Source organism: Vidua chalybeata, chromosome 5, assembly GCF_026979565.1.
Source record: "Vidua chalybeata isolate OUT-0048 chromosome 5, bVidCha1 merged haplotype, whole genome shotgun sequence".
NCBI classification, from domain to species: Eukaryota; Metazoa; Chordata; class Aves; order Passeriformes; family Viduidae; genus Vidua; species Vidua chalybeata.
Window position 1 is genome coordinate 33,644,119 of NC_071534.1, and position 126,834 is coordinate 33,770,952.

Sequence of the window (126,834 nt, forward strand, 5' to 3'; positions counted from 1 at the left end):
GCACTTTCTGCAAAATGACAAAGGGTCTTCACTGTACCATCCTTGCCAGTTTCTAAAAACACCATTGTTTAGTTCTGAAAAAATACCATGTTACCTTGTCCATAGCATTTTCTGTCTGGAAACTACAGCGAAGAAATGGAAATTTTTGTTCATTGGCTATTCTGTTCAGAGTGTGTGCACACAAGAACAGCCACTCACATACATATTTCAAGGTTCTAAAATGTTTTGTCTGACTTCCCTAAGCTTGATGCCTCAACAAGACAGCTTTGATTTCTTCTGTCTAAACACAATATAAGATGGCAGTTTCAAAGTCTCTTTGCTATTATGTTTTGCGTCTCATACTAAGGTCATAGCTCCATTGTTATTCAGAATGATGATATATTTCTTTACCTGAGAAAAACTTAGCAATCAACCCTTCCACCCAGTAATATCAATTGAATACTGTCACTTCAATGTAAAACCAGAGCACACAGTTTCATTATGTCTCTAGTCTTCCTAATCTACTAATTTTTGCTTTTCTTCTCAGATACAAGCTTCCTGCTTCTCTTATTCCTGTTTCAGATCTATTTCCATTAATAAAAATTAACATCATCATCGGAAGTGGAAGATGTTTTCTTTTATTAAATCTCTAGATATTAGCTCCCATAATTTTCAGTGTCTGCAGTAATTTGCCAAACCTAAGGAAGGTGCAAAAACCTTTTTACTTGACTACCATGTTATAAAATACATTGATATTAAATTTTGAGCAACCTTTCAAAATGTTGAATAGTGTTATATTCAAGAAAGGTGGATGAATTCTAAACATTCTATTACATAAGTCAATCTAGCATTCATTTTAGCAGAGAATAGATTTATAGTTTTACATTGTTTTATCTGCTTGAAAAAGTATCAGGAATGTAAACCACATTTTTTATGCACAGAACATATGCAATCATAATTATGTATATAAAAAAAACCAACCTGCTGATTATAAAATAGTTTAAATAGCCCCAAGTGTCCCTGAAGAGCTACTGTGTGCTGTGTAAAAGCTGAATAATCCTCCCCATGTCAGAAGGTGACTCTTCAGCTGTTCAGGATCATGAGCTGATGTACTACAATTTGTAAAAAAAATATTCAAAACACAAGAACGTACACTTAGGTAAAGATCATTGTGATGGTCTTGGAATTAATCTGCAAGAACTGACAACACTGAAGCCAATCTATCAAGAATGAGTAAAGAAACCTTAGCTTTTACTTAAAACCGAAACATGCAGAACACAGCAAATTCACACCGAAGTAGGTTCAATGGAAATATTAATTTTTTACATCCTATTTGGCTCATTTTCTTTTACAAAGATAGTTTGGAAAATAGGAATGTGTTCAAATACACTTTAAATACATACTGAATGCACTATTCATATAACACCAGAAGCGCAGTCTGTGCAAAAGTACTCCAAACCATTATTGCTCGGTGTTTTGGATAAAATACTTAAACTTATTTATGAAGGCACATTGATAGAAGAAAAGATGTCTCAATCATCTGTGTTTCCTTTAATCAACAAAATAGGGGAATTCACTTTGGCCCCTGTGCTTAGAAAAATATTACTTTGATTTTCAAAATCTCCTTTTCTGTAATATTTAGTATTACATAGTACTCCTAGTATTTACATGGTTGTTTCTTCCCATTCAAGCTCCACATCACCTGCAGAAGAAACAGATATATTAAATTAACCTACCTTGTAAACAAATAATAACTTACGGCAGATAACTATTTTTCACTGAATTTAAAAGATCTTGCATGGAAAAAGTGGGGAAAGCTTGAGCATTGACCATTATTGTGAGGGGGAATAAAGAGCAGCAAAAGGCTACATATTTATATTTTTGAAGCAAAAAATGTATGTCAAAGGACTTTTTTGCTGCTTCTTCGTCTAGAAAAGTCATTGCACCTACTGTGAAAAAATAATTTTGACACAGTCTGTATCTCCTCACCTTCCATGGCATCCAGAGAGTCCATCTTTTGTAGTGCTGAATAATTTACAAAACATAAGGGCTGACTACTTCCCTTGGTTGTCAACAGATCCAATACACATTGGTGTAAAAATATATATTGTGCCTGCAAGATGTGAATTTAAAGATGCTTGATTAGAAGAAAAATCTACTTGTAATACCAAAAAACCTTTTAACTTTTTCTGCAACACCTAGAAAATCTCAAAGTAACTGTAGTTTACCTCAGCAATCTCAGCACTTCGGTGACCATACCATATATGCCTGATCTGACTTCAATTATTATGAAACATAATGCTTTAAATTTGCCAAAACATATTAATTCTAAGATATATAAGTAAGATATATGAAATTAGACTAACCATTACTGAGACTAGTAGACTACTCCACAATTTTCTGTGAATGTTTGTTCTATGAAAAGACATGCCATGAGATGCAGACTGAAGAAACAGAACCACATTAATGTAATATCTAGATAAGAACATTTTCCTCTTTCTACCATAGAGAAAACCAGCAGGGTGCACTCAAATGCAGAAGTTCAAGTAAATCTAAAACTATATGTTCTAGGAGCTTGCACCACAGCTAGGAACAAATTAACCCAGTAGTTTGAGCGATACTTCCTGAGCTGTAGCCTCATTTTCAACATATGATAGCACAAAGAGTGGGCAACTAAAGTTAATTTGACAATTTCAAGAACGTAAAGTCTGAAAAGAAGAAAACAAAATAAGATAATGTAAGAATGAAATAAAGGTATGAAAACAGATAGAAATATAATAAATGGATTAAGCATATAGTCACATAGGAGAAGTATCGTATATGTAGATGCAGAAAATAAGGCAGGTACATTCAGATTGGAAGAGACCTCTTGAAACCACCTGTTGCAACTACCCACTGCTCAAGCTGGGTTAGCTAGAACATTTTGCACCAGGACATTGTCGAGATAGATTTGGAATACCTGCACCAAAATCATACTCTTAACCCTTGACTTTTGCACAGGTACAAATATTTACATATTTTTTCTCTCAGTAATTGCTGTTTTGTTTCAGAATTGCCATCAGTTTGGAATTCAAATGTCTCAGATGTAAGAGAGAAATTTGCTTACATGGATAAGAGTTACTGTCACAGCTCCAGAACTGTGGGTAATTAAAACAGCTTTTCACAGGCCTTCTGTGCATGGTGCATGCAGCACCATTACACCTTTCAATAACTTTCTTACTGAAATAATAGCATGACATTACTTCAAACTAGCCTTTGTACTTGGCAAGAAGATAAACTTTGATATGTGTGCTAAACAAACATGGATTTCTAGAATGAAGATCTTAAATTTCATTGGAGTTTAGATTGGTTATTCCAGTTCAGAATGCAGCCTCTGAAAGCTCTGTAATCTCTTGCACTCATACAACTACTTCTGATGATGTAGCAATGAAAATCTTTCTGGGTTTGCCAGAGGAGAGTGAAGCAGGCTAACTTGGCTATTTATGTGTAACTAGTTACTTTCTCAGTTACAAACAGTGACAGTCGTCACTATTCTCATCCATTGGTTACAGTAACACACTGTGACTCTGTTAGCAAAAAGAGCATTATTTTGAAGCTATAAACAAGTAAAATACAGGTCTGAAAGCAATCAGCTTTTATTTGTTTTACTCATAGATCTTACAGACAGTTCGACTGAGGGATTTCTTTACTGAGTTCTGGGAAGGAATTGGTCCTCTCTTTTATATCTTCTGTGTTGATCACATAAAATCTGATTAATAGGCAACTCAACAGTGCTTTATAACAGAACTCTCAGAACAGCCTGACTTTTGAATCCACCATAAAATTTTACAAGACTATTCCCTTTGGGCAAGTTTTGTTGCTGATCTGACTTTTGTAGTCTTGCAAATATGAGCTAGAAATGATCTGGACAGAGAACAGGCTATCTCAGAATTTTGCAGCTAGCATACAGATAGATAATTGATTTATTAGGAAACCTGAACTCTGACATCATCATCTTGTATTGCATTTTGGCACACCTTTCCCTAGCCCCTGCCAAAACATTCAAATGAAGAGATATACAAAAATGATGCATATTTTAGAAACATAAAATAATATTATTGAATATCTCACTGTTTAAAGATTTTATTTTGGGAGTGCTCCAGCCTTTGACTTATTTCTAGATTATTCTACTTCTAGTCAAAAAAGTAAAACAAGAACCAAAAAGTGTTCCCAGAATTCATCATCACAAGAAAGTACTGGGAATTGTTTAGCTGCATGAAAACTTCAAAAGGAAAAATTTAGAGCACATGGTATCCAGACTGCACCTTACAAGACAGATGATGTCAGAAGATCCAATAAAATCTTCTGAAGAAGGATTAACTGCTTTGTGTATTCTGACAAACTTTTTATATAATCTGATGTGATATGGAATAGCAGAATTTCATTCCAAATGGAGCAAGTCTTCTTACATTAATATCAATTTATATCCGTCAGTCATGTTGAAGTTCATCCTGAAACTACTCATCCATACTGAGAAGTTGGTAAGTCATGCTGTAGACTCAAAGGCTTCAGGCTGCCCTGGGTTAGATCTGGCCAGCAGGAGACTTATGCCAGAAGCTTTACCCAAATAAAGCTGATTTCCATTCCACTGGGCATTTAGGATCAGCTTAAAATTCTTGTATTATTCCTTTATATATACTCAGAATTCCAGATACAGCAGAAGGAAGTCTTCCTCACCAGCAGGTCATCACTGACTTATAGCCATACAAAATAAATCTACCAGAAATGTACTTTTTTTAGACTCAAAACCAAATTGATTTTGAACAGTTTGAAATCTGTGATTAAATACATCCATATGTACTATTTTACTTAAAGAAATTGAAAAAGAATCAATTAATCAATAATGAGTTCAAGGATAGATTAATATTTTAAAGTTTGATGGACTATGTCACATTTTCAAACACAAAAAAAATATACTAATGTAGTAATTAATGTAGTAAATAAAGTCAAATTAAGTGGAGAATATGTGAATCCGTTTTTAATATAACAGTTGTTCTGCACCCAAAACTTGAAATAAACTTTCTTAGAGACTGAGAAATTATTATTTAGGTTTAAAAATAAATAGCACTCTTTTCAGCACTTGTCAAGATTTTGTTGCCTAAGTGTACTTAGGTGGATATAGACAATATACTTCCAGAATACTTGAAATAAATAAAAGCAGGATTTGGTAGAAAAAGTATTATACAGCTGATTGTTATGACTGTTCTAGTCTTGTTTTTTAGGTCATGTGAAGAGATTACTAATTTTTCAACAACAAGAAAACAGGATAGATAAATCTTACCAGGTTTTGTACCATACACATCCTTTCACTTCTTAGCTCAGCTACAAGTCCATAGATATCCACAAAATCATGGTCATTTACATGTTGGGTTAAATGGTCAAGTGCAATATAAACACCTGTTCTTCCAACACCAGCACTGCAAACATGATAAGATAAAGCTTTTATGTTAATGCTTTCAGCATTTTCTTAGAATATTCTGGATAAATTGTTTATTGTGAAAAGAAAAACTTTTGAAATAAAACCTAGATCTTTTTTTCAGTATTTACATCTTGTGAATTTCTTTCTGAGTCGGATCAAGTGAAATCTGGATTTGAGCCATTTTCTAATTTTGATTTCACATTTTCATAATTTTTGATTTCTCATTTTCATCAGATAAATGAAATACTACTCATTTATATGTTCATATGACCCAAACCTTTTTGAGTAGAAAAAAAAAATCCTACAGCTTTTCTGTGAGTTTTCTAGAGCTCATTAATTGAGAGAAAAAAATCACAAGATTTTGTGAAGTCATACTGGGATTCTGTAATACTTTTAGTATTTGAGACAAAACAACATGGGATCTAGAAAAAAATGTAAAAGAAAATCGTTTTGAAAGGAGGATGAGTGTGCAAGATGTGCTGGTAGGTAGTGTTTTATTTCAAGGTCTTATAATGAATAGGATAGTTTCCAAATAAGTATCAGACTTCTCTGCAATTGGTGTAATAAATGCAGGGTATATTATTGCAGATAATCAAGATATATATAGAAGAATTCTTGAGTTTGCAATATCTAATGAGAAAAAAGTAATGAATGAGTTTTCTGGATATGAGAATACAAAGTGATGCTTTATAACCATCAGGAATTTGAGCACAGGTGAAGTATCAGGCCCACACTGGCCCCTTTACATATCTCCCTTCTGAAAAAATACAGAGTTCCTTTCAGAGAGTCCCCACAGAATATAAATGTCCTGAAAACATGAGGACCATGTTGTTCTCTCCTGTCATAGTCTCTCTGGTCCTTGGAGTAGAGGGAAGTGTTCATCAAAGATAATAATATTAAATAATTAAGGTTTTACTACCCTTTCTGGGTGGCACCCATAGGATGCTGAGGACAAATTAAAAGAACTCCCGTGCATTGTAAAGTGGTAAAGATTTGTAGCATCAAAGTCACCTTTCCTGTCCACTTATTTCCAGACTCACACCAAGTGAGAATGGGGCAAAGACTCAGTAGCAGACCTATGAGTTCAGATCCCTTTTATGGAGGTTGCCCACTCATTGAGTGGGAACACTGACCTGCACAAAATGCAGGTCACATTCATTGGTTTCCTTAAGACTTAGGCCTCCCCACACACTCTTTCAAACAGAAGTTTAAGGGTGTTAATGAAACCAGTGGAAACTATGACAGCTGAACACCTCTAACCACCAGACCATTTATTTAAGAGCCTAAATATAGATTTTATGTTTTACAGGCATCCAAGTTTGAAATCTGGCCTATGCAAACCCTTATTTATATTTGTCATTCTCTCTTCAAATAGTTTCTTCCTTATGATATGTGACATGTACATTTTAAATATATTTTTAATACTTGCTTCTTAAGAAGAGCTCTAATTACAATAATTTAAACCAATACATATCATTTGCTATTCCTCTTCTTATGATTAAAGAGGAAAATTGAGAAAAATCCAGCAGTACTTTATGGTAATTTTGGAGGAATTATTTCCCTAACATCACCTCAATGAATTTCCATAAACAGAAGAACAGACATTGGCATTTTTCCTTCTGGAAAGGAGTAAGAAGGACTGCTAGAACTGCATATCTGTGCACTCAGTCTCCATGGTGGTTGTTCTGGCAACTTTCCTGTGCATTATTATGGACTTGAGATTCAAAGCTACCAAACGATGATCTGGTGAATATACTTACCTGCAGTGAACCACCACTGGTGTCTTATCATGTGCTCGACTTGCACGGATATGTTTTACAAAATGGATAATTGGTGCAGTAGTTTCAGGGACTCCATGCTCTGGCCAAGAAGTGAAATTACACTGCCGCACCATCATGCAGTCTCCATGCTGAAAGACACACAATAATGCAGTTTTAACAGAAGAAATGCTACAGAAGGTTCAGTAAAGTACATGTAACCTTCTCAGTAATTTCATGTAGAAAATGAAGTTAGAATAGCATAATAATTATAAGATTACTGACACAAAGAGATAATTTGCTGCGCACAGAACTTCTGGCATGTTTTTTGAGGGATGGCATCAAGTCCATCTTTCAGGAAGTATGAGTGATTTCAGTAGTGACTCTTCATTTGATTTAAGTCATTATATAATATGTATATCTATATATCTATAATTTGTAGATTGCAGGTTGAAGTTTCTATGGCTCATTTAGAAATTTAGTGAGCTGGGATGCCAAATTTGTTCAGAAAAAAGCCTGAAAACCACTCTAAGACTGATCCAACGTGGTAATGGAAAACATACACGCACTGGGTGAAAATAGATGCATTTTCTTTCATGTTCTCTCAGTCAGAGCAGCAGGAAAAGTAACCTCAAAAAAGAGGTTATGATCTAATATCCAGATTACTTTTGAAGGACATAAAAATGAAAGAACAGGATCACGCCAAAGGCCTGTCTACATCAATATGCTCTTTCCAACAGTAGTCAAGAAAAAATGTTAGGGAACATTATAAAACATGACAAAAATGTAGCTGTAGTTCTTCAGAATATCCTTTCCATTCTTAATAGTTTGTGACTTGTGAACTGCCTCAGTGAAAGACAGTAAATGGAAATTTAATAGTACCCATCATTATTTTCTTCTACTAATTTATATAGATTTTTTGAATCCCTGTAAGTTTTTAGCCTTCACAATATCCTGCAGCAAAGAGTATCACAGTTTAATCAACTGTTGTGTAATGAACCAGTTTCTATTTATTCAAATTGCTTTTGAACCAATCACTTGCTTCTTTCATATTGCAAGAAATACTGAACGGTGAACAATTATGTGTAGCAACTACTTTGTAGTTGTACTATTATTTTTAAACTGAACAACATAAAAATGGAAGAGAAATTCACAATGGCAATGATTTTGAGTTATTTGCTTCACATATGCTTTTTATCTTTACTGGAAGATCATCAAGCATTCACCCACTTGTGAATGGACGTACAGTCTTAAAATCAGCAATATAACACATTTAATGACATGCTTATAAAGGGCATAGCTTTTTGTGCAGGGTAGTTCAGCTACAGTAAATGAATCACCTAGTCAATTCAGATTATCTTCTTTTCAGCCTCACCCTCGTTAACACAAGTGACTTGGCATTTCACTGGAATTCATTTTTATTCTAAATAGTCCTTTTTCCAGTCTTGTTTCTCTATGTTCTATTTTTAGCAGAAAAAAAGGTTTATCTTCTCTCAATAATTTTTAAATGTTCAGTTTCTCTGTACTATGTTTACAACACATCCCTATCGAGTGACTGCTGAGACCAGCCCCTACCTGCTGTGTGCCCTTTGTCATATGCACATGCCACAGGATGGTAATGCCTGCATTAGCATGGCCAATTTCAGGTCCTAAGATCTGGCTGAACTATATACAACACAAATCAATTCTGGGAGCGCCACAGAAAGCTGACTTAATTTGGGATCTTTATTCCCAGACTGCTTTTTGAGCCCACCTGCTGTTTCAAGTCAATGCTGGGTTATAATTTTTCCAACGCATGGAAACTGTAGTTCTGGGTCATGACAAAGGAGAAGAGCTCTGCTGTACCCTTATTCCTCCTTCCCAGCACAAAGAGTAGGAGTAATACTGATGATTCTCATTCATATTAGGTGAATCTCCTGGGGGTGGAGGCCAATGGCTGGTGGTACAATGCAAAACAGCTGCACCAGAAAATCTTGCCCTTTTATCTGAGAGGGATACATTCAAAGGGATTTGTCTGATCCCAGAATGGTTAGGATTACTTCTTTCTAGAACAGACACCAATGTGTCCAAGTAGAAACTTCACCTCCCACAAGACCAGAAGTACAGTAACTTTATTAGGCCCTTGATAACATATTGGACAAATATCTGAGCTCTTTGTGACAGAAATTCTAAGGCAATAAAACATGAATGAAAATAAAGTACAGAACAATCAGGCAGTACAATGCATATGCACTAAAAGATTGAAAGAAGAATTGAAAGATTGAGGGAGTAGTTGGGTGGGATATAGCATATTTGATGTTCTTTTGGGTGTTGGATGAATTTTTTTTTTATCAACTTCCAGCACTGGCTTACCCTTTCAATTTTTAGGTCTCTGATGGTCCAGTCTATTTGAATATCTTCCATCAATTTAGTAATAACTATATCCCCAAACACAGTCACTGGTTTATTATCTTCTGGCCAGTACTGATGACATCTTATCTGCAGGGAGATGATTACTAATTAATTAACAATCATCATGTCATAATCATGATGGAAACTACATACAGAATTTCCAATTATATCAAATGCTTTTAACTGGTTCACTGGTAACTTACACGTCCTTTTTCAAAACATTGTGTGAGCATCACAAGTGTTTTAGCTCTTGTCTCCCACACCATTCTCCAGAAATCACCCACTGTTCCTGGTAATGGTCCCTGAGTTGCAATAAACTCGTTTGGACATAAATAGCCCTAAGAAAGAGAAAATGTTTAATACATAATGGTTGGCAAGGAAACAAAAGAGTTTGCATGTGACTCATAGCTGTGCCTGTATCTGCCATGCCTAAGGCTAAAACCTTGTCAGACATACTAAGCAAATTGGCATATGCCTGAACAGTCACTGCATGACAGACTGCCTTGGAAAACTAAGAAAGAAATGGATTTTTTTGGTAGTCCAGTTATGAACCAATTACTCTACTAAAGTATGGGAAGTGCCATGGTAACAGAAATGCATTTAGTAGAGATATTACAGGGACATCAGGTCATCAATTCCCATTTAAAAGTATCTAAGCTTTCATATTATACTTACTGCAGATCCTGCTAGAAGCCACCAAGAACTAAATCAAGAGGTGGCCAACAAAGGAGAACCAAATAGTGCTAAGGAGCAGTGGAGCCAGGGAAACAAATAAGGAGCAGTCTCAGAGCCAGTACAAGTAATACACACACTAATGACCTTGTTCTTTAGTAATTGTCTGAGATCTACTCAGGGGCTGAAGCTCATTGAAATAAATTACCTCCAATTAAAAGTTTTCAAGAAACCTACTGAAGGTGTTGACTTTTATTTTAGTGTTGGCTTTTGCTCTTTGGTTAATTTATAAATTGGTGTAAAACGTGGGAAGAAGGAATTTTATTGAAAAAAATCTATAGATGCTCTGAGTGCATGGTTTCACATGAATCTGGTTTCTCACAGAAAAGAAGTACATCTACAGGAACTATTATGTGTTACAGAAAATCTCAAATAACTACAATAGCAATAATAGCAATAAATTTATGCCATAGAACTAGCAGTTCATAATATCACAGAGTTCTGCTTATTGCTCAAAGCTTATTGCTCAAAGTTCTGCTTATTGCTATAAACAGTGGTTTATAGCACCACCAAACCTTCTTTTTGGAATTATAGCCCCATAATTCACAGCTGCCTGTCACTTACTCCATCTATAATATAAAGAACAGCTGGCAGGGAAACTATGTTAATCGTCCTTAGTTTAAGAGTGAGGTGAGAAACTATAATTCAGGGATGCAAAGCTCACAGTTCAGTTACTGACTTTGTTTAACCAATGAAAGTCAAAGTAGCAGCAGAGTTCCCATTTGTTGAAACTATGCACAAGACTTCTCTTTTCCTCTCTTTACAAGCATGCATATGTAAATAGGCCTAGGTAATCAGGTATGTAAATACACATACATATTGCATGTTTACAGCTATATGCCTTTATATATTTATATATCTACAAACATGGAAAGTCAGAGCAGATAAAGGGCAAAACTTTAGCCTTGAGAAACTGTAACACTGGAATTGTCTATTCACTGATGAATGGTCATCCCAAATGTATGCATACAAGCAAAATCTCAGCAGGGAACACTCTGTAGCTGGCATTTGCTGCAGCTTTTTGGAAGTTGCTGTTAGTGTTCTCTGCCTAAGACTTGGCCTGTCAGTGACAGGAAGGGTAAAGACTAGACCATGCTCCAAGATGCTTCTCCTTTCCTTCTCAGTCATTCTGTGTAGTCCCAGCATCATGTGGCATGGTTCTTCCTATCTGCTTACTCTCACAACAAAGACATAGTAGGAATAAATATCATTTGCTCATAAGAAAGGAAGATTCTCTCAGCTGTACTGCTTAGTCTCTGTAATATCTCTTAGTTACCTGCAAATAACTATTTCTACTTTCTTTGGGTCATCTGTTTTCATTACACTCTGCATGTCTTGCTACATGTTTGAAAAGTAATGTAATCAAATCTTGACCTCATGTGAGATCACCAGTCACTGCTAGAAGAGATTAGATGCATAACTATAATTCACACTTTGAGCTTCACCAGGACAAAAATGAGATTAAAATATAGATGAAGAATTTACTGAGCGCACACAATAAGAAAATGGGAAAGTCTGAGAAGAAAGATGAGGATAAAAAATATAGTATTACTTTCTTCTTCAAGAGGCCTACTTTCATTTTCCTCTATCATAACTTCCACAAAATAAGAAGGAGCATCCCAAAACTGTTAGCCATTTCTATGAAAGTTTTCAGTTCAGATGTCTTTGCATTGTCCTATTCATATACAACAACTTTAACTCCAGAATCAAGAGAACAAATAACACCTATCTAAACAATTTACCTCACTGGGAGCTCCACTATTGCCATTTATGAAAATGGTATGAGATAATTTATAAAAAGCAACTTGCTGGACACAGTTTTGATTATTTTTGGAAATCACTTCTTAGCAATGAAAATGGCATACGTATTTTTTTAACTTGCCATGTTTAGTGCCACAGGAGTCACTTGAATAAAGTCATGGCAACAGTGGCTATAGTGAATGAAAGAAAAATTAGAATCCTCTTTTTGTTGTGAGTAATCTTTTTACTCTTCTACCAGAAAACAAATACAGTAAAAATATGAGAGACTTTCTACTTACAGACACATAGCTGGCATTAATGTAGTCAGATCCAGGAATACCAGCATCCGGCATCAGCTTTACTCTGTTGTTATTATCTATTATGGAAGTAAAGTCTAGTTAACTAAAATATTGGTTCAAAAACCATGAAGCATGTAAAAAGTGTTCCTGGAGTGCTAAGAAATCAAAAATACTGTTATTAACAGTAACAATATTTGATGAAGTAGAACATTAAGTACAGAGGTAATTTAACCTTTTTCGATTACTGTATGGTCTTTCTTCAGTGTTCCAGACATGTTATAGATAATTTAAGTGGCGAATGAGCCAAAACCTCTAATTTTATGTATATATGTGAGGATTCTGTACCTAAAAGGAGCCTGTGTACTTCAAGCTATGCTGTCTTAGCACACACAGCTTCTGTGTGAATCAAAGGGCAGGGTCAGGGATCTGATAGTTTTTTCTATATACTTGCTGCCCAGGTCACTAAGCCAGATTCTGGCACTTTTATATATATATATATTTTTTTTACATAAAGTTAAGTCATTATTTAAAAAAAAAAAAAAAAAAAAAAAAAGTTAGGGTTTCTGATTTGGTCCCACAGTACATATACAGAAATATCAAAATCCAAGAAACATATCATGTGTGTAACACCAGAATTTTGATGTTGGTCTTCAATTCTAGTAAAGAACATTAGAATACAAAGTTAAATATTTATGAAACATATCTGTTTATGTCTTACTGTCTGTGATGAAGATAAATTTTTAGTGACTGTGACTTAGAATATGTCTTGAACAAGGCAGTAGACAGCAGGAACAGCTGCTCTGAAAGGTTAATAGAATGTAGCATTATTAACCAAGGAATGCTATGCACTCCATCTCACATCACAGCTAATGCCTAAAATAATAATGACATTTCTTGTCTTATTAACGGAAAAATGAAGCAGTGTTGAGTATAGAGAGACAGACTCCTGTCTCTTGTGATAATATCTAGCCTGGGCTTATAAGTTATCATACAGTCACTCTGATCTTCTGTGGAACCTTTGTAGCATATGTACACATATCCACAAGAAAGCATATCCAGACTCCTGAGGTAGCTGAATGCACAAAAATGTGGATTTTATATGTTTAAAAAATTACTTCTTACTAAAGAGGGGGGGAAAAACCAATGAGGAAGAATTTTAAAGAGTTTGCTATGTGGCTTGAATTACAAAGCCAAGAAACTATTGAGGCTACAGTTTCTTGCACCTGCATATTAAAGCTTGTGAGAGCAAGTTGAAAGCTACTTGCAAATAAAACTGTCTCTAAAAAAACCCACAAAGTAAAGATGGATTACTTGACAGAAAATGATTTCATAATGTGGACATGACTGTACTGCTATTTCAAAGACAGATCAAACAAAAATACACTTGCATTCCAAATATCTGTTACACTATTGAAAGTAAAGAGCAAAATGGAGGAGTTGATCAGTAAACACACATACATGGCTTTATGTTTGGGAAACGATTCTTAGACCTGTTCCAAGGCAGATCAGCATCTGTTGAAGAAAGGTCTTCAAGAAACTTGGGAAGCTCCTGCAAATGAATAAATGTTTGTTGGAAAACTTTTCCACTTGAATTTAAAATATGACACAATCATCCAGTAAGAGGAAAAACTCTACAATTTTGCAACACTGCGTTTCTAAGAACAGCTGGAAGCATTACAGAGCTTCCCACCTCACTGTCAACACCAGTTAAATCAGCAATGTTAGATGCAGCACTGCAGGCAATGCTGTCATCTTGAACAATTAAGCTTACATGAACTTTCACCTTTAAAAGCCTGGATAAAGTCAGTCTATCACCTTTTGTAATTTTCTGATATTTTTCATGAAGTCACATGCTTGGTTACCATGCCCTACTGAGTCAGACTTAGTTTTGAATAATGCCTTTTCCTGACTCCTGTAGCTTGGGAGAGTTTGTGGTACGGCATGAGAACTGATGAGAATTTAATTAAGTTGAGACAACTGACAATTAGTTATTGTTCATGAGACTGTTTGTGAAAGGGGTAGGAAGAGTTATTTTGGGTTGTACTGCAACATCATAACTGGCCATTTGTTCTACTACCAGAGGACAGAGATGGATAAATCATTCATGTTGAGGAACTTATTTGATGGGGATGTTTTTGTGCATAAACAGGTATAATTTACAAAGTTGATTAAAAGAGTTAACTTCAGAACTTGTTAATGGAGAAAATGTGTTAAAGTGATGACCTTGGTGTTAAGAGAAGATGCAGAAAACCCAGAATTCTAAATACATTGTTAACTTCAATAGAATTTTGCTTTATTTGACAAATGTTATACACAAGTCTGTTTTTTATATATATCTATTTAAGATATAAATTGAGGTCTATTTTTTGCTTTGAATGATCACAATACAAAATTTTGCTGAAATCCCTTCAAATTTGTCCTTTAGTATTAGCGGTTACTATCTGCATGGGCTACTTCCAAAAGTTGGGCAGTCTTGCTATTAGGTTCAATTATTAATTATACCCTTTTGCCGAGGTATTTGAGACAGTCTGTCTTTTATGAATAAAATTTAATGGGAATCTTCTTGCAAATAAATAAACAAATTAGAGAGGTAATGAAACATGGAAAACCAGGATGTTTTATTTCAGTCATTTTCTTTCATTGTTAATTCAAATATTTTGGTCAGCCTGTGTGTAAAACACAGTTAAAGGTGGAGATGTTAAAATTCCTCTCATTCAGAAAGCTGAAACTGTCACAAAATTTCTGTCATTGAATATTTTCATGAAGGAAGGGCATACACAAAATTCCTATTTTGAATTTTGCAAGTGCTTTGGGCTATATCATGTGACCTTTAACTTCCCTCATTTGCCTCACTCCTCTGAGTTTTAGCTTGCCAGTTAACTACTGTAGAAGAAGCACCATTATACAGCTCTTTGTAGTAGAGAGGAAATAGAGAAGCAGATACTGTTATTTTTGTAATGATGCTTCCATAACCGAACAAGCGCTCAAAAGCCTCATACCAATTTTCTGCATTAGTAGGGATTTCAGTCTTGTCTATTATTTTCATATTTGGGGAAAGAGTATTTGGGTTTCCAGACTCAGTAACAACTCAGTCACAGAAATCATGTTTCTTTGCAAAGTCATAAAACTTTAAAATAAAAAGTTGGCATTTTGTTTATTGTAGTACATTTGTGACACTGGTTACCCTTTGAAGGATTTCATTTTTTTTACTCATGAGCAGAACTTATCATAAATTAAGTATTATGCAAGTATTTCTGTTTCAGTAATTTACCAGTTACTAGAAAAGCATAAGTTCCCAAACGTATTGAAAGATGCAGGAATCAGCTGGAAAGCTGGAAGTTTGAATAGCAGTGAGGTGATGCCTGTCATCAGTTACTTTGCTCCCTATGGTTTCTTTAAACTTGTCTTTTCTGACAAGAAATTGATCCAGGACCATTCTGAGGTCCAGATTTCCTTCTCATCACATTTACACACAGGTCTGGTTCACATGTGAACCAAGATTGACCCTGGAAGATGTCCTGGCACTGCAGTTTGGTCAGTCAAGCAAATTAGATGAAACTGGGAATGTCCATAGATTACAAGAGTAAGTGAAATAGAAAGACACACCTTTATGCTGGAAAACTCCAAACCATATTTGTTGTCTACTAACTGCCTATTGCAAATTAACTCTAGACTACTTAACCTACCAAAGCATATCTTGGAATTGTCCAGGAAGACTGCTAGGTGAAAAAATCCAAATCCAACACAGGGAATATACTACAGTTTATTAGTGTAAATTATCATATTCTCATATTTCATTCCCAGTAAACTTGAATTTATTCATCCAGAGACAGACTGAGAGCCCAAGCAAGCTCAGCACTGTGTTTTTCATAGAACCATAGAACAATTTGAGTTGGAAGGGACATTAACATAATCTAGTCCAACCACATGTTGCCATGGGCAAGGACATCTTCCACCAGACCTGGTTGCTCAAAGCCCCATTCAGCCTGGCCTTGGACACTTGGATAGGGTATTCACAGCTTCTATGGGAAACTTGTCCCAGTTTCACCATTTAGTTTTGTGCTTCAGATATGGGTTTATATCTTGAGCTAATCTTTCCTACACATATTGCAGGACCCTCAAGTCATTTATATAAAAGTAGAATAATGCATGTGGATAAAAAAAATGCAGATCATGAGGTCTGCTTGTTTATTGCATGCATTGCCTGCTCCTGAGCATTGTCATTACCAATGTAATTTCAAGTGCACTGCTAATCCTATTGTTTATCTGTTAAAACATGTGCTACAAGCAATATAGGTACACTCATACTGAGGGACTGAACCTACCTTGAAATTCTGCCTGCCCTTGGACAAGTCATCTGGGAAGATATCACTACACTCTGAAACATGGAAGTTGAAGCTCAGAGAGAAAAAAAAAACCTGAAAACCTAAATGACATATAAAACTGTCTATTATAGGTTGACTATATAAATTCTTTGAAGAAGACCTCAGCTTCTTGCATTTTCCTAAATTTTAAGCAGATTGCAAAGATTTTGGTTTGATAAAACACTATTTAAGATTTAAGATGTTACAATGCTGTAAGGCATAGCCAATGTGGGTCGCACCTAAAGAAAGTAATACTAGAGACTTTCTAGTAATGAATGTTAATATGTGAAAGTGTTACTGATATTAAAACTTTTCATCTGCTCAGTCATGCATAATGTAACTATAATCATTTTTTGCTCAAGTGAAATAACACTTCTATTGCTCTGAGAAATTTATGGTGCCTTTTACTATTAAATCCAGACCAATTTTACCTAATGAGCATAACAAAAAACCTGTAGGAAATACAATTAATATTTATACACTTATATTAGTCTTTCTTTGGAAACTGAAATATTATAATCTAGCAGAAGAAAAGCCAATTGTCAAGTCTTCATTTTTGTTAATCCAACTGGTAAATTATTCATGGTAAATTTATAAATCCAAAATAATAAAGTCACTGGACACTGACAAATTATTTTTGGGCAAACAACTGTATGTGTTAAGAAAGATAATGATGATAAAGATTCTGAAATAACAAGAAGTTATTGTTGAGAAAAAAATATGATACCATAAAATATTACTTAATGAAAATAGTGAAAACTTTGAGATTTAAATTTGAAACTATACATGTATTATATGATCTGTAATGTATATTTTCAGAATGAGGCCCCTTTCAGAAAGAAGGACAGGCTTGCTATTTTCAAGTAAGGAAATGGAGGCTATTCATATGGAAGCTATTCTCAAGAGCATAAGAAATATGCCCTATTACTTGTAGAGGAACAAAACGTACCATGTACAAACCTTTGATTTTCAGCACTAAAATCTATGAAAGAAAAACATTCCTGAGTTTCACGGCAGTATGACTGAGGCCTGAAAATTCTACAGAATGAACATTAACTCTGTTTTTGGAGTTATCAGAAAAACAAACATATTTATAGCAGTTAAACATACCTGTGTATATGTTAGAAAACTCTAAATATCTTGTTCTTAGAAAACCTATATATGCAACACTAGATATGTAAAAACATAAACATGGTGGTCTTGAAATGTTGGAGACTAAAAAAGATCATATTTGGCTGACACTAAGGTGAATAATTCTGACCAGGTTGTAGTATAGGCTGCAGAATCCAAATCAGTGTACTGTTACTTTCTAAACAATCAACCTGGTAATTGGGTATTGATTATCAAGGCCAGAGTCCTTCATGGCCTTGCTTGCTTAAAATGGACATGAAATGTGACACACGAAACAACTGAAGGTCTTGCGATGTTGTGACAACTGCTAGCAACATACCAAAAATTCTTCCTGAAACTTTAGGTTGTTGTTTGTGCAAAGTTCTTCAACATGTTGTAGAAAGGATTTCTTGCTTATTGGCCTGAAAGTAAGGACAGAAGAATAAGAAACCCATAGGGAATATCTTTGTCATTCTTGTTATATAACTGTAGTTTATTAATAAACAATATTTTCCAGCTCAATGGAAAATGATATTTATAGGCAGAAAATTATAAATTGCTTACAGCAATAAGCATGCTTATTTGATTTCTTTTCGATCACTTAAAAGATAAACATTTTATCCCTTTGTTGCTCCCTCTCACAAAATTTTTAATGTTGTTAATGTTAACAGTACTGTAAGTTATCATTGTTTTTATAGGCAACAGCATTTCAAGGCAAAGTTTTGACATTAAATATGTAAACTTATTATTGCATTTTAAGGTACGTAATACTTCTTTGTCAGACAGAAAACATTGCAAGGTTTTAGACATATAAAATATTGCAGTGACTTCATTCTCATAATGACATGGTTTTTAAATCCTGAGGAGTTTAAATAACCATGTATTACTTCCCAAGCTAAAACACAGACATGCAGACTTCACCCCAGAGAGAGAGAAAGCATTTCTCCAGTTACCATGCAATTAGTCATGCTTTTATGATTTATACGCAGCTTGGAGGTTTTTTCTAACAAACATTGAGGAGAGAACCACAGTGAGACTCAGTGATGAACACAACATAAAAATCTTTAGTAAACTTACTTGATGGATTTTCTATAACTAAGTAACCTGAAATAGAGATCTTTGTTAAATGTAGCAAGCTGAGAGTTAACCAATATTGTACATTTTAATAGGTTCTAGATTAAATACCATGTACCTAAAGATTGGTTTCCCATATAGATTCAAATTTAGATACCTTTGGTGATTGTCTTTATTAGTTTTTATATCAGGTATCAGCAGGTATGAATTACATAGTTACAGTTTCTATCATTTTCTTTAGATAACTTTACAGTGCTCTGGGCTCATATGGCCCTGGGAAACCCATACTTGCTGCACACCACTATATACACATAGACAGGCTTCATTTTGCATTCTTTACCCAATATCATTCTTCTAAGGGCCATTTCAGATCATCAGGATAGGATCAATCTAATCTGACTGAACACAGACACCTATTTCTCAGTCATTCCAGATTGCTTTTTACAATCAATGAGGAGAAATAGGTGTATTTCATCTCATTTGAAGCAGATATCTAAAATGAGTCACAGATAAATCATGATACTGGTGTGCCTCTACAGAAACCACAACTGTGATTGTTTTCTGAAGATTTAAAAAATTTGTGTCCTGGTTTTATCTTCATTTTTCACATGTTAGCGGCTGTCTCTGTATATGCCGATTTTAAAAACTGTGATACATATTAAATCTTTAACTTGATCTCACAGCAGGTTTCATGAAGACGAAACATGGGCATCTATACTCAGAGGACTTTCAGATGGCCTTGAAACTTGGTCACAATTGCCTCTGAATGGATTTAGAAACCAAATTTTGAGCACTCAGACTCAGAAAGCTTGTCTAAAGGAAAAAGCAAAAAAAAGTTTGTAATAATTCAGTTTAAAAGATAACCTGCTCCTTTGAAAAACTCTAAGTACCCCTTTTATGTGTCTGTTCCTCCAAATATACATTCTTACAGAAAATACTATGAAAAGTATTCTATAATACAAATGTATACTATATTGCTGTCATAATTTTAGTAGAAAAGGAAAAAATGGCTTTAAAAATAGTTAGTTTATGAAATTATTCTTAATTATTTAAATTTTAATTGAGATAATAAAATGATATTAATAAAATTGTTGAATAATTTGTTATTAACCATCAGAGAAGTTAATTTCAAAGCTATGAAAGATATCTTTGTGCTACATACTTTTTTAGAGCAGTTATCCTGAAATAAAGCAAACTGGCTATGAAAGTCTCACTAGATCAGTCTCACTGGAATTAAAAGTATCCACAGAAATAAAAGTGCTTATTAAGAAGGACAACTGAAGGACAGCTTTAGAGTGAAAAAGAAGATAAGAAAGCATGCCACTCTATTCAGAATGTTTAGACATGTAGCTTGTGCTCATCGTATCACATAAGTTGTTTGCATTATGTGGCAGATGAAACTACCTTCTTGTAATATTGGCAACATTATAGAACTAAAGTTTCCTAACAACAACAACAAAAAAAGACTTTTAATAGCTGTAGCAAAGTACTGCACACAAATATATATTTGTCTTTGACTAGAACAGAAACTTTTTTGTAGGCTTTTTTTTCTGGTCAAAATTTTAAGCAGACTTTGATGGTACGTTACACTTCTTTTTCCTTTGAATTCACCTATCTCCACCACAGAACAACAGAAAAAAGTTATGTCCCACTTGACATTCCAGTAATTTTTCAAATACTCTCCTCTCAAATTTTTAGCAATGAAGGTCTTACTGCATGAAATTTGCAATAAGAAAATGCAGTTTGGTCATTAATAAATAAAAATACTTTTGTGCTGTACGTAAGCAATCCAGGTAGTCCATTTAGTGTTTCAGTGCTGAAGGTACATGGATCCAACAGTGTTTTTTTTAAGAAGCAAGGCATCTATGGGTTAACACTTCAACCTATCTGTAGGAATTTAATTGATTTTTAGAACTACTGAACTGTCTGTCACACTTTTTTTAGTAGCAAGTGTACATAGCAGTAGCTTGGCAGCTCAGAAAATAAGATGATTTACTTAAAAGTGCTTCTAGGAAAGTTAATGTCTGACTTGTCTGACTGTGGCAAAGGTGTTGGCTTTGTTGTGTAACGATCTTCAGAAGGGATGAATTTTGTGTTCTCACGTCCAAAGTCCAAAGACTTCCAGCAATTCTCAGTTTCAGCATCCTTAGGCTTAAAAAAATAGTATTTTTTCTACATTTCTTGACTTGGACTATACAGAGTAATAATCTTACAGTATTTTGTCAATGAACTAAAATTCATGTATCTGTAGTCTTGTCTTCCACATTTCCCAGTGTTTTGCATAAAACTTAAAAATATAAGTATCACTAGGTCTTGATGAGCACAATTTAGAATCAAGCCACAAAGTTGAAAATTTCCCTATTTCAGCTGGACCATTTCAGATTCCCACTTGCCTGACTTTGATATGAGGAAAGAAAAACATTCTCTAAAATAAAGAATGCTTTATAGCTTTAAATCTGATTTTCTTTTAAACAGGGTATTGTTTCATGTGTGGGTTTTTTTTAAAGACCATCAAAAATCTGAATCACACTCAGATTACATATGATAGAGCTAGAAAGAAGCCATTTATTTGTGTTGGCAATGATAACTGAAGACATTGTCACACAGACTCAGCTTTCTCTCTGGGTCAATCATCTGAAATCCACAGGGAATTAAAACTTCATCCAACCAGAAAACTACAGAAATTACTATGTAGGCAAAAGCCTTAACTCATAAGCACCACTGACACTTCCTAAGACCAACAGAGGAACTAATTTTTAAAAAGTTAATTGAGAGTAATATTGAGCTTAACACTTGTACATATTAAAGGCCTAAGGAAAGAGAACACATGGTCATTTCTTCCATTGTACCAGGACACATACATTCATAAACCTTGTTCTCCTGGAACACAAATTTCAGGAAGCCTATTGTTGATAGCTGATTACTAAAGGGAAACCTGTTGAAGAAAAAGACAAGGCGGAAGCCATGCCTATCTCTACTCAAAGGAAGACAGGTCTGTCTACACAAAGAAAGTATCAGGCTGGTCTATAGAAATAAATGTGTGTGCAAAATTGTTACGTCAAATATAGACACCCACTGAATGCATAGTATATAGGAAATATAGGATCAGACAATAATTTTCTATACAATACGTTTCTATAAAGAGTTCTAATTACCTGGCATTTGCAGGGGCTACAGTGTCTGTAATGCAGAAATATTTCTTCTGACCCTGCTTTCTTGACAAGTTGTCTCACATAGAGTGAAACAAAAGCCTCAAAGAATCAACCACAAGGTTCAGCTTCTCAAGGAAAGATTTTTAAAAAGCAGGCCTCTAAATGGCTTTATCCTTGCTGTGGAAACCACTGCAAAAATAGGGTGCTAGAGAAGTTGTCTCCTAGGTAAGCACCTGGAACAGGGAAGAGTTACTTGTATCTCACCAAACATGGTGCACACTGAAAATGTAAGGATAGAATCTATTTACAGAAGATTAGTGTCTGCTTTGAAGAGTGACTTGGCAAACCCTGTGGAACTGTTGTAAGTAAGGCAAGTACATCCAGTATATATATATCTTCAGCGAGCTTAATGAAACAGTGTTTAATCCAGTTCAGATTGATGGGCTATGTATGTTTTGAACAATGTTGTTTTTTACTGTTGTCTCACACCATCTCCACCATCACAGAATGCAATGTATGTCCCAAACATTCAAAATTAGCATTTGGGATTCATAAGGATCTCATTTTCCACTAAATGCAGTAGGACTTAATTCCCTGCATGCCCTCTGAAATGACATCCAATTGATCAAATGTTTAACAAAGACTTGTTGAGAGTGAGTGTATATGTACTAGCTAGCATCAGTAATTTTAGCCACTAAAGTTTGTAAATTATTTTTTTTTATTATTTTAATTAAGTTGAATGACTACTACTGGGATTTTTCCTTTGATTTCCTGGTCCAAAAACCAAAAATGTTACCCCAAAAAACTTTCAAAATTATTGAAATGGAATGCTTGGCATTTTTTAATTTCTCTTTTCCTACTCAAACTGACTTTTGTAGTGCAAAATACTTCATATTAAAAAAGTTATAAAAATGTGTGAAATATAATGTTTTTATTAACCTATACTGAATGTTTTCTGAGCTGTTGAATTTTTGATCTAAGAATGATGAAAAGTATTTCCAGCCATATTCATACAGAACAGAAATTTTTTTTCCAATTTATTGTTTTTCTCATGAGATACCAGCAGCAAAAATTTTCTGAGACTATGAGCCAAGTTCATAAGCCCTGATCCACCAAGTATGAGAGAATGTCTGAAGAGACAATGGATGAAAGACAGGCAAGAAGGAACTCATGGAGCAGGCTGGAATATTTTGATTCTGTGGATGAACTCTGTCAGCTGCAAGTGTGTGCCTTTATTGACTTATAGTAGCTGAATAATATAATGTCAGAGTAGTGACAAAAAAAGCTGTTTTCCAGAATACCCCCTTCAAATGAGCACTGAATGGGATGATTAGTAGGTGGAGGGAACAAATCTATATTGTTCTGTTTATAACCTAGGATTTTCACCCAAACTCCCCATTGCCCTTTCAGGGTGAAGCTGGACCAGATTTCAGTAGATTTACTGCTGCCTGAAAAATACAAACATGCCAGTCTGGTAAAGGAATCTGCCCATCTCTGCCCTCCTCATACACTTGCAAGATGCCACAAACTGGAACACAGCAAGCTCTGCAAACACAGCTGAGATAGATGCCTAAAGGCAGGCAGTGTAGATAGTGCAGATGCAGTGATGCCCATTCCAAATGCATGGGAAATTTGTGAAGGTTAGACTGCAGTCACCAGCATTAAATACTATAATTAAACATGCTAACATGTCACTGCTTTAGCCACAAATTATGAGAATGATAGGGTCAACACAAGAACTGGAACTGTGATTGAGTTTAGCATAGCTGTTCCCTGGTGACAACAGGTACAAAAGTTCTTTCATGCAGCTGTGGAAATCTAAACACAGGAAACAAAAACATTTTAGTTATTAGGTTTTGCAGTAAGCTGCCTTAGTATATGCTGCCATGATTCTGCCAGCTCCCTGATATAACTCCTCATTACCAGGAAGGGTTAACTAGATTAAAGACAGCACTAGAAACACCTAAAATGTCCCTTTTGGTTATTGACTTTACCAGAACAGAATATTATACATAGTGAAAGATTCTTTAAGGCTTAAAAAAAAAAAAAAAAAAAAAAGCCAAAATGGACTAAAAAAATTGAACAAATAAATCATATCCTGCCCCTCATTACTAGATGTATGTTATCAAGGAGAGTTCCTTGGAGGCACATTTTCTGTCTTCCAGATGAAAAGATGTCATGAATCCTGTCCTGAGGAGCTCTCAATTAGTGTCTGCACTTCATCAGTTTGTCATAATGTTCAACGAAGGACCTGCGCAAGGAGCCTACTGTAGCTTCAGTGCCACTATGGTTTGAAAAATAATAATCCAAAATTTCAACAGCTACATCATGTGCCTTACAGTGACAGAAGTAGAAAGTGTTTGTTTTTGGCCATTAAAGGACAGTTGAAAGGCAGGAAGAGGAAAATAGAGATGGAAGGACATAACAAATTGCAAACCAAAAAGTGAGACTGACTCATTAAAATAAGGGTGATGTAACTATAACTGCTGAAGCACTGTTCAGTAAAGGTCTTGCTGTGCATAAATCACATAATGAAGTGTACATAAGTATGAAATATTATAGTTTTCAATTACCCTTTAGAGTTTGAGACTGTAAAAATTTGAAATACACATAATTTCGACAGAAAAGTGTCAGAATGTTATCTGTAAACCAACAAAGAATTTCACTGCATGGATATGTTGCTAAGATTGTTGGGACATAGTATGAAACAGCTGCAGTGTGAGTACAAAAGATAGTTGAGGAAAAAATCAAATTTCTCTTAAGTATATATATCCTAACTTCCAAAGAAACAACATGTTTCTCATGTCACGTTTACACTGCCTTTGTTTCAAGGATAGGGTGTTTATATCAGGACTATATTGTCATACTATGTTATAATTTCCATTTAAAAATTACCCTGGTTTATTTGAAAATAGTCATGAAAGTCCTATAATTCAACATTAGGGACTAACAATATACATGATTTCATGATGAAAAATACCATTGTTTGCCATTAGAATATCTGCAAACATTGCTGTTTCATTTTGATTAGGTATATCATTCAATATAGTATGATAACACGCAGGTTAAGAGACCAGAATGGAAAACACACCATGTTGCTTCAATAATATAAAAACTTACTGGATGACAAAAATCTCCTTGCGTCTGAAGAAAAATGAAGAGTATCTGGAAGTAAAATCCATTAACACTTTAGTACATAAAGAACATTAGTACTAATTCAGCTAACAATGTGGAAACAAGATAATTTTGAAAATCCATCAAGATCATTTATCTGAGGCACAGTTACTGCAGTGCATTGACAATGGTTCTGCTTCAGAGGATGCTTTGCTCTGTTATTAGCAGGTACTAAATTCTGCTATCTGAACAAGTGCCCCGCACAGGACATACCCCAACCCTTACGTCAATGAGTTCCAGATGATTCCCAGTATGTTTTCTCATCTGTTCCAAGCAGCCATTCTTTTGTGCTCTATTTTGAACAGGTTTGTACATGCAATCAACTTACTCTGTACCACACACAGACATACACAAAAACCCCAGGTCAACAGCTACAACCTTTCATCTTCCAGCCATTCCTAGTCTGCAACAGTAGGATATTTAGCTACTAGGGCAAGACTATTTTAGGCTTCTCATCTTTAAGGAGACTGCCTACCACAGTGTTTCATCTGTGAGACAGCAGGGAAAATACAGACAGGTGAGGAACGTCCACCAAATATTTCTAACACAGTTGGATGTCATATATTATTGATAATCACCATTATTTTTATTTGTTGAGTAATATCAACATTTCTGGCAGTCAAAAAGCAGTTCTTCTGATAAATATCTGTGACAAGATTTCTTGTCAGATACAAAATGTGAATTGTTGCATGCACCTTAAATGAATCAATGGTAAGATAGCCAGTGTGCTAGGCTCCACAGAACCCCAGATGTTATGCCAATCCCTTTTATAAAAAAAGACAAATGCTTTCAAAATGTCAATTAAACAATGACAGATTTTTTTCTTGAGCTAGTTGATTTGTTCTTGAATTAGTTGGCAGGGACTTCTAGGAGTCTGGCTTTTTCAGAAAGATTTTGTAAGTTTGCAGCCTAAACAAAAAATTGGGCCATTAAAAACACTCGGAAATTCTGCATGTTTAAAATATGCAACCCTTCTTTGGCTAAAATTAAAAATTAAACAGTGATTTGCACTTATATTTTTATCTTGTTGTAAAAAGAGCTTAAGATTAAGAGATTTTCTAAAAGCTGGTGAGAAGTGTCTTGAGGATGGAGGTCATTCTTTGAAAAAGGATCTCAATGACCTGTGTAAATAAGAACAGCACAAACATTTCCAAACAAGCAAAGGTCAGAAAGGGGTCATGGCTACAGACCCTTTGGACTACTGTTTTGCTTACGGAGTATGCTTACCGTGTAAATCTCTCATCCTTCAGCTCCAGGTCTGCCACTGTGATCAGCTGATCCAGTTTGAATTTTGTGTCAATAATTTCAGCATCTCGTGGGGAGTATGTGCCTCCCTCTTTTTGCTTTTGCCGAATTCTAAATGGAAAATAATAGTCAAAAATACACATGCAAAATATTTAAGGACACATATGTCAATACTTTGATTTGACAGGCTGAAACTGAAAAATGGTTGCCAAGAATACTTCCTTGGCTTTTATTTAGTCAAACTGTAATTTAGTAATTGTAATTTAGTCAAATTTATGTTGTCTAAAATTCAGATGAAAGAATCTACATGCTGTATTCTTTTAGTTTTCCTACATAAATTCTTTGGTAATGCCTGAATAATGCAGCTGAGTAAGAACAGAACTGATGAATGAGAAAACTAGCTGCTTCTTTACATGGATATTTTGTTCAGTATTTGAATTAAAACTCAATTTGTGTTCCCCATGTGAGAACTCAATGTATTTAACTGATAAATTTATTAGGAAGACAGAAAATGTAATTGAGATTATTTACTTCATACCCAGCTGAAGATAGTATTAGCCATCACAATAACTACAACCAGCTGACACTCTGATCTGTCACTAGAGAAGTGGCTCTGAAAAGTTAAGAAAGGCTACCACTCTGATTTTCCCTCTGAAGAAGTTGGATTTTCTTCATCTATGGAGGTTACCCTCACTAGACAAAATTTTTGTGAGTCTCTCCCTAAAGTTCTACATAAAAAAAAAAACCCTAAAAAAAAATCAAGACATTTTGAAATTACAGATTAGTTCCACTTATAGGACTGTTTCAACTTCTTTAAACCACTTTTGAGTGTTTTCAAGCCAGCTATGGCAATGATATATAAATTTCACCTTGCAAAAGCATATACTGCAGCCACCAAAAGAACGACTGAAAGTATACACAAAGTAACAGCAAGGACAACTTCTACAGATCTTCCTGTCAGTCCTTCACCTGCAACAGAAAGTGGAAAGGTAACATATCATAGATTCTTTGGAATTTTTAGATTTCTGACAATATGAAATCAGGGAATAATGAAAGACAGACCCTTTTAGTCTCCATATAACTGCACCCATTTTATGTTTGTTGAAGAGCTGCTTCAGAAAGAAAAGTATAACAAAAACAGAAACAGTTTATGTAAGGGTTCCTCAGCATTGCTGATCTATCCAACACATTATTTTAATACAGCTGTATGTGCAGGTGTTGCCTGGTGTTTTTCAGTTTTACTTGCTAAACAGATTAAGCTTGTGGGAATCCAGGGCATCCCGCCCTGGAAGGTCTGGGACCCTGGCAGGGGGTCAGGAACTCTCCTGTACAGAGCCCCGAGAGACACTGTCTCTGATCTCTGTCCATGGAAAAGTGTTTTCAATCTTACAGGATAAATCACGAGCTCTGAGTGTTTGATATAAGTAGTAATTAGTGTGGCATGGGTGCAAAAGTAGAATTTTAGGATTCTAGATAAGGGGTTCAAAGGGAGCAAGATGGAGGAAATTTGGCGTGTCTTGTCCTTTTTCTTCTTCTTCATGTCCTCCATGTTTCACTGTGGTGTTGGCATTTTTCTACTGGTTTAGGCTGGGGCCACACTATTCAACATAGGTGATAGATATTGGCACGTTATTGTAAAGATAGCACACATAGTTTCTAGTATATAATGTTTGTAACATCCCACTGAGGGGCAGAGCCCTGCACGCTGTCCTGCAAGACAGACCTACTGCAGGTCAGAGAGAACATGTTATAGATAAGCAAGAATAAACAACCTTGAAAACCAGCACAGACAAATTACGACTTCTTCTTTGGCAGCAGGGCTGAAAGACAGAGACTCTACAATCTCAGGAGCATTTAAATATCACAGATTCCAATATAAGGTCAGTCTATATTGCAGTAACATCAGTCTGGCCTGAGTTCATCTCCTGCTTCAGCCTCTGTGCAGGACTGCTCCAGCTCCTCAAGTGGAAAAGGGAGAGCACAACTCCAAAGCAATGAGACTTGCAGCTGCCACTCACAGACACAAAGTAAAACATACTACTTTTAGAGGCATTTTAAAGGTGCTGAAAGAACTGAACTAATGATGAGATCTGAACTTTCTGGAATTAATCTGCTTCACTGACCATTAACACATGCTCCTGGTTTATGTGAGAATTGGTGATATTGTTAGGAATAGCCTCCAGTAGGTCAAAAGTAATCATAAAGGACTCTATGACAGAAAAGTAAAGGTGTTGGTATTCTAATCAGTCCTTCCAGGTGAGAATGAAAGCTCATTCAGAAATTGATAAACTATTTAGATTAGTAGTTTCTAGGCCTCTTTTTGAACTTTTATAATGCTAAATTTCTGTGACTCATTTAATTTCACACCCTTCCTGTAACCCTGTACATAAAACAAAATTCACCCTCTTTTTCTCTTAGGCAATAGTGAAAATAAGAAAAGCAAGGGAATTTTACTGCTGATATTGTTTTCTTTTTTTGACATTCACCTCCACTTGCTGGCCCACTGTAGAAAAACTTAGCTCCTGTTTAGTCTCAAGGAGAAGGAGAAAATGTACTGCTTCCTGCCATATGAAATTATTTCCCAGACAAGGAACAACATCCTCCCTACTGGAAACACTGGGGAACACCATAGTATTGGCTTTGTGATTTTTTGGATTTGAGAGTATATTGCAAATGATCTGGATTGATGTACACAAGAAAACGTGAGTAAAATTCAAAATGATCCTGATTTATCTGAAGTCACCTTAAAACAGAACTTTTGTAAGAACAAGTGCATGGTTCTACATATAGGCAGGAATAATCAGCTACAATAATACAGCATAGGAAACAGTAGGCTAGGTAGAAATTTATCAGAAGAAAGTGTGAGATTGTAAACTGACACCAAAACGAATAGGCAATATCATGCCTATGTATGAAGTGACAGACAACAGAATTCAGTATAGTTTGAAAAACACCTGAAGCAATCCTTCCACTGCATTAGTAAAATTTTAGATTCAACACTGGACATTACATGGTAAGAAAATATTTAATCTTAGGTAAAGATAATGGAATGGAAAAGCAAGTACATACACAAATGTTTCAATGAGAAAATGAATGAAAAAGTTCCTGCCACTCACTTTTCACTGTGATAGGGCAAAAGTATTAGCAATGTGGAAGAACAGAAGAATATCCAAGGGAACCTCTTACAAAAGTTCTACCTATTTTGCACTGAACATTGAAGTCTATGTTAAAATATACAATTAACATTAATCAAAAAATGCAGATGTTATTAAACAAAACAGTGCTGGTATAATGCCAACCAAGAATTAAAAAACCCCACATTTTCTCATGCTTCTTTGCAACAGGGGAGGACTAAACATATCTCTGTAGACATATCTGTAGAGATAATCATGGGCATGGAAAAGGAGACAAAATAGTGAATATCATGACATGTAATTCCGAAGTGCTGCATTCAATGCATGATGATAAAAATTGCAATAATAAAATCCCATAAGGTTGGTTTTGATGCAAAAGATAGTGTCAGGAAATCCCATTTTGATTATTTCCTGTCTCATCAGCTTTATATTTAACATGGAAAAGGTACACTTACACAGGACTACCAGTTGCCCCACAGTGATCTACAGAACCATTGGAGTTTACAAAAAGGTTATAAGCTGCCTTAATGTATTATAAGTTTAAACAGTATTTATCACTGTACCTTGATTATCTCATGCAAAAATGCTGAGCTTTCATTGTAGCATGGACAATAACTTTGCAATGAGAGTCATGCACTGTGAGGAAGAAATTCCACCTCTCCAGGTCAAGAGGAAGGTTGTGGTACACCAATATGATTGGGTGGGACCTATTAAAATGTATCCTTTATTATAATTAAAAAAACATTATTCCAGCTGTATATTCCCATGACTTCTGCTTCAGTGTTCCTCCCTAACAAAATTCCTATTATCTACAAGAGCATCTGACATGTCTCACAAAACGATTTCTCAAGATTTTCCATATTTTTTTCTGCTTCAGATATGTAATATTAAATTGCACCAAAAGGTTAACTTGCTGATTTTCCAGATCAAAGATCTTTTATATCAGTGGATTTAAAAACCAGAGGTTTTTTTTGAGCTGTTATGAATACCTCTGCCAGAATTCAAATTGAGGTTTCAGCTAATAAAATGAAAGTGTAATGTTGGAAGCCCACAGATTTCAGAGATTATTAATAAAGAAGCTAACTGATTTAAAATCAAATTGCAATTCAGATTTCAGGCAGCATAAATTTCTTCTGGGGAGTGGCTGATGTTATGAGTGCAATAGAAGTAATTAGGTTGCAAAGATTAATAAAAGCTGACTTTTTGGCATGTTTTCTGAGTTATATTTTTAGAGCAAGCTGGAAGTTCCTATAACCAAGCAAGTTTTCTAAGGAAACTCTTGGGCAAATTTCCTCATGCTATGTGTCTCAAGAGTGCTCTATCTTCAGGACCATTCAACTGCAGTACTTGCATCACTTGTGATATATCAACTTAGTGTTAATTTCCCAGCACTTTTAAGAAAGCTTGCAAAGAGCTTTTGATTATCTATTCCACATAAGATGGAATTACTCTGAAATTTAGAAGCTCTGAAATTTAGAAGCTAAGACCAGACAAAAGTATGCTGTAGTCCAGTCTTAGACTTCAAAAAGCAATGCTTGATGTTAAAGTTTAGCACAGAAGGCATTGGATGGGTATGAGTAGACATGGATATCTGAGGAATTTATCCCTGTTTTGGTATTTTCTCTATTACATTTTATTCAGTATACAAACAGATCTTGCTTATATATCTTGTACAAGGTAGAAAATGTCACAAGTTTTCAGTAACAATGCATAAGGCAATGAATTACTCTATCTGCCTGCCAATAAGTATTGCAGATTTTTTTGTTAAAAAGGGGAAAATTGCCCAGAAGATTGAATACAGTTGGACTCATTTCCAGTAAATTTGTTTTCCCTGATTGGACACACTATCTTTCCCTTACTGGGAAAAATACTTGCTTCATTTGCTTAAAACTTTTAAACTCAAAACATATAAAGAGAACTTTTATGCTGCACTTTCCAAAGCATTCTGGGCTGGAGAAATAGTGCCAGATCCTTTCAGAACATTCAGGTAATGAATTAGCATTTCAGGGTCTTCAGTATCAGATCATGTAACAAATTCCTAAAATGGATTAGATGAATAAGGGAGCTCATATCACAGAAGATGAATGCCAAATGAAAAATATGTTCCCACTAAAATTCTTCTGGGTACTCATCTAGTTGTCTTGATATCCATTTCCAGAAATTCAGGGCTAAGGCTTAGCTAAGTAAGTTTCTGACTTACAAATATATTAAAAGAACTTACAGATCTTATTGCAATCTGCTACAAGAGATGTCATTCCCAGTTTTGGAGGTATATCAACATGGCCAAGAAGGAATTGTGTTTGATTTCAGACCAAATAACTGCTGGCCTATTTGCTAGTGACTTTAGAACCAGATGGATTCTATTTGACAATATTAATTTATTAATTCATATGGAGCTTTGTCTGTATCTAAAGGATGAAGGGGCCAAAGGGTCATGCCTTCAAATGACCTGCCATTAAGCTCACTGGAATATAATCATAGAATCATTTAAGTTGGAAAAGACCTTTAAGATCATCAAGTCCTACTGCTAACCCAGCACTGCCAAGGCCACCACAAATCCTGTCCATAAGTGCCACATCTAGACATTTTTTAAATACCTCCAGGGATGGTGACTACTTTCCTGGGCAACCTGTTCAAATGCTTAATGCTATTTCTGTGAAGAAATTTTTCCTTATATCTGATCTAAACCTCCCCTGTCACCACATTTCCTCTTATCGTATTGATTGTTACCTAGGAGAAGAGACAGGCACCTATCTTGCCACAACCTTCTTTCAGGTAGAGAGTGATAAGATCTCTCCTGAGCTTCCCTTTCTCCAGCCTAAATGTCCCCAGCTCCCTCAGCTGTTCCTCACAGGACTTGTGCTCCAGACCCTTCATCAGTTCCATTGTCTTTCCCTGAACACACTCCAGCACCTCAATGTTTTTTGTACTGAGCTCAGAACTGGACACAGGACTCGAGGTGTGGCCTCACCAGTGCCAAGTACAGGGAGACAATCCTTGTCTCTGCTGGCCACAATATTCTTGATCCCGGCCAGGATGCCATTGGCCTTCTTCACCACCTGGGCACACCCTGGCTCATGTTCAGCTGCTGTTGACCAGCACCCCCAGGTCGTTTATTCCTTGGGGATCATTCCAGCCACCCTGTCCCCATCCTGCAGCACTGCACAGGTCCAAGCGCAGGACCCAGCACTTTGCCCTGCCAAACCTCATCCAGCTGGCCTTGGCCCATCAATCCAGCCTGTCCAGATCCCTGTGCAGAGCCTTCCCACCTTCCAGCAGATCAACACTCCTGCCAAACTTGGTGTTACCTGCAAACTGACTGAAGGTGCCCTAGATCCCCTCAGCCAGGTCATCAACAGGGACATTAAACAGGACTGTCCAAATAGTGAGCCCTGGGGAACTCCACTAGGAACCAGCCAGATGAACTCCATTTAACCACCATTCTTTGTGCTAAGCCACCCAGCCAATTTGTCATGCATCCAGTACTTGTTCCACATCCAACACAGAAAGAAACAGCACAAACAGAATAGCTACAATAGTTTGCCAAACAAGATGAACTATCCTGGCAACATTTTTATTGATATAATTGAATCTCTGCAAACAAACTTCATCAATACTGCCTCTTCATTTAACAGTCCAGGCTGATGTAGAATCCCTTGACTACTTCAAAAGGACATACAAGGCAATGGATATATTTCTTCAGCCATTCTAGTTAAGCTACATCCAATAAACATAGAGATTATTGACTTCCCAGAAACCACTGTATTAAAAAGAAACATGGAATTGTGTAGACTCTTTAGAAATAGAGAAACACTTTAGTAAATTACAGTCTTCTTACCCAATGTTTTGACAGGGTCAGAATAGTCAGAATCTGTAAACTGCCCTTTAATGTTAGTTGCTCTGAACTTAAATCTGTGAAAGAAAACCAGGAAAAGTAATGAAATAAAGTTTATATGCATTTTCTTAACTTACAAACTAAAAGAATATATTTAAGTTTAGTATAACATAATTTTAAATCATTATTCACCTGGAAAAGTGACATTATGACAGACATCAAGAACTCAGTGTCAAAATCTTAAATGTATAAAAAACCCCAATGTGAAATACTTATCTCAAATTTGGATTTATTTAATTTAAGAACTCAATAAGCATCTTCATTTGCTTGAAAATTTTGTAAAAAGATTGTCTCCGATATCTAGGCTCAGCCAAAAAAATTAAAATTAGATATGTATGATAATCAGTTCAGTCTCCTCCTTTTCTAATTTAACTATATGTTTTGAGTGTTTGCATAAATCTGTATTGCACTTAAATCTTTCTCTTGGACAAACATGGAGACAGATGTACTTACAGGTACTGCCTTCTTGGTTTCAGTGGGCCGTTACATATTTTGTCTTGACTGCCTGGTATCAGACATGTAGTATCAGCACCTATGACATATATCTCTTCTTTCCCATTCAGATCTTCTTTTCCTTCTATGCATGGTGGGTTTGGAAAGCCTTCATTTGTAAAATATGGCCTTGGTCTGTTGAAGTAGGCATCATACCACTTTGTAACATTCCCATCATGCTGAGCTATTGTCAAAAAAAAAAAAGTAAGATACGATTTACATTCTAACCAGACTGCAATTAAAGAAGTTATGTAGAAAATTATTTTTTAAGAGCTTAGCACACTATTGGTGCAATTCACACAAATGAGCCTATAACTGAATTTGCACTTAAACCCAAATTTCCTTACAATCCACACTATCCACGTTTTGTCAACTCTGAGTAAGCCAACTAAATCACATCTAGAAAATCTGAGGGGCAATTTCACGCAGCAGTTCCATCTGTAAAGTATACTACTTGCACAAGACACTCGACCTTGAAACTGAGCATGGCTAGCTAGCAAAGCCAGTAAAAACTCTTTTGTCTGAATACAGTAACAATTATTTCATAAATTAAATTACTAGATTTCCATACATGGACGGTACCCAGCAGCTCATGAGAAAAATTTTCACAGTGTTGCTTAGCATGGTATTTGTTTATCTTTCAGTTCAAGAGAATCTTCACTGCAATAGCTATGAAGTAAAGGTCATTAGGATTAGTGCAAAAATGGAAAATTCAGAAAAAGGTGAGACACTTAAGGTGCATTCACTTAATGTGCATACTTTACTTCTATACTTTGAAATCAAGTAAAATAAGGCTTTTAAATACCTGGAGTCTGTCCTTCTTAGGTAAAGTAAGCCTGACCATGAGATGTCCCATCATAAAACTCCCACTCACTTTGGTAAGCAATTACTCAAAAGGTTTCACAGCACTGTTCACACAAGTAAATGATCATCAGCCCGTACAAGGGAATAAACATTCTTACCCACAGTCTGCAGAGGGGATTTATATGACTCTCTGCCCCCGTAATGAAATGGAAATATCAACTGCACATGGCTGCATTATTTTACAGGCAACACTAATAGCAACAGAAGAATAACTTTGCCAAACCCCAAAAGTCTCATATTTATTTCTACTCACAAATGTCAAATGTTGGGGTGTTTTTCAAGGAAACAGAAAATAAAGAACTATAGTGATAAAATTAGGGACTGAATAATATTGTTGGCTTTAAACAGCATGGAAGACACTTCACAGGAAAGCATTCCCAGAATCCGGTACCCAGCCCACATTGTATGCCCTCAGTGTGGTTGCTACAGCAGAAGTGACTTTGTTGTCTGTCTTCTAAAATGAAATTACTGAAATCCAAGAAACAAATGAAAAAGACAAACAGCCTGAACCTGAAAACAGTTTTCAAGGGAATTTATTAACTCTACCTTCAGCTTCCGCAACAAGAACTTGTATCTTCTTGATAGGGCCATGATCATCACTGTAATAACATATTGGCATTCTGATTGTAATTGTTGTAGCTGTGACGAGTAATGCTCCATTGGTATCATAAACTGGTGCTGGTTTCTTTTTGGGCCTTGGCGGTTCTGTTTTTAAGTAAAGATATACCACAGAGTTCTGTTTTACAATATTTTCACTACAGGTACAGGCACACAGCTGAGTTAAGCAAAAAAAAATCTCCAGCATATTTTCAGGGACTATTTAATGTTCTACTTACTGTCTAAAGCCTCTAAAAACTATATTCTGATAAATGCCTACATATATAATTTTCAATTAAAAGAAAAAACAATAAAAAGAGTGAGTTTTAATTTTTCAGTTAATATCAATGACTTTGTTTATTTCGACAACTGTGATACTGCAAACTTAGCTATTCTATGTCATATTCTAAGCTGTTTGCTGATGGTGACTAAAATATTGAACTTGATATGATTATTTCAGTGAATCTGCATGTGCTTGACAGTATGATTCTGATACAAATAGCAAATGATCAGCAAAACTGAACACTACAATTCAAGGGGATCAATTATATATTACTGTTCCTACATTATGTGGCCCCTAAATAATAGCTCAAGGCACACAGCTGTGTAATCACAGGTGGAACAGCAATTTCTTCAGAATTTATAGAGATTTCAGATATAGTGTACTTTATGGGACATACCTTTGATATCCATGGTTATTTTCAATTGAATTTTTGGCCCTGCGCCAGCACCATTAATTGCATACACCTGAAAAAAACAAACATTTGTTTTAATGAGTATTGTAATAGCTTCATATCGGCCATTTCTGGATATAGCTGTAGCAACAATAAATGCCAAAACACTTCTTTTGTTATTCACACTAGGCTAGAACTTACTTTACATTGCTTTAAAATCCTAGGTGTGGTAAAATGTCATTGCTTATAATGTAGCTCTTAAAAGAGAAGTAAGCAAGTTCACTTAAAAAATGATCTTTCCTCCTTACATGTCCCAGTCTCTGACTATTTGAAAGTACTTCATGCACATAGTTCTAGTAAGCTCACCTTGCTTTCATGTCCAGTGAGCAATGCCAGTACTGGAATTAAGAGAGAATTTCAGTCTTGTGCTTGTGACTATGTGTCACAAATTGCTTTGCTACGTACATGAACTGGTCATCCAGACTAGTGATGCATCCTGCTCCCACTCTATCCTGTTCATTGCTCCACTTGTTCCTCAGACCTGCCTGCCTTTGCACCTCAGATAACATCCTTGGCATGAAAATCTCATATTCAGCCAAAATTTCAAACTAATCTCCCACTTTTATCAAAGAAAAGAAAATACTCCCTGCCCCCCAAATGTATCAGTTCTTACGCTGACATTATAGGTATGTCCTCCTTTTAGTCCTTCTATCATGGCAGTGACTGACTGATCTTTTTTTTCAATGACACTAAGGTTGTGGATCTGGATGGCAGCAGGGTCATCTTCATTGTAAACCACAGCTTGATATACTTGAATATTTCCGTTTGGTTCAGATGGTGGCACAAATGTTACTTGGAATTTTGTTACTTCATCTGGTATCTTCTGAAAAGTTATGTTGTTAGGTGGGTCTTCAGGCACTGAAATAAATATTTCAATGACCCACTTAATCAGTTTACTACTATTATTATTAGAGTAAAACATGAAAAACTAAAATTATATTTTTTGTATATCAGTGTTATTTAATTGATATTTTCTGCATTTTATTAAAAATTCTCAAATACTTATTGCATATGCAAATATTCATAAACACAATAAAAAGTCAAATATCTACTGAAATCCTTTTCTTAATGATGGCACTGAATGCTACAAACTTTTAAAATAATGGTTAGATAACACTCAGTAGTCGCTACTCAGAAATTTTTTTTCTGATTATCTATTTGAAAAGCCTAAAAGCATCATTATACCTTGAAACACATCTGGGGCAGACAAATCCTTGCACAAACTGACAAGCAAGAAGCAAGAGTCAGTGAGTATTCCTCTCTGAAAACAGCAGAGTATTCCTCTGTCAACAGCAAGTTCCCTCCCAACATATAAACAAGCCACTGTGCTCCTAAGAGTCTCTGCTTATCACAACTAAATCTTCAGGAAAATTTTTCCACTAACTGATGCCCAGACACAATCATGCATTTTTCCTGGAGGCAGTATCCTGCCAAATGCTGATTCCAGTAGCTCATTCTTAAGACAGCAAAGGTATAAATCATTTTCCCAATGTCCCTATCTGAAAGAAAAGGCTGTAACATTCTTTCTGAGCAGACAAGTATGTGGTGTGATCTCTAAATAGTGAAATCAAGCGACGGAAGGTAAACACATTCCTTCAGCCAAGGATTTAGATGCAGTTGTCCTATTTCCCAGGTTTTTTATACCAGCCAAAAAATACTCTCTGAGGCTTCTCTGGAGTAAGTCTGTGTCAACTGCTCTTAACTAAGCCATATGCTAAACTGTACAAACCAGATGAAATGAGATGGAAAAAAAACCTTGCGCCTCTCTAAAGTTATGGCACCTCCTAATGTATCACATATTTATATATGATACAGTAAAAGGGCTACCAGAAAGGGTACCACAGGATGCTATCTGTCTCAGAATAGACCCAGTTGCCACATAGCCACATCTTTTTCCACAGCAAAACAGCATATCTTCCAGGGATAGAAATAGGTCATGAAATCCTTAGAATTTATCTTATTTAAAACATAGAAATGCACACATATATGTGTGTGTGTGTGTGTGTGTGTGTGTGTGTGTGTACATACCATATCATATCAATAGGGACCTAGGATTTTCATACACCAAAGGAAAAATAAATGATAAATAAAGTCACTACGTTGTATATTTAAATCTGACATTAACTTGAGTATATAACTAAAAAGTTGTTCTGCAGCAGATCCACTATAGATAACGTTATTATGCTTTATTCACAGGTGATAATTAGTTTGAATGAAAGAGAACTTTAATACTTCTTAAGAAAATATTTTTAGTGTTTTGCTTGTTTGTTTGTTTGTTTAAACAACAGAAAACAACTCAAAACCAGCAAAGAGAGTAGACAGAGCATAACCATGATGTATGTACCTAAAGTTAGGACTAAATCTTCCCCATGTACATATTTATATTTTTGTACTATTTATAGTTTCTAAGCAAATGCAAATCCTGTCTACTTTTCTTTAACATCTCATCTCTCTTTTATTTCTCTGACTAACTTAACAACATCATCTACTTTTGTCACCTTAATATCTAGCTCATTCTCCAGATTGTTTAGAATCTGTGGAACAGCTAATTCAAGCAGAGTTTCCTATGGGTGTTCACTAGCAACTTCCTTCTACAGAGAATACACAGATAATGTCCTCAAGTCTGCACAGATACCACTTATAAATGGTAGGATTCACTTTGCTTAATTTTTTATGTTTAAATTTTGCACCAAAACCAAGGATGTTGTATGAAGTTTTCAGCTGTCTCTTAACAGGTACCTCCACAAAGGAGTCATCCCTGCCTAAGACAGGTATCTCATATATATGTGCTAATGTATAGAAATAATCTCTCTCTTCATTGGCCGTAGAAGTAATCTAGTTGGCCATGTTCCACATATCCAAATTTTACATGGAGCAAGGTAGGATCCCAGCGTAACTAAAGGTAAATCTTAGTATTTATAATCATCCCTTTTTTGTTGTGTGACACCTTTTTAAATATTAAAGAAAAAAATATTGTGAGGACAAATCTGTATCAAAAGCCCACCTTGTGTTCAAAGTCCTCATGTATTTGTCAAATTAAAGAAAAACTGTGAATTTTGATCTGTACAAAGTAGAAAAAAATTACAAACCTGCCTCAAAAGTGGAGACAATTACAGGGGAACTAGCCTTGCCTTCTAGGAGTGCAGCATTAACATCCCCCGTAAAGGCAATGATTACTACAGAATACCTCGTAAATGCTTTCAAATCAGGAATTTCTAAGACTTTATCTTCCTCATTTCTCTTCAAAAACTGAGCTTTATAGTTGTCATTATCCACCTGTAAAAAAACCAGTAAAATAAAAGTTGTTACGAGGCTTGAAACAGCAAAACCAGGAAATTTTTATTTGAACATCTTATTTAAGTTTTATTCTTCCACTAGTTATATAGAAGGGTTCACAAGAAGTCTCTGGATACCAAGTGTACAAAGCTGTGCTGGGGGATACACTCCCATCTAACCCACATGTTGCCTTTCTGGCACTTCATGTAGTTTGTGGTTAAGGGAATGGGCTCTTTGGTTGGTGCTGTCTCACACCAAGCAAACATGAACCAATTTGGAGACACTGGGCCTGGGCAATTATAGTGACCTGAAACAGGCATCAAACTAGGGAAAGATCCAGGAGATGAGCAGCTATATAGCAGAAATTGTTTGGAATACAATTAAAAGGTTGGGCAGCAATTTATAATGTTGATACAACAGCAGAAAGTGCAATTCTTCTTTGGATGTATTAATAGAAGCTCCTTTTTTTGAGAGAGCTGGGAAGGATTAATTCTCCCACTAGAAAACCTGGAAAGCCCTAAGGTTCAATCTAAAAATGGGAGGATTACAGGAGACCTAGTAATAACGTTAAAATACAAAAAAAGGATGTTAATAAATTGAAGATAACCCACTGTTTACAGTGTTCACAATACACATAGAATATTTATATAGACATATTTATAGACACATAGAATATTTATATAAACATAGAAATTTTACTTACGCAAAAGCCAACTAGAATTAAAAATTACACGATCTGCATTGATATACCTAAAACCTTGGCTATTAATTTAGTTACAAGCTAAAATAATATACTAAGGGCTGCTGAGCAATTTTCAGCACTGGATATTATATGAAAAAGATAATGAATAATTTTATAGGAATACTTTAGGTACATTCGTTTCTGTGTTAGAGCAGGCTACAGATTGGATTACCTTGTGGATACCTCTCATCTTTACATCTCAAATAACCTGTAGATCTGTAGAAAAATCTCCAGTGTTGGACTTTATATCCAATTAATCACTTCTAATGGTAGTTTCAAAAACAAGAAAAAGGAAAAAATGGGTGCTTTTCTAGTGTTTCATCAAGTATAATTTACAAAATTGTATTTATGTATATTCCCACTGCTTCAGTTAATAATGTTTTTATTATTCTTTCTTCAGTGTGTAATTTGAAAAGAGAATTAGGTAGCTGTACAGTAGTTTTCCCACTGAACAAAATCTGTATTAAATGCAGCTGATAAAACATTAGAATAGCTCAAGCATACCATTTATTTGACAGATTGGCATTTATCCCCCCTGAGAATTAACCTGAACTAAACTTTCTGATGAATTACACAGACATTCATTTCCTGAGATGGCCATCAAGAGCTGAAACATTTTCTTCTTTCAGACTATCAAAAGTCTGGCATATAAATATTTATCCAACAGTTAAAGTACAATCACAGCACTACATCATTAAATGTATTTCTATTTTCCATGATGTTTAATGGTTAAATTCCATTTTCCTTATCAATTCCCAGGAATATTTTATTCAGAAGTACTTATTCAGAATTATAGTATGGCAAACTAAAACATTACTTGTAGGAAAAATAATGGAGTAGTTTTTAGCTTCTCTGATCCTTAAAGCTGCAAGGCACATTCTAGTAATTTAAGCAGAATCCTAATACATTCAGTTATGAATACTAATTATTAACTTTTAGTATATAAGAGAGGAGAAACCTGAATTATTCTGTTCTATGATGCTATTTTTTTAAATATTTAAAGATACTCAGTTGAGAATAAAAATGAGTAAAATTATACATACTGGAAGTTTGTGGAATTTGGAGTCTTCATAAAACTTTCCCACTGGGACAATAAAATCTATACTAAAAATTTCACTGAAAAAGATTAGGACAGCTTTACTGGTCTAAAAGAAGGAATAGGTTTGTCTACTAAAATTCTCCAGTACTGGCACCTGTAGTTACTGGTCATTAGACAGACAACATCTAATTACAGGGAATCCATAAACATAAAGCTGGTTATCTGAAACATACGTGGAAGAAAACCCCAAAAAATCTCTTTGTAAAAACAAAACTGGTCCTCCAAACTGAAGATTTAAAACGGTTTTTTTAAGTTCCTTTCAAATACTGGCAAGTTCACCCAGAGCATTCCATAGATCATCTTCCTTCGCGAGTTTTATTATAACTTATATTGATAAAGTATTTATAATATTTTTAGAGTGTAGATTGAGATTATATAATTTATAATTTTGGAATTATCAGACAGAGAATTGTTTCAATGCAAATTGATAAAATAATAAACCCCAAAAAAATCAAGCCTTGAAAACTGAATTTTTAAGTTTTATAAAAACCATGAAATGTTTTCCTGCTGATGCACTAAAATTCTGCTTAGTCAAAAATGACAGGAATTTTTCACAAGGAAGAAGTCTTCTCTAAGTTTATTAGAGTGGAAATAAAACTCGCTATGTAGTTTTTAGTGACCTACCCATTGGGCCAAGCAATCACCCCTGTAAGTCCTGCCCTTGTACATCCTTCATCCTGCCATGAAGCTGCAGTAAGCATGTTCAGAACTGAGCTGATTTCTCTCTGCATGTTGTACTATGAACTTAGAGGAAGAGAAAATTACAGGACTACACATTACTCTCTCTTGTAACTTTTCTGAGTAGCTTAAAAATATTTGGTATTTTTTTAATTATCTCCTTAGACATTTTGATTGCAGAAATATCTCAGCATTAATATATTAGCAGATCTGTAATTCTTATGTAATCTTACAGAATTACAGAATCTGTAATTCTTATGACAGATTCATAAAAATTAAATATACACACATAGTCTTACTCACGGAAAACTTAACTTTCTGTTTAAGGGCCTTAAAGTGGAATTTAATTTTTTTCCTACTATTTAACACAATGATTCAAAATTTTTGAAACTGTAAACAGCAACTTTTCCTAGGTAGCGCCTAGTAAATTACTTCCTATTTTCTCTTACAGCCCTGTTTGCATAATTCCTGGCAGAACATGGAAGCTATATCCTACTTCTCATGTTCTTGAACTTAGAAAGATGCCTATCTTGCCACATGGCAGGAAATGGGGTTTATTAATGGTGGTTTTAAGGAGTTTGTAAGTGCAGTAGAGAATGAAAAGAGAAAAGCCACTAGAGTTTTTCTCTTATGTCAGCTTTTTTTAGTTATAAAGATCAAGGAGAAAGAAGTGTTATTACTGTGCTACCGAAATACAGCTAATCTGATGGACAGAGCACCAAGTGCAAAGTGGGAAATCTAGGTTGACTTTAAAGTTTGTCCTCTGGTGCTGTGTAAATTTGTACAAGTCATTTCCTTTTGCTAGGCTCTCCACTTTGGTTTGTAAAATCACTGCAATGAACCTTTTCTCCTTTTGAAGGAGAAAAAGCCATTATGGTTAAGAAGAGGTCCACTTCCACAAAGCTCAACTACTGTTTTCCTGTGTACATTTATAGATACACTTTTTTCCTCCAAGACCTCTTACTAGCATGATTTTTAATATGAAACAATTAATTTATCTCCTATGAATAAATGTACAACTAATTCTTATGTGGAATTTCTGTGGAAATAGACACAATTATATGGTTTTCAAACCACTTATGTCTGTCCTGCAATTTCTATTGCTATGGTATTGATATCCCCAAACATCTGTATAACCACTGAGTAAAACAGGGTTGCCTTACTGAGGTAACATCTATGAGGTAGCTTGTTGGTCCCGTAATGATGGCAGGTTCACTCCAACTGACATTAATACTGTGAGAAGATGTAGCTAAAACAGTAACATTTTCTGGAGGACCATCTGGAGCTGTAGAAAAAAAATGTGTATGTGAATCATGGCCAACAAGGTGCACAAGAAATAACCCAGTATAATTTTAATGGCCAGCAGAGATTTGAAAATAAAATTTTGTCATACAATTAAGATTATACACTGCTTAAATAACTACAATTTTTCTCTTTTTTTCATATGTAAGTCACACCATGTGGTTTAGAAATACATTTTTTATTGTAACCACTACAATTTTTCTAGAGTACAGACTGCCTATGACTTCATCTTAAATTGAGATTATAGGGTTATTTAATTACAAGTTCTTTATAAGTATTTCACATGACACAAGCATAATATATGCAAATATTTATACAATTAGACAAGTATAATATATTTGTTTATGTCAAATGAATCATTCAAAGAACAAGAAATTGTGAAAAGACATCAAATTCTGCATGCTAGAAAAAATTTCCAGCATTATCAGAAAGTAAAAGTAGAATAGTTTTCTACATTTCCTTTAGATTTATTCTTAGCATGTTGAGAAAATACAGAAAACCCAAACAAAAAAAGTGGTAAGAATTGCAAGAGAGCAAGAATGTTCACATTAAGAAATGTAGATTTCCCAAAAATTTCCATTTGTTGAGGTGATACGTGAATTAACCTAATTATTTCTTATTAATTAATAGAAAATGAATGAAATCATAATAACAACTCAGCAATTCTCAATAAATTGTATTATTTTTTTCATAATAACCATTTAAATTTCAGGAAAATAAAATTTGGAATAGAATGACAACAGATTTGTAGATAATCACAGAACTTGACTTCATGGTGCCTTCTTTTCAATCTACCACAAAAATATCCATACCAGTCAACAGTACATTATAAAAAATTACTAAAGCGATCATACCTATGCTAATCAGAAGATGCAGTCTCTTTTCTCAGACAAGATTAACACATGAATATGTAGTTTGCCACTATTAATCATTAGGTAAGCGGGCTAAATGAGGAAAAATGGAGGGTATACAAGGCAACTTAGTTCTTCAGGAAGAACACAGGGTAGGAAAAGGAAAAGAACAGGGAAAGACGTATGTAACTGTTGGAGTTATGTGTGAAAGATTAATGAGGAAAATAATAAAATTTTGCACAATGGAGGTGAAAATTTGGCACCATCATTGCAGAATAAAACAGAAATATTTGGGATTAGGTAAGGTGCTAAAATGAGTTTAGGATGTTGGATACAGGAATTAGATTCCTGTGCTGGGATTAGCAGGAATATACAAGACTTTATAGGCAGGATCAAATTCAACCATTGGAGCAGTCCCCAAAAATACTGAAGAGCATGGAACAACTGAATGGAGAAGGTAATTGAATGAACAGTGAGTCCTCATGAGGGGTCTTAAAAGAGGAGAGTGCTTAGAGAAGGCTGGCTGTCAAATGGGGAGCTACAACAGATAAAACAAAATACAAAGGCAAGAATTGTCCCTGAAAATTAGAATAAGCACGAATTTTATTTTTCAGGTAATGCATGTCAGTCTCTGTTACCAAACAGTCTTTCAGTGTAAGCAATTATTCCAGTAACTATGGCAATGATATTTATCAGCTTTATTGTAAAAGGAAATTTCTGAAAAACAGTATAAAATTATATATATATATATATATATATATATATATAGATAGATAGATAGGTAGCTTCTTGGGCCTTAGTTTTCAAAGCAACCAAGTTTCCAAAGACAATTTTCCATTGTTTTTTATAGAATTAATGGACTCTGCAGGTATGCGTTAGATGGTGTGAAATAATTTTAAAGCATAATCTCATCTAAAAATTATACTGTCTGCAGTTACTTACATGGTAAATTTCCAGATGCAGTTTATACTTGATGTATTTGTAGATATTTGCAAGAAAATTCTGATTCAGTATGCTATATTTAAGTTACTTATTTAAAGTACATCTAAATATTAATGTGTGGTTTATTTTCATTATGCAAAGTAAAATATCAAACATTAACCAAATCATACTGAAATATAGGAATATTTTCTGAAATTACATGTATAACTGGGGAGAAAACCACAAAATGAAAGCTATCTGACATGTCTTGTGTCTTACAAAAGACATCTTTTTTAAAACTATGTTTGATTCAGTGGATAACTGCTGCATTCTGATTTAGGTCTGTTTGTGAAATGAATCTGGTCAATATGAAGTCATGATATCACTACCCCCTTTCTCTTATAAATCACAGTAATTTACTCTGGAGAAATGACCTAGTCTTATTCTCTCATTCCCCCATAATCCAATCACTTCCTCTCATAAGCATTTTTCTCCTGGTTTTCACAATAATGCATTTTCTGTAACTAATAACCATCATTTCCTGATTATCATGCTTCTATCCTTGCACAGGAATGTGGGTCTTATGGAGGTCAGGGTCATCTTTCCCATCCATCTGTGTCCTGATGCTAAGGCAGCAGTTAAGTGCGTTAGTTTGAAGATAAGTCTGGATAGTCCATCATTTAGCATAATCTTCAAAAATAAGACTGAATACTCAAGTTTTCTAACAGAAACTCATGCTTGCCAGTTTGGTTAAGATCAGATCCTTTTTTCCCTTTCCCAGTAAAAATAAAGTGTGTGCTTCAGTTATTTTATTTCTAATCACCTAGGTTATTTTTATGTAATTTTAAACAGTTATATCTTATATTAGCCCATAATTATTTTCAAATGTTTACTTTTGAGGAAATGTAACAAACAAACAAAAAAACAAGTTCTTCCAGGCAAAGCTTTCCAGAAGAAGCAACACATAACAAGATGTGAAATCTCATTACTTTTCATCACACAGAAACATTTCTTTAATAGTACCAAGCAACTGGGTATCAGCAGGGATTGGGAAAGAAGGCACTGAAAAGAGAAGCATAACCCTCTGCCCCATGCTTCTATGCCCTGGCCTTCATGGGCCATTCGAACATCTGAGATTTTCCTTTGTACCTCAGTGTATCCTAGCACTGGGGAACTTGGCAGTTTACCAAAAAGCATTGCATTATGTAACTGTATGAGATCCAAAATGAGGTCAGTGATCTCACTGTTAGTCCTTTTCCATCTAACACTGACCCTCCACAACTATTTTTCTCTCAGAAAACCTAAGTTCAGCCAATCTTATTCTCATCATAAATGTAATAGTGAAACTTCGGGTAAGTGTAGGTGTGAGGGAACAAAGTTTCCATAGCTATGGAAAACATTGCTTGCCCTTTCCCTTACTGTGACACAACACTGTGATCTTCTGCGCTGGTAACTATACAAATCTAAGTAACAATGGAAATATTTAACCTTGTGAATAGATTTGGCTCTTGGGCAATCAGTTAAGTAATAATCACACTACTCTATGAGACAGTAAGACAATTCCTGTGAGGATAATCTGCAAGACAGAAGGCTGAACAGTTTATCTGTGTGATATGAGAACGGGGCTGTACTAACAACCTATAATACTTTCACAGAGTAACTCTAGAACCACTCTCAGTACAGAACACTGCCATTATTTTTTGTTTGAAACTTGCGAATGAGTTAAAGAATCTTGAAAATAATTCCTATAGCCTTACATTTGTCTTCATAATGAACAACTGAAATAAACAGCTAAGATCCTCACCTTAATCACTGGATAGTCAGAATTACTAGGAATTTCTGCTTTAGCACAACAATCAAATCCTCAGAACATGTAAAAAATATTTAGGATTTCATTTATGTAAATTTTCTGCTCTTGAGGTTTTTTTCTCTGTATATTCTGGGAAATTAGTCTAACAGTTTTCACCTTATATGCTCCACCTGAATATGATAATAAATAACCTCCTGAATATAATACTTAAATATTTTCTTTAGGCTTCAGAGAAACACAAATTTCTGAGAGCCCAATGAATTATGAAGAAAAAATCCTTTAACTATTATTTCACAACAAGGTAACTTTACCTTTGGTAGAAACAATGTCCTACAGAGGCACTTCTTGAAAATCAAGTGAAACAGTGCCTATCTTCTGCCTTCAAATGTGCAAACACAACTTTCATTGATTTTATGGGCTAAGTACTCAGGGTATTTTACATAGCAGCTAAGCACTCTTAAGCCCTAACAGACCATGTATATTGGCTATGTATCAGCAGGCTAATCCAGAGGATGCTTGGCCCTGTTCATGAGGGAAAGGAGAGGGAGATCAACACCTGTTTTCTGCAAACACTTTACATTGCTGCCCAGACTGTCGAATCTGCTTGGTACATTCTGAATTTCTCTTTCCTGATAGAGGCCATAACCTTTGCAAAAGAAAGAGCAGAACTGAGGGGATTTTAAACAGTAATTCTAAAAACTAGGCTTCAGAAAGTATGAGGTACCTAGAAACCTACCCTTGCTTGAGATCAGCGACTGCTCATGGAGGCTCCCAGTACTGCTGAAGCAGGAGCTGCCAGCTATCTACCCAGATGTGTCGTATCACCTTTGTCTTTTTTTTCCTCCTCAGCTGATTGCCATTACCCCAGGAAAAAGACCAGTGCCCAGACATGACATTTGGACTAATGCCCATGCTTCCTTGACTCCACAGCAGTGTCTTTTATAGGCAGCTTATCTCCTGATGTGTCACCAATTTAATTCACAGGAAATTCATTGCTGCCTACTTCCATCACCACAGATACAGGTCAGCAGCGCCAGACACTTGGGCTGGAAGAACTGTTGGAACTTTTATACCTTCGACCCCACCACTTTTAAACTATCTAATAGAACACACAGAGGACCTACTGCTGAGAAGGACACTGAATTGGCAGGGAAAGGGCTCATGCAGTCTATTAAGATGTTTATACTTTTAACTACCATCTTCTCAATGGGTCTGGATTAAAAACTAGCTCTCTTAAACCAAATCATCACTGTCTGAAGAGGAAATCATAAAAAGTATCCTAACTTTATGCAATTATATGTATTTTCATTATCTGTTTCTCCTTCCAGTTTAAATCCCTAACTTTTTTGAACTCAGCAACAATTTTTTCAAAAGTATTTGCATACACCAGCAGCTGAGTTCTATCAATTTAATAGTAAGAAATCTCCCCAGAGCTGCTGGCTCAAGAGTTGCCCAAGTTGTGCAGAACTTCTGTTATGTATTTTCTGCTCCATCTGAGTTTGTTGTTTTTTCTTCTTCTCTTTAATTTAAAATGTTGCATTGATTTACAGGCAGAGGTTCCCCATGAGTCACTGGACAAAGAAAGTAAGTGCACATGAAAATGACTCTGCTGCTGAGTTAGGAACTTCTCTATTCAAAGGACTACTTCTAAGTTTTATAAAAAATCAGGCTGTTATGATGTTTACTATTACAGTGCCCAAAGCCTCCTGTGTTCACATCACATGATTATTAAACCATGAGTGGGACAAGGTAAATATCTGGACCACCGAGTAGTCCTTGGTACACAGCTGTTTAAGTACCTGATGGCTTTATTATTACTATTATTTTGAAAGGGAAAATGACTGAAAGAGCTATGATTAAGTCAGGCAATCTGTGGTGATTCTCAGTTGTTCTACAGAGGCCAGATCTCCTCTGTCCTAGGATGGCTGCAAACTGGTAGGGAAGGTCACATATTCCCATGACAACTGCCTAAATGATTTATGTTTCATGTCCTCTTCTCTCAAATATTTGGTGCTGACTTATTTATGACAACTACTGCTTCTCTTGTAAATTTAAATCCTCAGCTGAGGCATGAGAGTTCTAATATGTGTCATGGCAATCCTTTACATGTTACATGCCTACTCTGATTAGTAAACTCTGAAGATAGATATGGTTTTGGAAAGAAATCTTAATTGCTCTGAAACTACTGCTTAAATTCCATTGCCAAAAACACACGACAAAATTTCAGGAAAATTTTAAAACTTAATGAACAGATTTTGAGTCAAAGAATTGAAAAAATACCTTTTTCTTTGGAACACCTCACAGGTGAAATTGTATTAAAAAATGGCATATCAACTCACACTAGCAAAAATTCAGACTTACCAAGTCTACACATGTAGTACAGCTGAGAATTGAAATTCTGTTGGGTAAGCAGTAAATATAAAAGAGTACACAAAATACATTCACATATCAATAGCTACCACACGATTTATATATATATAAATAGCTCATAGGATAAGAGTTGCTATAAATCCTTTTTGACTTCACCAGTATTGTAGGTCTATAAAGAAATAACTTCTAACAAGATTTCTTGTTATTTAGATGAACATCACATTGCTATAGCATTATGAGACACGGCAGACATCCTTACTTACAGCCAGGAAGGGTTTGAGTTGAAATCCAAGGTGAAGAACTGCCATAACCAACACTCGTACTGGCAGCAACACCAAATCTGTACCATCGGTATTTTTTCAGTCCATACACTGTGTCTTCTATCCAGTCATCCATGACATTTTCATATAAATACTGATGTATCTCATATTCAATACATTCCATAGCTTCCCAGTCACTGCAATGGATGGATTGTAGCTGTGTGGTAATCTTGTAGTTTTGAAAGTAGCCAAGGATAGATTTTGGTGATCTCCAATGCAAGGTCACACTTGTTGATTGCACATTGGAAAAAACAATATCCCTGGGAGCACTAGGAACTACAGATTAAAACACTTGTAAGATACCTTAATTTGAACGAAAAGTGATTGCACTATATGTCTTTTATCCACTGTTGAAAACATATTTTAATAAGCATATCTAAAGACCAAGATTCAACTTCTTATGTTTAATAAGCAATATTTCCAATGGCATAAATAATATTGTACATATTTAGGTGGTTTACATTTACTATAGCTTTTGAAATAGAGAAAAATTCTTTCAGGCATGGGATGTAGGACCAGCTTTGAAAGGTGTGACATTTCTACTGCTACTTTTGGGGCTATATCTCAACTAATTGAGGGAATATTACACGAAGTTATTTTTCTATGCTACCCATAGCATCTTTTACTGTGGTTCTAACTGGGATTCTTCACCTCTCATTTAGCAATACTCATGTGTCTCCCTCTCTCTTGATAATATATGAAATCCTCACACAACCCATCAAGGTAAGTTTCATAAGTCTCCTGTTTCACCTTCTGAATGAAAAGTATCGATACATGCAATATGTTTGTCTGGCATTATAGAAGTGCTTTAGAAGAACATTAAGAGAAAGAGCTGAATAAGAGATAAAAAATAAACTTCCCACAAACTTTGATTCCATTTATTTATATGCAGGTTATATTCACATCCATGAGACAGAAGCAGTGCATATATGTACATACATATACATGTACACACATTTACCCTGTCTATATTGAGTCAGCAGTGTACTCCCAGATTTCACAGACTAGTTGCAACATATGGTTTTGTGCTATATCACATAGACATAGAGAAAGCTAATATTATCTCTAAGACTCTGTAAGATAATACTAATACTCCCTATGGCAAAAAACTGTGCAGAAAAATCAGCTCAGAAATCATTGTGTGCACATAGCTTTAAAGAGTGCTTTAGAGTCTTTGGGGTAAGAGGTATCACTGGTAAAAGAAAAACACATGATACATCCTCAAACTGAAACTGAAGAAGTCCCAGGGCTTACATAAAGAGGAAAAGGATCCCAGACCAACATTACTGGGGAAGAAAGAGAAAACACTCCTTTTCATTTTCTTTCAGCCTCATGGGAATGTCTGATCTTTGCTTTTGTCTGCAACCTTTTTTTTATTAAAATCATCACAATATAATAAGCTAAAACTTCTCCACTAAATACGGATGTTTAACAAGAAATATAAATTCTGAATCAGACAAAGCTGTGTTGATGAAAAGGTTGAGAAATTAAAATCCCTTCAAATGTACCCAAAGCAGGTGGAGTCTGTAGGAGAGGGAGTAGGCAGAGAACCACGGACCTTCCTATTCTTCCACTGAGCTCTCATACACAAGTACACAACACCACAACATGCAACAGCCCCATAGGCTCCTATCTTGCTACACATTAACCAGACACAGAATAAGAACAAACTATATTAAAAAAAAAAATCTTTGCTAAAGACAACTTCCATCATTATACTCCATGATATCAAAATTAAAGTTGTTTTTCTCTGTTGTTATTAGCATGAAGATAAGTACAGAGAGTAGTAAAAAGCATCAAAACATGCAGTACCATTCTTGCTTGCTCAGATTTGGAGATCTAATACTTTGTTTGCCCACTTTCAAAAAAATAAATAACTGCAATATTGTCATAAAAGCTCTATAAACTGTATTAGCTATTTGTGTAAATTACAAGAAATGTCCTAGTTCAACTACTTCTTTATGGAAAATAAAAGCAGAGAAATGCTACATGGTTAGAAGGAAATACCTAAATTTTTCCTCCATAAATCTTCTACTCTGTTGTAATGTAAACTGTTAATATCTGTTAAGGTGCTGCAAAAATATGATTTCTTACACACTCAAATAGAATAATGATAAAATGTGGGATAGAATGGAAAGCTACCTATTGGGCTATATTCCAATACAGTTACAAGGGTTTGCCATAAAGCAGATAGTAACTGCTTAGTTGCTGGGTGTTAGTAGGAAGGTGGAAATATATACCTTCATTTGCCCAAATGTGCAGCTCGTTAAGCCCTGGCTGGCACAACTGCAGCCTCTGCACCTAAAACAAGGCAGGTTAAAGGGGCTGGTCACAGATACAGGAAGAGCAATGCTCATTGTCTGGACACCCTGGTGGCCTTTCCTTCTTAAGGACAGTACCTGATTCCCTTATTTTCAACATGCATGATGACATCAAAAAGAACTGAGTGTTAGCATTTTTGCAGTAAAGAAGGAAAAGATGCTTGGCTTTCATAGAATAAGAAATTATATCAGGCAAAATGATGATGGCTCTGATTTGGGGGCTCTCTGGCAGACTAACAAAATTCTAATAAATCCAGCCTCTATGAGCTTTCCTTTTATTTAGAAAAGAGACAAATTCCCTGAAAGTGGGGGAAGAATGGAGGGTGGAGAAATGATGTTTCTCTTTCTATCTGTCCTTTTTCCCACTGACTGCTGAGGATGCCCATACACATTATCTTCACAAGGCTGAAGGTAACACCTGGGATTATCCCAGTAACACTACATGAAAACCGCCATTTTAAAAGATAACCTTGCAAGTATCCTGATAGCAGACAATCAGACAACCATTTCTTCTTTCACACAAAAGCTTTGATAGCTATTTCATGTTGTCTTTTTTTTCAGTTTATGAAAACCCGTATAAACAAAATATTTTGAACCTAGAAATCAAGGGTCAGCCAGCAAAATTTTCTCTGTCATTCCCTAGACAGACCTTTAAAATGGAATCAGAGCCTTAAACATTAGTCAGTTTAAAATCAAACTAATTTTATCTCCTTCCTTACAAAGGCAAATCAAATATAAATGTAATCAACTCATTCAAACAAATGAAAAGATGTGACCTGAAACTGGAGCAGATCAAAGCAGTTTGGTCCTAGGGCCAAAGTGAAGAGCAGTGACACCCAGTGGCACAGTGTCTCTTGAACTTGGTGATTGTGTTCAGAGGCAATTTCAAGACAGCTATGATATTGGGTTACAGATACAAAGAGGATTACAATTACTCTAGCATGGAGAATCAGATTTCCATTCCTCAAGAATGACTAAAATCCCCCCAACTTTTTCTTTCCACAGATGGTACTGATTTGAACAAACCATTCCATGCTTCCTAGAGTAATCATGCAGCTTGTCTAAATTTTCTGACCTATGATGAAGTATCACTGTTCACACTAAAAATTATGGAAGCCAGAAACTGCATATTTTTCAATTATTATTTCAGGTTATATTGGAACTGTATAAAGACTTATTATCTATTCTTATACACTGACAATTTGCTATGTACCTAATGGGAATTGTGTTATTAATCTAAATTTCCAGAAAGGTGCACTGAAAGAAAAGGCATGAAAAAGGTTGTGATTGTGGTATTGTAAGACACTAACTGCTGAGGACTGTGCTCTGATTAGCTAGTGGAAATTCTCATCCTAATCCCAAGCTTAAATTTCCCAGGAATCATACACAGGATCCCTTAAGTCTCATCACATATCTTAGTCTTTCCCTATTGTATTCTGTTTGCTATAATTCAACTATCTGTGGGAGTAGGGAGTTTTTCTAAGTCTGAAATATTTGGTGCAATGTCCTCCACCTAATTTTCCATTTAATAGCTTCTAATTCAGCTTTTGAGAGCCAGACGGGCAGCTGGCAGAGAGGCTAACCATGAAATGCTGGTGAATTCAGTTTCTGGAATGGAAGAGGAATGAGGTATTTTCAGATTCATCTACCATTGTTCATATGATGCCTAAATTTCAATGAAAAGTAACTGAAATCAGATCCACATGGGATTTTAAGCTCCTAAAACCTATTTATATGCCTGAGCTCTCACTGAAGTTGACAGAAAGTTAAACACCTAAATAGAAGTTAGTTTGGCAGATCTTGGCCATATACTTGTCTGGCTACAATGCTAATCAGCTGGTGGACTGATCTGAGATTAAGCTTTTATTTGATAACATAAATAAAAGGAAATTCCTGGTAGAAAAAGCACTAGCACAGTGCAAAGACTTGTATCAGTTGAAATTGGCCAATAGAACTGGTTTAAACTAACAAAAAACACTTGGTAGAAAAAACCTTATTCACAATGCAAAGATAACCTAAGGGCAGCAAAGGACACATACACAAATCTACTGAGAAAAGAGAGGTTATGGCTTTCTGTGGAGACTTTTGTGGAAAGCAGCAACTACAGCTGCATGGGCCATGAACTGAAGACAGTAATATGATATGGCATAGTTCCTAGCAAAGTTAATAAAAAAAAAGCCTGCCTACAGAACAGCTGCTTGTAGCTGGAGTTTGGATTAAAAGGACTGCGGCAGCCTAGAAGTCTGTTGGGCAGTATTAAGAGCATCAATAGGAGGAAAGTGAAGAACAAAGTAGAACCAACAGCAGTGGGCACAAATCAAAAAAAGTCTTCAGAAAATAGAAATAACTGAAAAGAAAATAAATACTCTGTATTGATTATCTCTTAAATTTTGAAAGTTTAGTTACACAAATGAGTTCCATGGATTAAGCTGATAACCCTGATCATGCTAAATACTACTTGAGTATAGAATGCTAACTTCAGGAGGACTCATCATGATATAAAGTCCTGCTCAGTATGAATAAGTACATCATGAATAGGACCTAAATTATTTTGCTAACATAAAAATGTAAAAAAAACTGTAGACTTTTTTTCCCATGACTTTGGACTGACGTTATCAGACATGCTTTAAAGGAAATTGCACACTTGAGAGCATGTCTTAAACAAGCCTCTATGGACCATGTTTCTCAGTCCTTAGCACATCAGAAAACTCAGTATCCAACTGTGTGATCTAAGAACTGAAAATCAAATAATGCAAATCTAGAGAGAAATGCACTTCTTTAAGCTAAAAAGAGTAGTGAAAAGCTGCCTGTACTCAAGTCTTAAATGTTCAGCTTTCCATTAAACTAAAACACTGTCTGCTATTCAGTAAACATTTGTATTTAACCTGTAGCATCCATTTCAGCTTTGCACATATATGTTGCCACCATTTCTTACATATTAGTGCAGAGTTGACCTAGTCCCTACAAAAAAGACAACAATTCCTTTATCCTATGCTATATGAATCATCTACTTTTATCAACCTTCTTATAAAAATAACACCAGTACAATTTCATTGGCAGCAACCAAGTGCCACTGCATTTTTCTAGAGAAGATTTCCCATCATCCTCAAAGCCATTAAACTTAAATTTGGACCAAACAACTAATCATAAGATGTAAAGAAGTCCATATTACATAAAGAAAATACATCTGGGAAAAAAATTAGTCATCTTGGAAAGAAGTGTTGCAAAGATTCTCATTCCTACTTCACTCTGCAATTTTTGGATGATTTTACTCTAATACAATTATGAAATGTGAACTTGCAGCAGGGATTGAACATGTGAAACACACAGCCCTTTTCTTCATTAGTGACAGGGGACACTGAAGCTTGGACATTTCCAATACAGTGGCTCTTCAGCAGGCTGATCCCTCAGGATAACCAGAGCAAACCATCTGCACTGCACATCTTACTTGCAGCCCTAAGAACCACTTGGGGTTTAAATATTCTTGCAGTGCATCACAGTCATCTGTCATTTTCTTCACTACTTAATGAGGAAAATCATGTAACACCAGCTCAGAGCTGTCATGAACTGCCAGATCCTGACAAAAGGATTTATGGTGAAGGAAACAGCATTTCCTTGTATGTGAAGATGGCTTTAAACACTATGCTTTGTGTTTCTCAAAGGTCTTGATTAAAAAAGCCCACATTTTCCAGTGGGGACCTCCATACTGGAGATACAAATCCAGAACCTTTAGAGTGTTCCTTGTGCAAGAGAGTAAATACATTTTGTGCACATGTAACAAAAGACGATGCTAATTTGCCACCTCCACACCAAAAGACCTGAGAAACTTTCCCATCACCAATTCCTTTAGGCACTACTCTTCTTTATTCACAAGGCATACTTCTGTGTATAGCTGCAAGTTAATGGCCTGGAAAATGAAGCCCAGGTTAAATGAAAAAATGCTTCTTGGGCAAATTTCTAGCCATATTTCTTTTAAATGCAAGTCATCATGAATGCCTCCCTGTTTAAAAGAAAACAAATGGTAAGGACTGTCACCAGAGTACAGTGGGGGCCTCAACCTCTTCTTACTGTGTTCAGGTATAATATCAGGTGTGACTAACAGTAAGAGGGAAAAGTGGGGAAATTACTCTCAGTGTCTTAATACTGCAATCAATATGATTGATATTCTCAGAAAACAGTGAAAAGCCTATAAAAATTTAAAGCAGAAACCATTTTCTTTTTATTATTCAAGCTTTGGATACCACCAAGTGGCTTTTTAATTGTTCTATTTTTATTGTAAATTGCATGACTGTCACACTTATCTCAGATTTGTGAGTTAACTGAATATTCATAGCTTTAGTGTGCCTTTTGGAGAAGTTTCCTACTGTTTTATGGCTGTCTCTTGCTTCTAAATATTCTTTCAACCTTAATGAAATTTCATTTTAGTATGTGCATTATCTTGAAAATAATCCAAGGATATATTCAGTCATAAAATCCTAACTCATGTATGCATGTGTATGTACACTATATTATCTTTCATATTCCCTGTAATGTATTTAATCACAAACTAATACTACCACTACAAAGCTGACAGCTTTTGTAACATACTGCAGCCTGGCAGAGGTGGTTTACCATGACAATGCAGCTAGATCAGACAAAACCCACTACTAATCTCCTCATAAATTTAAGCTCCATGACTGATGTTTAATTGTACCCAGATATGAACAAATTTACCTCAAAAAAGGCAATCTTGACAAGAATTTAAAGGTCAAATGCTATGCAGTGAGACACTGAGCCAAATTTGATTTCACTTTATGTCAGAAATAAATGCATTGTCAGTGACTCAGTGCTGGCTACATATTCTGTGACTAATTTTAGATCACCATAAATAAGAAGCTGACAACAGCTATAAAATTGTTTCCATTCCCATCCATGAATCTCCAATTCCTAGTATCCAGTCACTACAAAACAATTCATGCAAACACACAGCTAAGGAAATGTCCTAATTATATCTAGTTTGTTGTAAATATGACTAAGCAACAATGAAGCAAGAAAGGGTCAGTGCAGAGTTTGTGGCAAAAAGTACATGTGTTGTAGTATAAATCCTTCACTTAGTAAAACTCCCAGTGATAAGACACAAACTAGTCTTTATTTTGCAACAAATGTTACAAAATAAAGACTAGTTTGTTTGTTTTTTTTTTTCCCTGCTAGCACAACTCCTTATAACATTGACCATAAGACACCACCAGTTGCTCCCTAAAGCCGAAGCTTAATCCACAGTTTTCTCAGTCTTTCCTCAAGGACTAATTAATATCCAATCCCAAATTTCTGAGAAATCCCAACAATTAAGTTTCTCAGGTGTCCGGCTTCTTTAACACTGCTAGAAGCCTTTCCCCCATCCTCCAAGATGTGAAGCACCCAGAAGTCTACTGTTCTCCTTTGTTACCAGAGGGTAACATCCCTTCTGTGCAACTATCTCCAAGTCTGAACTCCATGCCCAGGTTCAGTCTTGCTCTAGCTCTGAGGGTTGGCTGTTCAGCAATCATGGTGTAAAAGAAAGCTTTGAGCCTTCTGACTGTGTCTGAGAAACATCCAGAAATGCAGGAACACACACATCTAACATCGAGCACAGCAGCTCAGCTCACTACATTTTCAGCCAACAGTGTAAAATGTTGTGTAAGAGTATGCTCATGTCTAATACTTAAACAATGCTTTGTCTTTTCAAAATTGGATTTTGAGCCCTGCTGATGAACAGAAGTTTCTGAGCAAACAAGAGGACAGATGAACCAGGTATAAGTCTTAAATTGCCAAAGTTCTGGACAGAAGGGGACCATCAGGGATCACAAACTGGCAGCATTTGTAGGGGAACTGCTGACAAGGAAGCCAATTTAGACAGAAAACTTTCATCAGAAATGTGTATGAATGTGCCACATGTGAAATAACGTGTGTGGCCAGGGTTTAGTGGGATAGACTGTATCATGAGGAGGGGCAGGCATCAAAGTACAACCCTGGCTATTTTCACAATGTTAGCCAAAATATGCCAGCAAGGGGCTTGTCCTCATTTGGAGTTCATCCATTTGATCTGGAACCAAAGCAGCAGTAGTCCAGCTGACAGCACAGACGTGGTCTAGATTCATTCAGACATGCACATCCACAAGTCTAATTTTAAGAAGTGTGGAAATCAAAGCTCAAAATGGGAGACCAAGGCTTTGTGGACAGGAGGGATCCAGTGGAGGTGCATGCCACTCAGGAAGCTAGAAACAAGAAGTCTAAGAGTAAGGGTAAGTCTGATCTCATCCAAGTTCAGTGCCTGACTCAAGTCTGCGTAGCTGAGCTGCTCCCCTCCATTTGTCATTCTGAACCAAAACCTTGTTGCTGACACAGATTCTCTTGTTTATTATTTGACAGATCTGGGAAAATTCACTCTTTTAGTTGAAGTATATACGAGTGCTGCAACTCATCTTTTAAGTTATTCAAAAACTTAGTAATAAAGTATTACAAAAGCTAGGTTTGTTTTGTAAGCCTCTGGGGTACAGTAGTGCTCCTCCATCCCACCCCTGTGTTTTCTAATTATCCTGAAACGGAGACCTCCTCAGCTTCATTGCATAAATTGATGTCACTTAAGAGAACACAAATAAAATAGCAAAATGCAATAATTTCTCCTGTAATTTAGTAGAAATGTGAAATCTTATCTGGATGTTTCTTGCTTAACATATTTTTTTAAATTTTTATATTTAACTATCACCAAAGAAGAAAACAATCCCAAGAAATAGTCCCAAGAGTAGCAATCATCCCTGACTGGGGGACTGAAACAGGCCTTTGCTTCCTGGATTCAGATTTGAGCTCCTCTCCACTTTCAGTTTAGAAGATAGGTACACAGCTATTCACATAGAACTAATTCTATTTTGCACAGAAAATCATCTCCATGTTTCACATGTCAAGTGAAAGCACCGCCAAGATTAGGTGAAGTGTTAAGTGTGTGTGGAGAGAAAAAGGAAGACAGACTGGGCAACAGTTTTTTATTTCAGTGCCAGAAAACCTGTCTACATTTTTCTTTGGATTTAGCTCACAATTTTCTTTCTTGTTTTAAAAAATCCTGCCTATGAAAAGTTATGACAAAGTTTCCTTGTAGAGGCTAAATTCTTCTCAATTTCCTGAATTCTGAGCAGCTTTATTGTCATTGAACTCATACCATTGACAGTTAGTAAAAACAAAACAAAAATTTCCCTCCCAAAAATTTTTTCAGACATACAGTCTCAAATATGCTAAATATACTAGGAACAAGGCAGATATTATATGACAAAAATAATGTGTGATCATAAATTAATAAAATAACTATTCAAACTCACATAGAAAAAGGTGTTCTCACTGTACTTTTAAAAATGGCAATTTATTCTCATCACTAGGTGTGTTCTAAAACAGGAGAAAGAGGAAGCCCTGTTTCTCTTCATTTACTATTAGCAAGAAATATAAACAACAGAATGATATAACTGTATTGAAGCAGCTTTTTCATGCCTGCTTGTTTCATAGTCATCATTTAAATTAAACAAAAAATTAACTTGAATAATTATTTACCTTTTTCTGGAAGTGTACTGGCATTGCATATCTGTTCTTCACCATCACCAGCAGACGTTGCAGCTTTTATTTTAATTTGATAAGTAACGTTGGAAAGCAGATTTCTAAAAGTATGCAGTGTACCATAAGATGAAAAATTTGTAGAATTTCCTTCAACTGTTATGATGTAATGTGTAATTATGCCATTGGCTGAAGCAGGAGGGTCCCACTGCACTAGGATCGATTGCCAATTTGTTGCAATACAACGAATGTTCTGTACAGCGTCTGGCACTTAAAGGATACACAGGCACCAAAGATTAACATGAACACGCAACTAAAATTGTAATCACCGAACAGTATCATTAGAGAAGCAGACCCAGTGCTCACAGTAAAACACTGCAGTGTCAGATAAATTAATAAAAAAACACATTGAAAGAACAAAACTATTACTTTGTTCTCATTAGATGGTTCATTTCCAGCTGCTGTGAATGTGACTGATGTTAGTACTTGAGAGAGGAGGCCATCTATCTATCTGGCTTCTTCCTAGTTGTGGGCTTCAGTTTTGTTTCCCCAACAAAACTTTCTGCTCATATTTCCCCCATGTTTTTTTAAACACAGTGTACTATTACATACACAGTATAGATACTCTATATACCTACTCCATATATATAGCAACAGCATCAACAGCAGAAGTTCCTTATTTATCTGTTTTCTTATCTGTCAGCCTTATTTCTTTCAGGCACTATATTACATTTCTCTGTCCAGAAGTCACTGGGCAGATTTCAGAGGTTTCATATAAATTCTTTCAACTTATTGTTTCCCATCTATTTGCTGGTTGTAACAAAAGAATTTTTTTTAAAATGCTCATAAAAAATTGATGAAGGTAGAAAATACTACAATCACTTTGAAAATAGAGCAATTATTTATGAACAATTGGTTAAAGAGAAATTGAGAAAATACCACAAGTATGGAATGTCAGTGATGAAATGAAACAACTGATGGATGACCATTGTTTTGAGGAGGACCACCTTCAGTTGCAGGAGTCCAACAGCCAAACTGAACCAGCTCAGTGATGGTCCAGATTTCTGATGGTGTTGTACAATAAACAGCAAAACTTTTCCCCAGAAACTCTTCTTTACTGGTTCTGGAAAGAATCTTCACCGGTAGAATGCATGATCTTATCAGACCTGTAGTCATCATATGGGATCTTTTTATTTTGGGGTCTGCTCCCTTTGCTAACAGTGTAGAGGAACCTGGGAGCCTCCTAACCCATGCTTGTTCCCTGGTACTGACAGCTCTTATGGAGCCTCAGGGTTGCTCTGACCTGGCAAAGAAGATACAGTTTTGCACAACAGCCAGTTTCACAAACCCACAGTCTCTCTTTAGTGAATGTTATGTATTTCACTTTTAGTGGCTAGCTTCCTACCTAAAATAAATTAAAAAAAAAAAAAGTTTAAAATTTCTATTTGTCTAATATAATTTCCAGTTCATTTGCCAATCTTTTGTCCAGCTGCTTTTGATACTGCTAATGTTTCAATTATTTTCACAGGGATCTGAATTATTGCTTTGATCTGCAAAGACTGATACCTATCTAATTTTCCTCCCTTTATCTGTGTTGCTATTAAAAGATTTATAGTAGCCATGTAAGCCTCTCATTTCAGATGAGGACATTTTTAATTCTACACTTCCGAAATCAGACTTCAAACCTAGTCTACAACAGGAATGTGAATTGGTGCTACACAGGCAAGAGACAATGAGTTAGTGTTAGGTTATGTTTTCTTTGGAGAGAAGAGGAAGACTTTTGTTCAACCATACAAGGAAAACAAATATAAATATATTTAAAACTGTCAGAACTGCAGCTTAGAAAAAGTAATATCTAACCTGATTCCATCGTTGTAAATTGGACAGCATTACTGAACTGATTGCCATTCCCAAGCTTGGTAAATGCAGAGACACTGATAAAATAGGGGCTGTATGGGTCTAATCCAACAATGTTTGCCTCATGGTTTGAACCTGAAATGTTCTTAAGGAAGGAAATATTATTAGTACACAATAAATCTCTAGAAACATTGTAGCCTTTACCTTGAACTTACTGAAATGAACAGAAGATTTACAGCCACAGTTTTGCCTCTTCCACTCTGAGTAGCTTTCAGTCAAATGCTGAAAACTATTTCTAGTTTCACATCAACCCCCCTCACCTTCTACTTCCTTACAGATCTTTGGTGGCTTCTTTGGGTGAGTACCCAAAGAATGTGTTTCCAAAGGTAGCTGGTTGTAGAATCGGCAGTCCCTCCTTCACATGCGCATCGTGGCCTTACGGCATTATGGAAGAAACTGGGATGATGCCAGCACTTCCTTCCACAATGGGGAATAACAGCAGACCTCACTGCAGCACTGTCTTTTCCTGCAGCTTTTACAAGCATCTCAGATGAACAGGGCTCACTATATAGTTTCTAAGCTTGAGATGCAATTCTGACCTCAGCTTGCTGCCTTTGCAGTTCATGGAGCATTCCTTGAGGCCACCCAAGCAATCAGATTTAAGCTTTGATCAAATTTTGTATATCATAAAATTATAGATTCATAGAATGGCTTGGGTTGGAAGGTGCCTTTAAAGACCATCCAGTTCCAACTCCCATACTGTGAGTAGAGAATCTTCTATAAGACTGGGTTACTCAGAGCTTCACCCAGCATGGCCCTGAACATTTACAATTTACTCAGTTCTTATTCTTTGATTTTTGTTTTTTTAATGAAGACCTCTGAACAGTTTTTACTATTTTTTGAGATAGTAAAATTTTTTTAATCTTGAAAGTCCATCGGTACTAAATAGTTAAACAAAGGTAGCCACAAGGCAATTAACTTCTGTCATTTTCTAACATTAAGCTTACACTAAAATACCAAGTAAGATGAATAAATCTCACCATTAATGAAACATTAGAAGCTCAAAGCACATTAAAATTGAACATTTTTTCCTGTTTAATTTGAAAAATTGAATTTATAGATGCTTCATAATTCTAGGAGCATAACAGACATTTAAAATATTTGCCATATCTTTTTTTTTTCTAAAATATGAAAAAATACTTTAAAAAATTATACACTCTTAATTATAAACATACCCAGAAAAATAATTTTTCAGTGTTGTTTTGATAAATCTTAAAATTATATCTCATAATAACACCATTTGGCTGGGGACTTGGATCCCATTTTAGCCACACGGAATCTGCAGTGTAGTTGATAATGGTCAAATTCTGGGGTGGAGCTAATGGCACTGCAAAAGAGAAATGCTATTGAGTACCAAATCACAAATACTCCAGGCAAAACAATACATGCAGGAGAACATAGGTACTTTTGTTAACATTTGTATCTGAACTCAAGCTAACAGTACTTGATTGCTATTTCAGGCCTTTTTCTTCCTCTTTGACGTGAAACAAATTCCATTAACTCAGAATACATTTTTAGTTAGCAAGGGATCTTCTTAGAGATCTAACAAATCTATTAATCACTTAAACATCCCTACTGTCAGAACCTTAGTTCTGTTTAAATGATTAATTTAACAGAAGTCATATTACATATATGACTGGAATGTGATTTACTTTGCTTCCTACACCATATATGGGGCACAACTCATCATATATTTAAAAGATGTGTAATTTACCATGCAGGGGAGAGGAGGTCCATGTAAAGGGGAACTGTGTGAATGTGTCAGAAATATTTCCATGTTTTATCATTTTTCAATTACATGGGGGGATGAAGAGAAAGGTACTGTTTTCTTCAAAATCCCTAACACTTTGCAAACCATAACACATTCCAAAGACAAAAGATATTTCTTCATGGAGTTATTTTTGTAATCCTGTGCAGAATGTGACCTCCTCTTATGCACTGTGGCAGGAGGAGGAACACTCAGGAAACACCTGCCTTGAAGTGCTTCCTTTGTCTGAAAGCTCTTCACTCACAGACCAATGGAAAATTAATCCTTCATATCAACAGGTCTGATACTCAGATCTAAGATGGATGTTGTAACATAGGGCTGATATTTTGAAGTTGTTTACAATTGAATTTGCTCACCTGATTCATCTGTGTAGAACTGAAGCATAGCAGATGGACCAGGTCCTTTTATTGTTCTGGCAGCTGCATAAATGCTGTACAACGTGAATGGCAGAAGGTCTTCCAAAATGATAAAATTATTGGTGGTAGAGAATGAGTTATTCCTTTCTGGCCCAAATAGATTTAAATTATAATGTATTATAATACCATTTGGCTTAATGGGAGGGTCCCATGAAAGCATAACTGAGGTAGTTGAGAGATTTGAAAATGTTTTCATTACAGGCGCTGATTCTGGGACTATATGAAGAAATAAGAAAGAGAAAAACAAGGATAATCTCAGAAAAGTATGAGTTACAATGAAAAATTCTATTTCACAGTCTTAAAATAGAAATGTGCAGCAGCTGTTTGTGTCACTGTATAACAAAAACACTTTAAGTGAAACAAGAAAATAAACAACTTTTTTTCTTTTAGAAAGCTATTTGGGTGTTTTTTATACATTTCCTTAGGAATTAATAAAATATCTTAATCTTACCATCTTCATCAGTTCTTATATGAAGACTTAGAGCATGCCGTTCAGAAGATCCTTTATCAGTGGCTGGTGTGATTTTCAGAATGTAATCAGTGTATTTCTCCAGATCATCGAAAATTATGCTTGTGTTGTAAGTAAGGAAAGATATTACCTTACTGGTTCCCAGTTGCATTAAACTTAGAGAAACATGAAAGAAGACTAAGCCATTTGACTGGGATGGTGGAAGCCAGCTTACATTTACAGAAGATGAGGAAATGTTTTGATAGATCAGATTTTCAACAAAACCTTCTGGGACTATGAGAGATAATAAGCAAAAAATTAAATGCATGGATTACAGTAATAAAACATACAAACCCCAACCAGAAATAACTGTTCAAAATATAATTAAAGTGTCAGTTGTAATATTCTTAGCAACTTTTAAAAATAATTTTTGTTTCAATATCAAAAGCAAAATAATTGAAGGTATGTATGAATAATCATTTCTGTCAAATTTGTTTAGGAAGAGTCTTAATGAAAGCTTAGGACAATAATTTTATTGCTTGTATCCACACAGGCTTGTGCTTTATGTTCTTAGTATTTCAAAGACTCAGATCAAAATGCCTTTCTTGTAAAGATAAATATTGCAGCATCGAAAACCAAATTTAATGGTCTTTTTTTAACTTTGCCATCATAAAAGTAAAATAATTTTTAAGTTAGAGAATATTTAATAAATATTTAATAAAATCACTGATATACAATGAGCACTAAAAAAGTTATTAACTTACTATCCTGATCTGTATACACATCTATTTTTTCACTGGTTTTGTTTCCATCTCCAAATGCCGTGCTTGCAGTTAACCACAAAGTATAATGGCTGTACTTTGCCAAGTCATCCAGCACTACAAATGGAGACGCACTGACATTGCTGTCATTATCATAACTTGTGACATTCTAAAGAGAGAAATAAAAGAAAATGTTACCACTTAAAATGTTTTTATTCATTGATTTCTCTTTCCAGTTCCCCATTTAGCCATCACCACCAGCAGACATGATTCACCATAGCACTCAGAAGACATAAACCTATGCTTTGACTCCTAATGAGCACTGATTTTTTCTGAAATACTTGATTGTATGATGTCTATTTATACTCCTTGTAAATACTACAGAGTACATAATTGGCTTCTTCTGTTGTTTGTAATTGTTGAATGCCAATTCAGGGATTAAAGCTGTAATATTGCAGTGCGTTTATCCATATTTCATCAAGAAAATTACCCAAAAAACCCAGCATCTGCTAATTGTTTATAGACTACATGAACCACACATGCCTTGGCTGATCATTATGAATCAAATCAAAGGACTTCTCTCTCTTTAACCTATTTTTATGAGAGTAGATTTTTGAATGTAAAACTTTCAGTGGCAGATATCTCACCTCACCCCTTGATAAACTGTTACTTTTGCTCATTGTCCCATGCAGTAACACCATGACATTATCTCTAAGGAAATGTCTATAGTTTAACCATGTTAAACCGAAGGCATCAACAGATTTTTTTTCCTTTGTGCAGTTACTTGCTACTGAAAGAATAGCAGCAGAACCTAGTCCCACTGTCTTTTGAACTATATTAAAAAAATGTCATTAATACTGTGACTACAACAATAAGTTAGTACTTCAGATCAGCACCTCTAAGGAGGCCATTCCTGTTTAGAATCAACAATTTTGGAAGATGAAAAGAAAAAATATAAAGCATATTATTTATGCAAGTTCAGCTACACCACATAAGTGAATGTGTTGAATCATCCACTGATTTATAGGAACTTGACTTAGGTGATCCAACACAGTTTGGTTCATGGTTTTAAAATTGTTCAGAAGTTATTTAGCCCATAAACGTATTCAGCTCAAGCTCTGGATAGCAAGTCAAATCTTTACTGCTGATTCAAAGAGCCAGTAGCATTTCTCTCCAACAGCCACATTGCCCCATTGAGCAGATGGCATGGACAGCACTTCTCAGGACCAAAGAAATCCTAATTTTTCTACATAGCAATATTTTCAGGGTGGGCTGGATTTTGCCCAACCCCCTGATGAATTCCAGCTATTTGGCCTGCCCCCTGTTTTTGGCATTAGATCGAATCCACACCTTCCACTTCTTTAAAATTCAAGTTGGCTTTCAAGTAAGTGTTTTTCTGAAAAAGAGAGGCCACGAGAGCAAACTTACTATAGCAGGAGAAAGGCAACAGAAATATTTGGGTATGAAAATTTAGAAATACCACATATAAGTACAGGCATGTGCATACTGAAAAATGTATTATATTTCTCATGAGGAAACTTCCTACTGAAGAAGTCACTGTGATATGCTCTATCACACAGTTGAATCAGTACTGTACAAACTGATAATTCAGCATGCAATCTTGATATCTATCACCAATACACATCAATTTATGTATCTAATGCAACACTTCACCAATTTTTTTACAGGCAAAATATTTTTATTTTTGCAGAAAACAATAGGTGACACTCTCATTTATTTCCCTGAGATTTTTATGCCTGTATCTGAAGACCTAGTTTTGCCTGCAGTCACTAGCACTGACATAACATAAATAAGTAAACAGTTTGTCAACGAAAACTTAAGCCTTTGTTTGGAATGCAGAACAGAAGCTGCACAAATTGTGAGTATAAATTTTTGTATCCACTCTTATTAACTGACTATAAGCACACTGTTAGTTTTGGCCAATAGATTAGGTTAAGTCAACATCAGTCAAAATACAAAAAATTCCACCTTAATATACGAATTTCGTCTAGAAGTAGTTTGGATTTCATACTAGCTTCATACCTAACTGAAAAAGGCTGGAAAGAGCTTTGTGTTACATTTGGTAAGTTAAGATAGAGGAAACATGGATCAGATTCTAAGGTATTTAGTTAAACTTTCTGGTACTCAAGCAGGGTATAACAGAAAACATCATCTGGCCCAGGAGAAGCATTCTAATACACTCTTGTTGTTACTATTATTATTATTGTTAGCAATAATTAGTAGTTTATAACAACAATTAATAATCAGATTTTTTTAAAAAATAAGACCTTAAATAATTACCCAAGTTTTCAAGGTAAAAATGTCAAGGCTAACACATCAAGTTTTGATCCTAGATTTAATTGGAGTTATTGGTATGAACAGCTGAAAATTCAACTCTTAGTTTAAAAAGACCTTTACAATTTAGGCAGCTGTCTGGCAGTTAAGGACTCAGTGAACTAACGTGAATAACAGGGTTTTGGTGGGTCAACAAAAACTATTTTAAGAGGTAGCTCCTTTACTGTGAGGAGTGACGATATCTCAAACTACTGATATGACAAAATATTAGGAAAAAAAAAAGGAACACATAATTAAGAGTAACAGTGAGCAGGAAGAGCTGTGCGGGTACAAAATGAGAAAAGATGAAACTTGTGCTAATTGTACCCTGGGGATAGAACACTATAGGAAGTTTTACAATTAACTGTGGCTGCAGATGAAAGCAAACAGCTTAGGATCTTTGGCTACAGCTGAAGAAATTCTTCCTTCTGTTCCTTTCTTCATCCACACATGAAAGAAGTTTTGACATAGCAAAGTATCAGATTATTAAAAGCAGCTAAGTGTAAGCAATACACTCAAGCAATGAACGTGTCAGCAGAAACTAGTATCTTCTTCACCTCAGGAAGTGGCAGATATTTCCAGTGGCATAAAGCTGTATTTAGCTGTATAAGGAAAATATGGTGATGCTCTTCTTCGCTGCTAACAATTTTACCCCTGTTCTGTTTTCTTCTTTAGGTTCATTGTATTGCATTCTTATTTTGAGTCAGAGGATCACATACTTGACTCTGGGAATCAGGTGAGAGTGGTGACACTGTGAAGGCTAATCCAAACCATCCTTCAAGGGGTGTAATATTTGCTGTTCCAGTAACAACCTAAGGGAAGTTATTTCTTTTTTGTCTGCTGTACTATTCTGAGACAAGCTTTTTAAAAATTTGCAGTGTATTGTAGGGAAGTTACCCTTTTTATCCCTGCTTTGGTCATACTGGTGAAAGAAAATGAATGTATGATTGTTAAGTAATACAGCACACTGTTTGCATCCCTTGTCTGGATCCCAGGCATAGACAAGTTGAATTTCACTCTGGACTGTATCAAGTCATATTCACTTTGCTTGGCTTGAGGTAGAGGTTGGATGATTTGGGGTCAGATATTCAGTTGATAGAAGGATCATAGGCTTTTGTTCAGTCCTTGCCCCTGGTTCCCCTGTTTGGTAGATTTCATCTCTACTGAAATTCCTACACTGGGGAAATTTATTGAAGCATATATTTATGTTTGTAATTAGCACCTTTCCACTTTCTTGCTAATCAAAATAGAAGTATATAGAGACTGAATAACAGAGTTCATTCAAGCCAATGATATCTTTCATAGATTCATATTTAGCCATGAGACAATTACTTTCATTGAGTCTTTGATTTATTTCCTTGATAGGACTGAGAATATGGGCATTATGATTGCTTCAAGCACCAGTCAAGGCATCATGGAGCAAAACTTGCAAAGCTGCTCTTGAAAACAGTGAAATCTTGAAGTTTAGGGACCCAGCAGTGTCACAGAGAAGTGATATGAAGAAGAGGTACAGTTTCATGTAATCTATGAAGGAAGTACTCTTTGTCAGCATAATGTCATATCTTTACTGCACTGGGACAGGATATATACACCAAGAAGTAGCATTTTCCCTAGACCTATGACAGCAGAAGATGAAAGATAAAGCTGAACTGAAATGTAGCCTAATGCAGGTGATGGTTTATTCTAGTTGGCTGCCAGCCATTCCTCCCTCTCTGACACATTTTCTTTTACAACTGTCAGCATCCCCATAGAAACAGCCCACTCATCTACCAAAATCCTTAAATCTAATCTCCATCACTAAATATTTCCTTCTGCTATTCTGGTCTTCAACCTTGGGTCTGAGCATCCCAGGCCTTTTGACTGGACAGCTGCAGTGTTATTTTCATGTAGACCAGTAAAGCAAAGAAACTATACATTATTTTTTTTTACTGATGAAAGTACATAAATTTTCCCTTTTTGACAGCAAACTTAAATTTCTGCATCATGTCAAGGAGTAAACTGTATATTTCATCTCAGGTCTTTTTTGGTATTTGGGCATTTTTTCCCTAAACAAAATGCTTCACTCTGCAACTACTAAATTCCTAGTTTTAACATATTAATAGTCAGTGGTTTATATTGATTAGGTTTTAATATGCCTGAACATTTTGAGACTGTGAGAAGTGATAAATTGAGAAAACAGAATAGTTTAGTATGACTTCTGTATCTATTTCAGATTATGAGAGCATTGGGAGATATTAATCTGCTTGATATTCTTCAGCAAGCATGTTTATTCAGGCATCTAGAAGTTATGCTTTAAGACTTGGACCTCTGGCATTATGTCCTGACAAAGAAGCAGAGGAAAGACTGGTAGAGAATGGCTGCCCATGATGTGAAAATGTGAAATGTGAAAAGATCATCCAATTTTCAATTCTCCTGTATAATTTCTCAAACTGAAAATACAGTTTGGTTAAACATAAGCAGAATGATGACCTTGACACAGAGTATTTCAACCAAGGTCTCTTTCTTTATAAATGTGTGCAATACAAAACTTAGCAACAGACCCTGGAATTGCATGGTTATACTTCTAAGTTACAAAAAGTTGTAAGCTATCACGCAGCTTACAACTGTCTGTATATATCATATATGTGTATATATATATATATATATATATATATAGTCACATATCAGGCTGACTTTCACACATGCATTTCTCTGTTGTAAAAGGAATAATATAAAATATCTGACAGAAATGAGTTGGCTTTTTTCACCTGTTTGAAATCTGTCTTGCATCCACAGGAATGCCAAGGTACAGATTAGGACTGCAGTGTAGATATGGTAGTTGCCATGCTAAACAGTGAACAGACAGGATGTGAAGGGCAGAAGGAGTTAAAGGGAATAGACAGATTAAGATTTGATCATGATTCGAGAGATTAATGTTCATATCCCATGGGCAGTAAGAGACAGATGCAACAGCAGTTGAAACCTGTCTTCTGAGGGCAAAGGAATGGGATAAAAATCAAAGTCAAAAGGATGAAAATGGTAGGTTCCACACACAGAGGTAGAACTACTGTCAGCACTTTTCTCCTGGCAACACATAATATGCCAAAGCAGCACACCAACTTCCACTTGTGCCACCATCCATCCCTGGCCTAACTACATCACATGATAATAAAACTGGACCTTCACCTTGCTGGGCCAATGCTACTGTGCTCCATCTTCCCTATCTTCCTCCTTTATTTCCAGAATCCTGGGCACATCACAGGGGGTTTTATCTCTCTCTCTCTCAGTGTGTCAGCTTCACCTTACTCTTTCATCTCAGAGTTGCACCTGCCTAAAGGCAGGAATAGTCCAAATCCATAGTCCTCTTCTAAAATTGCTTGAAATGTCCTTCATAGGATGAGCTATCTCAGGTGATGCACTGATGTAAAGCTTGTCCAGAGATTTAAGAAAAAAGCTGTTGCTGTAGCAGCATGTGCAAATAGAGTCTATGATCTGAACTGTAGTCCTGATTTTAATCTCATCAGAATGTGAATTCATGGCACAGTTCTGCTTGCACCTGAAACTATGCAGAGCCCAGCAACTACATGCCTTCATAGAAGTCAGAGACACACTGAAGTGTGTCAGCAATTATTCACTCACAGCTATTTTTAACACTTGTGAATATCTTTTCTAGTTATCCTCAAAAATGTGCATACCTCACCCTAGACATATCTTGATCATAAATTTATGCAGTCAAGGTTATTTTCTATACATAATTTTCTAAATTAATTTATATTTCTTGTTTTTCTTCCACACATGTAAAACTTGTGACCAAAAACTGTAAAGGAAGCTTATTTCTCTTATTGTATTTCTGTACCATAAGATATTCACAGAAAGTAGAATAGAAAGACTATATACAATTAATAAGTGTACTGCATAAATAAGGATGAAAGCAGCAACAGAAAAAAAAAAAAAAACTAAATGAAAGTGTATTTCCAAAATATTATTTATAAGATTTTGTCTTTTAAGCTTTAACTTCAAAATAACAATATTTTTGCTTCAATATACTAAACAGTAATTTCCTTTTGAGAGTAAGAAAAATATGAAAAAAAATGCATTCTCTACTTTCACATTACCTTCATATTTTCAATACTGTACAAACATGTATTAAAAAGTAAAACCAGAACAAGAAATTAACTCAAATTGATAGATCAGACTAAAAGAAACACTCTTGAGGGTGTGCCATGCATGTAGTGGGTCTTGAGTCTATCCACTACATATGTTAAGTGTGTAGATATATATTAGGTGTATGTGTGCATATATATGCATTTATATATATATGTACATATAAACTTTGCATAATGGAATATTACACAAAATCTATTGGCATTAATGCTTATATGATATGAATGCTCAGTGAGATGCACAATGTAACATATATGATTACAAGATGTGCTTCTGTCTTTGTAAGTTTAGAAACTACATTATGTTGAAGGAAATATGAAAAACCAATTTATTGAAAACTATAAACCTGATTTAATCTTTAAGTAATTATTAGAACATTTCATTGACTTCTACAAAAGAATATAAAAATAAGCTTACCCGTATGAATATTCCTGAATTGTTTTTGAAATAAACTGAGTAGTACAGTATATTTCCATTAGGCTTTTGAGGAGGAGACCAGTATAGCATAATTGATGTAGAAGAAAGGTTTCTGTATGTGACATCTTTCGGTGGATCACTTGGTGCTGGAAAAATGTTAAGTTTTAGCATACCTAAAGCTTTTTTACCTCAAGGTTTTATACACTTTAGTAACCGAGGATCATCCACTATAGTAGATTTTACATCATTCTATGGAAAATTAAATGTATTTCTGATTATGGTGTAGAAACTGGTTCACAAAATAATGAAATAAAACTGTATACGTAAAATGAATTTTTAAAACACTTTTCCAACCATATTTGTATTTAGCTGCATTTGTAAACAGATAAGATTTTTCTTACAGAATTTGTCCTGTACTTACTGCTTTGTGCACATAAAAAATCTAATTTGCAGACATGGAAGTTGACCGAGTTATGTGTCTATACTCCAAATACAGTTGGTAGGGAAAAAATGGATTTTTTTCACAAAACCTAAATTTAAAGCCTTTTTTTCTCTGATTATAATCAGAATTTAAGCTCCCAACTCATGTAGGTAGACCAGATACTTAAGCTTGGACAGTATGATAATTTATCTTTTTTCCTCTTTTCTCATCCTATTAAATGCGCAGGAACTCCTCTGTAAGCCTTCTTCCATTAGTCCCTCCTCCTGTTTATAAAGAATAGCAGCATATGGTTCTTCTCAGTAACACAGAGATGTAGGAGAGTTAAATTCAATTCCTTAAATCAGCTTAGAAGAATTTAAATCCATATTTCTCATCATCCAAGAAAGTGCTCTATAGAACTTGTAGTAGAGTAATGAAGACTATGAGTTATGTATCTCTCTTGCTTTGTGCTGCTCTTGTTTGTGTAAAATATTAAAATATTAATTGGAGGGGGAACTCCAGAACCAGTTCCTTAAAGTCTGTCCCTATAAAGACAATTCATATTCCCACACCAGTTTCAGTAGCAACTGTGAATATCTACAACCTGATGACATAGACAGATTTTGGAGGGATGGCTAATCCTGCAAGTGGTTCTGCATTGGGGAATTGTTTATATCTATGCAGAGTGATTCTGAAGTATGCTTGCATACTATCTATTTTGGAACAGATTATAGCAATACGATTGATGGAAAACCAGAAACAAAAATTAAACTGAATGACTTTCAAAGCACAGTATATCATACAATCATATAAATGTCACTTTCCATGCTGGAAGTATAAAATAATTAAAATGGAATAAACAAATCAATGTACACTTACAGTGTTCATTTTCAAATTAAAAATATTTCAGACTTGAGAGGGATACTCTAAGTAAAGTATTTCCTTATCAGAAATTGCATCACAGCTGCTTTAAGTAAGGATCTATTAAAATATATTACAAAAATAATGTTATTTATCTCAAAATTTAGAATGAAATTATTTGGATCTTATCTGTCCTGAAGAGAAATGCTAAGTTTTTTTCTCAGTAAATTAATAGAATTACCTATCACAATTTTATAGAGCCATAGATACATGTATACACAAAGATAGAGCCACAGAGATGGTAGAATGTCTGTCCTTTACAAATCAAATGTCACTTCTACTTCATTGGCTTTATTAACTCAAATAAGGCTGACAGAATTTTAAAGCTGAATGAAAATAAAGGTTCATACTGTATATAAGCTTACCTCCTTCAGAAGTTCTGAATGTTATAGTATCACTTTTTATGTTGCCATCTCCAAATCTTGTACTTGCTGTTAGGTAAGCACTATACTTATAGTTATATTCTAGGTCTGTGAATTCCAGTGATGTTTCCGTTACATTTACACTCCTCTTTGACATTTTATTCCTAAAGAGAAAGTATTTTATTAATTGTATACACACACCATTTCTTTCTATATATATAATTATGGCATTTTTTGTAAAAATGAAAAATGTAGTATCATGTTAAATACAAGTAGTTTAGCTTTTTTTAAAAGAGGCTAGGAAAACTTCTTCTCTTTTATGGTGAAAACCTAACTTTTGTACCATGGCATCACAGTAGGGCTCTTCATTTTGTTTCTTAAAAAAAATAACAGCCCAAAACCCTACAGAAATATGTTTGCAAATTACATCAACAAAGACAATGGTTATTTGAAATATTAAGGAGGAGTATTTCTATCTATTAACTACTTTCAAATGGTTATGTGGTACCCTTGGGAAGGACACAGTAGAGCATAACTAAACTGTCTCCCTGGACAGGAATAGTGAAATATAAAAAGATTATAGCAGGGAGCATGCCCTACTGTGACTCTGTGAAATTGGTCAGAAGGCTGAAGTTATAAATGGAATAATAGAAGATGATATGGAACAGGAATTAGCTGGTGCTGAGTTAATTCTGGTGGAATGTAGCAGAGGATCAGAATGGAAATCCAGTCAGGTCAAAACCCGCCTAGAAAGACTGTAAGATGTAACATTAATAAAATGCTGGTATTAGCATAGGTATGAAATTATTATCAGAAAGTAAAATAAGGTACAGAAATAACTTGAATACAAAAAGTCTTATATTCCTTGTAAAGTTAATATAATCTTTTAAGAAAAAAATAGGAGGAAAATAAAAACCTAACATTCCATTCCTTCAAAGATTTCTGTATGAGTACGTGTCCTGTGTCTCTAATAGGATTTCATAGAGAGATGATAATTTGATAATTAAAACCAAATATCTTGCTCCAGAAGTCACTGTGAAACTCTTCACAAATGACAATGTGTTCTAATACTAAAAAAAGGCAAAAAGTAATTCAAAATTACTAGACTTTCATCCTTTGATAACTGAATGACTGTCCCATTAGCAAAGATCACCGTCTAATATATTTGAAATAAGGTTACATTAACAAACAACTGGAATGAGAAAATGTATGAGAATGAAAAAAAATCCTTCCTAACCCTCAGATTTTGAGTGGAATGTCACTTGACATGGGAAACACTCTTGGTAACAGAGATTTTTCCCAAACTTCTGACATTTTTAATAGTCAGTAAAATTTACAAGAGATTGCAGCTGCAGTTAACAAACTCTATATAAAGAAAGACATTTTTTCCTGGATCTTTGCCCAATTTATTCTTAGTATGGAAATATGTATCTGGTTATAATTTAAGTAAGAAGAAAATCCACAGCTTAGTGTTGTTAACATTTCTACTCTGAGTAACTGCATTCTTACATCTGAGTTGCCAAAAAACATTTCCACAACCAGGCACAGAAAGAAAAACAAAAACTTGATGTATTTCAAGGGAAGCTGATTTTCTGTTTAGAAACAACTGAGATTGCAATAAAAATAAGAAAACACTGATCAAAGTGAGTGCAGCCTTCACAGACAGTGAGAAAGTACCTAGCAGAATAAGTTAAGCTAAGAAATCTTGCTAAAGAAAAATAATAAAAGGTTTTAAATCACATTTTTTCAAAAATGCAGATCACACAGATACCAAGAAATTGCATAATTCCACTTGACAAAGACAGGTACCATATTTTCTTAAAAAACTGTATCTCAAAATAGACCTAGTCAATTAGTATCTCACAAAAATTTGCAAAAAAGGATAATGCCAAAAAACAATAGCTACATACAAGTTCAGCGATTTTGTTAATTGCACCTTTAATAATCTAAAATTACATTTAAGGAATATGAGTTTTTGGGCTCAAGGAAAGAAGAAATTTGCTTTACTGCCTACTAGCACCTTGTCCTCTGACAAATTCCATAAAATATAACTGAAAACATTGCAAATATCACACTTTCTATCCTATTAATTATGGATTCTTGTTCTAAATCAGCTAAAGAAAGGTTACCAAATTCTTTATAACTGTTGCAAAATATTTAAGTGAAGTGAAGGAATGTTTATTTAACAACTTTAGTAACCTCCTTTCTGCTATATTGAGAAGCACTGGGATTAACAGTCTCCTCCAAAATATACTGAATACCTCCCAAGAGCAGCAACTATATGGCATGACAATTTGCCTTGTCAAATCTCCCCCTGCAATGCATTTATATATAGACATATATATATATACATACAAATGCATTTTATATAGACAACTCTTTTAAATACTTAAAATTACTCTCCGTCCTCCACAGCCCTCTCTCCCTGCCAAGGAAGGAGTGAAGTTATGACCCCTTTGAAGGCAAAGGGAATTTTTCTCCAGTGTCCTTGCCTTAACATGATACCTAAAACCTCTCTAAATTTAGGTATGGCACAGTAAGGAAAGACAAGACAGAGCAAAAAGAATATGTGCAAGGCTTATATTAAGAAGTTGTGTGATTGCTTAATTGCAATATTTAGAAAGATTGATAATTTAAGAGTTGTTTCTTTTTTTTTTTAATAATTCTGTCTAAATCTTTTCTCACAGTAACAAAAGCAGCAAGTTATAAGGGAACATAAGGATGAACAGTTGCATAAACTCAAGTCTTTGAACACAGCATGCATCAAAACCATAGCCCTTATAATAAAGTAACTCTTCCCTAGCTTGAGGACAGTCATTATTTTAAAGAGCAACAGACATTCTCAGTGGAGTAGAACTAACAAGAGAAGACAAATTCAACTTTTCTGGAAAGAAGAGCTTTCTCCTCTTCACTTTATCATCAACTTAACGAGAAATTATAATTAAAAAAAAAAATAGCGACTGAGGTCACACCCCACCCCAAAACTGTCAAATAACAATAAAATAATGTAAGCTCAAGAGTAGTTTGCCCATAACAACTGAGGATTTGTACATCTGGTTCACATCTTATGCACTTTAGTATTTCGTATTCCTGCACCTTAGCAGTGGCAATAAAATGGCAAAGCATAAATACAGTATATTAAAGGTGATCAATAAAAAACATTTTCACTCCCAGTAGAAGTTACAGGTCTTTGAAGAGATGACACATTGCTAGACCAAGCTATGTTTTGCAAGGTATAAGACAGAAGCTGCAAAAGGAATAGGACAGAAGCGACAAAACTCCTTTGGAAAGGTGAAAAAATATGACAGGAGGGAAAAAATAATAATAAAAAATATTAGATAGAAAAAACTAAAACACAATAAATGAAAAGTATCTGTTAATGATACGTGTTTGCTATGAATGTAAGAGATATAAAATATAAGAGTAGACATAATTGATAGCACATATGAAAACTCTGAACATGGCTCTTACACGCTCTCTATAAAAGGAGAAAATATTTCTCTATTTCAAGCCTATTTCAAATCTCCTTGACAATTCAGCATGGGTTTGCACCCTGCCTTGCAGCAGGCCTAATCAGAATATAATGAAAACAGGCACCATGCTCTAGTTTAAATCTGAATTCACTTACTGTAGCATAACCTTTGGAAAAAAATGTTTAAAATGCTCACAGAATGCTGAAATTGTTCCCCCAGTTTTTCGCTAGTCCGAATTTGCATATAAAAAAGTCCAGTATTTTAAGTGCTGGATAGATATTTGTCCTCCCAAAACATGTATTCAACATATTGTGTAACAAAAACCTAACATTCCTGATAGGTTACAGATTAACATTTATCCTTAGAAGTGCTTCCAGAAAAATCTTACCAGACATAAACTGTGTAATAGAGGATAATTCCATTTGGCTCCAGCGGAGGTTTCCATGACAACTTCACAGTGACACCCAACAACTGTTTTATAGAGAGGGCTTGTGGAGGAGAACTTGGAGCTATAAAATGAGACAACAGGATACAACATCTTGTTAAACAGCCAGGATCAGTGGGATACACAACATCCTTAAATAGGCTTTGAATTATTTGTAATAGAAAGTTAACCTTGTACCAGACTGGTACAGTATCCATCAGCTAATGTTAAGGCACATCTTCTTTTCATTTTTCGGACAGATGATAAAAGAAGATTTTGCATGGTGTTGTTAGAACATCTGTTTCTGTGATTCAATGGAAAAAGTACTTCATGAGAAAATGGAGCAATGGCTAAGTCACAGTGATTCACCTACGGCCCAAGTACATTGCTGTAATTTTTTTTCTCTTCTAGTAAAAGCAAGAGCTTTATAGATATGAACACATGTAAAATACAGCATAATAGTTCCCCTGAGGAAAAAAAAAAGGTGCTGTAAAGAATTATACAAAATGCCAAAAGGTGGAAAAGTGGATAAGCATAGCATTGAGAGATGATAAAATTGTGGGATACTAAACAGCAATAAAGTCTATTCACTCCATCAAATAAGGACCACATTCATAGATTTTACATGTTACAAGGGCAAATGAAAAGACAGACATTCATTGAGATCCTTAAAATTAATTTTAAGATGATCCCTAGATGACACCATATTCCGACTCTGCAGGGAAACATTTTAAATAAATGAAAATGTTAGACCACGTTTGAATTTGTTCTAAGGTTCTTATTAATTTTACTGAGGACAAATAACTAATGTATACATAAATTATTCTGCTTTATTATCGGCATGTTATTGAGAAATTAATCTTTATCTACATCTTGATACATGGACCTATGCATCACTATGAAGTAATATTAGAATTACATTTGTTTTTCTCAAATTAAATCAAAGAGCATCATGCACTAAAAATTCAGGTCATAGCTGTAGTCATGCATGAAAATTGAAAATATGAGCATAACTATTAGCAAATCTATGAAACATTTGGTCTGAACCTTGGAACACTGTGTTCCTGTGAATATGGAACATGTGGTGTATTATAAATATTGTTGGTTTTTACTCCTTGTTCCTTTCACTATCTTGAAAGTTGGCATAAAGGTTTTATAACTCCTTATATTATAGAAAAAACTATTTTATATTTTTCATGAACAAAGGTTCACTGCATTCAGTGAGTGTATTTACTGGTGAAAAATGTTGACAGCTGTATTTTATGTTTTATTTGTTATATTATCCTCAGTGGCTATACTAAGATCTATCATATGATGAATGTCATGTTTTTGACATGTCTAGTTAATTCTACAATTCTTATTCAGGGAATTTCTTTTTTTTTTTTTTTCTTCTTTTTTTTTTGCTAAAGAATAGAAACTACATTACTCTAAATAAAAATAATCTCTGCTAAATAGAAATGGATTTATCCAATCTAGCTCTTTTCAGTCTACTCCAGCAATATAACTCTTAAGCAAATTTTTTTTACTGATGGTGTGGCTGGTGAGTTGCTTGTGTCAATGCCTCTTTAGATAGGCTCCCAGAGATTTCCTCCTGAAGGAAAGGAGAGGAAGAGGCACAGCCTTTTCAAAAATGTGGTTCACAGCACCTAAGTTAAAATTTTTGCTATGATTTTTTTTCTGCTACTGCAGAAACTAGAGAGGTGACCAATGATAACTTAACACTACAACACCGTGTATTGAAAGTGCAACTACAATTTTAAGGTTCCTCTGTTGGTTTGTGACCTACTGTAAAAATTAGCAGGGGTTGCAACAACTGTGCTGTACCCTCAGCCTGCACATGTCCCAGCTCAATTTGGAAGTCCAGTGCTACAGATGACGGACTCTGGGCATTTTCATAATATTAATAATTTCATATCTATCTATGTGTACCTGTACATGCATCTGTTTAGAATAATACAAAAATCTCCCTTCAAGAAACCCCACAGAAATGTCCTTGGACCATTCAAACTGCCCTTTTGTGGTTTTTTTCTTTCCTGAGCTCTCACATGACTGAAAAACCAAATATAATATTTAATTCTACCATGTCATGTATTAGATTAAAATAATGTAATTAAATTAAGATTCTTCAGAGTCATAAGATATTGGTAAGATCAAAAGTCCATGCACAGCAATTGCAACATTTCATACAGCTTGTACTGATAAATATATTGGTAGATAGATGGATAGATAGATGGATAGATAGATAGATAGATGAATAGATAGATAGATAGATAGATATGCTTGTGTGTAGATACAGAGGTACAGATAGAAATGGAGAGACATAACAGCCAACAAAAGTGCATAAAACTTAAAAACATATGACATGAAGTTTAAGAGTAAACTAAGAATGCAGGTAGAAAATGATGCACTGAATCTTCTGTTCTGACTTACCATCTTCATCAGTTAGTATATGCAGAGGCGAACTACGAACGCCTTCTCCCATTGTGGTACTAGCAGAAACTTCTACAGTATAGTCTGTATATTTATTTAAATCTAAACAAAAAATGAATAAGTCAATAAAACAAACATTCAATGGAACAAATTATTTTTTAATGGACTGCAAGTACTTTTGAAGTAGTAAATAAGCCTATCACACTGATCTGTGTCATTATAGACTGAAATAAGCATTGAGAAAGCTTGGAACACAAAATACTTTGCAAAAGAAGGGGCAAAGCCCTAATTACCAGTTTATACTTCATATTCCTAGAATGTTTTGCAGTTTGTCCTTGGCTGTACTCTGAAAATGTAGCAGTAAAGGTACATTTATGCTCCCATACTATGCTCCCAGCATTAGTCGCTGTGCCATGCCTCAGCAATAATGACAGAACTTAGGAAAAGATGAAAAGGTGAGTGGAAAAGGAAGTTTTATTCAGAATAAGATCAGAAAGATTTTTAGGTGACTTGAGAGTTTACTTTGTTACAATGATAGGTCTGCAAAGATATCTATTGAAGTTCCTTGTACTTTAAAAATCTAAAATACAGTGAGATATATGTTAGACTCTATACCTTTCAATTTCACCACATTATGACAGGACACAAGTTATTTCTCAGGACAGGGAGCAAAAAACTTTCTGTAAGGGCAAGAAGGATCAGGTCCAATCAATGAATTATTACACCTCTGTCTGTTGCACACTTCTCAGAAAAACTCACAGTTGCCATAAGTTCCAGATCATATACTGGCCTGTAATACGTAGTGTCAGAAGGGTAGTGTTTATAACTCTTTGCTCAGTCCCATTAGTCCTCATGAGATATATTGTGTAGGTCTGTATGATTCCATTGGGAATGGATGGTGGAAAAAATGATAATTCAATTTCCATGGATGAGATGTTCCTATAGGTTATGTTTTCTGGTGCAGAAGCAGGAACTAGAAGAAAAAAATTGTAGAAGATTTCAGTCAGTTTCATTGATTTGGAAAGAATTCTTATAAACCAGTTTCAATTAAACGCCTTGTAAATATTTGGATTTGTATCCTATTTTTTTTTTTTTTATGAAATACATTTTAAAAGAGGCTGAATTTGAAGATAAAAACTACTTAAACATACATAGTACCAACAAGATCATAAAAGAATTATAGAACTCAATTCAGCTTCATTGCTACCATGGCTGTGCTTGGCCATGGACCCACTGATCCAGTCCCTGCCTGACATGGCAGCCCAGCCTCAGCTTGGCTCCCTCACTGCAGGCCTGCCCCACTGGCAGAGCCCAGTGGCTCTGTCTGGCTTGGTTACTGTCATTGAACCTGTGAACTTTCTTTCCTGTCTTGACCTCAGACCTGCCACATCAGCATGAGGTGTCTGGCACTCCAGATTGGCCCTGGCTGCCATGCCTTGCCTGCCCCATGGGCTTTGCTGCAGGGTGGTGAGACAAGTCCTGGCTAGCGAGGCCTCTGCTCAGCTGGCCCAGGGACCCCATGGCTGTTGGCTCCTGATCCCTTACCAAGCACCTGGCCTTGCTCTTTTTCTTCGTATATAAAAGAGAAAAATGGGATTCGAACTCACTGCCTTGCAAAGTAAGCAAATACTTTTAAAATTATTGAAATTTATCTTCTGGCCATCAAATGTTATCATAAAGCAATTTCTTGTCAAAAAATTTAATTTTTTAAAAAATACTCACCAGTTTCAGAAGTTCTGACCAGAAGTGGAAAAGATGACTGATTCCCATAGCCAAGTCTGGTGAATGCCCTTACTGAGATGTTGTAGAGAGTATATGGCTTCATTTCACTTAGTGATATACTTGTAGATGAGGCATTTTTAATAAAAAAATCGTTGGAATCACTGTACAGAACTTCATAGTGAGTTATGAGACCATTAGGCTGCTCAGGTGGTAACCATCTCAGATTTATTTCTGTCGCAGTTACATTTATTAATTCTAAGTTTTGAGGTGGGGAGTCTGGTTCTGCAATACAGAAATCAGAAAAAAAGCCTTTTCAAGTAACAGAATACAGAACTGAGATCATAAACCTATTGGATTCTGGCATTGGATCCTAACTGTACCAAAACAGTTACACTCAATTTCTCACTCTCCTCAAAGCCTTACCACTTTTTACCTTATTTAATTTTGGTATGTCTGTGTTCTACTCATAAAACTAGGCATCTTTTTGTATTAGGACACTTTAGCTTTTGTGGAATTTCTTTTCTCATCCACTTCTAAATCTATCTGAAACTGCACTTATTAAGAAAAAAATTTCTTCTCTCTACCAGTCTCATGCAAATCCTCTCATTGTCTTCCTCATATTCAGTTCTTTAAACTTGGATTAATGACCTCTTACTGCTTTCTATGTAAATAACCCTTAGTACTTCACTCAATCAATTATTGAACCAAGAAAGGGCCTGCATGCACAGAAACTAAATTCCATTTAGTGAACCCTGTGTAAATCTTGCACACTCTGTGTGAAGGTCATGCACAAAGCAAGTCCAGCTCCAGGGTGGTGTGTGGCTAAATCTATTAGCAACATATGAGTTCATGTGACTCCAGTGAGCTAATAAAGCATGGAAGTGTTGAAGAAGTGTGTGGGCTGCACTTATGAATAAAATCAGCTCTGAATGTGAACTTTGATTCCTCTGAAGGCTTCACCACTTCACTCCTGAAATAGTCTGCAAAATCAAGATAAAAATATACTATCTACTCAGTTTGTGTACAAATACCCATTTGCAGATATTTCAGAATTCATCATGGTTTTTTTTGCCTAAAAAGTTCTACAAATCACTTTCATTCCTGATTTCTGAGCACATGAAATTGTTAACTGTAACAGATCACTGCTCTCTGGATGACAAGACTACCCACATGAATATTTCCCATGTGAAGAAACTTAATTTTTAATTTAAATGTGTTTTGCCATTTATCTGGCATGGTAAAATATTTAAATGCAACAGCCTTGTTTCTTCCATCCTAATGCAAGTTATCTAAGACAATTGTAGTGAATCTTTTATTTGGAGGCATCTTTCCTTTCAAGAGTCAAACAAATTTCTGTTCCTAGGTTGGCTAAAATCAGGACACATGAATCTTAGCCTGAATTATTTCAGAAAAGCTAAACAACAAGAAGGAGAAGATAAACAATTATGCATAGCCTTATAAAAAAGCAAGAATTCTTGGTGGGTTTCTCACTAGTTTCCTCAAGCCTTGCACCCCTCTTTTATGAATGAATGAGCAGTTGGCTGCTGGCTGTGAACAGAGAAACTCTACTATGAAAAATTTCTTTAACGCTCACAGGCAAGGTTTCAGAGAGAAAAATATAAGTAATTTTCTTCTCTTGTGATATGCCTTTCCTCTGTAAAAATGCTAAAAGCATAGGATAATGTAAATTTTAAAAAGATTTGCAACTATTTTAAGTTTCACGATTTAATCTGATATTTTTGTGGTTATTCAAATCACCTAAGCTTCATAAATACCCATAATTTTTAATCCTGTAGTCTTTTTCTCTCCTTTATTGACACTCGATTATTTTTCTTGTATTGTAGTACATTTGAAAATGAGAGAGATAAACAAAAATTGGGCTATCACACTCTGCATTACCTCAGTAAACCTGGAAATAGCTGCTGAAACCAATGAAAATACAAACTTGATACAAACAAGAAAAGACTAATATTCATGGCTCTGCTCTGCAAATCAAATTCCTGTGTTTTCTTTGCAGAAGCCAATGACAACTCCAGCTCTTGCCCCAATGTCTTCATGGGTTGGAACTGCCTTGCAAGTAAAAAAGGAAGATTCAAAAATCTTTGTAATGTAGTATTATACCTGGCATTAAAATTATTGGCCAGTCTTAAAATTAATAAAACCTATACAAAAACAACCGCTTATTATATTTATCATTAAAAAATCTTCACTTTATCAGCATCTTTGCCTGCAAATAGAAATATAGCCTATGAATTGTTGAAATGCCCATATGCTTCAAAACCAACCTAATTTACATATGATGACAAAAAGAAAAAGAGAAAATGGAATCACAAAGATTATGATTTAGATTGGTGCTAGGGACATATTGTTTTGAGAGAGGGAGCCTCAGCTCTGCAGCTTTCCTTCCATTTTTCTGTCATATTTGAAATTAGTTGATTGCAGGTCATGCCGTGGCTTTCATTATTATTTCTTTAGCACTTATCTAAAAATGGTCTGAATGAAGTCACTGACTAATAGAAGGCTAATAATTTCAACATTGGTTTTATCCATACACTTTGTTCCCCCTTTTTTGTGTGTGCTAATCTTCTTTTTGAACAAACACAAAGTTCAGTACAGAAAATAAATCATCATTGCAAACAACATATTACCGTCCTCAGGGGTTCGCACAAACACATCATTCTCTTCAGACAAATCACTTTCTCCAACTGCAGTAGAGGCTGTGACTCTCATTTTATAATTTGTGTACTTTTTTAAACCTGAAAAGATTAATTTAAAAAATCTTGACTCTTAACTTAGTAAACAAGACTGTTGACTTCTTTTGTCATAGCTACTTATAAAACTACAGTACTGGATACTGTTCTGAGAGTTTTTTATGCACCCTAAAAGAATATGTACAATACCATTTATTTGGTGACAGTCAAAAAGGCATGCAGTTAAGTCAGAAGATTTTGAAGTCAACCAGCTTCAACTCTGTAAATAGCTTAAAGAATTTGTCAAGGACGTCAAAGGATGCATATAGGAACATCCAAATATGGGGGTTTAGCCTGTATGCATTATTCTGATTAACATCAATGATAAGTAAAACTCCATTAGGAATGTGTTTGCCTAAATTACTATAAAAAATACCACCTTAAAATAAGAAAATTTTTATCAATGTCAGACAAGTACTGTGAAAAAAATTCAAATCTGAAAAGGATGTGACAATTTAGGAATATTTTCCTATGGGGAAACAGGAGACTGAGGCAAATATTCCAAGGAGAAAGCCATTTCACAGATTACTGCTTGTACCATTTCAAAAATTACTATTTATCTTAACCAGCCTTCTTCTCCCATCTCACATAGCCTACATATTTCTCCACAGTAGACAAGTCTGAGTAGTGTCCCAACCTTGTTTTTACATGCAGTTTTGTTGTGTGTGGACATGTGTGAATGTGTGAGATTTGATCCACATATATTTCAAATGGATACATTACCTAAAATTGGAAAAAAGAGGTTTATAAAATGTACTTACAAGTTTAAATTTTTATATTTTTTTAATTAAATGACACTGTACCTGTCATAAGTAAGCTGTTGTTTGAAGTTGTTTCATGAAATGCTCTTTTTGTATCCAGTTCCATTGCATAAACAGTATAATGAATGATTTTCCCATTGGGATTTGCTGGAGGATCCCAATACAGCAAGACAGAGGAGGAGCTAATATTCTTGTAAGATATATTTTGTACTAAACTTGGGACTTGAACAAAAATATAAAAACATAACAGTAAGTAAATAAATTACTAAAAAATTCAAACATTCAGTGAAATAAGTCATGTATGTTAGCTTTGGTAATACCAGTTTGAATTTACCTTGTTCGTGTGTCCTGACTGTAAGAACTGATGGTGGTCCTTCTCCAACAGCAGTGAAAGCAGACACACTAACTGTGTAATCTGTGAAAGGTGTGAGGCCCTTTATAATATATGACAGTTCTTCAGCCAAAACGTTGATGTTATATTGATCATCTGTGAGTAAATAGAGAGAAATACTTGCTCACTCATAAAGTTATTTGATTTCTTATGCATTCTAAACTCACTTTGGCATGGAAACTTGGAACTATTTTATTCTCAAAGAATGAATTTACATGTCAAATATAAAAATAAAAAGTCTGCATTCAACCTCTTAACTCCCTAAAGAAGAGTTCCTTTTCATGTCTACAATAGATAGATTGGCCTAGGTGAAATAATGAAGGAGCAACAAGTAGAATTGTGAGGTTTTGTGAGTAATCCCCTAGAAGCTAGGAAAGGGTACTTTTGTATAAGGTCTAGTCTCTCCAGGGATTTCAGAACAGCAGCTCCTAGACTGATGGAGCTTTTGAGGGGTTTTAAATATTTTTAATCAAGACAGACAGATTCCCTCTTCCTTGCTGTCCCAATGGTGCTAGAACAACAATACTTGGAAATGTTGCCTTCACAGATCCCTTCATGCTGGTATTTTTATCAGAAGAGTTGTGGTCAGTAGAATGATGAAGCTGTGCATGCCCACAGAGTTTGGTGCACTTAAAATAAAGTTCAAAATCAGCCACAATCCAACTGTGTTAGCCAAAACCATCTGCTATAAAGAAGTCATTATGCCAGTCCAACATGAAAAGGTGTGGGCACTTCAGATACCTGAGTATCAGGCTCAGAGTTCAGTGAGAAGGGCATTAAAATGAAGGCATTGAAAAATCAGCCGACCCTGCTGAAAATTTGGCTGTCAACAGCTTTTACTACTATAATAACTCCTATAAAATAATACTTGAATGGTAGATCACAACAGACAGTGGCTGAAATAAATTTTCAAACTCAATACCGCAAACTGAACAAGACCATAAAAATAAGATTTACATTTAAAATGCTGTACATTTCTTGTGCATGACAAAGAAGATTCTTCAGGATTAACATAGCACAGAAAACATCCACTGCCATTTAAAATAAAGGATTAAATTCTTGGTTTAGATACTGGTGCATATAGATGAATTCAGTGACTTCATTAAATCATTTAAAAAACACTAAAACCATTCTTTTCTCCCCAGTGTTCAAAACACTGTAAAAATTTAGAGTGATATTTGAAATCCCTGCCTGTCAGCTGAGGGTTGCTTAATGATTTGTAAATATCCATACTTGGTAAAGAAACAGTGGTCCATTGATAATACAGAACAAGTGTACTCACTAATGACATCACCATGTCATGGGGTCATCTCCACCTGTTTGTAACCCATACAGCAAAGTTGTAACTTTTTGACCTATTTACTGTCGCTGACATTTGAAAACCTATTAGTCAAAAGGCTTAGAAAAATCAAGGTCTCTGAAGGGCTTGGAGATATGTTAATCCCTGACAATCACACCTGCTTTGGCAACTGTAATAACTGATTGTCTATGCAGCTTGGCTGATGGCTTTTGGGTGCTCCTTTCACTAGGAAGAAGGTCAGCTGGGTGACAAGGGGCTAGTTCCTGCCTGTGTGGCATTCCCATTTGCTTCAGAAGGTTATTTGGTAGTACAAAAATCTGACTCCAGCAAATGACCCATTTATAATTTGCCTGAACCATGTGCTAAAGATCATATCTGGGACAGTGATGGGGGTCCTTCAGCACAAAAAAAGCAGGTAGAAAAATACCCTAAAATATCTTACCCAAAGCAGAATGTAGTTCTGTAGCTCCATTTATATCAGGAAAATTATCACCAGATACACTTGTAAATATTACTGGGGAAGCTGTCTGAATGCTGGAAAACATTTCGGCTGAACCTTCATATAAATCATTGTCTGCTTCCATTGAATTCCAAGGGGGAGAAGAAGGTTTGATATTTTCATTTATTGCATATGGTTCCAAAGAATCAATCAGATACTATAAATTAGAAATATAAAAAGAAATCACAAAGCTAGTCATCACTAAATTAGATAATTAAATTTGTATATAATATAGAAATGATGCTTGTATGTTTGTGCATGCATATAGCACTATATAAATGTTGGCATACAAAGATTATTGATAATTAGAATAATTTTAAAAATATAATCTTTGTCATAAAAATGTTCAGCTGCCAGTAGCCTACAACATTTTATTCTGGTTACTGTTTAATCAAACACCACTTTAAAAAATCTTAAATATATATTTTATATTAATGTGGAAATTTTAAAGTAAGGCCTTTAATTTTACTGCTATATCTTTGGAGCTATATTGAATAGATACACATTTGAACTTGGGAAATTTTATTTGTACTAACTATAACCTGAAAGAAGGCAGCAGGCATTGAAAACAAGAGGATTTCAGATGGCCCTTTCAAGAAAAGGCTGACTAGATCTCTGAGAGGGATTAAGAGAGGGAGAAAACCAGAAGTTAATGAAAGAAAGGGGAGAGAAAAATAAGGGTGTATATATGTGAAAAGGGAGAGTGTAAGGAAGGCAAGTGATATAGGGGCCTGTAGGACAGAAGACGCAAAGAACAAATGTTGGAAATGGATGGCAGCAGATATAAGTGGAGCAAGAACAACAAAGAGAGGAGAAACAAAAGCAGAAAAGAGAGAGAGGCTAGAGCATAGGTACAAAATGGTGTGTTAGCACTGGATCTTCATGCCCCTTCAAAATCTGGACCAAATCCAGGACTCGAGTATCTCTGAATTGTTCTGCTGTCATCTGGAACACTGTCCACTCACACATATGGCCCACCTCCTTGCCAGAAAGACATGCTTTTACAGTGATGTAACTAATACACATTAGTCCTTTCCCATGGACTCTGGGCAGAGAAAGGGCAAAGCCACTTTTACTCCTTTAAAGTGAGGTACATTAGCCACAGGCACAGATAGAGCATCAATCTCATCTAAGTACCAAGAGGTAAAACCTGTGTATGATTCATCTTCACCAGCATTTTATAGCAAAATAGAAGGCCACATGGAAATACTTTTTGCTTATGAGGATTTTCCATATATAAGACAACAGCTTTTTATTGCTATTGGTTTTTGAGTACTATTAGCACAGTGGGTCTGCCAGTTCAAGTCCTGTAGCTGCTCTAAGCTGTGGTCAATGCGGTTCTAGATAAAGCAAGGTTGTTTATGATTTGCTTTGGGTTTTAATTAGAAATTTACATTCAATAAATGACAATAAAGCAGCAATGATACAGCACTAAGAGCTCAAAAATTATCAAATTCCATCACTAAAACATTTTTGTGCAGACTACTTTTTTGTGTCTGGATTATGATACAATCTTTAATTACAGAGTTACATACTTTTCTTTTCCAAGGATGCCTGCCTGGTTTAATGAATGGATCCTTATCCTATTTTTTTCCCTTTGCTCCTTATATAACATTTGACTCCAGAGCTCTATTTAATGTATATCATTCACCTTGAAAGTGAACTTCTTCCTTGAGCTCTACATCAAAAAGTTAGATTCCAATTCAGATCCAGTGAAAGACATCACTGTCCGAAAAAACAAGGAATTATGCAGAATTTGGGCACCTGTTTTCAAAATTCAGCCCAAAAAGCCCTACCTCAGAAAGATTTCAATCCTGAGCTGAATGTTTGCTAGGGGTGTACAGTTCTGTGCTGCATGCTCAGAGCTGCTCTAAGCATGTAAAGTACATCAGCACCCAAAATCCAGAAGCTAGACTGATTGACAGCTTAAGTTCCCTCAGAGATACGATCCCATAGATGTGCACATATATCCTTAGTATGCAACCACAGCATGGAGCTAAGCATGTAGCATCACACATGTGAATTTAAGGATACAAAAGGAGGCAGAAAGTCTAAGCCTATCTGCCTTGCTAGTAAAACACTTAGCTAGCCTTTGGACACTTCTGCTGAATTCACTGGGTTCATACCCATGTCTTCTAGAGGTTTGACTGAGTGGCTGTTTATCAATCTAAGCACCCAAATCTTTACTCTTAATAGTCTGGCCACCCTGTGCTGCAAAGAACTCAAGGGCTGTGGGCTGTGGCTTCCTGCCTTCAGCAGCTGGATCATTTTACTAGAATGATTTAATTTTTCGTGTTGTGGAAACAGCATCATTGGAATCTTTTTGAAAGCCAGCCAGAGAAAGAGAGTGGACTGAGGAAGATGGCTTTTAAAAATATTGACAACTTCTCTGTGGGATCTAGTTCATTCTATAAATGTCAGATAAGGCAGAGAGCAAATTTAATTGAACATAAAACCCATATAAAAAAAAAAAAGAAAATCATACCTTATTTTTATCTCCAATAACAGTGTTTTCCATAATGACGAGTGTTGCCTGCACATGTACTTTAACTCTGTACTGGGTAATGATTCCATTTGGTTGTAGTGGTTTCCTCCAAGTAATTTTTATATATGTGGCTTCCACTTCTGCTAGTTGTAAATCTGATACAGCACCTGGGACTAAATATTCAAGAAGAAATTTCAGTTCATTAAACACTTGTGATTATTACAAGGTTTTTCAGCACTGTATCAAAGTACAATTGACAATCCAATTTCACATCCTTATCACAAAGTTGACCCTTTGCAGGGTAGAGACTTACTTCACATGTTTCCTTAGCAAACAAGTTACAGTTCTAAAAACATGCACACTTTTTTAACACATAAGATGTGTATGAGTATGGTCAGAGACTAAGATGATGTAAACCAGGATCACTCTACTGAGGTCTACTCGATTGGAATCAAGCAGACCTTTGCTATTTTCCTATATGGACTTATAAGTATACTTGAAAATAAAAGGGTAGATCTAATTAGCTTGTTAATTTCCCTTCTACAAAAGGTTTATATAATTTTATTTCTATTATATATTATATATATATAATATGTGTGTATATAAATATAGATATAATATATATATTATAGATAGAAATTATATTGTTTACATAATTTCTTCATTAAACTTTTAGTCTTAAAAATATTGTCATTTCCATAGGATCACCAGAGGTAAAAAGCATTTATATTCCATAGAATGATATTCAGATTTGATACAAAAGAAGGGGCTTTTTTTCTTAATACACTTCAATAAAAGACAATTTTGACATTACTTGCATAAGGGTGATTTTTAGATTTGGCATTGAAATAGGACATTCTGTGTTATGCTAAAAGTACCCCAAACCCACCAAAATTCCCTTTGGCTTCTGTCAGTGCATTTCAACACAAGATGAGCACCTGTACTGAGGTAGGTCATCTCTGGAAATTGTCTCTGAGAGCTGCCAAAAGATGATCACTCAGGAAAGAATATGACAAATAAATCAAGATAGGTTTTCCTCCCAGCATTACACCTTGACAACAAACATTGCCAGCAATCCTGAGGCAGAGATTTTCTAAATTTGTATTGTGTGGCATAAACGTAAGACAGAAATAACAGTCTTGAAACTGCCTCTCTATTACACATCAACTCTCAATTTTTCCTCTTTGCATCCTCAAATGCTGGCCAAGAGTCCCACACAATCTCACCCACATGTGAGATAAAGCTGCATTTCCCTGCAGCCAAGGACTTTAACCTGGTGAGTTGACTATGTGGGACCACAACTCCACAGAACAGAGGGCTCAGCGGCAGAGCCAAGTACTTGGCTGTACTGGGACAAGCCCTCCATGTGGGGCCTGCCTCGCTGCTGAGGGTGGCTCCATCACAGACGGGGCCTTGGATTTGGTGAGGATGAGTCACAGGGAAGGTTTAATAGGGAACGAGAGGGCTGTTCGAGCCAGCAGCGGGAATCTGCGCTGGCTTTCTTTTCTTCTTGCTGCCATCTAACGGGGGAGAGGGGGCTCTACAACTTAATTACTGCACCTAAACTTTCGTTTAGAAAGACACTACATTTGTTTCACAATCTCTGAAGACCTTCGATAGTGGATAAATGTACTGACAGAGTATGAACATGACAAAAATAAAAAGAAATAAATGACAAAATAATCTTCAGCGGATTTATTTTCTTTAGTATTTTGTAATCTTTTCTCCTCTCTTGTAGTGCTCTTCCAGCCATTCTCTCCTTTGCAAAGTACCTTTAAGGCTCTGAAGGGAAAACTGAAACCCTTTATCACGTTCAATCCATTTGTTTTGTCTCTCTATGCTTACTTACCATCTGCAGGAGTGGAAACTGTAAGGTTGGTCTTTGGCCCCACCCCAGCACTTGTCTCAGCACTGACGTACACATCATATGCTGTAAATGGCACAAGGTTACTAAACACAAACTTAAGGTCTTTTGTACTGTTATCCAGAACATGACCTGGAATTAAAAACAAAGAGATTTTAGGTCTAAAAGAGAAACAGTCTATGGCTACTTTCTAGTATGATGAACAAATGAAAGGACAAGTTTGTTTGGGGAAAAGCTATTAAGAATCAACTTCAGCGGAATAATACTGAATATATAGGGAATAAAACAACAAAATAACCAACCAACCAAACAAGCCCTTTCAAAGAGGTAAGAGTTTTAAGAGTAAAATATTTTTAAAAATGTATCTTACTTTTCCTGTGTGGTCCCATAAAAACATTAGAATACAGTTTATGCTTCTGTCTAACTTAACTACAGGCAGTTCTATAATTTCGTATCTACATGTCTGAGTTCAAAAAAAATGCAAAAACATCAAAACAGACTTAAAGAGACAATCACATACTTCATGAGAATGAAAATTCTCCAGAAATCTTTAACAGAAAGAGAAAAAAGTAAAGATTTAGATATATAAGCACAGCAATTCAGCTGTGCTTAATCTGTCATCTCCTGAATGACTGAGAAGTTGATTTTCTCCATTCCTAGGAATATCTAATGTGAATTTAACTTTATACTCTTCCTCATGATGGACTGACTTTTCCTTTAAAATTAATCTACAAACCATTAAAACATATAATAGTAAAAAGGGATGCATAACATTGCTTTTGACTATCCATTTTTGATTGGCAGGCCCAGAAGAATGTGTAAGGAATAATCATTAAAAAAATCAAAAGAAATGGTAACATCAACTCTGACTTACCAGATGGTCCATACAGCTCAACTCTGTAACTAAATTTCCCTGTTACTATGGTTGGTGGATCCCACATTACTGAGAAAGACTTTGCTGTAATGTTGCTCTTGGCAAAATTCTGTGGTGGGTCTTCTGGAACTTAAACAATATTGGAAAAAGTCTTTGAACATAAAATACTTTATATTAGGATATCCAAGAACCCCATAACAGACAATTCATTTTAAACAATAAACATGAAATATTCCGAAGGGAAGCCATAGAAGCATATCATTAAAATTACTTAATTTATGGTTTAACATAATTCTCAGGGAAGGTATCAAGACTGTTGATAGTATGAAAATAATCTCTAAGAGACAAAGGTGAAAAATAAACTGGAAATTAGCCCTGAAATCATTAGAAGAGAAACAGACCAAAATTTCATTAACCCTAGACAGAGCAGCAAACTAAGGCTGTTGAAATTCTATCAAAGCAATTCAACTGAACATTTCTAGGGGGGAATAAAATTTCTTTTTATCTGAACAGTGCTATCTATTTTGTATGTATGAATGTTTGAAGTAACATCAAACTATTTCAAACAAAAGAATGATGCAAACAGAAAGCCAGAATAACATTCCTCTGGAATGCCTTTTTTGTATAGCTCTATTAACAGTGTTCCTACTACCTAAGCCATTATAAAAGTGCTGCTCATAGACCATTGCTTCCAATTCCAGCTCCACAGTGCACTGCATGTAATCAAAAATCAACTTCATCTGGTACTTAAAGATTTCTTCAGCACTCAACGACTTTCTGCAATAGGTGCAGATTGGCACATAAGTACAGGAGTTTTCTTTATTATTGATTGTTTCTCAACAAAGGCAAAGAAGCTTAAAGTGCATTTCTGTGTACACAAAACACATACTTTTACAATATTATGCCTGACAGTTATGACCCTGCATCTTTATTTTCAATTCTTCTACTATTATTCTATTATTTGCAGTTCTTCAATTTTCCTCAGTTTTTCATAAATTTTTATCTATCCTGAGCATAATTTTGGTATCTTTGACTCTTAACAAGAAGTGAACTTTCCCACATTGTACATTATTAGATACATAAATATATATACATTTTCAATTGATTCCATCAGGTAAAATTAAGTAATCCTGAAAATACAAAAGCATGAAACAGATAAAGACAGATTAGGACAGACGTATCTTGCAGCAGAAAATCAAACCTATATTTTGAAGTTTTTCACATAAATCTGAAAACATTATTTCCATTTTAAAGACATATGTATTTAATGTACCTGATTCTGGTGTCCGGACAATTGCACTGTCAATGTAGCCTGCTTCAGTGGTAACTGCAGAGACTTCAAAAAGATAGGTGGTGTATGGCCTGAGGTTAGTTACAACAAAGCTAATTGGTTCACTCCAAACAGAGCTCATTTGACTTGCTGCCTCTGTACTTGGAGTCACTGTAGTCTGTGAAAGAATTGTAGATTTCCCAAAAGTAGTTGAAGGAGTGGTAGTACTCCACAAAAAAGATTCACTCTTATCCTGTAAGTACAAAATAAGAAACATAATAAGGTGCATCTCTAACCAATAACTGTAAATAAATGTAGATAAAAAAGGCAGAGCATCTTTGAAAAAAAATAACCCTAAATTGGTTCTCCTTTTTGTACCTCAGTTTCCATATTTAGGCAGACTGTGCTAGGGCATCCTGATAGTGACAGTGTTATGGTTTCCTGCCTTATTCAAGAAGATCTGACTGAACAGAAAGTCTGACTGAAGAAATCTGACTGAAGAAATCTGACTGAACAGAAGTATCTCTCCAGGGTTCATTTAATTATTACCAGTTTTCTTTTTCAGCATTCAGCCTCTCTCTTGAAAAAGTTCCCTAGCAAGGTCCTTTTGCATCACATGTATGTTGTATGTGTGTATGTGCATACACATGCATAACATACATATATCCACACAACCAGACAGGAGTTTCTTAATCCATCGTGTCAGAAGATAACTCTGAAAAATTGCTAGGCATTGTGGTGACCAATGCTTATGGTTCAGTAGGTGGCACCCTGCCTTCTCAGTGCTGAGTTAAACCAGCCTGGTGTCAGGAACATTTGCAATGTCTAAGATGATCTTTCAAATAAAAACTGATACCAAATTTATGATAATTTATGTAATTTAAAACTGTCATTTTCATTAAAGCACTAAGTGTAAGAAATTAGAAAAAAAAGGTCAAAGGAAAAAAAGTTTGGTTACTTGACATTTTGACATTTCAGTAATTGCAAAACTGTACTCAAAGTAAGAAGGAAAAAGAGAAAAAAATTCTAGAAGAGAGATTTTCTTCAAGAAATTCTAAAAGGATACAATGGTTATATGTCTGAATTCAACAATGAGAACAATTCAGACTGCAACCATATTATTGAAAATCACTCTGCTAATCGTGTTCAATTTTTATTTTGATATGAGAAGTATTTTAAAAATATTGAAATGTGCTACACAGAATAAAACATATTTCTAAAATACAAAAAGCATTATCATACTACATGGAAAATAAGACATTTACAATACTATATGTTTTCACTGACCAAAAATAAACCCTGTAAGTTCTTGGCTTTTTCTAATTGAATAGTGTGTAAAACAAAAAAAATAAATTGAAAGCTGATAAAATCCAGAAATTTTCTATTTCATGATTTTCTGTTAAAAGGGTGCCAAACTTAACTTTTCATAACATTTTACTTTGATTAAACTGAACTTTTAAAGCGAAAGTATTCCATTTAAACTACTTTGAACAGAAAGGTTTGTTTTCATCCATTTTATCCCATCTTGGGACAAAGTCTGTAAGGTTTTTGAATCTTTCTGAAAAGCAAGCCTCCACATTTTTATGTCTCAAATTTTAAATGTAAAACTCTATTCTGTGGGTTGAGTCTATTTCTAATTTAAAAGGTTTATAGCACTTACATTACATTCTGGTAACCTCCCAGACAGAAGGTCCTCTACTTTAACCAAGACATCTTTCACTACAATTCCACTTCTTGCATGTTTCACACTAATCTTGAAACTAGTTATCTTTCCATTTGGTTGCCGAGGGAGAAACCAGATCAGATTTACAGCTGAAGAATTTAAGGCTTCAACTGTGAGATTCACTACTTTACCTGGAGCTTGAAAACAAAACAAACAAAAGCAGTGAGATAAACCTTTCTTCTCAGCGCTGAAAAATAGCAAATTATTCTCTTTTTTTTTTTTTAATGCCATCTTTAGCTTCCAAATTCTGAAGCAAACACATAAAAAGCATTCACATACACATGTAAAGTAGCTGATATACAACCAGCTATTTTTCAATCTGGTTTAAGTGGGAAATATAATTTCAGTCTCATAATATATATAGTAATTGGTTTTGTCAACTTAAAAATATTTTCTTAGAAACCAGTCATCTACTGTTCCAGAAGTAGAAAAAAATTGCCTTTTTTTTTTTCTGGTTAAGAGTATCTGATAACACTAGGTGTTTTATTTCACTTTACCTGTGTCATCTTTTCTGCTGCACATAGCTTAAGTAACTCAATTCAATTGGAATACTAGCTATTACTGCATAAATGCTGCTCTTAGTATCAGTCTCAGTTTCTGTGGCCTTTTGTCAGAGCATCAGTATTAAACACAGCACAAAGGATTGAGATCATCTTAATCAGATTTTACATGCTATTTTACATGCTCAAATCTCCTGTGAATTAGAGCCCTGTGGCCCTGTCTTAGTGCTGCCTACACGTGGCAGACTCAGCAGCAGGTTCTGCAATAGCTGTCTTAGTACTAAAGAGAAAAGGCTTTTCACACTCTTAAAACAAAGACATTCCACAATTACAGACCTTCCACAGGTGAATTGAGACAGCTCCTCCAAGCCTCATATTTAGTGCTTTCAGTCCTGTTAAATCTCTTCCAGATCGTTTACCTCTTTTCCCCTCCTCCCAAACCACAACCTTTATATTTAAATAATTTTATCTTCTGGCTAACTTTCTCACGTTAAATTTCCCATGTTTATGTTCATTAAGATGTTTGGCTTTCCTTAGCCATCAAAGCAAGAATTAGAACAAAAAACAGTTGAGAAAGTAAAAGTATAAATGTTATACGGATGACACATAATTTACCTATAATTTGAAGAAACCTTCCAATTAAATTTATAGTAAGGCATTTTAGGTTTAATAAAAATGTAGACAGAAATGCTTCCAAAAGTAAAGCTTATGTTCTCATATGGAGAAATGCCAGTGCTGTCCTCTGTCAAACATGAGTAAATAATAAACCTCACAGAAATAAGGTTTTTTACCAACAATAATGCACAAATAGTGAAGAAGAATGATCTCACATAGATCCATGTAGCAAGTTTACTACTCCTCCTTATATTGCATTCATAAATTATTGCATTATTTGTGCAGAGTGATGATTTCTGCCATTAATTAAGATATCTCACTCTGCAGTTTGCACAGAAACGGAAAGCAGCCTAAATACAGATGGGCAGGCACTGCCTTGGAAGCACAAGTTCTGTATTCCATTGAGACTGGTTACAAGTGTATGAGCTTGTCAGCCAAGGCACAGCTGCTCCTGGAGCATGAGTGAGATCACAAACATTAAATTAGTAAAGATTGTACAAACTCAGACTATGTGTTTTAATCTTCAAAACCATCAAAATCAAATTTTCATTTCAGATTTTTTTTACCTTCAGAATCAATACATAAAAATTTAATAAAATACATTCTGTGCTGAAGTTCTTAGAACCCATCACTAAACAAATACAGGCTGACTTAGCAGACAATGGCAGAGATGATCCCACAGCAAAGTCTGTCTCCTAGAACTGTTGCAGGCAACAGCAGATGGATCCACTTGATAGGTAGTTCTGCTCTGCTATGACCTTGCTTTCTGGAAGCCTTTACCTAGAAACTGGCATAGGAAAACTCCAACAGACTTTGTGTACAACAAACACACCCCTATGGGCACACTCTAAATGCTGTTGTTAGCAAATAGAACAAAAGTTATCACTCAGTGACAGAATAAGAATAAGGATTTTGTTCTAAATGCATTGGAATTTGTTCAAGTATGAAATTTATCATGGAAATTTATTTGAACAAATTAGAGCAAACTTAATCAATATAATTAACAGCTTTATTAAATTTACCACTTTCTGCAGTCTGGAAAAGGAAAGGATCACTAAACACTCCAATACCAGCACTGTTCTCAGCAGCAACCTACAGGAAAAAAAAGAATGGATCCCCATTAGAAAATCTACAGTATATACAGTTTCAGGGAATATGAAAATCCTAAGGATATACAGAGATACAACTTTTAGCATTTAAACTATAAATATACAGATGAACATGCACCTTATAGTTGTGTTGTATAATTTATGCTCAATGTTTAAATGTAAAAAAAAAGAGAGAAAAAGTATGTAACAGCATAAGAATTGAGAAAACCACATATGAATATCCAAACATAAAAAGAGGATCCCTATTTTATGCCAAAATCAAGAGCAAGAATAACATCAGTAACACTCCTTTTTCTTATCACAATACACTTAACCCAAATTCTGCATTCCTATTTTACTTACTATAACTTAAAAGGGTAAAAAGGAGAATAAGTTGCCTTTTATTTCTCTGTGTCCTGTAGGTAGCAAGAGCAGGTGAACCTTCCTCAAAGCAGAAACCAAGGAAAGCATGACTTTTTGCAGGAAGGCAATAGGTCAGGGGGAGTGTAGATGCACTTTATGATGGAAATGCTTCAGTGCTCACAATCATAGAAGAGTCTTCCCACAGAAGAGCAATATACCAAGACTTTGGTAAAATTTATGGAGATGAACAAAACAACAATGCCATTTGCTCTGCAATATAGGGTTTGGTGACAATTCAACTCAGTGATGGGCCATGGCATCCAGTACTTACAAAGAAAGAGGAAGAAAGTCTAACTTCTTTTTTTTGAAAATAAGTAAAAGGGACAAAAAAAGGTAAACATGACTAAAATTTCAACAGTGATGGTGAGAGTTGTGGGAAAGAAGAAGGAAAGTGAAAAGCTCTCCAACAAGGTTATAGCTGGCAGTGTAAGGCAACAAGGTTGTGGCCCTGTGGTTAGGGAGCTGACAGCGCAGACTGTGGGGAAGGCAGGGTGAGAAGGGGTGGGTATGCAAAAACTAAGTGTGGATCACTGTAGAAGTGACAGACAGCACACAGGGGGTAGCAAAGGACAAAAGAAAACAGAAGGCCTCAGGACAGAAAGGGAAATTTGTTCTAATCACTTCTTGGCACTAAGCAGTGAGCTTTTCAAACACTGTAAAGATTAAACAAAAGGACAAAGCTACAACAGACAAGCACAGTAAAAGAATACAAGGTAGCATCAAAGACTTAATCTACAATGACAAGAAGAACCTGTGTCACTGACTAGCTCCTTCCTAAGCCACACAAACACATGCACACCCACCTCATGACTACAGCCAACCCTACCTACATATGCTTCACAGGGACACTGACTTGAAACATTCTTAGGCATTGATAAATTCTATGGTTATATTGCAATAGCTGAGGAAATTGACTGGAGATCTTCATGGGGTTGACATTCTGACAGTATTTAAATTACACCATGTAAATCTTAAGCTATGTCCTCACCTAAACATTGTTTTTATTACCCCATTTCAAGGGAGGTATTGCAGAAAGAGGTCAGAAATCAAACTAGTATTAAGACAGACATGTAAACTCTTATCTCATGTGTGCCACTTCAAGACAACAGAATGGAATGAAGCAAATCAACACATGGCTTCATTTAATTCTTGGCATTGAAAAGAGGAACACCTACAAGGTTCTTAAGAAAGAGCAAAGCAGGCAAAGGATTGCTTGGCAAATACTGTAAAGAGAGTAGTGGTTAATTTCTGCCCACCTGAAGTCATCTATTGTTGAAGAATTCAGAGATGGATCAGGAGTGCCTAATCTCAGTGCAAACAAGTTCCATGTATGGAAGACATGATTTTTTTGATCTGGCTGAGATGATTTAGTAATCTACATGTAATATGCAAAGCATACCAGTAATTTGAAAGATTAAATCTCAATAAAGATAAAGAAAGATTTAGATGTGTCCAAAAATTCTACCTTTTGCTTTTTATGCTTTACCACATAATGCCATATGTTAATATGAATATCAGTAGGTGGTACATTTCAGAAGGTACATTTCAGTGCAGGTTTGAGTGGAATATTTTAAAATAGATTTTAAAAACATTACTCAAATAAACTCAAACTCAACTAAACAAGTATCTGACAAATATATTTTGTTATATGGCAACAGTAAATAACATGGTCCTTCAGAAAACTCTACAGGAACCTACTATAAACTCATACAATTTACAATAAATCAGAATTCAAAATACTAAGAGGTATTTGTAAAGCTTTTACCATAATTTCATAAGTTGTTCCAGGGTTAAGACTGGTGAGAAGGACTTCCAAGCTATCTGGCTTTGTTGTGACCTGTGTATAAGCTGTTTGCTTCCATGGGCAGACTTCTTTATATTTAACAAGATAGGAGAGAATTCTCCCATTTGGATAGAGTGGTGTGTTCCATGACAGCAGAATCCCAGCAGAACCCACTCTTTCACCTGCAAGGAACACAGGTGGCCCAGGATCTAAAAAAAAAAAAAAAACATTTCAAAAATTATATATATGCACACACACTCACACATACACACACACAAGTACATACATCTAAAACAATTTTTAATTAAGATTCATGAGAGTGGAGACATATTCACAGATTCTACAGAGAAATTAAATTATCTGCCAGCATAACCTCATAAAACTACTGAAAACTGATGTACTTCTGAATAAAAATCTTTTTTTCTTGCTAGAGTCCTGTTAGAAATTATTAGGTTAATTTTGGAACACCAGAAACATTCTTCTGTAAGAATGTAAAAAATGTATTGGTCAAGAACATTGTTAAAAAAATAGAGTTTAATGCCAATTCGACATTTGACATATTCTAGCACTCAATTAAAGTGTACTCTCTTAAAAAGCACATCTGCTTTGGCTACATTTTGTTGGAAATAGCTCTGAACATTTCTTTATGTACCACTGTAGGTAAAAATCAGAGTCTGGCTATTATTACATGACACAATAGCAAATTTTTCAAAAGCTTGTAAATTCTTAAGCTCTCAGAACACTTCTGATTCAGTGAATTTTTAAATAGTAAAAGAAGATGAAAAATTTTAATGACTGTTCAAAACTGATTATAATTTCTTGGACATTACTGTGCACATAATAAACATAAGAAAGCTAAGTTTAAAGAATGAACAAAATTTCATTAGTCATTTTTAACTCACTTGTCACATTTGTTGTCACAGTTCTACTTGCAGGTGAACTATAGACTGAAGAAGAAACTGCAGAAATTGTAACATTGTATGTTGTTCCAGGAATAGTATTGGAAAAATCAGCCTGAAATAGCACATTGTTTCATTTAAGCCTTTTATGACGAATGACAAAAATGAACCCCTCTCCCCTCAAAAAAAACCCAAAACAAACAAACAGACAAAACCCTACAAAACAAAACCCTACAACAACCCTACAAAACAAAGCACAAAAAAACCACAGACAATTTTGAACAATTTATAACTAAAAATAGTTTTCTACATCTGTTAGCCACAGTATTTTGCTGCCAACTACCCTTCATAAAATGTGTACAACATTCAATATTGAAGAACAATAAAATTAACTATTAATTTTATCCCAGAGTCTCCTATCAATGGATCTATATAGTTTTTTTCTGTATTATCATTATCAAAGTAAATATGAAGCATTATAAAACTCCTTTTTGAAAGAATGAACAAAAAAGCAACCTGAAAAATAAGTTTTTAACCCTTAAATTAGCCCATCTTTTTCAGTAAACATAATTATTAATTTTTTAAATCAAGAAATTATATAAAATACCTGTATCTTTGCAGTTCCAATGAAAAACAAAAGCAAAACATCCAGAACAACCATTATTTCTGTCAATATTATATGTTCCTGACAGCAGAATCAAATAGTGCTCCTATATCTTTTTGATGGCTTAGCAGTGAAATGTTGCCTGCATTAATGATTTAAGCAGAGATCTTCCTGGCAAGTACACAATTAATGAGTCTGTACTACTCAATAGCTCTGCCCTTCCCTTGTTAAACTATTAATGAATCCTTGGATGACGGTCTGTGTCCTTCTAGTAGGTTTAAAAAAAAAGCAAGTTCACTACCTGTTGTTAGGTAGCAAACTGTGGATGCTGAAATTTGCTCCCATCCCACCAATTTTTCATTAATACTTTCATATTCATATATGCATTAAACAGCTAAGGAGGAAAGCTTGAATTCCTCATCAGCACAGCATATAAGGAAAAGCTGGCCCTGCAAGTCCTGTAATAAAAGCACTTACTTGATACTCCCTAACTCCAAGATCTAGGTTAACAACAGAAGCATGATCAGGAACAAGAGCCACATGAAATCTGTCTACAAGCCCATGCAGTAGTCTCCAATACAGTGAAAAATAATATGATGAAACATTGAAGAATTTAAGACCTTCTGGCTTTGCAGGTTCTGAAAGAGAATTGTGGAATAAAAGACATTAAATTAGATAACTCCATTTAAAATATATTAGTAGAAAAGCTGAATGGAAAAGCATCCAAGAAGAATTTATTTGCTATACAAAGGATTAGCCTGGATATGGCGGCATGTGATCCTACAGTTGCTACACTACCTCCGGGTTTTCATTGATGGCCTCCCAACTATGCTGGGGTGCCCATTCACAGAGAGCAAGCTCAAGTGTCTCTGCACAGTGCTCAGTTAACAACAAAATCTCTGCACAGTCCTGGGGTTTCTGCTGTCCTCAACTTTAAAGTTAGCACTACTGCTGACATAACTACTGCTAAAGTTGAAATTTAAGATATAGCTAGTGTTTGTTCTGCTGCTAGCCACAGGGTTGGTAACTCTTTTATACATTTCATCTATTTGGAATCTCAGTAATTCTATGAACTCTAGTCAGTTAAGATCCCAAAATCTGGGTAGTCTACTCCTTTTATTAAAGCCAAATTTCCACCTGCTCATGCCACAACATCCCATTTTCTTCTGTTTTTAAATGCACCTTTAAATTAGTGTATTTAAATTTAAAGTATTATTCACTTTAAGCCTAATAATGAATCAGACTTTAAATTCTTCAAGAGGTCATTAAAATGTTATCTACATATATAATTTGTTCACCTGTACAATCTCTGGCCATGTTCATCTGTTTTCTTTTTACTTTAGAACTCATGTACAACTATCAGCTTTCCCCATGCTCATCTTTTAGAGCAAGTCCAGTCAGTAATGCCCTTTGCCTCATTTCAGATTCATCCTTGCACTCAGTCCTCTGTCTGCCTTTCTAACATGGTTCTTCTGAATTCAGACCAAATCTTCTAGTAGTTTATACATTAGTATCATACTGTGCAGTCTGAGTAATGTATAGCTTCAACTCTGAAAGATTTCCATTCCTTTCTTATTTGCTGTGAATATGCTAAAATTATATATCTTTGATGAAATCTTTACACAGACTATGCAAGAAGAAGCACAACTTTACTCCCAAAGTTGAAGTTTCATTTTGAGCTCTGTGACCTTTTTGAGTTACTTACAAACAATTATTTAAATGTCTCTGAACATTTACTGGTTTTCAAAAGGACAATTTATAATTTTATCTCCTTACTTGTGATGACTTTTTTCTTCACAGCCAGGGAAGAATCCAAGCCTTTAATTGTTCTTAACTGAAAAAAGTATTCTGTCCCAGGGGTCAGATTTTTCACTACAACTCTGCTGTCATAAATAGTTCTGGTAAGCAGCTTTTCATTATTCATCAGACAGTATGAAAGCTATCAAAGCAAAAGTATTCCTTGTATTAGACTATTTAAGTTCATAAAAGTAATGCTCAGAGATGGCAACTACCTGTTATTATAAAAATATTTAGAATACTTTCCACATTTTAAATAAAAAATAATCAAGGAGCTTTATATTATGTTCCACCAATGTAGAACTCCAGCATTCCTTAACAGCCCAGTAATGAAAGCAATTACTTTAATATTTAAAAGTAGATGGAATACGCAAAGTGAAGTTGAGGCTTACAGGGTTTTGCTCTTGGAGGAAGGATAATAAAGTGTACTCTGACTGTTCAGTCTCACAACTATACTGATAAACTGTACAATTAAGCAACTCTATACCTTTCTGGCAAAAAAAAAAAAAAAACAACAAACAAACAAAAAAAAACTCAAAACAAAGCAACAAAAAAAAACGCATAGCAAAACAAAATCATAAAATCCCAAACAACACCTAAAACCACTCAACCAAAAACACCCATGCAGTGTTCAGAGATGAGATTCTGAAGACTCCCAAGGGATCAGTCACTCAACTCTATTCACTGCTATACCTTGCAAATTCGTCTGTGAAGAGCCACTGCAGAGAATAAAAGGGCTGGAGATATCAAGACATTGAAATCTGGGGACTGAACTCCTAGAGGCTGAGGATTCCTTCTGACCTTCCAGACAATTCTAAGGTGACAAAAAAAATTCCTGCAGCAGTTCTTTCTGTGGACGTAGAAGAGTGTCCCTGCAGACTGGTTCCTATTTACACTAGTGAGAGGCAAGATGTAGACCATGCCTGCCCTGCAAAGGAGGGCACTGGACCTCCAACAAACACCACACATTTGTCATGCATGGCACTTAATACTGAAACCAACTAGGGTTGCAATTGCCGGCAAAGTGAGTCCTGTCCTCCCACTAGTCATTTCCTCCAGCAGAAAGGGGACGTTGTACACATGGCAGTGACCTGAAAGCACTGGGGTTAGCTGCTATTCATCCAGGGAGCTGGTTAGCTGCTATTCATATGGGGAGGAATGATCCATTTCCCTTCTGTCTATTTTACCAGCACAGTGCCTGTTTATACAAACAAAATCTTGGAAACTGTCATCATCTTATTAGAATTACAGCACTGCAAGATGCTAGAAGCAAAGCTATAGATTAAAGATTTACATCTAGTATAAAGAAGTTAGGAAAGTACCTTTTGTGCACTCTTCACTTTGCAAACTACAATATATTGCATAGAAAGTTGGTAAGCAGGGATGATTAATTTTAAATGATTAGTAAAACAATCCCTTTTATGCAGGTGCACTTTACTAAGCAACGAGTCTACGAAAGCCTTTCTCATTAAAGATTTAAAGATAAGCTCATTTATACAGATAAAGCACTGTCTAATGTGACTGATTGCTCTGAGCTGCTGAACAATAATACCATGACATAAAGATCAATATTACACATGACAATTATTTTCCACAGAGTGGCAAAAATAGCATTATCACATTCAAAAGTGGATCTGAACTGTTTCAAAACATTAACAAGATAATTAAATTTAATTTTAAAATTTTTAAATATGCTCCAGGCTGCACCAGCAAATAGTGTGAGAGTTTAACTGGCTGCTCTTATCCTTTGAGATCAATGCAGGTTTACACTAATGAAGAGAGAAGAAATGTCAAGGAACTATCCTAAGGATACTTAGATTTCAGGTTTAGGTTAGGATATAATTGGAGCCATGGGAGAGCAGAAGGAAAATAATTGGGCACTGCAATATTGGGGTAAAAATAACGTAGACCATCAAAACATGATTTGCAAAACATGCTTTGACTCATGGTAGTGCTATGTACCAAAGAATATCCCATTCAAGTAAGTTAACTGTGAAAGATTATACCTAAAAATCCATATTGATTCAAGTGATGTGTTAAAACAGCAATATACTAAGTTTTGTTGACCACATGTCAATACAGTGGCTACAAAATGCTAAAGGTAATACAAGACAGACTGCAGAAGCCAGGATACAAAAGAGAGACTGGCTGCATGTCATAGCAAAACAGGATCCATGCTATGTAGATGCTATTGTGGATCATTTTTGACAGAGAACTAAAATAAGGAATTATGAGAAATTGAAAAAATTGAAGTTTATAAAATCATAAACGGTATGGTGAACTGGGAAGTACTGATTTTTTTAAAAAGGGCATAACAAAATTGTGAAGTATAAATAACAAAATAAAAATCAGGAATAGTCCCTGTTTTTCTTTATCCAATTTTACTCAGGAAATCCCTAAACTATTTACTGACCAAGGCTGGAAGGACATGGAAGGTGTTAATGGTTTTCAGTTTTGTCTAATAAATTGCTATATATTTTTTAAAACCCCATAATTATTCTTTAACTTTCTAAACAAAACATTTACAGTCTTCTGTAAGGAAGGAATTTTTTATTTTTCACTTCAGTTAAATTAATTTGCATTACAAATTTGAAAAGCTAAGAAAAAAGTATAATGTTGCAATTACATTCAACCCTTGACCTGTGATCTTTTTTATTTCACACTACTTGAAAATCAGGTTTTGAGAGCTATTAAAAGTATAATTTTTTAAATTGTTTTGTAATAGTAAGTACATATTTAGCTGACCTTTTTGAATAGCAGTATTTCCTTCCAATGCTTACATGGGTTGTAAAAATAAATATTTATTACTGGTTTTGCATCACCCACAGAATGATAATTTAATTGAGAAATTACAAAAAAAATTTGCATTGGTTTCTTCCCATTCTCATCTCACCTGAAACAGATCAAATCCTCCTCTTGGTAGTTTCTGAGAAATATAGACCGCATTTTCTTCTTGTCCAAACACTTGTAAATCTGATGGTGGATCAGGATCTGAGGATGTAAAATTTAGATTTAAAATAATCTATATTTATTTTAAGGAAATTGACATTTACAGAATACATAGCTTTAATTCATTATTTCATAGTTCCATCTAGAAAGAGATTTCATGTTGTACTTAAAAAGAATTTCAAATAGATAAAAATCACCTCTAATATTAGAAACAGAATCAGAAATAAAGTCAAACTTTGTCAACTTCGTCAATTTTTATGGAAAATTTTTATCATCCTAATACTACTGCTGATTCAGTTAGTGGCAAAATCCCAATTAATGCAGAGGAAACTTTGTGCTTAAAAAGCTTTTATATACTTAGTCACTTTCAAAGTTGTTTAGATTGAAATTAAAAACTTAAAAGCATTCATTCAGTCATTGTTAAGAGGCATGGATATAATAAGGAATAGCTTTCCTTAAAATATAAAAAACCTTAATTATCTGTAACCATGAAAAATCATTAATAAACTGAACCTACAGGTGCTAATCTTGAGGATAGTAGGGCGACTTCTTTTTAATCCATTGGTTGTCCCAATATTGATTAAGAAATCAGTTCTTGGCAGAAGATGCTCAAATTTGTGCATTCTACAAAGATCAAAATAAGAGATTATGTCCTTTGGGGTTCTAAAACAATATGTATGTTCATATGTTAATTCTTTATAGTTTTATGGATATTATTTACACATTATGTGTGTATACATGTTAATATATTGGGAATCAAAAAATATTTTTGTACTATAAAACCTTAAATAGGTTGCATTACAGTATGGTTCACAGCAAGTTCCAGTAATAGAAAGTTTAAAGTATTGAATTAAATATCTAGAGATTCTACTGGTGGCACAGAGATTCTACTGGTGCTCGCCCCAGTGCAGTATTTTGTATGCTCTTTGCTTAAACACATCATATGAGAATTGCAATTTCATTTCAAAATGCAGTTCTTAAAATAAAAGGGCATAGTAATGTATATCAACTAAGCCATCAAATACCTATAACATATAAATAACAACACAGGTTACTTATTTTAAATATCCAAGGAAACAGCTGCTTTGAGTTCATGTCAGTTATTTTTAAAATGTAATCATCATACCTCACACCAGAAGGGAACATTTTCTTCTCATTGAAGACCTTACTGTTTATTGAAAGAACATATCCATCAAGCATACTTTGGGCTGGGGGTCAGGTAAGAGTTATTGATTCAGAGTCTCTGCTACAGTTCAGATATTTGACTGCACTTGGTGCTGTGTGACAATAAAACAAAATGCAGTGATTCAAAAATACATATTAAACACATTTCTTTATGACAGGCCTCTCATCATCAGAATGCAATAAAACCTCCACATAAATTATGTCACGTTCTTCCTTATCTCAAGGACATACAGACTACTACTACTGCAGAAACATGTACAGTGTTATCCAGGAAATCCAGAACCAAGTTGTTTGTTGCTCTGTAATGCTGCTTAGCACAGTTCTGACATCGCTAATGTGGAGTTCCTCAAAAATGGACGATTTTTTAGAAAAGAAATGTCAGTGTAAGAGGTAACATACTGTGCAGACATCTAAGTCCCAACTAGCACAGTATCTTTTATGCAACAGTGGCCAAAAGGATATGTCTGCAGAAAAAGCAAGAATTGCATAGAGTGATAATTCCTTTTAGTAGTCCCCCACACTGCAGTGTGCAGGATTTCATGAACCAAGGTTCTGTGTAGTAAATCTCAGCAGATTCTTCTTTTATTAATGTATTTTGTCTCCACTTGAACCTATGATCACAATTATCAGACAAAATACCTTGTGTCAAGAAGTTCTGCAATTTATATACAGATTTGATAAACAAACATCTGCTTTTGTTTCTTTTCTACTTTCTGTTTTGTAATTTCAAGTCCTTAGTTCTTGAAAAGGAAATGTCAGAGAACCATTATTTACTTGCTCCACAATTGCCTCTCCATTATTTCTTCTCTCACAAATGATTTTACATTGCTCCTGTATTCGTTTTAACTCAGTGTTTCCTTAAATGCAAAACATCACATATCTTTGATCACATATGCTGAACATTTATGCTTGATTTTTCCACATTAGTGACCTTTTAGAGGAAACTTTAGCATGCCACATCTGATAGCCTGAGAGGCCATGTCAGCCAGCTAGAAGTACTAAAATAGAGGAGAACTACACTACTGAGAATCAAATGTCCTAACTCAAAGTAAAACTAAATGTAATAAAGCCCAAATTTACTTGTGATTTAAGGGGAGACCAATGAGAAAACATGATAAAACTAATTTAGCTCTAGTCATTTAAGTGTATGTTCAAAGTCATAGATAAAGAGATAAATTAAAGCATTAAAGAGAAGTATAAGAAAAAAAATGTTTTCTCTAATATTGGTAGCCAGACACTATGCAAGTATCAGTTACTGGACTGTAGAGCTGCTTGAATCAACATGAAGTTAGCACTGGTATCTCATTGTACACAGGAGCTATATTGAGATTCTTAATAGTCTCTTGCAGTCAAAGAATAAGAAAAATAGTAATGAAAGAGAATAAGGAGGAAATTAAAAAAATGGTTGAATTACTCTTCTTTGTTTGAGACAAAAATAAAATTTAAGAAGAAAGCAAGAGATATGGATGGAGAAAAACAAACACTGAATTTGACAACCTTGTGGTCTTACCCGTATCTATTTCTTTTGTCACAGAAACACTGTCTCTGAAACCTTCCTTTTCTGTTCGAATTGCAAAACTGAACAGCTTACCAGGACTGTGGTTGGAAAATGTTGCTGCTTCTTGCTTGACTTTCTGGACCTAGAAAACCAAGTACAGTTTTCACAGAACTGCTTACAAAATTTGCTTATCGTATATAAACCACACATCCAACTATTTTATTGGAAAATAAAGCCTTTCATTCACCCTCTGACTACTTAATAGAAGACTGAAAAATAGCTGCAGTGTATATGCATGAGTGGTGTTCCACACAGCATACCTTGAAAGCACTTGCACAATTAGTACAGGTAACCTCATACTGCTCGAAATCTCCATCAGCGCGGTCCCAAGAGACCTGTATGGAAGTGTCAGTGATGTCACCCTCTCGTACATTCAGGGGAGCTGCCAGACCTACAGATGAACATAAAACACCTCTCTGTTCAATCCCAGGCACTGCTCAACCTAACACTTTTCTTATCTCCTGGGGAGACATAAAAGTGAAGATAATCAGTAACAGACTAACAGAGAGCAAAGTCTGATCTCAGGCATGCAGATACACAGCAATTCCAAAACAGAGAAAGAAAAAAACATAGGGAAAGAAAAAAGATACAGTAATGCCACTATTTAAGGAAAATTGCTTGTGTTTTTATCTTAAAATTACTTGAGGTGGAAATTACATTTCTCCCTGAGGGCAGAGCTGGCACTCCTAGGTGGGAAAGTTCTCTAGGACGATGTTAATCCCTCCAATAGCACTACTATAGTGGTCAGAATGCACCTAAATTTTGTCAAAAGGCTCAGAAAAACTGGGTAGGTCAGGCTAGACAAATACAATTTATCCCTTAGTAGTATAGTCTTGTTCCACTCTTCTCTACATCTCTTTCATCCCTATCACAGCCATTTCTGTCTGGAATATGCCAAAATTTACACTTAGGAAAAACTGTCTACATGTGTGGTGTCAGGATTTTTACTTCTTCCAAATTTTTGAGGCCCCAGAAAAGTCAGAATAAAACTAGGTTTCATAAGGAAGTTTCCTACTAAATTTAGGAGATGCTGTCAGAAGATTGATTAAACCCCAAGTTTTTATTAAAACTATATTTTAAGAAATATCAGCTTTCAAGGTTTTCTGTATTTGGGGACGATATTTTCTGTCTTGCCCTCATCCTCCTCTTCTTTCTTCCTTACTTCTTTAGATCCTATCTTAACTTTTCTTTTTATAACATTTCTATTCTAAAAGAAACAGAGCAGTAAAAGAATTTTAAAGGAAAATTATAAAATGGGAAAAGAAAGAATTATGGAAGTATGAACACAATAAAAAATAGGAAAGTAAAACCACAGATTTTCAGCAGGTATTTTTAAACATTTTTTAGGTTTCTATTAAAGTTGTGCTTCTAAAGGCCTTGCTAGAAGGTGTCCTGTCCACTACAATTCTTTTAATGTCCTCGTGAATAAATTTATCACCTTGGAGAACTTGAACACTTTTACTGTTTGCTTAAAGATGCACCAGGAGGAACAAACATAGTAAGTTCAAGGCACAGAAGTAACCCCATTGATACTCATCTACTTGTTAGATAGGTGGTCAAAATGTATCTTGTCTCCCACAAGGACAATAATTTAATACAGCCTAAATCCCTGAAATGCTTGCTAGACATTTTATAGACAATATAAAAAAATACAAATTAGCAAGTTTAGAAACTATAAGGGATTATTATAGTCTTGTTTAAAAACCAGCTAGTCTGAGTACAACTGCAGATTGCTTATATAAATATATCAAGATGATTTTTGAATAGCATGTCTTTTCTATTCCACTGAAATGAAAAAAAATCTTTAACAGGTCAAAAATCAAGATTTTATATTGTGCAATTGTATAAGTACTTAAAATACTCACATGTTTTTACACCATTTATATGGTAAAAGGAGCTCAACATTTTTCCACTTTTTGTGGAGACACAGAAATCATATTCTCTTCCTGCAGTAAGGTTTTCAATTCTTATTTTACCATAACTTTTTAAAATAAATGTTGCATTAGGTCCTTCTTTACTTGTAACATATATGCCATCAAATACTCCCATATCGGGCATGCGAACAAATAGTACCACAGCATTGCTATAGAGCTCATAAGGAACTACAATTTGAACAGTCTTGGGCTCTAGAAGTAAAAAAAAATATGGCCACATGTTAAACCAGCTGAAAATAAATTAAGTGAAAACAACATAATGCATCTGAAGCAACTACCCTGAGAAATATTCTTGCCGAGTGCAAATTAACAACTACCACAGAATGTCATTGCTCAGGAACAATAAACAACCTGATCTTTTAAATATTTATTAGTGAAATTTCCTTCTCAACCACAACTGCACCAAGAAGCTAAGCAGGATAATTGGAAAACTGTACAGAAATGTAGATGTGGACAGGGAGATAACCATGGAGAATGAGATGCATTTGATGGATACAACATTGACGTGTTTAGTTTTCTTCCCTTACAGTTGGCTCTGACAGCTGTGAAATATCCCATCTAGAATTTTGTCATCTGTGTCGTGAATGAGGTATTAAATATAATTTTATACTAAAAATTCTGGAAAAGAATTAAGACTGTTACCCTCCAAAATACTGTAATCATTTAGAAAGAAATGACAATGCAGCATTTCATGAATCTATAACCTGACAGCTGCAGCCTTTATATATTACATGTATAAGTAAATCCTGCCCACTCCTTTCACATATGCAAAAAATTTATACTGCACCAAAAGCATTTCAACATTTTGGTAAAGACCCCTCAATAAACCCTTCCCCATCGATGGGAAAGATGCTTTGACAAACAACGCAAAGCTTTTATTTTCAGCTATTGTTACTTCTAATTCTTTCTTAGCAGTCTCTCACTAATGGTAGGGCAATTTTTTCTCACGGTTCTCAGAACAACCAGTGTATCTCCAAAAAATCAATAATCTGTTTCAACCATTCCAATATTTTCCTATTTCAATGCAAATCAATTATTCACCCAGCTTCTTTTGCCAGTGGGAACAGGATTTCCAGCTGTGATCCCCATCACAGCTAGTACCAATACATTTTCCAAGGCTGCACTGTCTTTGCAAAAATTGTTAACTTTGCTGTTAAAGTTAGGACTGGATCTCTACATTTCATATTTAAGTTTTGATCCTTGGCTATTTAGCAAATTGACTTGATCTACAAAATTTATTAGGTGATAGCAACAATAGTGAGACTAACATATGTATATATAGTCTGTAGTTTCTACCATAAATAATGTCTAACTTAAAGTGCATTGAAAAGTCTTCAGTTCGCTCATAGTTCCATTTTTCACAGTTGCCACTGCTATTTCATAAGCCATTCCAGGAGTTAGGTCATCAACCTTTAATTCTTCTTTATTACTTAATAAAAACTTTTTTGTTTCACTGATGCCTGCATTAGGTTTCACTTGAATGCAGGATTCCTGACACTCTTGTGGCAGCTTCCAGTGAAGGATTACACTCTCTTCTTCTACATCCTCTGGGTGAATATAAACAGCTGTAGGTGGACTGACAGCTTAATCAAAGAAAAAAATGTCAGTATAAAACCATACATCAAACTTACTATCACTTTACAATCACTTTACAATAATGTCTCTTGATGTTTTTTTTCTCCTAAAATGTCACTATTTTAAACCTACTGTTTAGTTTAATTATTTCTTAAAATAATTTGCATGTAACTACCTGTTAAAGGCAGATTTTATTTTGTTTTCTCATAACAGATAAGGACTCATTTTGCAAGCATATTTCATTCCACTGAATATATATGGAGTAAAGAGATTACACAGTCTGCCCTAAAAAAAATTGAGAAATTGTGATAATATTTTAACTTTGCTAAAATTAAAGATTCAAACTATAAATCAGAATTTATCAAGCAGAATATCACTTCTTTAGTTCATACTAACACATTGTAAGTAGGCAAATGAATAAATAAATAAAGAGATTGGTACTTTCACAATTTTGGAAGGTTCTGAAGAATATCCCATCAACCACAATACAACATGGCTTTAAAAATACCTTTATGCCTTGTATTTTCAATTTAGATTCTGTCTAGTGAAATAAAACAACTAGAAAATGGATATATCACCTGTTGTGATTAATATAGGCTTCTCATGGCAGCTTAGAGTTCCTTTCTCTACTACATTCTGTAAATATAACTGATATTGATGATAAAGTTTTCTATTTTGTATGACTATTGATGTCTTGCTTTTTGTCAGCTGGTAACTGTTCCCAGATGTTGGTTTCAGTATCCAATATGTTGACCAGGGAATAATGAAAAGAAGCACTGTATGAATGCTGTGGACACTTCCATTTTAAATGTATTTCTGTAGATGAAACATATGTAACCTCTAACTTCTGGGAGTGTAAGGGCCCTGTTGAATAAGATTAGGAACAGAAATATGATAATGGTTTCTCATTCCTTTCATCAATAACTGTGGGGTGTTTTATTGAGCCTGTGTGTTTGTTTGTTTGTTTGTTTGTTTGTTTGAAATAGAGCTTGAAAACCTAACAATGCATGCTTACATGCAGGCTAAATACTATTAGAGCAAATCTAACAAAGCAACCTTGATACTGCATCAGTGACAGGGAATATTGATAAACAGAGAATACAGGAAACAGTGAAATTAAAGGGAAAGTATAAAATATATATGGTTATCTGGTTATTACTGCTGTTTATTTTTGTAACTTACTTGTTTCTACCTTCAGAATTGGACTTAAGCTAATCTGTGCTCCTTCTGGGTCCCTTGCTGCTAATAAGAAACTATAGGAAAGGCCTGGAGATAGCTGCCCAATTTTTGTTTGAGTTGTATTCACAGGCAAGTTCAGAATATATGGTTTCCACTGATTAAAATAGTACTTAAGTATAAGTGCAAAGCCTGACTTAAGCCACGTGTCCATACTGCTCCACACAAATACAGCTTCAGTGGTCTTGACATCATGCACATCAAACATGAAGTCTTCTGGTACCAAAGGTACTGAAAAAGAGCATCATATATGAAAAAAAATTAAAATAATTTAAAGCCTTTTATTTTCATATTTATATTTTTAAATATAAATTTAATCACGGCAAGGCTTTAAAGAATAAATTCAAAAGATTGAATAAATATAGTTACATTCATATTCACCAATATATGGTAGCTGTACATAGCAGAAAAATACCATTAAGAAATAGTTCGGGCCAGTGGGATCTCTCTGAAGGGCATAGCAGTCAGTTTGATTTTCTGGTATCATTGACAGAGATGATATACCATCTTTTAGAAGATAAGGAGATCCATCTGTCCACAAGAACTGACCTTCTTCCTAGATTGAAATAAATGAAATTGAAACCCAGATATTTTTAGATGATATTTATAAATTATTAAGCTTTCCCTCATTGCAAGCATTTTCCTAAATATCCAAAAATTATGTACTTCATTTATACAAGTTAATTATATACATCTATTTTTAATAGAGGTTCCAATCTAAAATTCCATTCCTTCTATCACAAAAGATTACAAGATAATAATATAACAAGATAATAATAGCATAATATAAGCCACATGAGTATGTTTTATCTTTACAAACAAGATTTTAAAAATCATTATTAATCTAATAACTTAATAATCTTGTATGGATAATTTTTAAAAAGGGTATTCACTTAAAAAATCACTCAGTCAAAAATATTAATAAATTGAGTCTGAAAACAAAAATATTTAGCTGAAAAACCATAGCTAGATTCACAATCACATGAGGAAATGCTATCTATCTTTCCCCCTTCTCCTATTTGCTGGTTTCTCAGGTGTTAGAACACTCACTCATAGCTCACTCCAGCTTTCTAACCTTTGAGGTACTTTCTGTTTTTCCAGCAGAGCTCTACAAACACCAGGGTGGCACAACATGACATTTTGGAGGAAAGATGCTTGCAGAATCTCCTTACTGCTTTGCAAGGCAGAGCCCTCCAGTGGGACACGGGCTTCAATCTGCACTACACTAACGTATTCTAACATCTATAGGGGATAAATAGAAAACCCAGAACATTTAAGCATGGCATTGGGGCACTCTCCAGAGGTAAAAGAGCATGAGTGCTTTCAGACATAGCAAGTCTGTGGTTCTACAGGCTAAGTGAGTGCTTTAGGTACTACCATGGAGAAAAGTTGAGATACCACCATCATTTTAAGACTTCTGTTGTTTATTCTTTTTATTAAAGATGCTCAGAAGAGGGGAGAAGGAGAAAAAAACTTTTTTTTTTCACTTCCCTGAGAAAATGATAAATCATATTTGTTGAGAATAAGCCTATTTTTTCAATTAATTTGTTGTGTTGAAAAAATGAAATAAAATATTGTGATATTTTTCACTTTCCAATAGAGCAAAGAACATCTTCAATGGTATGAAATACTTGAAAACTTGTCTTTCAGGAGAACTTGTGCATATCGTCCCTCATTTCAAAAGCGCTATACAGATCAATGCCTTTTTTTTTTTTTTTTTTTTTTTTTTTTTTTTTTTTTATGTACTGGCCGTCCTAGACACCGGAGTTAATGACAAGCACAGGAAACCACAAACCTCTGCAGCAAGGCCTGCAAGAGAAAGCAAAGTAAACAGTCTTTGGCTTCCTTTTGTACTTCCTAACTGAAAAACTGCACCGAGTGTCAGGACAGACATGAGGGTGTGACCAAAGCACTCCATTCATTCATGCAACTAACCTACACCTCCAGCCTCTCTGTTGCATTCCACAGAATGATCACCCTCATCAGAGAGGGTTTGAGTTCAGATATAGATCAAAGTAGTGTTAAAGAAGGAGAAACTGTGAGAATACAAATGCTACAGAACTAATCTTGCTCACAGTGCTGCTAATTTTTATCAGTGTCATAGTGCTTGGCAGTTTTCCTAAGGCTGCTGAAATCTTCTGAGTAGGTTATAGCCCCAGCTTCTTTTCAGCAAGTATTTCAAGTTCTGGGGTTCCTGGAGTAAAATAGAAATTTTGAAATTTCTTCTTGAAAATAGAGATTTAACTTCATAATGCTTCAAATACAAATGAGAAAGCAAAAATAATTGAATCTGCAATTCAAATCTCAAATTTTAAAGAAATTCTGCAACTCGTACTGTATGTCCCATGATATTTGAACTTCTGAGGTAAGTGCAATTTGGTGCAAGTACAATCCAGAGTTCTCATAGATGAGAACAGATGACGACAATGACGTTTCAGATTGAAACATGTTCAGACAGCTAATTAAGTACAAATATTTATGAAAAAAGTTCTTCTAAAACAAGCATTTTATTATTTTATCTTGTTATTCTTAAAACATGGTTCTCATCTAGTTCATTTAATTGACTGACTCCCACAAACATAAAAATGCATGTAATGATTAAACAGTTGACTAACAGTCAAATTTCAAATTGGCAATCGACTCTTTTCTGGGTAATCAGAGCTTAATAAAACAACTTTCTAATACTCGTTCCAACTTGAAAAATTGTAATGCTTCTGACAGCCTCTTACAAATACTACCTTATTTCTAAAATACTCAGGTGGTTACAAGGAATATCACTACGATGTAAAACTTACAGCAATTTGAGAAGTGACTTTGGAATCATATTAACAAAATATTATTACATGTAAAGTGCATATATTCGTGGTGCTTTACTAATCAGGATGGTTACAAAGCTTCTCTAACTGAGACAGATTTGTTTCCTCAGTCTGCATGATATCCCACTCTGACTTCTTTGTGTAGCCCCATTACTTAACAGAGTCTGCAAAAAGGATTTTTTCTATCTCTATGACACGTGATGTGACACTTACCACTCCCGCTCTTACACATAAAGTTTGATTTGGTTTTACTATTTTCACAGTAAAATAATTTATTTTACCAAAACAGCATTAAAATTAAATTTCAGATTGCAGATTTTTTAAAACAAAACCCACTGGTTTTCTTCCAATCTTCTACACTTACCACAAAGTAAGTTTTCACTAAACCAAATCACAGAAGCCTGGGTCCCACATTTCTGGCACTGTGCCTCCATCTTTCCAAGAGCTTTCCGAATACTTTCATTTATGTCTGTACTTCTTCCCCAGCCACACACACCGCACCATAGTGAATCATTTTGTAACAGCAGGTGTGGCATTAAGAACTTTCATATCCCAAATACAAGGAACAGGAAATATTTTATAAGAACCACCTTGCTCCATCTCTACTGGACAGACCTCACTAAACTCAACACTCAACATTTCAGACCTTCATCAAAACTGAGAAAGCCAACGCCAGACTTCGATATCCATTGTAGTAAGTGTGTAGACTGAGATTTAAAATCTGGTAATGCAGCACCACCTACAGGCAAAATAATATCCCCGGCAAACACACACACACACACACACACACAAAAAAAAAAAAAAAAAAAAAAAAAAAAAAAAAAAAAAAGATTCTTTTTCTAATTGCTAATAACTATATGAATAAATAATCAATATACTGTTTAGTAATTTTTATTCCAAAGGATTTGTTCCTCTGTTTCAAAATTCTTCTGCTTCCATATCTGTAATAGCAAAGATGATAAAATATACTGGCCTTTAGGTCATTAAGACCTGTCCATATCATGATTATGCAACTAATTTTCTGGAGATATGACAACACAAACCCATGTTCTTCTTCACTCCCTATGTCAAGAAGATGTGCCCCTTGTGAAGAGGTTTCACAGGTTTGTTGTGCCACCTTCCATGGTTTGCTTTCCTTACCCATTTGGTAGCAGCTGCTCTGGAATGCCACCCACCCTTGGGTACAGGTGTCTATAGAGGAGCAAGGACAGGGTTATAGAGATATGCTGTATTACTCATGGAAGTGGTGCTCATTTCTTATAATTACACCGATATTTTGAGGACAATAGCCTTTAATTAAGTAATTATTTCAACCCCAAAAAAACTTCAGTGATTATAAACCAGCACTCTTTCAAAGCCCTGTTTGTATTAAAAAATCGGATTGACTGAATTAAAAGCTACAACAGAAGCCCAGTGAAGGAAAAAAAACCAGAAGAGATCCATTAATCTTTATCATACTCTAGAAAATATATTAATTTTTAAGTTTAGTTTCTGATTACTCAATTTTTTTAATTATAAAAATGAATGTAACAAATCACTTACTTTTGGTATCTTCTTGCATCTAGGAAAATAATTATTTCCTTGAATTTGATTGTATATAATTCTTTCTTTTGTGTATCTAATTGTAAAGATTCTAAGTTGCATTATGAGAGTATCACATTTAAAGGAATGAGGATACACAACCAAGCCATAATATCGTCAGAATCTTGTCTCCCTCACAGCACTTCTAACAAAACAGTGCAGCTAAGCTTGTCAGTCAACAATAAAAATACCATCATTTTGAATGCTTCAGAAAGTGTTCCAAATTCTTACCAAACTCAGGATTTTATTTGCCTTTTCATTGAAACTACATAGCAAATTCAACCCATACACTCCAGTAATTGCAAGGCTTAACTTCAACATTGACTTCAATCTATTTTAGACTGCAAAAATATAGTTAAAATATTTACACATGGAAATTTGAATTCTTGTTCTTAAAGCACTAAAAAGTGTTAACTAGAAACAACCTCCCAATGTCATTAACATTCAATTTATTTCCTCTTTCTTGAAATAACATCCATATCTACTAAAATATGTAAAATGGAATACAGAATTTTACAGTTTACTCTTAACCCTTCTAGAAAATATGCTAACCCTTCTAGAAAATAAGTACTAACTTACATTCGCAGTGAATACAAGAGACTCTACCTGTTTCAGCTTGAATATCCAGCGATTGAGACACATTTACAAATTCAGGATTTAATTGTTGAAATATAAACTTAAATGTATAAATGGTAGCAGGTGTCAAATTTCTCCATACAAAGAATCCACTGGATCCTTTTATAATCTGAGAAGTACCATTCAGGAAAAGAGAAACTGAAAATTCTTTGATCATCATACTCCAATTAAAAGAGTAGTAGCTGTCACAAATGTTTTGATGTCATTTTCTGAAATTCCACCTAGTAGACAATGAAAATATAAATACTGTGTTTGCCAAAAAGAATTATTAACTCAAAGTTTTATTTCATCAATATTATTCTTCTTTTGAAAAGGGATGAGGGATAGCCCCAGTAGAGAAGGAAATGTAGCGTCATTTAAGAAAGTAATGTTTTCCTTTATTTTCATGATTTGTTAACTTATGTCTAAAGCAAGCAGAGATAAGAGTGCATAGTTTCAGGATTGTTTTAACTGCAAAAGTACATATGGATAGGATATCAGTTAAGTAATAGATGCTAAGTGCAATAACACATTAGCAGCATAACCATGTTTTGTAGCTTGCTGAATGTTCTTTCATCTGTTGATGGTTCCTGCAATGCTTTTACTGTTTTTTTTCCCAACTACGTTGTCTATATTGTATAAGTCTGTATTGCAAAGATATGCAATAGTAGGAGCTTGCAATGTGTACAAAGGTAATGTTATAAACTGTTTTCATTGACAAAGTTAAGACTGGAAAGCCCCTTCATTTTAGTAACCAGTGGGATTTGTGGTCCTAAAGAGATTTGCAGCTATAAATGATGGTTTTATAAATTCAGTGGCTAAACTCATACATTCTTACACTGAAAATCTGTCCCAGTTAGTCACAATGATGTTCAAGATACTTATTAACTCTTTTTAAGGAGGGACTGTTATAAAGTTGAAAAAATTTTTTTATTTATATGACAATTACCCTATGTTATTATGAAATTGCCAGGTTTTAGGCAACTTTTTCCATTATCCTCTTTTATAAATTTCTTCTAGAATTACTGTAGTATAGCAAAATCTGTAATATTTAAAAGCTCACGAACTTTTACATCAGTCTCATATTTTAGAATTGTTACATGAACCAAACATATTATATAAAATTATTCCTTCAACACTTCATGGTTGAAAACATATATCAATGCAAACTTTCTAAATACATGAGTAATCTCAGGATCTGAACTCCTACTTTTCAATCTTCTGTGTTAGACTAACTATAAAGATACCAAAATATTTTTGTGCTACTCAACTTACATGTTTTAAATGATTTTACACTTAAGACTTGTCCATTTTTCAGAGATTCTATAGTAATATCACACTTCCTACTTTCCTCAAGCAGAACTGTAGTACTGACAGGTTTCCGTTCAACTTTAGAAATGTTTCTTACATTCTGCAAGTTAAAAGAATTTCTGAATATAGTGAGAGTAATAAAAACACAGTTTATAAGTGATCTGTGAGGCTTTTAGAAGGAGAGCTTATATTGCTGCACATCAAACTTTCAAACTTGAGGCTGCAATTACACTGCAAAATATCCAATGCATTTGAAACAAAGCCTTTTAGAAATCACATTAATAACAAACACCTTCATATTAAAATCCTCATGTTTTCTTTAAATTTCAGGACATCCTGCACTCAAAATAAGAATAATGCCTTCCCACTGACATCTAGGGGCAGCGTCCATGCGTCTCCTGGAGAAGTTAAACTCCTCCTTCAAACCACAATACCTTGAAGAACTTGCATATTCTTAGCTTTGAGCATATAACTATCCATCCTTATTCAACAGGATAATCAAGGGTCTTTGAGTCCCACTGGCTCCAGTAGGACTCTGTAAGAGTACACATAAATGACATTAATTTAAAAATTCAATACATTTTTTCCAAACTTTCTCTTTATTTGCTATTTTACTTTTTTTTTTTCAGAAAGAAACAACAAACCAAACAAACACACGGTGCTATTAATTACTGCTACCTACAACTTAAATAACATAGAACAACTTATTGCTTAGATTGATAAAATATACTTTTTGACTGAAAGCATCTGCTTGCTGGTATGTCAGAATATAATAGTCTGGAGCCTCTCCTTTGGGCAGTTCAGTCCACTCCATCAAAACTATTCTAGGAGGCTTTTTCACTTGGTCACAGTCTACACACTGTGCACCCTGTAACACAAACATACATGAATGCAACTTAGTAGAAAATGCATCAAACATACCTGTAACTAAATAATTAATCTCTGTAATTTTTAATTAATTTTACCTAGAACTTGTCAGCTAGCAATAGTTTTTATATGGACCAGAAACAACAGGTCTACTGTGTGACACACAGAGACCTCCTAATATTTTACAAGTTATGCAGGTACAGGGTCTAGTTTTCTTTCTCTCTCCAGAGGTGGAAAAATCATGTCAGCTGACCCAAATATGACAGAAACCTGTCATCATTTTATATTAGAAACAACGTCAGAGATTTCACTTTTAATGTTCATACTGCAATCACAGTTATAGACAATCAGGGGCTAGAGGTCTCAGTCCTAGTCTTACATTAACACATTAAAAACCTTAGTGACATCACTTTCAAAATAATAAACAACCAGTTTCAAGAGGAAAAGAAAGAATTTATTAAACACCTCCCTGGCAATATAATTTAGCCATGGCAATGCAAATTTCATTCAGCTTCTTGCAGAAGGGAATTCATTCTAGACACAAGTCTTCTACCTTTTTGACTGTACCTTTCTGACAATTTTACTTGCCTTTGAAGGACTTTGGCTTAACACTTCAGAGAAGCAGCTTCCTTCTCTGAATTTCATTTTGAATTTCATTTCTGGGCTGCTTCGATCTAATTTAAGAAAGCTGGATCACATGTAACATTCAAAGAAATCGATGCATGTGATGCCCACCCCTATTAGAAATGCTGCAGTTCTGTCTTGTGTGGTCCATTTTTGCTTTCTTAATGAATTGAGATGACAAATAAATGCCATCTTGGCAATGAACTTAAAATCTAGTTTAAAAAAGTAAACCAAAATAAAAATCACATATGAACCCCTAGGGCACTAAAATAAAAGTTAGGAGTTTTATTATTATATTAGTTTGTGTTGTCCTGTAAAGCAACCTACCATGCACAAAAAAAACAAAAAACAAAACAAAACAAAAACTCAAACCAAATCCAAACCATAAAAAGCAAAAAGACTCGGTTATTTCTATTTTTTAAGTATAACTTATTCTGGAATTCAGTTTGCCTTAACATTACTTCCTTTAACTAATGAATAACTAACATAACTCTAAATCTATCAATATCTCAATGTTCAGAGTTTAGATTATCCATTGCGAAGTATAAACTTTGTAAAGCTTATAAAGCCTTTAAAGTCTATATATCCTTTACAAGAGGGTATATACCAGCTCTGTAATGAACCGACACAATGGACTTATAATATTGGTGGCATACACAAAAGTGTTTAAGGAATATCTTTCCAGGAAAAATTAAGATTTTTAATTCAGTGTATTGGGTGTATAGCTAGCTTGCATTCCCTGAAAACACAATTCAAAGGGTAGGAAAATCTGATTTTAAAGATAAAAAATATATACTTGGCAATAATTGAATTAATTATTTTTGATAATTTTCCACGAGCAGCAATTGTCTGCCACTTTACTATACATAAATATATCCTACTTAGATCTAAAAAACAAGAAATGCATTTTCTAGTGTACACAAAAATTGTTCCATACTTATACCTAATGAGAGGGATTTAGAATGTTCCTTTTTGTTGCCAGCACCTTGCCATCAAATTTTAGGCCCTTATCTAAAGACTGAAACAATTTTAAAAATAAAACCAAAATTATTAAATTGGCCAAAAAGACCTAAGGTTCAAATCTATCTTCAGGCTAGCTACACAGGACCCAGAAGACCTAAACAACACACAACTTACTGACTTCTGCTATCAGCTGTGTTCAACATAGACTCAAGAAGGTTTTTCAGTCTGAAAAAGAGGCACTTAAGGGGAAATACAGCAGAGATTGATAAAATCTTAAGTAGCCAAAAGTGTGCAGAGATTTTCATTTTCTCTTCGAGTACAAGCACTGTGATGGATGAAACACAGCTGGTATGCTCCAGATTTAAAGAAGAAGGGGAAAAAGACAGTTATTCACAAAATAAGTAGTTTGTCTGACAAGAATACTAAAATGAGTACTAAAAGTTTCAAGAGGTGTCAAAGGAGGCCCATTCATGTTTGCAGAAGTTCAAGTTCATACATGAGAACTACAAAGGAGCTCACAAATGGCACTACAAATACACCCATCTCAAGAAGTCCTTAAGCTGCAAATGGTGGAAAACTGACACAGCATAGGTAATTTTCTTATGCTATTCTTACAGTCATACCAAGGGTCTGCTTTTTGCCACTGTCAGAGCTATGATAATGAACTCACTAAAGCTTTTAATTCATACCATACCTGTCTAAGAGGTGACTTAAAGATATTAGAATCTCTTTCTTCTTCTAAGGACAACATTAAACCCAAAGCAGCAGGCAATAAAGCAGATTAAAGATCCCAAAAGAGCTTCCAACTTCTTAAGTAGAAAGAAGACTGGGAATGTTCAGTTGCACTAAATGAGAGCTCCTTGTGAACAGAGAGCTAGAACACTGGGGAAAAAATCCAGTCCAAATTACAAACCATCAACTTTGACTAGTTATCTAGCCCCCAAACCAGAGTATTTTCCTTACCTTAAATAAATATTTCAATAAAAGCAGAAGAATTGGTTGATTCATAGAGAAAGAAATGTTATAGTCCCAGTATCTCTTAAGTGCTTGTATCACCACAACTACAAAGCAAAATCATGTCAGAATACCCTAAGAAGAGAAAAACTAATTCAGATGTTTATACTTCACATGGACACAGAAGCAGCCAATGGTGCGCCTGAGATGTGTGTCTTTGCTCTGATCCTGCCTCTTCCCAAGCTTCATATCAAGTTTCCTGAGATTCTTTAACTTCAGTGAAATATGCATGTGCCTGTTGTTCACAGTCATTTAAAAATCCCTCAGTGTAAAAAATTATTTTTAGTTTCTATGTGATTATCAGCTCAAAATTCATTGCAATGAGTGCTACCCTTTACTTATTCTTCTTCAGACTCTGGTTGTTTTCTACAGTACACCTTTCTATCCAGATGTTCTGTGGTCAGGGTACAAAATAAGCTGAAAGCACTTTTCTGCAGAAGTACTAAGCACAGCTGCAGAACCATTGGTATGTCTTACGACCTTACAAAGGTAAGTTGAACTTACCTCAGTATAATTCCCAGTGCCCTAGCCTTTCCACAAATAAAATTTTTAATAAAAAATTTGTTTTCCACTATGTTCTTTGAAATTAAATCAGTTTAAAACTGATAAAATTGTTTACAGATTATAAAATAAAAAATCATTGCCATGGTATACATGTATCATAAAAAAGAGCAACAATCATATTATATACTTTGTATTTTCTTAGGTGCTATCATCACATCATACTTCTGTCTTGAGATACTATCTTGTTTTTCAGTGGGCTGTTCCTAATTTTTCTAAAACCTGTATCCCACTGAACTGTGAATCATTAAATAAGGAGTAAAATTCTCAACTAAAACTTTATTTAGAACTTGCAGTAAACAAGGCAGGCTTACTCTCACTAGAAAAATACCATTTTGGAGCTTTTATGTTATCCAGACTCGAAGACACACATAGTAAAACAAAACCTGCTGCAATGAAACTCCTGATATCAAAACACTGAGTAAATCCCCCTGTCAAAGCAGCAGAGCACATGGGTCTAATCAACTGAATGCTATTTTAGCTATCAATAACAAAAGTAAGCTACTGCCTATTCAGCTGTTTTGTGAAGCAGACATGCTCGATTTTTTTTTCCAGAGCAATTTGTAATCATCAGGCACATAGGGAGACTTTATTAACAAAGTGATTTTCAAGACACCAGGAGGAGTCCTCTCTGTGTTAACCCCAGTAAATTAAGTGTGCATGGCACATTCCACCTTAATCAAAAGAACACTCCCCAAAACATAAACACATTCCTTTTATTCAGCATTTCTTCTAATTAAGTCGTGGCACCATTCAGTACTGGTTTTCTCCAGCGTGACATCAGTACAGAAGCAGCTCTTCAAGCTCCCCCATACAAAAACTACTCGTAAAACTAGAAACTACACATGTAAGACATTTTTTTCAGACTATCTCCTTGAAGCAAGACTCAAATCTTTCATCTTAGGGAATCATTTACCACTGATTGCAGTAGATATAGGACCACCTAATTGGTCTATATGTAGAATTACTTTTCCAAATAGGCAAAAATGACAGTTCTTAAATGATCAGTATATGGCTGCCAAGTCAATGTATCTTACATATTACAGGCCACTGTCCTTCAGCTTGGAATATACCTTTCCTCCCTAAACTCTGGTGACTTGTTAATGGAGAGATAATTTTTAAAGTTTTTTTATTCTATAAGCAGGTTTCACATTCCACTTGGCATTTAAAGAAAGTTTAGACAAAATTTAGACACTGTTATGCACAAACCATCTCCACCATAACCTTTTCTCAATAAAACCCTTTTTTTTCTCTTGCATTAATGTGCTGAAGTCTACCCCTTAAAAGATTTTTTAATTAAATGTTGTGGATTTTTTAAAAAAATATATTCCGGAGAATAGTTGGGAGGTGTAACTGTACAAATTTTCTGCTAATGTTCTGGCCTTCATGCTTTGTCCTCCATGGTGGTTATATTGCTATGGTCATGTGTGACAACTCATTTATGTTTTGTCCCCTAAAACACACTCCTATGGGATTTTTCATTGGACATATACCCATACATGATTACAGCAGCAGCAGCATCTCAAGGTAACATCTGAAAAAGGTTTTGATGAGACAGAACTTGAAAAAATTAGTTCAAGTCAATGTTTTCCATTGCCATGGAATTCCTGAGTGGTATCTACATGTTTATTTGGCAGTAAGTTTTTACACAAAGGTGAATCTCTGTAGTTTATGGAAATGGGATTTGTCCTTTAAATTCTTGTAAAAGGAAAGATGGAAGTAAAAGAGATGGGAAGAATTATACAGAACTAATGAATAATAATAAAATAATTATTAAAAATAATTACAGTTGCTGTAAGCTGAGTTTATCAGCAAGCAGAAGTTCAAGAGGGAAAAAAATAGTGTCAGGAAAAATGGATTATGAAAAAAGGGAGAAAGGAGCCACATCTGAAACAGAACTTTGTCACTTCTGAAGCACTGTGAACAACACAGTGACCATTTGTAATCCCAGAGTGAATTGCTGAAAATGCCTCTGCCTCTCAGTACATTATGTGGCTTGTAACTGTGTTCAAACACCAAACCTCAGGCCTGATCCTGCCCTAAAATTTCACCAATATACAGGTGCATGTACTTGGGAAGAGCGGTGTCTGCAATGTGGAAATTGGCTAGCTAAAAATGGGAATATTAGCTGCCTGTATAGTTGGTCTTAACAAATTATCTGGTAAAAAGGCAATAGAATTACAAAAGTCTAAAATAAATAACATGGCAGAGACTTACCATTTTATAGAAGCACATTCCGTCACAATCTGATTCTAAGTTTAGAGATACTTTTATGTTAATCCCTAAAATATTTGCACAGTTTTATGGCTAAGCCTTTATACTGTACGAATTCTTTTCAAGCACAGGTAGGAGAACAGAACAGTGGAAATGTAGGAACAAAGGGCCCCTGGAAGCAGTTACAAATGGGAGAAATGACAGGGCATGGTGGGACTGCAGCACAAAGTCTCCACTGCATCGTGCACAGTTCCTTGCATTTTTTAAATGACAGTGTGGGAGTTTCTGGAGCATGCCTGCCCAGCCTTCCTTTTAGGAGAGTAGAAATTATGCTAGCCTTAGGGTCTGAGCAAGTAGAAGGGAGGGAAATCTGTGGATGTTAAAGCTCTTTTGGTCAATAATCAACAGACTAATTAATTTTGGTATTTAATTAATAAGATTTGAGTTGGATCCGCTTTCCAAAGCTCACAAGACACAAGCTCTGTGCAGACAGAGTTGCACAAAATTTGAGGATGGGGCTTGAGGCAGGAATGCAGAGTTGAAGAGACATGAGAAAGACGAGACAGAACCATAAACTGCATATGTGATTACATGTAGGTTGCAGACAGAGTAAACATTTGGAGCAGAACAGTCCCGCCACACTGCAGGCTCATTCAAACCTTCTCTCTGGTGCAAGGCCTGCAAGGGCTCATTCACGTTACATAAAACACATCACATCCTGCCAGTGTCACCTTCCTGGAGGTAAAAGGGCTGGGTGGCCCTCCAGGAGATGGTTCCTGGGTTTTAATAGATGTTTGCTTTCTGACAAAGCCA

The 126,834-nt window shown here is 35.0% G+C and overlaps 1 protein-coding gene across 1 annotated transcript; it reads right to left on the reverse strand.

Annotated features, from left to right (window-relative positions):
• Window positions 1-1,246: 1,246 nt before the first annotated feature.
• On the reverse strand, window positions 1,247-101,278 carry PTPRQ (protein tyrosine phosphatase receptor type Q). Its single transcript, XM_053943543.1, has 45 exons — window positions 101,225-101,278; window positions 100,621-100,732; window positions 99,701-99,927; window positions 97,447-97,516; window positions 95,247-95,446; window positions 93,590-93,839; window positions 92,317-92,445; window positions 91,428-91,574; window positions 89,579-89,751; window positions 87,037-87,250; window positions 85,238-85,390; window positions 84,946-85,125; window positions 84,041-84,148; window positions 81,393-81,674; window positions 80,461-80,643; window positions 79,671-79,772; window positions 77,205-77,325; window positions 73,347-73,507; window positions 71,640-71,785; window positions 64,749-64,914; window positions 63,988-64,278; window positions 63,477-63,752; window positions 62,528-62,679; window positions 61,296-61,437; window positions 59,436-59,705; window positions 49,504-49,836; window positions 43,150-43,271; window positions 39,281-39,467; window positions 36,805-37,049; window positions 36,138-36,204; window positions 35,407-35,565; window positions 33,958-34,180; window positions 33,448-33,521; window positions 27,345-27,444; window positions 26,458-26,586; window positions 18,908-18,934; window positions 18,171-18,252; window positions 13,815-13,905; window positions 12,357-12,433; window positions 9,789-9,923; window positions 9,547-9,672; window positions 7,198-7,346; window positions 5,300-5,435; window positions 1,969-2,092; window positions 1,247-1,681 (listed from the first exon to the last, which is right to left on the reverse strand). The coding sequence occupies exons 1-45, from the start codon at window positions 101,276-101,278 to the stop codon at window positions 1,644-1,646; spliced, it is 6,933 nt and encodes a 2,310-aa protein (XP_053799518.1). The 3' UTR covers window positions 1,247-1,643.
• Window positions 101,279-126,834: the final 25,556 nt, after the last annotated feature.

Excerpts from the sequence above, each read along its gene's own strand:
- PTPRQ (XM_053943543.1), bottom strand. The coding sequence starts at position 101,278 with ATGGTTGTTCTGGATGTTTTGCTTTTGTTTTTCATTGGAACTGCAAAG. Across the intron at positions 95,447-97,446 it reads TTTCCAGACTGCAGAAAGTG|CTCCAGGTAAAGTAGTGAAT; the intron begins GTAAATTTAATA and ends TTTGTTTTCAAG. Across the intron at positions 87,251-89,578 it reads TTATTGGAGATAAAAATAAG|TATCTGATTGATTCTTTGGA; the intron begins GTATGATTTTCT and ends TCTAATTTATAG.